General features: G+C 51.2%; 7 protein-coding genes and 3 long non-coding RNA genes across 17 annotated transcripts in view; 4 read left to right on the top strand and 6 right to left on the bottom strand.

Moving 5' to 3' along the window:
* The window catches only part of SH2B2 (SH2B adaptor protein 2), a 23,512-nt gene extending 7,105 nt beyond the window's left edge, over positions 1 to 16,407 (top strand). Inside the window, exons 2-9 of one of the 2 annotated variants that reach the window (XM_079946215.1) lie at positions 4,043 to 4,800; positions 7,976 to 8,077; positions 9,737 to 9,828; positions 11,114 to 11,205; positions 11,316 to 11,477; positions 12,603 to 12,811; positions 15,257 to 15,428; positions 15,929 to 16,407. In XM_079946215.1, the coding sequence (XP_079802341.1) occupies positions 4,072 to 4,800; positions 7,976 to 8,077; positions 9,737 to 9,828; positions 11,114 to 11,205; positions 11,316 to 11,477; positions 12,603 to 12,811; positions 15,257 to 15,428; positions 15,929 to 16,272 (1,902 nt within the window). In that variant the 5' untranslated portion in view covers positions 4,043 to 4,071 and the 3' untranslated portion in view covers positions 16,273 to 16,407. Of the gene's footprint in view, positions 1 to 4,042; positions 4,801 to 7,975; positions 8,078 to 9,736; positions 9,829 to 11,113; positions 11,206 to 11,312; positions 11,478 to 12,602; positions 12,812 to 15,256; positions 15,429 to 15,928 lie in introns of both variants that reach the window. The other variant, XM_079946214.1, reaches the window with a different exon arrangement.
* On the bottom strand, positions 12,896 to 16,074 carry LOC307198901. Its single transcript, XR_013831710.1, has 3 exons — positions 15,969 to 16,074; positions 14,069 to 14,209; positions 12,896 to 13,527 (listed from the first exon to the last, which is right to left on the bottom strand). It is a non-coding gene; the product is annotated as an uncharacterized lncRNA (long non-coding RNA).
* A 22,747-nt stretch (positions 16,408 to 39,154) lies between the features above and the next one.
* On the top strand, positions 39,155 to 65,037 carry PRKRIP1 (PRKR interacting protein 1). 2 transcript variants are annotated; one of them, XM_079943704.1, is made up of 6 exons: positions 39,448 to 39,615; positions 40,243 to 40,321; positions 41,123 to 41,223; positions 44,698 to 44,783; positions 46,102 to 46,169; positions 62,391 to 65,037. In XM_079943704.1, exons 1-6 carry the CDS (start codon positions 39,490 to 39,492, stop codon positions 62,483 to 62,485), a joined length of 555 nt encoding a protein of 184 aa, XP_079799830.1. In that variant the 5' UTR covers positions 39,448 to 39,489; the 3' UTR covers positions 62,486 to 65,037. The 2 variants fall into 2 exon arrangements, with proteins under 2 accessions (XP_079799829.1, XP_079799830.1); XM_079943703.1 differs by lacking the exon at positions 40,243 to 40,321 and having other exon boundaries at positions 39,155 to 39,615.
* Positions 58,251 to 59,727, bottom strand: LOC307197620 (small nuclear ribonucleoprotein G-like; the record flags this gene model as incomplete). Its single annotated transcript, XM_079943705.1, has 1 exon — positions 58,251 to 59,727. A coding segment is annotated over one exon (243 nt), but the record flags the coding sequence as incomplete, so codon positions are not given.
* Positions 62,189 to 70,157, bottom strand: LOC307197622. Of its 4 annotated transcripts, none has more exons than XR_013831471.1 (4): positions 65,964 to 70,157; positions 65,734 to 65,853; positions 65,092 to 65,120; positions 63,515 to 63,595 (listed from the first exon to the last, which is right to left on the bottom strand). It is a non-coding gene; the product is annotated as an uncharacterized lncRNA (long non-coding RNA). The 4 variants fall into 4 exon arrangements; XR_013831472.1 differs by having other exon boundaries at positions 65,734 to 66,067; positions 66,466 to 70,157; XR_013831469.1 differs by lacking the exon at positions 65,092 to 65,120 and adding an exon at positions 62,189 to 62,438 and having other exon boundaries at positions 63,496 to 63,595; positions 65,734 to 70,157.
* Positions 70,158 to 92,457: 22,300 nt separating this feature from the next.
* LOC307197621 lies at positions 92,458 to 98,066 on the bottom strand. Its single transcript, XR_013831468.1, has 4 exons — positions 95,754 to 98,066; positions 95,476 to 95,523; positions 94,222 to 95,390; positions 92,458 to 93,877 (listed from the first exon to the last, which is right to left on the bottom strand). It is a non-coding gene; the product is annotated as an uncharacterized lncRNA (long non-coding RNA).
* Positions 98,067 to 107,604: 9,538 nt separating this feature from the next.
* On the top strand, positions 107,605 to 115,576 carry ORAI2 (ORAI calcium release-activated calcium modulator 2). Of its 2 annotated transcripts, XM_079944118.1 has the most exons (3): positions 107,605 to 107,737; positions 111,018 to 111,255; positions 115,007 to 115,576. In XM_079944118.1, exons 2-3 carry the CDS (start codon positions 111,031 to 111,033, stop codon positions 115,544 to 115,546), a joined length of 765 nt encoding a protein of 254 aa, XP_079800244.1. In that variant the 5' UTR covers positions 107,605 to 107,737; positions 111,018 to 111,030; the 3' UTR covers positions 115,547 to 115,576. The 2 variants fall into 2 exon arrangements, with proteins under 2 accessions (XP_079800244.1, XP_079800245.1); XM_079944119.1 differs by lacking the exon at positions 107,605 to 107,737 and having other exon boundaries at positions 110,549 to 111,259; positions 114,948 to 115,576.
* A 36-nt stretch (positions 115,577 to 115,612) lies between these two features.
* ALKBH4 (alkB homolog 4, lysine demethylase) lies at positions 115,613 to 126,080 on the bottom strand (the record flags this gene model as incomplete). The annotated part of the gene is made up of 3 exons (XM_079944116.1): positions 115,613 to 119,656; positions 122,620 to 122,817; positions 125,745 to 126,080. The coding sequence occupies 3 exons, from the start codon at positions 126,078 to 126,080 to the stop codon at positions 119,069 to 119,071; spliced, it is 1,122 nt and encodes a 373-aa protein (XP_079800242.1). The 3' UTR covers positions 115,613 to 119,068.
* Positions 126,027 to 132,745, top strand: LRWD1 (leucine rich repeats and WD repeat domain containing 1). 2 transcript variants are annotated; one of them, XM_079944114.1, is made up of 15 exons: positions 126,027 to 126,158; positions 126,669 to 126,903; positions 127,003 to 127,119; positions 127,568 to 127,708; positions 127,954 to 128,058; positions 128,320 to 128,442; positions 128,521 to 128,635; positions 128,835 to 128,944; positions 129,145 to 129,352; positions 129,855 to 129,927; positions 130,022 to 130,162; positions 131,608 to 131,699; positions 131,884 to 132,039; positions 132,119 to 132,231; positions 132,326 to 132,741. In XM_079944114.1, exons 1-15 carry the CDS (start codon positions 126,079 to 126,081, stop codon positions 132,470 to 132,472), a joined length of 1,956 nt encoding a protein of 651 aa, XP_079800240.1. In that variant the 5' UTR covers positions 126,027 to 126,078; the 3' UTR covers positions 132,473 to 132,741. The 2 variants fall into 2 exon arrangements, with proteins under 2 accessions (XP_079800240.1, XP_079800241.1); XM_079944115.1 differs by lacking the exon at positions 127,954 to 128,058 and having other exon boundaries at positions 132,326 to 132,745.
* A 154-nt stretch (positions 132,746 to 132,899) lies between these two features.
* POLR2J (RNA polymerase II subunit J) lies at positions 132,900 to 136,905 on the bottom strand. Its single transcript, XM_079944117.1, has 4 exons — positions 136,776 to 136,905; positions 135,481 to 135,570; positions 133,873 to 134,047; positions 132,900 to 133,093 (listed from the first exon to the last, which is right to left on the bottom strand). The coding sequence occupies exons 1-4, from the start codon at positions 136,826 to 136,828 to the stop codon at positions 133,058 to 133,060; spliced, it is 354 nt and encodes a 117-aa protein (XP_079800243.1). The 5' UTR covers positions 136,829 to 136,905; the 3' UTR covers positions 132,900 to 133,057.
* Between the last annotated feature and the right edge of the window lie 1,468 nt (positions 136,906 to 138,373).

Below are 138,373 nucleotides of genomic sequence, written 5' to 3'. Positions count from 1 at the left end.
GGCAGAGACTCGGGCGGAAATTCCCAAGGAGCCACTGGAGGAGGGAGAGCCAGGGCCTGCTGGAGTCAATCCATAAGCCTTCCCGGACAGGCCAGACAGTAGGAGCCCGGTGAGTTCGTCCACCCTGCTTCTGGTACCTCTGGGTTCCCCTCCCCCTGAAGCTCTGCTTTTCCCACATCTGGGTCTGTGGTCACCTGCAGAATGATTGATGGGGTGTCACACTGACTGGTCCCTGGAGACCTCCTGGCTCCACCCAAAGGTTTGGAGAGCCCTAGTCCTGCCCACAGGTACACATGGATTATAACACAGCAGAGACCACTTCCTGTGCTGTCCTTCCAGGAAGGGGTGGCCCTTCATCCTCATTTTTCTTTTTTTCTTCACCATGCCACGCAGCTTGCGGGATCTTAGTTCCCCGACCAGGGATCGAACCTGTGCTCCCTGCAGTGGAAGCGCGGACTCCTAACCACTGGACGGCCAGGGAATTCCCTCATCCTCATTTTTAAAGTGAGGAAACTGAGGCCCAGAGGCTGGAGTTGAGGTCAACGTCCTTCACCCAGAGAGCAGTGGGGTCAGGCCTGGAGCCCAGGTCAGCAGAGTACCTGCACTCGGTCTCCTCCCCAGTTCTGGCCCACGGCCCTCAGTTTCCTCACTTTAAAAATGAGGGGGGCAGCACACCCGTGCCCTGCTGGGGCTGAGCCGTCTTCCTCTTGGCTTGCGGCCCCCCCTTTACAGAGAGCCATGCCTGGGCCTGGGTCTGTAACTAGGGCTGGGGCTCCCGGGCTGGCCCGGCTGCTTGTGACTTCTAGCCCTGGCTGTACAGCCCCTGCCACTTCTGTGTAGCCCCAGCTGGACCCAGGGGACAGTGAGGGCTGCTGTGCTGGGCATCGGGCCCATAGGCTCCTGGCCAGTCAGCAAGAGGTCAGGGCAGGGGAGGGGGGAGGTCAAGGCAGCCCCAGCCTCTGTGCATCCCAGGCCAGTGCCTGCCTAGGGCATGTGCCCCCTACCCTTGGCAAATTCCTCTCCGAGTTCCACCCCTGCCTCCAGTGCGGCCTAGATGGGACCCTCCCCCTGCCCCTCACCCAGTGAAAGCCTCTGCCCCGGGTCCTGTCCCTCCGCTCTACCCCTTCGTGCCAGGAACATTCTCAGCCAGCAGGAAGGGTGGGGGGACGGGGATTGACGCTTGAGGATGTGGCACTGGGACCGACTTCCTCCCTGTCCCCACCTGCCCCATGGAGGGCAAAATTAGGGCAAGTGGGGCACACTCCGCTGCTGGCTCCAGGGCTAACCCTTCCCAGGCTGCCCTGTCACCTAGCCTGACCCTCCTGGTGGTCTCAGGAGGGAGAGAGATGGCCCCTGTGGGGAGCACTGCCCTGCTGGGTAAATGGATGGGCTTGGAGCCCAGGGACGGGGCTTCACAAACTCAGCTGCAGGGCCTCGTCCTCGCCCCACCCTCAGAAACACCCGCTCTCCACAGGTCAGGCCAAGGCCTTGGTGATGGTGGCAGGTGCATTCCTGCCTCCACCCCCATTCCGGGCATATGACTCAGGCCTGCCTTCTGCCCCCAAGGAGTGCCTGTGCCAGGTGGGAGACAGACATGGAAGCAGATACCTGGGGCACCCTGCAGTGGGCGCCTCGTTAGAGGGGTGCCCAGGCAGGGACTGTGGGAGCTCAGAGGAAACACCTGTCTCCTGGGCTGGGGAGGCAGGGGAGGTCAGGGAAGGCTTCCTGGAGGAAGTGGCCCCTGGATTCATTCTTGAAGGATGAGTAGGAGTCAGCTAGATGAGGAGGAAGCGCAGGGCAGGAGAGAGGCCCAGAATGAGCCATATTCATGGGTGCCTCAGCCCCTGTTCTCCCCCAGCCCCTCCCCCATGTCCTGAAAAGTCTGCCTCCGAGTTACTGCTCATGGCTGCAGTGAAGTCACTCTTCATCCTCTTTGCCAGCATGAAGCCCAGTGCAAGCCCCGCCTCCTCCAGGAAGCCCTGTGAACTCCCTGCTACTCTCCCGCCAGTGCTGGGGTGAGAGCCTCTGAGGAGACCTGCTGGTTTGGAAGGAAAACTGTCCTCAGTGCTAAGTGGCCTGTTTCCTCCCTGGGGCTGTCCTGTGGTTATCGACTGCAGATCGATGGCCGAGGTTGCCCCAAGGTGAGAGGGAACTCCCACGGTACCCTATGGCCCAGAGGCCCCACAGATGATCTCACAGAAGTGGGGCAGCTATTTTCACCTGGTGATTAGTTACAGAGTTTGGATCCCAGAGGAGAGAGGAGATGGTGCCAGGAGCTGTGAGGGAAGGGCCATGCTGGAATTGTGGGGATCCTGCAAAGGCAGGCGAGGGCATGACCCCCTGTATCAGTTCCCCTAACACTGGCTGGCCCCCTCAGACAGGGGCTCCCTAAGGCAGGGCAGGACCGCAGCACCCCACTTCTTCTCCACCAGTAATTTTCACCCTGGCCTGTTGGGGAGGAGATGCATAAACAGAATGGCTGGGCCTGTGCCCCCAGGAGTGATGGGGCATGAGGAGGCAAGGCCCCCAGATGACTAGACACACACCATGCAGTTTGGCGATCCGGAGTGAGGAAGCGTGGGGGCACCTGGGGACAGGAGGAGAAAGGTGGGATTCCCCGGTCAGGGCCTCTTCAGGAAGGTCCGGTTTGGATGGGAGCTCTGGAGGGAACAGGGTGCCAGGAGGGGGGAACATAAGGAGAGCAGGCAGCCAGTCCACGGTGAGGGAAAGGAGTCTGAAGAGGCGGCACCTTCAATGCCAGTATGAAACACTAGTCATACTGGATCCACACTGGGAGGTGACGCCCACAGTCTCAGAGTCAGCGTGAGAATCCCTGGTGTGTCACTAACAAGCTGTGTGTTCTCAGGCCCCATGTGACGGCTTGGGCAGTGACAGCTGTGACGTGCCTGGTGTGCTGAGCACATTCATTTGTTCATTCATTCATTCAGCGTTTACTGAGTGCCTGCCATGTGCCCAGCACTGGGGACACAGCCACATATGAGGCTGTCAAAACCGCTGCCTTGTGGAGTTGGTATTCTCCGGGGAGGGTGTGGTGCTGGGGGGGGGGGCGGTGGCGGTCTGGGGGGGGCGTGGAACGAGACCAAGCAAGTGGATAAACAGACTGTCAGATGGGGATAAGCACTGTGGAGAAAAGTAAGCAGGCAGAGGGCACGGAGACACCAGCGCTGGGTGGAGAATTTCTTATTCTAAATAGAGCGGTGGGCAAGGAGAGCTATCGGACAAGATGGTATTTGAACAGAAACCTGAAAAACGTGAGGGGGTGTGGGGAAAGGACATTCCAGGCAAATACAAAAGAAAATCGCAAGTGCAAAGGCCCTGGGGTGGGACTCAGGTGTGACCAGAGCAGAGTGGGCAAGAAGAGTGGCGGGAGATAAGCTCAGAGAGTCAAATGGAGGCAGATCACGTGAGGCCTTGGGGGCCATGGGTAGGACTTTGGCTTCTACTCTGAGTGGGGTGGGAAACCATTGCAGGATTCTGAGCAGCGGAGGGCCTGATCTGTCTTATGTTTCAGAAATGACTGGGTTCCTGGGTGGAGAACAGGCTATAGGGGGTGAGGTCAGGTTCCGGGGGACCAATGAAGAGGCTGCTAAAATACTGCAGGCAGGAGAAAGGGTTGTGTGGGTCCCAGGCCAGCAGCACGGATGGCGGGGAGCAGCGGAGGGGTGGGGTTCCTGGTATATTTCAAAGGCAGAGCCAAGAGGATTGCGCATGACTTCTTTCTGTCCACCAAACTTTGGGGACCCTCAGAAGAGGGTACTCAGGGAAGCGAGGTCACTTGGAGGCTCATTGGGGACCCCACTTGAAGGCGTCTGTCATCCCAGCCTCCCTCGCCAAGCCCAGGAATGACCTTGGGGTTCCCTGAGACTGCTGCTTGAAGGAGAGTGCCCCTCTTGCAGACACGTGTCCCCCCTGCCTGGTTGTCCTCACACATTGAAGCTTGCACACAGCCCTGGGGGAGTGGGGCTGGTGGGCGCTCTGGACATGGGTCAGGAATTCACTCACTCGCTCCTCTCACCTGCAGCCTCCGGGGGCTGCGATGGGACAGGAGCCATGAATGGTGCCGCCCCCGGCCCCGCCGCCGCCGCCCCGGTCCCGGTTCCGGTCCCGGACTGGCGGCAGTTCTGTGAACTGCACGCGCAGGCGGCCGCCGTGGATTTCGCGCACAAGTTCTGCCGTTTCCTGCGGGACAACCCGGCCTACGACACACCCGACGCCGGGGCCTCCTTCTCCCGCCACTTCGCCGCCAACTTCCTGGACGTGTTCAGCGAGGAGGTGCGCCGCGTGCTGGTGGCCGGGCCGGCGCCCCGGGGAGCGGCCGAGCCCCCAGACGCCATGGAGCCCGAGCCCTCGGGGACCCCGGCGCTCAAAGCCGCGCCCTACGGCCACTCGCGGAGCTCCGAGGACGTGTCGGCGCACGCGGCGGCCAAGGCCCGCGTCCGCAAGGGCTTCTCGTTGCGCAATATGAGCCTGTGCGTGGTGGACGGCGTGCGCGACATGTGGCACCGGCGCTCCTCGCCCGAGCCCGACGCCGCCCCGCGGGCCGCCGAGCCCCCAGCCGAGCCGCGCGACAAGTGGACGCGGCGCCTGCGGCTGTCGCGGACGCTAGCGGCCAAGGTGGAGCTGCTGGACATCCAGCGCGAGGGCGCGCTGCGCTTCATGGTGGCCGACGACGCGGCCGCGGGTCCCGGGGGCGCCGCCCAGTGGCAGAAGTGTCGCCTGCTCCTGCGCAGGGCCGTGGCAGGCGAGCGCTTCCGCCTAGAGTTCTTCGTGCCGCCCAAGGTGAGTGCCCACCGCCACCTGGGGGGACCGTGGAGGGGCTGGCTTCGGGGACCGCACTGCCTGATCTGATGGGCAGGATGGAGTATTCAGGGTCAGGAACCTGGGATGCCAGGGGCCCCCCTCTGCCTCTGGGATGAGTCACCCCTCAGGCCCTCTTTTTCTGCTTGTGAGGTGTCAGAAGGGCCCTCTGGCTACAGAAGGGGTTCTGGGTACTGTTCTTGGAGGTATTGGAGAGCCTGGCTGCCTGGACTCCTCTTCCTCACCTGGGGTCCCTGGGTGGCTGGAGCCTCCCCAGAGAGGAAAGGAGGCAATGACATTGGCACACTCACAGAGGGCCTGCCGGGGGTCTGCATCCTTCTCAGGGGAAATCTGCTTGTCCCCCAGCTTAGCTGCCACGCTCCAGCCCAGCCCCTGCCCAGCTGGCCCCTTTCCGGCCCAGATTTCATAAGCTGCTCCTGGCTGTCACCAGCATGGCCGCTCACCTGAGTGCACCATGCCCTCCCCTCTCTTGGGGGCTCAATGTCAGAGCCCTGAGGGCAGCTTTGGGTCTCCTCCAGCAGAGCAAATCTGCCTTGTTTGGGAAGAGGGAATAACTCTAACAATAGTGCCCGCTTTCTGAGAGCCCTCATCCTCCCAGTTGCCCCGGCAAGGCGGGCAGCATGGTCCCCAGGTCACAGAAGAAGAGAAGAGAACGAAGGAAGGGGGTGTGGGCTGCCCAAAGTCACGCAGCTCGCAGGAGGCAGAGCTGAGCTAATTATACCCATCACCCTGGTGGTCTCGGGAGTGAAAGGAGCGTGGAGCTGGGAGCTCCTTGTGCACTGGGAGGTTTGGAAGGGTGCGGGGTTGTCCGCCCAGGGCCCTCACCCACCTCTGGGCCCGTTCTTTCCCCGCTGTCTTTAGCCACCCTGCGTCTCGCCTCCTTCTCCATCTCCCTGTCTGTCGGGACGCTGGATGCTCCCCCTTGCCTTTCTCCCCTGGAGGTGCAGGATGTGGGCTCCCCAAGGCGGGGTGCCCATGAGCCGCATGAGAGGTGATCTCCCAGGGACACACTGACTCTCTGAAGAGCTTTCTCCCCAAGTCCCAGGATGCCCAGACTCACCAAGAACTTTTTGCCTGCCCAGGCCCCCACCTTTAGGTCCCTGAGAGAGTCATGGGCCACTAAGCCCAACTCCACCGTTTGTCAGACAGGGAGAGCGAGGCCCAGTGAGGGGTGGGAAGTGGGGTGGGGCTTGCCCAGGGTCACCCACAGGGCAGGGCTTCAATGCCTCTGGGCCCTGAGTGGCAACCACAGCTGCTCAGCTGTAAATAGCATGTCTGCTGCCCTCGAGGGAGGGGACACAGCAGCCGGTGCCCCCTGCAGCCCACCATTCACCGCGGGCAGAGGGCAGGCTTCCTGAGGGGTCACTTGCCCAACCTCTGCGAAAGGCAGGTGGGTTCCTATCCCAGATCTGGCCTCAGACCCTCCTTTTTTCGTGCAAATGTTTGTGAATTCAGGAGTGAGCCAGGTGGGAAGCATGCCTGGTGAGGGCTCAGGTCCGGTTTCCCAAATATGTTTGGTTCCAGGGTGTATGAGCCCCACGGGGAGCCCCTGCTGACACTCCCCCTGCCTTTGAGTCCTGTTCACCCATCCGCAGTCCAGATTTCTTCCTCCTCTCGCCCCTGAAGGCCTAGCTGCACCCTTGGAGCAGACCGGGGCTTGGGGTCTGCAGGCTTAGGGGCTGTTTCGGGGACCCCCAGCCTGCTCTTTCATACAGCCCCGTGTGTCAGGCTTCCAGCATCCTGCCCTCTCACTCACCCTGCAGGAAAAGTCTCCTGGACCCCAGGTGCCCTCATAGCCCTAGGCCGGCCAGCCCTGGGGCCCAGGGAGCAATGACGCTGGCCCCCTGCCATTAGGGAACCACCAGACAAGTGATATTTGCTGGACTGGATGGTAAAATAAACCTCAGTGGGGTGAGCACAGGATGCTCTGGGGGCCACAAGGAGGAGAAGCTTCATGAGTGCTCACCAGGTGGCAGGGCCCCAGGACAGGCATTTCTGGAGACTCAAGCTGAGTGAGCCAAGGTCTGGGGTCGTGAAACAGCCTGATGGCTCCGTCCAGGGAAGTGGTAACAGTGAGCTGGAGCCAGGTGAGAGGCAGCTAGGCCAGGACAGACGGGCCTCAAGTGCAAGGCAGAGGAATCACCGCCTGTGGCCAGCGGGAGCCCAGCGGTAGTTCCCAGACCAGCCTTCACCGCAGACCTGTCCGCTCCACCCACTCCAGGACCGCGGCCCCTGCCCCGCCGGCTGGCTTGATGGCTTGCCATGGTCAGCCGAGCCTCGCAGTCACCGCCCCAAGCGCAGCCCTGCTCTGCTGGATGGCAGCCAGTGCTGCCAGGAATTCCCATCCGCCTGCCCATCCAACGTGTGGCCCTTCCCTTTCCTCCTAAGAAAGCCCCTGTCCCAAAGCCCAAGGCCTGCCAGGAATCTCAGTCTCAAGGCAGCCCCGGGGGGCCTTCAGGCCAGGGCCAGGAGCTTTGGGGCAGAGGGCCGTCCCCAGGAGTCCTGCCAGCTCACCTTGGTTAAATCCCACACTGGTCCCTTTGCCTCCACCTAGAGACACGGCCTGCCCGGCTCCAGGAGTCCTGTTCTGAGTTGAGGCTCCAGACCTGTGCTGTGGAAAATCTAGTCTGAAGGGGGAGATGAGCATTTTTTTTTAAATGAACTAGAATAGAATAGAAAATCTCACACTCCATCACACAGTCAGGGTAAATATTGTCTGGTGAAACATGTGTTTCAGAGATATTTTTACCTGTGTGTGTGTACTGGGTCACAACGTCAAATGTATTTCTTACTATGGGTCAAGGTGAAAAATGTGAAAACCACAGATCCGGTAGGTGCGCTGGGCGGAAGGGCAGCTGGGGCAGAGTTCACCCCCTCAGGGCTCAGAGGTGGGAGACTTATGTCAGTCCCAGCTCTGTCCCTGACTTGCTGTGTGACTATATGGGGAGGTCCCTCTGTTTCCCAGGAACTCCCTCAACTTACCCATCTGTGAAATGGGGATTGGGACACCTCTGTGCCAGGGCTGCCTGACATCCTAAGCTGAGGGCTGCTCTGACCTCTGGGAGTGGGGACGGGGGAGAGGGCTTCAGGAGGCCCTGGGGCCGCTGTCTCACTGCCCTTTCCTCTGGCCTCCCAGGCCTCCAGGCCCAAAGTCAGCATCCCTCTCTCGGCCATCATTGAGGTCCGCACCACCATGCCCCTGGAGATGCCGGAGAAGGACAACACGTTCGTGCTCAAGGTGAGCCCCACCCCGGGCCCCACAGATCCCTCATGGGTGGCAGAGCTTGAGGGCAGTGTCGGGGGAGGTGAGGGTAAAGGACCAGCAGCAGGGCAGGGGGAGGGAGCCCTGGTTGGGGGTCCCAGGATCCTACGCAGATGTCAAGCACATGGCTAGGATGTGAATCCTGGCCTGGGCTCCAAAGCCAAATGCCCCAGGTGTCGTCCAAGTCCACCATGTGTGGCCCCGTTCCCATTTCCTCCTGCGCCTGGGTGAAGGTCCTGAGTTTCACTTCCTCCCCTCCCTTCCCCCACTGGAGTCAGCGAGCACCCACCCCACAGACAGGAACTGGTAGCCAGCCTGCAGCAGTTATGCAAATGCTCCTGTCGCCAGCACTGGAGTGTGGGAACCTGCCTGGTCCCACAGAGGGCACAAAGGCCCTGAGGGTGGGCAGGGGGGCACCCCAGTGAGTCTGGGGGCAGCTCCTCTTTTTCCCAGGCTCCACATCGCCGGGGTGGCCTGCTTGGGTTGCTGAGGACACGGCTCCGGGCTGCCAGGGCTGTGGCCCTGTGCCTCCTTGGAGGATTAGAGCGTGTTTGTGAGGCCAAGTCCCCAAGGAGGCCTGGTTCTACCCACCGGAAGCTGCACGGAGGCCCCCCGCACCTCCTCCCCAGGCTCCCGGTTGGGTTTATGTTTTTACTGTCCCTGTTTGTTTAGTCATGAACTCTCTTATTCATTTAGCAAACGTTTGCCAACCCCATACCCTGAGTCACCCCAGGCGGGGGACTGAGGACACGGCCCCTCCCTGCCTGGCACTCTCATCTGCTGGATGAGACAGGTCAGAGCCTCGCCCCCGACAGCTGGGTGGCCTCTGTGTCTCTGATTATGCTCAGGAGCCCTGAGGCCAACGGGCTCACCTGCCGGCCCGCTGTGGGCCTCAGTTTCCCCATCCATTCAGAGAGGGGATGAAGGAAGTTCCGAGGACCGTCCCAGCTCTGAGATGCTGGGAGTCCAACTGCTCTTTACTGAGACACGCGACAAGAAGCTCAGAGCCCAGGCCTTGGCCTTAGAGACCTGGGTTCGGGTCCCAACACCTCCACCGAGCGCTAGTGTGACTTTGAGCGAGTTACCTGAACCTCTGAACGTCAGTCTTCTCATCTGTACGACGGGGAAAGCATCACCCCCCTCACGGGGCTGTTGGGAAGAGTTCATCAGACAATGTATGTGCAGGATCACACTCTGGGCCCGGCTTTCTCCTCCTTGTTTCCCTTCTGGAGGCTTCTTATCCCAGGGGTGTGGCCACAGAGGTGGAGTTCCAGGCGCAAAGGCGTGTGGGCCCTCAACTCGCTGCTGGGCCAGCCGGCCCCTCACAGACTTGAGGGTTGTGATGCCCTTCCACCCCACCTCCCCATCCCTTACCCAGCCAGCATGGGCTCCTCCAGGGCCTGAGGACCTGAGCTCAGCAGGGCTGGACATCATCTCCATGATCCCCAGTGGGGGGCCCAGGAGGAAGGGGCTGCTGAGAGTGTGGGCTCCACCCAGGGCCCCCATTGTCTTTCCTGCTGCCCTCACCAGTGAGCCCCCAGGGGGGAGGGGTGGGATGAGCCATTTGTCCCGAGCTCCGGAGCCTCCTGCCGAGGGTGCTGACTGTGATCTGGACTCTCGCCACCCCCTCCCCAGGTGGAGAACGGAGCAGAGTACATCCTGGAGACCATCGACTCCCTGCAGAAGCACTCGTGGGTAGCTGACATCCAGGGCTGTGTGGACCCTGGGTGAGTGCCCAAGTGCTCCTAGGATGGGAAGACGGGGTGGGGGGCGCCTAGCTCGGCTGTGCCCTTGGTCCAGCCTCCACGGGGAGGGCAGGAGCTGAGCTTGACACATGGGCTTTTCCCATTGCAGTCCAATTCAGGTGGGTGCTGGCCAGAACGCCCACACTCCCATTCCCAGCAGGCCCTGTAGGTTCAGGGTCTGGGGACCTGGAGGGAAGTTAAATCAAGTCTTGTTCTCACTCCAGGGGAGGCTGAAACCACTAGGACAGGGGTAGTGATGGGGTGAGCCCGAAGTGCCAGGGGTGGGGGACCAACCGGGAGGCCCCTAACCCAGTCCTGGGGCTCCGAGAAGCTGTAGTGGTAGAGGTGCCCCCCTTCTCTGCGGCTTAAACAAAGGGCGGGCCTGAGCCTGGCAGAGGGGGCTGGGGGCGGCAGGGAGGAAGAAGAGAGAGAACAGCCCAGCAAAGGCTGTGGAGGTGTGCGAGGACCTGGGACTCGCAGGGAATGTCAGGCCCTCGGGTGACTGGAATTAGAGCCCGTGAGGAGGAGACTTCCGTGAGGGCGCCGGAAGCTGGTAGGTCGGGGCAGTGGGGAGCCATGGCTGGTAATAAGGGCAGCTGTGGTCAGCCGTGTGCGGGAGGAACAGCAGGGAGGCTGGCGGCGCCGCGCGGGAGAGGCCCGAGGCCGGGAGGAGGAGGGGCAGGCAGGCCAGCAGGCTGAGCACTTGGCAGGAGCCCCGGCTACTGGGGTGAGCCAGGCCCCGGGGGAGGGGCTGCTGCCTCCTGATTAAGAGCTTCATTTAAGGAAGCACAATTAAAGTCCTGAGCGCCTCCCAGGGCCCCCCCCACCCCGCCACCCTCATCCCCAAAGTGGCCGTTATCCCTCCCCTGCCGCCCTCCCAGCCATCGGCTCCGCAGCCCCCGTGAAGGTGAAAATCACTTTGTGGCACAGATGGGGAGACAAAGGCCCAGGGCAGGGAAGGGAGCTGGCCCCGGCCCCGCCCCCCACCACGCCCTGCCCCTGTATGAGGGCCTCCGTGGGATCCTAGGAGGAGGGCAGCCTGTCGAGGGTTAGGGGGCAGGGGTCATGTGACCTCCAGGAGAGCTGCACCCACCAGGAGACATCTCCATATGGCCCAGTCACTCACATGGCGGCCACAGAGCAAGCTGAGGGTGTGGCAGAGGGACAGGGCTGATGCTGGCCGCGGGACTGTCTGCCACTCCCGGCTCCATGAGCCTGCGGTCCGAGTCCCATGGCAGGACGTGGTTGCGCTTTCTTGCCTTCGCAGGGACAGCGAGGAAGATGCCGATCTCCCCTGTGCCCGGGGAAGCTGTCTGGCCAGCCGTGTGGCCTCTTGCAGCTGTGAGCTCCTGACGGATGGTAGGTGGGGACAGAGCTGGCTGGAGTAGTGGAGGCAGGGTCGGAGGGGACGGTCGCTCAAAGATGGTCAGACAGACAGACATGCTTCTCACCTGCCATTTCTCCAGCAGCGGACCTGCCCCGGCCCCTAGAGACAACGGCAGCCGTGGTGACAGCCCCACACAGCCGAGCTCGAGATGCCGTCGGGGAGTCCCTGGTCCATGTCCCACTGGAGACCTTCCTGGAGACCCTGGAGTCCCCAGGTGGCAGTGGCAGTGACAGCAATAACACAGGTGCAGTGGGGCTGCACTCTTCCTGCTGCCCCTCCCTGCGCCCCCGCCCGAGGCCACAGGCACCCCCAGGCCTCTCCCAAGCCCTTCCTGAGCCTCAGAAGCAGTGACATTTCATCCCACTGGGTCCTTTGCACAGCTACTCGGTTGTTCCGGCTTTTGCAGGCTAGTCCGGGAATGTGACCCCTCCCACGGGCCCTGGTTTCAGTAGAAAACGCTCACAGAAAGGGGTGCAAAGGGTTGTAACGAGGGCTTGGGGACACAGACACTTGATCTGTTCCCAGGTTTGTTGCCGACTTAGAGAGTGACCCCAGGAAACTAAGTGATCCCACCAAACCAGAGAAAACCGGACGATGACTATGAAATAAGCATGTTCTGATGTTATACATACAAGCAGACACAGCTGGGGTACTGAGGAGTTTTGTTACTGGTTCAGGAGGTGCAAGAACATTTAATGTGTGTTATGTGAGAACAGAAACCATTTGCCAGTTGTTTTTTTTTTTATTAATTTATTTATTTTTGCCTGTGTTGGGTCTTTGTTGCTGCGTGCAGGCTTTCTTTAGTTGCAGCAAGCGGGGGCTACTCTTCGTTGCAGTGGCTTCTCTTGTTGCAGAGCATGGGCTCTAGATGCGTGGGCTTCCGTAGTTGTGGCACGCGGGCTCAGTAGTTGTGGTTCGCGGGCTCTAGAGCGCAGGCTCGGTAGTTGTGGCGCACGGGCTTAGTTGCTCCGCGGCACATGGGATATTCCCGGACCAGGGCTCGAACCTGTGTCTCCTGCATTGGCAGGCGGATTCTTAACCACTGCGCCACCCGGGAAATCCCACCAATTGCTATTAATGGTCTTTCCTTGAGACAAAAGGCACCCATTCCATCATGTGATACATTCTTATCATTAAACTATTTGCTAAACCAGTCTGTAGCTTAAATCTACATTCTCTTATTCTATCATTTTCTCCTCTCCGTGCCTCAGTTTACCTCATATGTTTAGTGGGTGGGTCAGCTCCCTGCCTCGTTCTAAATTACTCAGCAGCATCTTACATGCAAAAACCCAACAAGATGATGCATCCCTTTTCTCGTTTACATGCCCCCTCTCTCCCCCACGCCTCTCACACTGTCATCCCTCTGCAGTGGAGGACGGAGCAGAGCCGGAGCCCGAGGCTGAGCCCGAGCTGGAGCTCTCTGACTACCCCTGGTTCCACGGGACACTGTCACGGGTCAAGGCAGCTCAGCTGGTTCTGGCAGGCGGGCCCCGGAGCCACGGCCTCTTCGTGATCCGCCAGAGTGAGACTCGGCCTGGCGAGTACGTGCTGACCTTCAACTTCCAGGGCAAGGCCAAGGTAAGTCAGGGAAGGCGGGTGGGGGGCACAGCGGGGAAGTATCCAGCCCAGGGGGAGGCGGGCTGAGGTGGCCCTGGTCCTGAGGCTGCACCTGCGCCCAGGAGGAGGCTCCACGGGTGTAGGGGTGGCATGGCTTCCCACAGGCCAGGCCTACCCCGGCCATGCTCCGAATCACTCGCCTCCCTCCTGCACCTCTCTGCTGGTGGCCGAGCCCCCAGGAGGCTGGGCCCTTCTGAGGGTTTGACTTTGACCCTGTGCATTGGGGATCACGTAGCACTAGGGCTTCTGAGGGTCTCCACCGAGAGCCACCTCCGTACAAGGCTGGGGTCCACCAGTGCTCCAAGCACGCAAGAGCCCCTCTTGTCCCCTGCTCAGCACAGCTCACCAGCCCCTCGTGGTCCCCAGCTGCGGGCCAGGCCTGTGCTCAGACCAGGCCCGGGGTTGTGGAAGGGAACCACATACAGTGGGCCCTAGAGAACCAGGCAGAAGAGGAGGAGCTGGGCCCGGCAGGAGGGCCACAGAGCAGGGGGCGCCAGAGGAGGCTCCTGACCCCACCAGCCAGAGTAGGAGAGGACCTTGACCTGAGACGTGTAATGGACAGAGAATCCTTGAGGTGAAGACAAGTGGAAGGGTGGTCCAGACAGGGCAGGGCAAAGGCGCGGCTGTGAGCCCAGAAGGCGGGCTCTCAAGGAAGGGCACTGCGCGCTAATAAAGACCTAAGGCACAAAGGAACAGAAAGTCCAGTGACCGTGGGGGGTTTCAGTGTGACAGAGTGGGCAGGAACCTCGAACTCCCCTCCCCCATCCCGAGTTTCCGCTAAGGAAACAGACCCAGCCCTGGCTCCGCCCAGGACACAGTTGCCGTCAGTCCTTGCTGGAGGAGGGGGCACCCTAGGACTCCTGCTCCAGGCCTGCACTGGTAGCCAGTGTCCCAGCCCCCGGCTGGCCCCCTGGGCAGCGCTTCCCTAGGGACTCCTCCTTGGAAAGCGGCTGCTCTCACCAGCTCCTCTGACAACCAGGCGCGCTTTACGCTGTCCCCGGCAGCCTGACCCGGAGTTTACTTCTCAGCCAGCACGGCCCCAGGGCAGCCTCCTCGGAGGGCCCGGGTCTGATGCCTGCCCAAGCCAGAGGCTCGGATGGTGCCCAGCCCACCGTGGGGCATGGGGCAGGCGGGTGGGGTCAGGATGTTTGGAGGGGAGACAGAGCCGGAGGCTCCACTCTTTCCAGGGCAAAACCCAGCCCTGAGCTTTATACTCACCACAGCTGGTGCCTCTCAGAGCACGGTGTCTGTCCAGAGTCCCGTGCAGAGCTGGAGAAGTTAGTGGTGGGATAGAGCCGCTTCCTACTCATACACCTCCGGGGAAGGAAGACCTCTGCCTTCCCAGGCCTCACTTTTCACCTTCAGATAAGAAATGTCTGGAATGTTTTTCCAAAGACTGAGAGGCACACGCTCCCTGGGGCCCAGCTCTGCCCTGGGTCTCTGTCCCCAAAGGCCCCACCCCGACTTGAGGCTGTGGTGTGACCCCACTATGCTGGTTTGGGCTGAGCCCCTGCCCTGGGCTGCCATGAGTGCTCCCCGGGTTTGCCCACACTGTTCTGGCAACTTCTGGCCCTGCCGAGTGGCAGAACTCACTCGTGGGAACACTCCCCTCCTCCCCAGGGTTTCTCTCTCCTGTACTAGGAGGCCAGCTCCCCCATCGCATGCACCCTCCTATCATCACCCCTGTTGCCACACACACCCCAGAGACGGCCACGCTTCCCCTTGTGAGATACACATGGAGCAAAAAAGGGCTGAAGCCAGAGACCTGTGGCTCACCACTAGAGACCGCAGGCCTGTGGCTCCTCTCTCCCTGAGGCGCCTGGCCCACGTGGGCACTGTTCCTCCGTGCTGCACGCTCTCCTGCTGCAGCACAGTTGAGCAGCGTCTGCAGCCATTCGTCCCCAGCCACCCTGGGGGTTGTCTGCAGCCTGCTGGGCTTTGCCTGTACGGGGACAGTGGGCAGACCCCTAGCTGCTGGGGTGGGAGGGTCACCCAAACACGAGTTCTCTTCCTAGCTCTGTGCTCTGCGGCTGCGGGCGAGTCTCCCCCTCCCTGGGCCTGGGTTTCCCCATCTCTAATATGGAGGCTGTAATCTCTACCTTCTAGGGCTTTTGGAGACTAGGGATGGAGGGGGTGTGCGAGGGGCCTGATGTGGGTGCTCCCAGCATAGGGACAGATGCATGCTCCCTCCAGTCCCAGCCTGGCTCTGTGGCCCTCATTCCCCATCCCCGCCATAGGCATGACCCCCCCTAAGATGGGCTCGTGTCAGGCGCCCCCACTCTGACACCACCCCTGTGGCCTCTGTGAGACCTGGTCCTCCCCGTGACCTTCCAAGGCACTTGCCAAGCGTGGGGCCAGTCCGAGACCCCCGCACCCCACACTGACCACACCCATCTGTGCCCACAGCACCTGCGCCTGTCCTTGAACGGCCACGGGCAGTGCCACGTGCAGCACCTGTGGTTCCAGTCTGTGCTCGACATGCTCCGCCACTTCCACACCCACCCCATCCCGCTGGAGTCCGGGGGCTCTGCAGACATCACCCTTCGCAGCTATGTGCGGGCCCAGGACCCCCCACCTGGTAAGACGCCCCTACCTGGCCCGTGCAAACAGACAGGTGGGCAGTGGGGGAGGGCGTCACCCTCAGGCTGCCACCCTGCTAGACCCGCGGGATGAGCACCCGGTCTTGGGCGAGTTGTAAGCAACCCGGGCATCAGGACTGGCGGGAGAGTGGCAGCCCTGAGGGAGCCGTGTCCTGAGTAATTCCCGGCAGGTGGAAGGGGGTGGAGTCCCTTAGATCCCTGCACAGGTGGGGCTCAGCGCTGAGCTGTTGAAGGAAGGAAGCCTTGGAGGGGTGAGTGAGGGTGCCTGGCACGCGGGTGTCGCCTATACCCATGACTTTAGTTATCGGGGAGGTGGGCTGGAACCCGGCGCGCTGAATTCGGGTTCCCGGCTCCCTGTGTGATGCCAGGCCATCCCGTTCCTCCGGGGCTCTGGCCCCTGTCTGCACGCCGGGACTGGGGGTCGGGGAGTGGCCAGGGCCCAGGCTTGGCGCTGACGGCCCGCGGTCTCCCGTTGCAGACCCGGGGCCCTCGCCCAGCGCCGCGCCCGCGCCCCCCACCTGCTGGAGCGAGCCGGCCGGCCAGCACTACTTCTCCAGCCTCGCCGCGGCCGCCTGCCCGCCCGCCTCGCCCTCGGAGGCCGGCGGCGCCTCGTCCTCATCCGCCTCGTCGTCCTCGGCAGCGTCTGTGCCCGGCGCCTCGCGCCCGGTCGAGGGCCCGCTGAGCGCGCGCAGCCGCAGCAACAGCGCCGAGCGCCTGCTGGAGGCGGCGGGCGGGGGCGCCGACGAGCCCCCAGAGACCGGGCCGGGAGAGGGCGCCCGGGGCCGCACGCGCGCCGTCGAGAACCAGTACTCCTTCTACTAGGCCGGCGCGGGCGGCGCCAAGGCCCTGGGGCCACCCGGACCCGCCCGGCCGCGGGGCGATGGCCCACGTGGCCGTCCGTCCCACGGACCCTGCCGGCCCCCGCCCGGCGCTGGGTGGGAAAAGCGAAGCTCTTCAGTGAAGACATAATGTTATTAAAGAGCCTGTTTTAGGGACTGCACCTGGCTCTCCGTCGTCCTTTCTCCTGCCTTGGCCTCAGGCACGGCTCCTCCTGGGCCTGCCAGGGAGGAGGGAGAGCCACACACGGGCCCCGTGTAGAGCCCACCGTGGCCTGGCGCCTGCCCGGCCCCCACCCAGGTCTGTCTTAGGGGACCCGGCACCCCGTTGGGCGAGTGAAACCGGGAGACAACCGGCAGTCCTGAAGGAGGTGCAGAGCTAAAGCGCTGGGCCCAAGAGGCCCACAGGGATTGGGGGGGGGCTTTGGCGGAGCTGTGAGAGAGGAAGGGGGGAGGGAGAACTGAGCAGAGGCTTTGGGGGCAAGAATGAGGGGTGGGGGAGGGTAGAGGAAAGCTGAGAAAGGAGGGTTCATCCTGGGACACAGTGAAGGATGGGAGCGAGGCCAGGTATGGGGGGCCTTGAATGCCAGCGTGAGGAGCTGGACTCTGGTGAGGAGAGAATAACTGTGTCCTTGGGCTCGTCATTGAGGTCCTGGCAGTGTGGACAGGATTTTCCCACATGAGCCCACTTGGGGATTGGGCAGTGGAAGAGGCTGGGCTTCTCACCTTTGACCTAGATTCAAACTTGCAAGTGGCCTAGAGGGTCCTCCCACCCCCCACCCCAACCCCTTGCCTCCCTGCAGGTGGAGGTCCAGCTGTGGCTCCTGCCTGGAGACACAGCCTGCTCGAGGTCCCAGCACCCCAGCCCTCAGGCAGTGGTCCTGAGAAGGATCTTGTGCCTGCTGCGCCAAGGCACCCCCCCTCCCCAAGTCCAAACTCTGCCTCGCCGCCTGGGGCCATGGACCCACGGTCCCTCTGCCCAGGAGCGCCCTTGTAGGGCTTGCATCCATGATGTGCATTTCAGAGCCCCAGACAGTTAATCCTCCTGGGACTGCTACTGCAGCACCTGCAAGCCCTTCCCGGTATGAGGGGCACCAGCGCCCCTGGGGGGCTCCCAGAGCTTTTCTGCTTGAGTTACCCAGTCCCGACTCACCAAATGACCAGGAAGTGACCGAGCAGTACTCCTGTTGCCATCACGGTGAGGGAGTACAAGGCTGGTGCTCAGAACAGCCCGTACCTCAGCTTCCGGCATCTCCATCCTTGCGGCTGGAGCTGCTCCGTGCCGTTGCCCGTGTGCCGTGGTGGTTTGGGGTCTGTGCCAGGCCAAGTGCAAGCCCCCATCCTCCTCGGGGGTCGTGGGGGTGAGGCTCAGGCTGGGCAGAGGACAGCGGGCTGGTGAGAGCTCTGCTTGGCTGCCTTCTACCTCTCCGGCAGCGGGAGTCTCCCCAGTGGCAAGACGGCCGAGCCCCAGACATCACCCCCAAGCCTGAGGCTTCATCCTTGCTCCCTCAGTGGAAGGGTTCAGTGGCCTCAGGGGTGGCGTTGAGACTCGAACACGGGGTCTGCCGTTCTTCAGCCCTCCTGCCTCTCCCTCCTGACACAGTCAGCCACCTTGGAGGCCGCTTTACCTGCTGAGAGCTCAAGGCAGGAATCGGCCCAGGAGTGAAAGCAAAAGGCACTGAAGGCTGAACCAGGGACCCAGAGCGTGAGAAAGTGGGAAAGGGACTGTGCCCACTCTGAAGATGGCAGTCAGGCACTGTTCCTAAGGTGTTCCCAGGGTAAAGTGGATTCAGGGGAGAATGGTGGAAGAGAGGATGGCCGTCTCCGAGGGCTCTCCAAGGGCTGTGGCACGGAGGCCCGGCCGCAAGGGGTCAAGGGAAAAGAGGCGCTGTCTCCACAGCGTGGCCCCCAGGGTGAGACCCTCAGGGCTGTCACTCAAAGTGGTGCTTCCAGAAAGCCCAGACTTGGCGGGACTCTGGGGAAGCCATAGCAATTGCACAGATGGTGGCGACATTCTCAAGATTTTGCCCCTCAGCAAGCATTTCAGATGCCTGCTTGATGCACGGCCAGGCCCGTGGGGTAGGGGGGTGGGTGGCCAGAGAGAGGAGCCGTGCGCTGGGACCACACAGAGGACGTGCCCTGGTGACTGGGAGGACATGGCAGCCTTCAGAGGCCGGGGCAGGGAGTGGGAGATGAGACCAGCTGGGTTGAGAGGGCCTTGAGTGCCAGGCCAGAGATGGATGGAGGGTTTGGGGGGACCAGAGCCAGTTTGAAATGGGGGCTGAGATGGGCAGTTTTCTATTTGAGACGGATCACCCTGGGACCCAAGGATGAGGAGAGGATGGATTGGAAGGGGCAAAAATGAGGCCAGGGAGTCTGCAGTGAGGGGTGAGGGGTGATGAGCTGGACCAGGATAGAAGGGAGTGAGGAGGAGACCAGTGATGGAGGAAAGACCATCCCTAGACTGATGGAAGCGGGGAAGGGGGAGGATGGGGGAGGTGCAAGGGAATCTCCGGCTTGAGGCTTCGGAGGACAGTACAGCCCTTACTGGACCCACTTGGATTGCTCCACCTGAAGGGGGCTGTGGAGAACACGAGCTCCAACCCCATGCCTAAAGAGAAGGAAGAGACGTCTGCCGTCTTCACCAAGAAGCTCCAAAGGACTGTCGGTCTCTCTCCAGCCCGGGACTACACCATCCAAACCTTTTCTGTCCTCTCCCAGCTCTCCTTCAGGTAAGAGGTGGGGTTAGATGTCCCCCTACATAAGCCACAGAAGGATGCTTTCAGCTACCCCAAAATCTCCAAGATAAAGCACTCAGAGCCGTGGAGAGGCAAGCCACTACCATCAATGCACTCTTCTGGGAGGGGGCCCTCGACCCAGAGGCAGATCCACACTGAGGCTAGATCTGGGCCCTTGCACTTGACCCAGGGTGACCTGGAAACAGGGTTCCAGGGTAAACCAAGGGTGCAGGGTCTCCCTGGGAGGGCGCCCAGGCCTGACCACATGGGGTGGGTTTTCCCTTCTGCAGCCACCGCCCAGCCAGACCAAGAAGTGGCAAATGCTGTGTCCTGCCTCCAGACATAAGGCTGACCTTGCTCCAAGGAGGTCACTGCCATAGAATTGAGGTATGTATGCTGGGGGAGGACGAGGGTCCACACTTGTGCCTGCCCCATCAAAATGGAAAGCTGGGTATTTTATGGCCCTGAAGGTGTCAGTTTCCTTCGAAATGGAACTGGTGTACCAGTGATGATTCAAATCGTTTTCTTCTGGCAGGCGCTTCTAACTCAGCCAAGTGTGAGCCCTTTTGGGGTAGAAGAAGTAAAATTCCTGGCACCAAGAAGTGTTCTTATATGCCTCGTGTTAAGAGACAGCAACGTAGTGCACTAATGTAAATGTTGAGTAGTGAATCTCAATCATTCCCCCAAAATCCTTTAAAAAGATGCATCTGGGGCTTCCCTGGTGGCGCAGTGGTTGAGAGTCCGCCTGCCGATGCAGGGGACGCGGGTTCGTGCCCCGGTCCGCGGAGGGGCGGGGCCCGTGAGCCATGGCCGCTGAGCCTGTGCGTCCAGAGCCTGTGCTCCGCAATGGGAGAGGCCACAACAGTGAGCGGCCCGCGTACGGCCAAAAAAAAAAGATGCATCTGGCCCAAACTGCCGTCCTGCAAGTAGGAAGTTTTCTACAGTGACCCCCTCAAAGGCCAGGGGCTCTTAACCTCTTTTGTGCCTCAGACCCCTTGGCAGCCTGGTGAAGCATAGAGACCCCCGCACAGTTTTGAAGCATTTTTTAAAACTCATGAAGTAGGCTTGCAGAGAAAACCAATTATCCTGAAATTCAGTCAAAATACTAAACATAATCAAAAAGTAATCAAAATACATTTTTTTAACTTGTGATGTGATCATATATGTGTTTGTTTACTCACACTTTAAATAGCAAGTTCTGGTGGCGCCTCTATGGATTAAGGTGATTTCAAGGTAGGGTTAGTGTAAACGATACTTCAGAGTTTCTGCAGCAACCAAGATGTACGGCGAAAGTATCGCGGATTTCTATGAGGGCTTCTAAAGTGACAGGTGCTGTTACTACTGCTGTGGTTTCTCCTTAAATGAAGGAAACGTAGTTTTTAGTTAGAGGTTAATTAAAATAAAGATGTCATTTTATTCCCCTTGAAGTAAATGGACTTACTGAATGGCTTATCCACAGAACATCCCAGGACCTCAGGTTAACAGCCCTGCTCTAAAGAATGAAGATACATTGCCTGTATTTGAAATAGAATGTTCAGAAATAGCAGAGAAAAAAACGGTGTGATGAGGAATCAAAAAAGCCCTCAGCTGGTCCCTGATCTAACAGTTGGCTTGTAGCATAAATTAACCTCCTGGTTCCTACTTTAACATGATCAAGAATCCTGATCTTACAAAACAAATTGGACAAGGAGCCGGTCTTAGAAGGGAGAGGAGGCTTGTGTGTGATCTCGCACTGACCTTGTTCTCCCTGTTTGGGACTGGATGGAGAAAGCTAATCAAAGGGGAAAAAAATTAAAGGTTTTATTTTTAAATTTCTTTATTTATTTTGGTTGTGCCGGGTCTTAGTTGTGGCACGCAGGATCTTTGTTATGGCATGTGGGATCTTCTTTTTTTTCTTTAGTTGCGGCATGCGGGATCTTTTAGTTGTGACATGCAGACTTCTTAGTTGCGGCATGCATGTGGGATCTAGTTCTCCGACCAGCGATCGAACCCCAGGCCCCCTGCCTTGGGAGCACGGAGTCTTACCCACTGAACCACCAGGGAAGTCCCAAAATTAAAGGTTTTATGCCCATGTCGTTTATGTATTATAATTTTCAACTTGGAGCTTTTTAAGTTGGACAAATGTTTTGGAAACGAATTGAGACTAATATTTGGTGCTCAGGAGCTTTAAAGAACACCATCCAATCCGTAGAGACAGACAGTAGATTAGAGGTTACCAGGGTCTGGGGGAAAGGGAAGCAGAGAGTTATTGCTTAATGGGTACAGAATTTCTGTGTGGGGTGTTGAAAAAGTTCTGAAAATAGCTGTGGTGATGGTTACACAACATTATGAATGTAATTAATGCCACTGAATTGTACACTTAAAAATGGCTAAAATGGTGCTCGCTTCGGAAGCACATATACTAAAATTATAACGCTATAGAGAAGATTAGCGTGGCCCCTGCGCAAGGATGACACGCAAATTTGTGAAGCGTTCCATATTTTTTAGTGGGTGAGAGGAAGCATCTCTTTATAAATCTATTCCAGCTAATAAATAAGAAAAAGGGATATAACTTGAATATTATTTTGCAACTCCCAATAAATAAATGAACCTAGGCATTAAGCTTCAGCAACTGCTAACATCAAAAAAAAAGAAAGCAATAATCAGACATTGATCTTATATCTAGAAGGGAATGCTGCTCCACTGTTTAAAAAGTTGAAATGTTTTAACCTCGCAATAGCAACAATGTACTGCTTTCATTTTGCCTAGTAAGGAGAACCATTTATTAATTTTCATCATGTACTCACAAAAAGGGTTACTTTTTCCAATCTATAAAGAATGGTATCATATACAATTTTTTAAATGGCTTAAAGTGGGAACTTTTATGAGAAATATGTATTCACAATAAAAATAAATAAAATTAAGTAAGATAAGCTGTTTTAAAATGACCAGAGCATCAGTGAAATGTGGGACAACTTCAAGCAGCTAAATATATTGATACATGTAATTGGAGTCCCCAAAGGAGGGAAGAGGAAAGAGATAAGAGGACCCCCCAAAATGAAGAAATAATGGCTAAAATTTTTCAAAAATTGATGCAAACTGGAAACCTACAGATCCAAGAAACTCAACAAATCCTAAGTGCGAGAAACATGAAGAAAATTATATCAAGACATATCATACTCAAATTGCTTAAAGTCAGTGATAAAGAGAAAATCTTAAAAGCAGTCAGAGAAAAAAGACACATTACGTATTAGGATGACAATAGTTTTCTCACTGGAAATAATGCAAGCAGAAAGACAGTAGATTAACATCAGGAACAAGAGAGGTGACATTACTATAGGCTCTACAGATAATTAAAGGATAATAAAGGAATATTGTGAACAACTTTATGCCAATAAATTCGACAGCTTAAATGAAATGGACAAATTCCTTGAAAGATGCAAACTACCAAAGCTCATTCGAGAAAAAATAGATAACAGATACCAGTAGTCCTAATATCTATTAAAGAGTTTGACAATGTGATTTAAAACCTCCCCACAAAGAAGACTCCAGACCCAGATGGTTTCACTCCTAAATTCTACCAAACGTTTAATGACACTTCATCCAAGATGTATGGATGGCAAATAAGCACATGCAAGGAGGCTCAACATCATTAGTCCTTAGCGAAATGCAAATTGAAGCACCCATTATAATGTCTAAAATTAAAAAGACTGACATACTCAGTGTTGGTGAGGACTGGAACAACTGGAATTCTCATCATCAGCTGGTGGGAATGTAAAATGTTTAAAATGCTTTGGAAAACAGTTCAGTAGCTTCTTAAAAAGTTAAAACTATAAGTACCATACGACCCAGCCATTCCACTCCAAAGTAGTCAACCAAAATAAATGAAAGCATTTGTCCATAGAGAGACTTGCACGTGAGTGTCCATAGCAGCTTTATTTGTTGTGACCAAAAACTGGAAACAGCTCAAAGGTATATCAGTAGTTGAGGAGATGAACAAATTATGCTGTGACTATACAGTGGAATACTATTCATCAATAGAAGGGAATGAACAATTAATATACATGACAACTTGGATGAATCTCATAATAATTATTCTAAATGGAAGTAGCCAGGGACTTCCCTGGTGGCGCAGTGGTTAAGAAGCCTCCTGCCAATGCAGGAGACACGGGTTCAAGCCCTGGTCCGGGAAGATCCCACATGCCGCGGAGCAACTAACCCATGTGCCACAACTACTGAGCCTTCACTCTAGAGCCACAACTACTGAGCCCGCACACCACAACTACTGAAGCCCACACACCTAGAGCCCGTGCTCGGCAACAAGAGAAGCCACCACAATGAGAAGCCCGCACACCGAAAGGAAGCGTAACCCCCGCTCTCTGCAACTAAAGAAAGCCCGTGTACAGCAACGAAGACCCAACGCAGCCAAAAATAAAATAAATTAATTAAAAAAAAAAAAGTAGCCAGACAAAAAGAGAGTACATACTGTATGGCTTCATTTCTATAAAATTCTAGAAAAGGCCATCTATAATGACAGAAAGCAGACCAGTGGTTGCCTGGAGATGGGGGGTGGGCAGGGAGGGGAACAAAAAGGAGAGATTACAAAAGGGTATAAACAAACTATTGCGGGTAATGCCCATGTTCATTATCTGGAATGTGCTAATGGTTTCACAGTGTATACATATGTCACAACTTATCAAATTATACACTATAAACATGCAGTTTATTGTGTATCAATTTTACCTCAGTAAAGCTGTTAAAAAATGAAATAGCAAAACAGCTAAGAGATTACGGGTATTCTTTTATAATTCTCTTGGATAAGATCCAATTTTGTTTTAGAAAAGTAAAACCTTCTGAAGTTTTAAATAGCATTATTATTTAAACACATGATTTGGTATAATATTTTAAAGCAAAGTACATAAAATTTGGTAAAAAGATGCTATATGTCACAGAGAGGAGGAAGTGTTCTCAGAAAAGAGGAGAAAATTAAAAGACTTTGATATCAGTATAAGAAAGGGCTTAGTAAAATTGTAATTAAGTTTAAAATATTTACATAAATTGATGATCGTTTTTGTTTTTAAATAAAAGATAATTTTTCTGTTCTGTCATCCTGCATTGCCCCCAGTACTCCTGTGACACCATAAAGTCTGCATCCCTAAGGCCCAAGTTTTGGTCTCTAATACCATGTTTGAATATACAAGACCAAGGCTCCTTGGAAAGAGTAGCTGATTCCATGTTTGAGGCAGAAAACCTCGAACTGGGCCTAAAACGTCTTGCTGTCAGAAAGCAAGAAGGCTTTCAAGGCTAACTGGGGATCCATCACTACAAAGAACAAAGAGCCAGCTTCAAGGGCTATCCACTGGCCAAAAGCAAAAATAAAATTATGGTCAATGGCAGTAAGTTGAGTTTGTGACAGACCGTGAGTCCATGATACTCAAAAGAGACAAATATTTTTGGAGGTCAGTAACGTGATGTTAAAAATTTCCACTGAGGCTCAACATTTCAATAGATGTGAAATTCCAGAGGCAGATCATCAAATGCAGAATTTACAAAGGAAATGGTCATGGGCTGACTCTGGGTCTTCCGAATCCACTCCCCTATTTCAAGCACATGGAAGAGTTGAGAGAAGGAAAAAGGAGGATGGGAGCTACAGCTGTGCTGAGTTCCTCCCAAGGAGAGAGGTGCTTTCCACTTGCTCCCTTGAGGTTGAGAAAGCCTGACCTATTCTCCATCTCATGTGTGAAAAAGCTAAAGGAGCCTGCGGCTTCAGGATAGAGGAGTCTGTATGTCTGGAGTTTCTCCGGGAAAGCGTTTAGATCACATCCCAGGAAGTGCCTCAGAAAGACCCAGTATTTGGTCCTCTGAAGGATACAAGAAGGTGCCCACAAGCGGAGTCCGCTCTAGGCTCTGGCCAGGCTAAGGAAATGCCGAGGCATCCAGCCAGGGAGGAACCATCTCATCCCCTTACCTCCTCTTTTTTTGCCCCTACCAGGATCAAAACAGTAACTAGTAAGTGAAGATGTAAGCAGGGAGAGGGGGTAGAATCCACCCACAATCACCTTCCTGGACTGAAGGCTTTCTCCTGCCACCAGCCTTAGCTGGGGAAGGAAGAGAAGTCTTAACTCTGAAAAGGAAAAGTTTCCTCCCTGTTGCCCTGGCGACCATGCGCATCTCTACATGGGCCACGTAGGCAAGACTTAACCACAGCTGACCTGAAGCTTGGCAGGACGCCCTGTGGCCCTCCCAGAACATGAGAACTTAGGAAGCTGCCTCCCCATCTTCCAGGAAGACATTTTCTCATTACCTCCTGGGTTCTAATGAGGTATGAGGTTCCCCGTCTTAGGGTACAGCCGCCAGCTATCAAACTACACAGAACTGACTCCTCAGTATCAGGGTGCCCCGCCCCTCGTGTTGCATTGTGCTCTCTTGTTTTGGTGTCATCCTGTTGAAGAAGGGTCCCAGGGAGCTGCCACCTTGGCTGACCTTGCTTTTGCTCCTGATGTAAATGATGAACTGTCTGAATCTGAAAAGGTTTGTTTCTTTACCAGCCAAATCTGCCAGCCTTGCTCGATACCCCTTAGTGAGTTTGAGGTGGAGTCGTAACTCGCACTGAATTGGGCTGTGTCCTGTGACTTAGAGGGACAAGAGGACTTTTTTTTATTGTATCCATAAGGGGTGATGGATGCTAATTAAATTTTGCTGTAATTATTTCACAATATATGTAAGTTCAAACCATTATGCTGTACACCTTAAACTTAAACAGTGATGTATGTCAATTACATCTCCATTAAACTTGAAAAAAATTCAGTGAATCCAAAGAAGACAAAAAAGAAGATAAAGTAAAATAAAATGTTCCCCCTTTTCCAAGGCAATATTATGTGAATTCCCTAAATGAGGTACCCTGTAAGCTGGGAGAGGTACTGTAGGTAGGGAAGGCAAGCCAATATCCTGAATAATTTTCAGTCCTAGTAAAGATGAATTTCTACCTCTTCTAAGGTAGACAAACTCAAGGGCCACCCAATAGTGGCCTGGGGGCTTCCCTGGTGGCGCAGTGGTTAAGAATCCGCCTGCCAGTGCAGGGGACACGGGTTCGAGCCCTGGTCCAGGAAGATCCCACGTGCTGCGGAGCTACAAAGCCCGTGCGCCACAACTACTGAGCCTGCACTCTAGAGCCCGCAAGCCACAACTACTGAAGCCTGCAGGCCTAGAGCCCGTGCTCCACAACAAGAGAAGCCACTGCAGTGAGAAGCCCGCGCACTGCAACGAAGAGTAGCCCCCGCTCGCCGCAACTAGAGAAAGCCTGCGCGCAGCAACAAAGACCCAACGCAGCCAAAAATAAAATAAATTAAATAAATTTAAAAAAAATAGTGGCCTGGTCTCCTCAAGATAAGGTACCATATCAAAGGCTCAGTGTTGGTTTCTGCTACTGATAGTTTTAACACTCGGTGGCTGCAGATCAGCCTTGGGGAGAGGGAACCTGCATCATCGGGTCCATGCATAGCCTACATCTCTGCTACCGTGGCTCTTCTGCTGTGCAAGCACTGGGGTGGCCAAGGACAGAAGCTGGCTGACGTGTACCAGACAAGTCATCCTGTTCTGTTTGTTAGGTGCGCTCTCTGTACTAGGTGTATTCTGATGGGCATTGGCATGAGACATAAGAAACCATACTTATAAAAAATATTTATTTGGCTGCACCGGGTCTTAGTTGCAGCACTTGGGATCTTTGATCTTTGTTGCGGCCTGCGAGATCCTTTAGTTGCGGCATGCGAACTCTTAGTCGCAGCATGTGGGATCTAGTTCCCTGAATGGGAATCAAACCCGGGCCCCCTGCATTGGGAGCATGGAGTCTTAGCCACTGGACCACCAGGGAAGTTCCAAGAAACCATACTTTTTTTTTTTTTTTTTTGGCTGCATTGGGTCGTCGTTGCTGCACGCAGGCCTTCTCTAGTTGCAGTGAGCGGGGGCTACTCTTCGTTGCAGTGCACAGGCTTCTCATTGCGGTGGCTTCTCTTGTTGCCGAGCAGGGGCTCTAGGGCGCGTGGGCTTCAGTAGTTGTGGCACACGGGCTCAGTAGTTATGGCTCACGGGCTCTAGAGCGCAGGCTCAGTAGTTGTGGCACATGGACTTTCCGCGGCATGTGGGATCTTCCTGGACCAGGGCTCAAACCCGTGTCCCCTGCATTGGCAGGCGGATTCTTAACCACTGCGCCACGAGGGAAGCCCGAAACCATACATTTTTGTATCACTCCCCTACATCATCTACAAATCTTTTTCCCAGCCAAGCTATCCATCACTACCCAAGAGTCTGTGTATAGCCTGGCCTCTGACCACTTCTCCCTGAACACAGAGTTGATGGCAGCTGTAGTGCTCAAAGCTCTGCCCACCGGGAGAATTTCTATTCCATTCTCCACTTGGGATACCCCTGAGCAGGGCAGGTAGTGTAGCAGGCCATTTTTGGCTCACACCAGCGTATCAAGACAACCTACTTTGAACTAGGCCCAGCCTTTTCATCCTCCATCAGCTAGTCTTGGTATTACCCACCCCTTCCTACATAGGTGAACACTAAGAGGTGCTTAGTGCACCAGAAGAGAAGTGAGCTGCCTATTCATTTTGTTTACTTGTGTCCTTCGGACCTGCTTGAATCAGATCCCAAAGGTACCATTTCCATCATACAATGATTGTACTGTGCCCACCTAACCTTATGACGTAGTGGATCTAATAGTATCCAGCTCATGACAGCCACTCCGGTTGCATTGACCATGATTCCCACAGACAGACTCAATTTCTTCCAGAGACTTAGTAGCCTACCAGAAGCTGCTTTACTTAATTTCCAAACAGTTAGGGATTTTTCCAGTTGTCCTTCTGTTGCTGATTTCTACTTTAATTCCATTGTGGTCAGAAAATATGCTTGGTATGAGTTCACTCTTTTGAAATATGGTGAGACTTGTTTTATGACCCAAGTACCTGGTCTATCTTGGTGGCTGTTCCATGTACACGTGAAACGAATGTGCATTCTGCTGTTCTTGGGTGAAATGTTCTATAAATGTCAATTAGGTCAAGTTAATTGAGAGTACTGTTCAAATCTTCTGTATACTCATTGATGTTTTTGTCTACTTTTTTTTGAACTAATTGCCAAGGGAGCAGCGTCCAAATACGATTGTGGGTTTGCCTGTTTCTCCTTTTAGTTCTGCCAGGTTTTTCCTCCCCGTACTTTGACGCTCTGTTATTACACTATACACATTTAGGCTTGTTATGTCATTCTGTTGAATTGACCCTTTTATCATTAAGAACTGTCCCTCTTTATCTCTGATAGTATTCTGTCTTACAGTCTACTTTGTTATTAATAGTATCACCACAGCTTTCTTATAGCTGCTTTTCGTAGAGTATATCTTTTTTTTTTTTTTTGCGAAACGCGGGCCTCTCACTGCTGTGGCCTCTCCCGTTGCGGAGCACAGGCTCAGCGGCCATGGCTCACGGGCCCAGCCGCTCCGCGGCATGTGGGATCCTCCCGGACCGGGCCACGAACCCATGTCCCCTGCATCGGCAGGCGGACTCTCAACCACTGCACCACCAGGGAAGCCCGAGTATATCTTTTTGTATCTTTATATTTTCAATCTCTCTATGTCCTTATACTTGAAACATGTCATTTGTAAAAAGCACACAATTGGTTTGTTGTTGATTTTTTTTAATCCAGTTGGTCAAGCTCTGTCTTTTGGAGACTGCATTATTTACAACACTAAATTTAATGTCTATCATCTTACTACTTGTTTTCCATTTGTTCCATCTGGTTTTTTGTTCTTCCTTTCCTTTATTTAATCTTTTGGATGAATCAAGCATTATTTTTCTTCTTCTATTTTATCTCCTCTATGGCATTTTAGTTCTACCTTTTTATAATTCTTTCAAATGGTTAATCTGGACATTATAATATGCCTTTTACCTTATTACAATCTACCTTAAAATCGTATTTTGCAACTTCAGGAAAAATGTAAGAACTTGATAGTACAATTCCATTTACACTTCCTTTCCCCAGCTTTCTGTGTTGTCATATAGTTTACTTCTACATGTGTTAGAAACCTCAGTATCCACTGTAATCGTTGTTGCCCTAAACAGTTGGTAGTCTTTTTAATTTTTTTTACTGTGGGAAAATATACAAAACATAAGGTATACCATTTTAACCATTTTTAAGTGTACAGTTTAGTGGTATTAAGTACATTGACATTGTTGTTTAATCAACACGACCATCAATTTCCAAAACTTTCTATCTTCCCAAACTAAAACTCTGTACCCATTAAACACTAACTCCCCATTCCCCACTCCCCCAGCTCCTAGCAGCCACCATTCTACTTTCTGTCTCTAGGAATTTGGCTACTCTAAGTACCTCAGATAAGAGGAACATGCAATATTTGTCTTCTGTGTCTGCCTTATTTCATTTACATAGTGGCTTTAAGGTTTATCCGTGTTGTAGCATGTGTCAGACTTTCCTTCCTTTTTAAGGCTGAATAATATTCCACTGTATGTATATACCACCTTTGTTTTTTTTGGTTTTTTTAACATCTTTATTGGGGTATAATTGCTTTACAATGGTGTGTTAGTTTCTGCTTTTATACCACCTTTGTTTATCCATTCATCTGTCGCTGGACATTTAGATGCTTTCCAACTTTTGGCTATTGTGAATAATACCTGCTATGAATATTGGGGTTCAAGTTATCTGTCCAAGTCCCTGCTTTCAGTTCTTTTAAGTATATACCCATTAGTTGAATTGCTGGATCATATGGGAATTCTTTGTTTAATTTTTTGAGGAACTGCCATGCTATTTTCCGTATCTTGAAAATTTTTTCCCATTTACTTACCCATTCCAGGTTTCTTCTTTCCTTCCTGAAGATCCAAGCTAGCTGGGGGTCTCATAGTGTGGGTCTGCTAGAAACAAAGACTCTCAGCTTTTGTTTGTCTAAAACATTTTGCCTTAGTTTTTGAAGAATGTTTTCACTGGGCATAGATGGCTAGGTTAGCAGGGTTTTCTCCTTTCAGCACTTTAAAATGTCATTCCATTCCTTCTGATTTCTATAATTACTCTTAAGGAGTAAGCCATTGTTGTTATTGTTCACCTGAATATAATGTGTCTTTTTTCCTCTGGCTATTTTATTTATTTATTTTTAAGTATTTATTTATTTGGCTGCTCCGGGTCTTAGTTGCAGCATGTGGGGTCTAGTTCCTTGACCAGGGATCGAATCTGGGCCCCCTGCATTGGGAGCACAGAGTCTTAGCCAGTGGACCACTAGGGAAGTCCCTTTGGCTATTTTAGAATTTTCTCTTTATGTCTTTGGCTTTCAGAAGTTTGACTCTGGGATGCCTAAGTATGGTTTTTTGGTATTTATCCTGCTTAGGGTTTACTGAGCTTCTTGAATGTGTGGATCCATGTCTTTCATTAATTTTAGAAATTTCTCAGCCATTATCTCTTTTTTTAAATTTATTTATTTATTTTTATCTTTGGCTGTGTTGGGTCTTTGTTGCTGCACGTGGGCTTTCTCTAGTTGCAGCCAGTGGGGGCTACTCTTCGTTGCGGTGCGCAGGCTTCTCATTGCAGTGGCTTCTCGTTGTGGAGCACGGGCTCTAGGTGAGCAGGCTTCAGTAGTTGCAGCACATGGGCTCAGTAGTTGTGGCTCACAGGCTCTAGAGCACAGGCTCAGTAGTTGTGGCTCATGGGCTTAGCTGCTCCATGCAATGTGGGATCTTCCGGGACCAGGGCTCAAACCTGTGTCCCCTGCATTGGCAAGTGGATTCTTAACCACTGCACCACCAGGGAAGTCCCATTATCTCTTCAAATATCACTTTGTTGCCTTCTTTCTATCCTCTCCTGCAGGGTCTGATTTTCAGCATCGACTTTCCTCCAGATACTGGAGATGAGAGTCTCTCTAGGTGTTGCTATGTAGGCAGCCTTTTGGTGCTGGGTTTCATTGGCTGCCCTGAGTCTGTTATTCCTTTTTTCAAATATTATAGGGCAGTAAAGAAAAACCAGGCAACTCCACAACTCATATAATTGCCATTTCCTTCATATCCTTCAAGATCTAAGGCTACAACATAAGTGATCCACCTCAGGTGAGATCCTTAGTAACTGTGATGCTCTATCCAGAGAAGAAAAAGACATGGGCACTTGAGGTGGGCAGCTGTCCGTGTATATAGTAAACTCAAAGGGAAGCCAAAGAGACGTAGGTTGTGGCATCAATAGCATCTTCTAGGGACTTCCCTGGTGGCAAATCCGCCTGCCAATGCTGGGGACACAGGTTGAGCCCTAGTCCAGGAAGATCCTACATGCCGCGGAGCAACTAAGCCTATGTGCCACAACTACTGAGCCTGCACTCTAGAGCCCTAGAGCCACAACTGCTGAGCCCGCATGCCACAACTACTGAAGCCCGCACACCTAGAGCCCATGCTTCGCAACAAGAGAAACCACTGCAATGAGAAGACCATGCGCCGCAAGGAAGAGTAGCCCCTGCTCACAGCAACTAGAGAAAGCCCGTGCGCAGCAATGAAGACCCAATGCAGCCAAAAAAAGAAAAAAATAGCATCTTCTATACAGGATAATGGGCAATGAGGAAAGTTCTTTAGAGAAAAATACCAGCTTAAAAATGCATAAGGAATGCTGAAATTAGAAGTTCAACATTTTGTAGCACGCAATGAAATAATGGATCCAGGAACAACCATTACAGGCTGCAAAAACCATTAGGTAAGATTTTTGGAGCTTTCTAATGGATAGATTAGACTGCCAATGTCTAACCCCCAATCAATCCTAACATGACTAAAAGCAGGACAAACAGTCACAATGGGGATCCTGAGGTTAGATGATGGAAAGAACACAGCACCTCTTATGAAGCACACAAACAAACAAAAATTGAACCTGAATTTAATCAAGTCTCTAGATCTAATCATGAGTTTACCCCAAAAATAAATAATGATAGGGGCTTCCCTGGTGGCGCAGTGGTTGAGTCCGCCTGCCGATGCAGGGGACATGGGTTCGTGCCTGGTCCGGGAGGATCCCACGTGCTGTGGAGCAGCTGGGCCCGTGGGCCATGGCCGCTGAGCCTGCGCGTCCGGAGCCTGTGCTCCGCAACAGGAGAGGCCACAACAGTGAGAGGCCCGCGTACCGCAAAAAAAATAAATAAATAAATAATAATAAGGGGATAAAAGGACATATGAAAGGATGCCAAAAAAAGCATTTGTCCAAATCCCAAAGTGAGAAATTCTATAGGAAAAAACATTCTGTTTCTTCAACAAATAATTGTCATGAAAAAGAAAGAAGGAGGGGAAATGATATGGGTAAGATAAGACACGGGGAACTAAAGATGATAATCCAACTGTAAAAGAAAATTTTTTGAGACAATTGGGAAATTTTTAAAATTGGCTATTAGTTGATACTAAGAAATTATTGTTAATATTTTTAGGTGTGATAGTAATATACTGGATTTTTAAGGTTTTTATTTGTTATGGATACATCCAGAATCATTTACAGATGAAATAATCTGATCTCTGGAATTTGCTTTACCAGCAGGAAGGGGGAAAGGGCAGGATGGAAAATGTTGATAATTGTTGAAGTTAGGTGATGGGTGCATGGGAATTACTTTGTATTTGCTCTTCTTGCGGCTACTTTTTATCTTCATAATTAAAATTTTTGAAAAGCGGTTTGATGGTAGAGGGAAGGAGAGTATGTAGAGAAGGATGTAGAGTCTGGGGAGATGGAGCATATGCTGAAGGAGAGAGTGAGAACACTGGGAAAAGATGAAATCACTGATGGAGCCAGTTCTGGAAGGTCCTTGGAAATAGGATGCTGGACCCAGGTGGCAGGCTTTTCCTTGTCAAGGGTAACATTATATTCCAGCCTCCATCAGCTGAATTCCAGCTTGTGTCCTGTTCACAAATTTCATCTTCATTGGCCCTTACAACTATTCCATGAAATGAGTGTAATTATTCCCATTTTAGAGATAAGGAATTAAGGCTTATAAAGACTGATGACTCACTCAGGGTCAAATAATCAGTAAATAGCAGATCCAGGATTTAAAACAAAGTTTCTATACTCCAGATCTTCTGGTCTTTATAGCTGTGAGACAGGATGAAAGGTGGGGGGGTGACATTTCAACCATTGGAGGGGAAAGAGGGAGAAGCAGATTCAGCCTTATGGCTGATGGCTGGTGGCCTCTGCTCCTTGAAGCTGGGTGGGAGGCACTTAAGGACAAGGGTGCAGGCCCTACTCATCATTCTGTGGCTGCCAAGGAGCTGAAGAGGAGTGAGTCACATTCCAGTTCCAGGACGATCTGGGCCCACCAGTGAGACAGAGGTATCCCCACAAGGAAATTCAGCAGGGAGAATTATCAGGTCCCTGTCATGGCCCCTTCCCACTCTGCTGCAGCTTCAAGAAACATAGGTGCAAAAAAAAGAAAGAAATGGTCCCTAATAAATCCCTCAAGTTCTAGACATACTCCTCCACAGCCCCATCATGCAGTAGCCGCCTAGCTTCTCATGATAATTAAGGTCATTTATTCCCACCCCTTCCTTTGCTGCTATTTCCTCGGGCCAAAAAGCCCCAAATGAACAGGTGGTAATCAGAGCTTCAAATCCACTGGAACCCTTACTGTGTCCCCCAGTGTTCCATGACCCCCAGGAATCAGAATTTCTTTTCTTTTTTATTTTAGATTTACTTTTGTATTGAGGTAACATTGGTTTATAGCATTATATAAGTTTCATGTGTACAACATTCTATTTCTTTTTTTTAAAATTAGTTTATTTCTTTCTTTTTGGCTGCATTGGGTCTTCGTTGCTGCACGCGGGCTTTCTCTAGTTGCGGCGAGCAGGGGCTATTCTTCATTGCAGTGCACAGGCTTCTCATTGTGGTCGCTTCTCTTTGTTGCGGAGCACAGGCTCTAGGCATGTGTGCTTCAGTAGTTGTGGCACGTAGGCTCAGTAGTTGTGGCTTGTGGGCTGTAGAGCACAGGCTCAGTAGCTGTGTCGCACAGGCTTAGTTGCTCCGTGGCATGTGGGATCTTCCTGGACCGGGGCTCGAACCCGTATCCCCTGCATTGGCAGGCAATTCGCAACCACTGTGCCACCCGGGAAGTCCCAACATTCTGTTTCTACTTCTATGTACCCTACAGTGTTCTCACCACCAAATATTTAGTAGGAATCGGAATTTCTCATCCAGCCGAGACTAAGTTTGAAAAAATGAGAAGTACAGGTTCGCAAGCAGATTTCAGGGGTGGTAGTGAAAGGAACCACTTACTTCTTCCACCTTTTGGTTCCCTAATCCATGAATTCTAACTCTAGGGCATGCAGGGCCATGTATCAGCTGTAGGTTCCATGCACACTTCACGTCCTGGTGGATATCCCTTCAACCTCTCACACCTCATCTAAGAATATAACAGTCCACTCTATGTTCTGTTAGGTCAGCTGCTTTCGGGTATTGTGGTGTGTACAATCCCGTCACCATGTTGCATCTCCTTTACCATAAAATGATCCCCTGGTCTTAAGAGATATTGTGCCGGGTCCCTTGCTGGCAAATCCAATACATTCTGCAAGCCCTTGAATGATGGTGCTGGCAGAGGTACTGCAGGTGGGGGAGGCAAACCCTTATATGGCACAGAATAAATTACAGTAAGACAAATGCCTCTAGGGCGAAAGGTGGTCAGTGTAACAAACTTGCTATCAGGAGGTTGACTGGGCTCCTTAAAGGATAATGCTACACGAAGGATCATTCCACTCAGGCATTCAGCAGCAGCAGCAACATATCAGCCGTGGTGAGAGGGAGCCCATCTGTTGTGCCCGTGCATACCCTTCATATGGCTACTCTGTTCATGGACTAATTGCACAATCACTGGAGTGGCTTAGGACAGGGCTGGATGACCTCCACTAAACAAGCCATCTCGTCTACCCGGTGATGAACGCCGCCTCTGTGCAGACTGCCAATCTGGATGCCTTCTGACCTTCATGCCTTGAGTTGATGGTTGGTTAACCTGAACATGCATGTTCTCCTTTCAAGTCTTGTAAAGCAGTTAACAAAAAGCAGCCAACAGCACAATACTTACACTTTCCATCGCCCCCATGCCTTTCAAGTGTCATCATTGCACATAAACTAAATCTAGTTTATTGAGGTCTATCATTTTCATACAATTAAATTCACCCTTTTTAAGTATAGAGTTCAATGAGTTGGACAGATTGTGTGTTTGTGTACCTACCACCACAATCCAGATACACAACGTGTTCATCACCCCAGAAAGTTCCTTCGGGCCCTTTACAGTCTATCCCCTTCCCGTATCCTTGGCCTGTGGTGACTGCTGATCTGTGTTCTATCATTTTGCTCTTTCCAGAGTGTCAAGTAACGGAATCATTCAGGTTGTAGCCTTTTGGATCAGGCTTTATTCACTAAGCATAATGTTGGGGTTTTTTTAAGATTTTTTTTTTAATGTGGACCATTTTTAAAGTCTCTATTGAATTTGTTACAATATTGCTTCTGTTTTATGTTTTGGTTTTTTTGGCCGCAAGGCATGTGGGATCTCAGCTCCCCAACCAGGGACCGAACCCGCACCCCCTGCCCTGGAAGGCGAAGTCTTTAACCACTGGACTGCCAGGGAAGTCCTTAAGCATAATGCTTTTGAAATCCATCCATGCTGCTGCAAGTACCAACGGTTCCCTCCTTTTTATTGCTGAGGTGTGTGTCACTGAATGGATACATCACAGTTTGATGGACACTTGGGTTGTCTCCAGTTTTGGGGCAGTTTTGAATCAAGCTGCTGTATGTATTCACATACAGGTCTTGGTGGACATATATCTTTATTTCTCTAGGAATGAGATTGCTGCGTTGTGTGGTACTTATCTTTATAGGAAACTGACAAACTCTTTTCTGAAGTGGGTGTATTCTTTGTTTTTATCTCCATTAGTGGAACTGTTCTCTAGTCACTGACAGAGACCATTGTGGAAAGACCGTTGACTCACTAATTCAGTGAGAAGCTGAAACTATGGAATAGTTGTGAACATTTTTGCTGTTTTAGTTCTTTAAGTATCAATCGCAACTCAAAGGATTGAGGTGGGAATTCCCACCCCTGGGTGACCAACTGTGCTGCTTTGCCCGAGACTCTCCCCATTTTAGCACTGGAAGTCCGGCATCCTGGGAAATCTCTCAGTCTTGGAACCAAACTGGGACAGGTGATCACCCTGTTATTGAGTGTCAGGCGCTGTGCTGGGCACTGCACATCTGTCACATCATCTTATCCGCTGGCCAGTGTCAAGGGTAGGTTTGCTTGTCCCCAGCCTGCACGTAAGGAAACAGCCTTTGAGAGGTTAGGTTGCTTGCCCAGCCCACGCTTCAGAGCAGGTGGAGCCAAACTTTGCCGTCAGATCTGCCAGACTCCACAGCATTGGTGTCTTTCAGGTCGGTAGACGTCATTCCCTAAGTGCCCAGTGCTGGTGCCTCAGGGGCACCAGCTGCTGGCACGTGGGCCTGGGTGGAGCTTTGCTGCCCTCTGGTGGCGGACAGGATGTCACTCAGAGTCTGAGTCCACTCTTGTGGGACAGTTGGTGAGGAGTGGGGGTGGGTAGGCACCCTTTCCTCCCAGGGAGCAGGACCTCAAATCTGGCTTCAGCCCTAGGAGGGTGCCACCTGGATGGCCCCACCATGGTCTGCTTGAGGGCCTTGGTCCATCTATCCGTGAGTCATGTGATCACTCAGGCCCTCACAGCCCCAGCCTGCTGGGTTGGAGTCTGGGTGACCCTGAGCCAGTCACTCACCCCTCTGGGGCTCTCAGTTCCTTAACAGGACGACAAACATGTCAACACTCTTATACTAGGCTTAGACATTGAGGTTGCTATTATCAGCTCCTTCACAACTACATGCCTTAACTCTCCCCCATCTTGGTGCACGCATTCATTTCATTCATTCATTTAACTTCCATCCAGCAGCTGTCTGCCAAGTACCAGCTCTGGGCCAGACCCTGAGCTGGGGGTATCATCGAGACGGTTGCCCTGCTAGCTCTGTAACTGTCTGCTCATCCACTGTATTGTGTGCTCTTTCATTCATGGAGTATCCATTTCTTTGTTGAGTGTTCATTCATTCTTTCTCGTAGGCACTGACTTCCTCATTCACTCATTCATCCATCACTAAGTTATCTCATTTGCACATTCACTCATTCTTTATTTTTTCAGACTCTTCCTTCCTCCCTCCCTCCCTCAATCCTCTGTTCTGCAAACATTCTGGAAGCACCACTCTAAGCCAGAATTAGATGCTGGGATTCTGGCACAACCCTCTCCCAGACATGTGGGTAGGCAGATGGTGAAGACACCCTGTAACTACCACATGCCAGCCACTGGGACTCAGAGCAGGGGGAGCACCAAGACGGGAGCAACTGACTGCCTGGAGGAGGAGGCTGGGTGGGGGCAATCAGAGAAGGCTTCATGGAGGAAGTAGCATTTAAGCCAGGCAAAGGAGGGTGTATGGGAGTTCTCCAGGGAGGAAAAGGCACTCCTAGTTTTTGTCTCGTGGTGTGTTTGGGGAAAAGTGAGGTGCCTGGGGTTTGTGATGTAGGGTCATGTGTGCATGACCCAACCCAGACCAAGCCCTCCCTGGGTTCCAGTGACAGACGTGGGTCACTCAAGGACTTCCCCTAATTCAGCAACCTTGGCCCCTGGAAAACCATCCACTATCAAGTGGCCAGGAATGGCCTTAGGGCATTAATAGAGGACCCTCCAAGCAACCACCACCTGTCCACCTGTCCATCCTCTGGGGACTCAGTGGGAGAGCTGTCCTAGGCTGGGCGGGCTGAGCAGGCAACAGCAGCAGTAGTATCTGAGGTGCCTGGCTCCCAAGATCCCATGTTCATCCAGCAACATGAGTGTCTTGCTGTGGGCCAGGACTTGCCCCAGATAACTGGAAATGCAGCAATGAACAGGACAGAACTCCCACTCTCTAGGGGCTGACAAATGATAAACAAGAAAAGCAATTATGAAGACCACCAGGTACACACCTGTAGTTGAACGAATTGGGTTTATTGCCTCTTTTGAGAAGGAAGACAGCATGTACCTCAGTAAGAGGGTGTTTAGGGGATTCCCTGGCAGTCCAGTGGTTGGGTCTCAGAGCTTTCACTGCCTAGGGTCCAGGTTCGATCCCTGGTCAGGGAACTAAGATCCTGCAAGCCCCACTGCGTGGCCAAAAAAAAAAAGTGTTTAAAAAGGCTTATTATAGGGACTTGCCAATGCAGAGGACACGGGTTCGAGCCCTGGTGCAGGAAGATGCCACGGAGCACCTAAGCCCGTGTGCCACAACTACTGAGCCTACACTCTAGGACCCGAGAGCCGCAACTACTGAGCCCACGTGCCACAACTACTGAAGCCCACGTGCCTAGAGCCCGTGCTCCGCAACGAGAAGCCACTGCAATAAGAAGCCTGCGCACCGCAACGAAGAGTAGCGCCCGCTTGCCACAACTAGAGAAAGCCCATGTGCATCAACGAATACCCAACACAGCCAAAAATAAATAAATAAATAAATAAATCTGGGGGTGGGGGGAAGGCTTTTTATAGAATTTGGGCCCGCGTTAGGTGATTTGGGGGAGGGTTCAAGTAAGTGGGCTTTTACTCTGGAATAGATGTCAGGAAGAGGGGACAATTCTACGACTGCAAGTCTTAAATCTTTAAAGTGAAAGGCTAATGCTGTAAGGAAGCAGCAGTTACTTAAGTCAGAATGGGGAAACGGTTGGTCTTTTTCTGTTTCCAACAATATTCTTGTTTTCATCTGGCTTTGAACATGATTACAGAGCAGTCTTGTTTATGCCTTGCTCCATCATGGTCTCGGAATGGCCTTGCACTACCGTGGTGTTCTGGGAAATTGTTTTATGTCCAACAGGAGAATACCAAGGCCTAGCTGTGAGTGCCAGGCTAGTTCCCAGATGCGAGGAGCAACTGTTCTCTTTCTCATAAGAAAGGCCCATTCACTCGACCGAGGTATATTTGCTGGGAGCCAGGTGCAGAGTAATTCGAGGTGGACAAAAGAGATTCGGCCCCAGTCCTAAGGGAGCTCGCAGTGACGTCTGTGCCGTCTTAAACACGTTGTCAGAAATGGCAAGGGGAGTGGACCAGATCCAAGGAACCACCAGGACAAAGGCCTGGGGGCGGGGGTGGGGGATGCTAAGAGGTCGGGGTTGAGGGCTGGAGAGGTCGCCTGGGGTCGGAGAGGTCGCCTGGGGTCGGACCCTCGGGCACGCAGGGCCAACCTCTCCCCCAGGGACGTGGGCATTCGCTGCGCTGATTTGCTCAGAAACATGAAAAGAAATCAAGCAGCTTTAATCAAAATAACCCACCGGGGCTTCAAGCTCATGAATATTCAGCATCCTGCTTCCGGCTGGCAACTCCGCTCCAGCCCCGCCCAGCTAGGAGACTGCGCTTGCGTCGCTGGCGCGCGGCTTTGTCGTCATACGCACGCGCGCAACCGCTCGCCAGGACGGCTGCAGAGCTCTCATGGCGAGCCCGGCCGCCTCATCCGTGCGACCGCCGAGGCCCAAGAAAGAGCCGCAGGCGCTCGTCATTCCCAAGAATGCGGCGGAGGAGCAGAAGCTCAAGCTGGAACGGCTAATGAAGAACCCGGTGAGACGAGGCGCGGGCTGACGGCCCTTCCGAGTCCTACCCCCTTCCTTTCTGGCGTCTCTGGGCGTTAGCGGGCCCTCTTTCCGCGCTTCCGAACTCTGGAACTCGGTACCCGAACCCCAGGGTCAGACCTTAGGAAGGAGCAGGCGGCCCCGGAGATAGTGAGCTATTTTCTGCTCTCATGTTAGAGCCAAGCCTGGATGAGGGCGCTGCGAAGCGGCTTTTCGTGCTCTAAGACCCTTTAACTTTGTGAACAGAAGCCTTAGACTGGAAAGATATAATCCGTGGGTTAGCACAAGGGTTTATTTTCTTCTAAACAGCACTAATTGTTAGAGAGGCATTGGCCAGGACACCTGGGGTTGGAGGTTTCCAGCCATAAACGATGAGTCGCGTTTCTGAGTTCTGCCCTGAAAAGTTGAGTGTAGCCCTGGCAAGGCTGTGGGCTCTGATAGGACCCAGAGTATACAGGATGAAGTAAAGGCAGAGGGAAGAAAACAAACTCAGCTTTGGGTCCAGGAAGCAAAGCAGCCTTACTTCACTACTTCAGTTAAAGTTTTTTGGTTGAAAAAGATGTCACTTTGTCAGCCGGTTTATACATACAAACGCTTTCGTGTTTAAATGTTGCAGGACAAAGCAGTTCCAATTCCAGAAAAAATGAGTGAATGGGCACCTCGACCTCCCCCAGAATTTGTCCGAGATGTAATGGGTAATGTCTTTTGGATGTGGGTGTGTGTTTAAATACAGTTTTTAAAGTGTAGGTATTAAAAACTCTGCAGTTAGCATTTGTTAATTACACCCCTGATAGGAAGAAAAAAAAGTTCACTTATCCAGTATTTTGCTCTTACAATGAAGGGGTATTGTTGCTTGTGGTCTGGCATTAGAGAACTTTCTTCTGCATTGTTTTTAATACCTTGTTTTTTCAAAATGGAAACAGTTTTTATTTTGTTGGGTTGTAAGTTAACTAACTATAAAGAGAATAAATAACAGGTGTAAAAAATTAGAACCACCTGTTATCTATCATTCTATTTGTAACATTTTGATGTAGTCCTCCAAACCTCTTTATAGTCAAAACCACTCATGCTTAAGAAAAAATGTTTACAAGAATATGGTTGTTCTACACATACTATTTGATAACCTACTTTTTTTCACTTCATATATCATGGACATCTTTTCAACTAAGTAGAAAAGCATGTCAAATGTGAAATCATCTGGTGGGGGAGGGAAAGGTCACAGGCTCTCTTTTAGGTTTCTGGTCTCTGAACGATAGTCTGCTTGTCCTCCTAATACTGCGCTAGAGTGGAATTTTTGGTGACTTCACATTCAACATTCACACAACAGATATTTACAATATACCAGCCAGTGTGCTAGCTTCTGGGGTACAGTGGGGAATAGGGCAGGCTTGGTCCCTTCCATCACTTCTAGTACCTTTCTTTGGTTCCCTGTGATTAAGAGTAGCCTGTGTTGGTAACTGGATATCATCAAAAGCTCTGGACTGTCCTGGCTTTAGGTTCAAGCGCTGGGGCTGGCAGCGGAGAGTTCCATGTGTACAGGCATCTGCGCCGGAGAGAGTACCAGCGACAGGACTACATGGATGCCATGGCTGAGAAGGTTAGTGAGCCAGGACGCTGGCTGAACCCTTGGGTTTAGACAGTGTGCACTTAAACCTTAGGAAAAAACACTTGAAGAAGAGTAGATACACCTGGTTGTGGCTTGTGTGAGGGCCGCCTTGTAAAGTCAGCAGGAGAAACAGATGTCAGGTGGAGTCCAGGGTACTTCTAGGTCAGATCCAGCACGGCAGGATGCTCACACTAGGAAATGAATGAGGGGAGGGAGTCTTCCAGGTGGTGGAGAGCCCAGCAGAGTCCCCTTTCCCCTCCAGGCCATTTGCCGTGGAATAGAAGCAGGATCTCACACCACTTGAGTTATTATTTCTTTATAGTTTCTGTTTTTGGCTGAATGCCTGTAGTTCCAGTTAGCTGTGTGTTTGGTGCTAGTAGTGGTGTGCTTTCCGGTGTTTTTGCCTCTTTGAGTTTTCTAGCTTTGAGACGGACATTTCTTCACGACAGGTGTCAAATAATAATTGATTAAGAATGGAGAATTGCTGGCAGCTTCCTGCTGGTCTAGTGGTTAGGATTCAGTGCTTTCACTGCTATGGCCCAGGTTCAGTCCCTGGTCAGGGAACTGAGGTCTTGCAAGCCATGCAGTGTGGCAAAAATAAATAAATAAAGATAAAAATTAAAATTAAAAAAATTTTTTTAAAGAATTGAGAATTGCTTTTGAAATTGTACTGTAAGAACTGTTAAGCTCTCCATTGATTGATGGGAAAGGCCAGAAACCTCTCTCCTATTGCTCTTAAGAAATATTTTTTTGGACATTTCACTTGTCTTCTTTCTGGAATTGAGTTTTGGAGTTATTTTATCCACTCCAAAAGTTTTGTTTGATTTTTTTACTAGATTTAAATTGAATCTGTAATTTAACTTGAATGAGAATGGATGTCATAGTGTTTAGTCATCCCCTCTAACTTTGTCTTCTTTGTCTAATCTTTTTGTATCAGTGATCATATATAGAGATTTTACATATGTCTCACCACGTTTTTTCAAAGATATTTTAAGTGTTTTGATTGCAGTGGTGGTGAGTGGTCCCTTAAAAATTTATTTGAATGGCCAAAATTGAGTTTGAAAAATACCTGTATGATTTTTGAACAGAAGGGATCATTGCCATGGTGGTTTTCACCTGGTATTTGCTTGTCCTGCAGCCCTTACTCGGCCCCCAGGTGTCGGTGGTTCTTCTCCAGCTACTTCTCAATTCCAGTGAGGAGTTTCAGGTGACTTGTCACACAGCTATACCAGATCACTGAAGGATTTGCGCTGTTAGGAATAAACAGAACTCTGTATGTAGAAACTAACAGAAGCACTTTTTTATTTTTAAACTACTTTAGAGAGGAGGAAATAGAGTAGACGGTTGTTTCAAATGCCATCAGTTAGTCTGAAGCTTTTCTGTATTGATTAACGACCCAGAGAAAATACAGAAAAATGTTTCACAAACCTTGAAACCACACAAATGCAAAGGTTTTATTTCACGTGGTGAAAGAGAGGCTCTGAGGTTAGAAGAAAAAAAGAGATGCAAGAGAATCCTTACCTTCCACAGCGACTGATAGGTTGTCACCACTGACAGAGCACATCTGACTCCTGCTTGAGCCCTTGCCGGGGTCAGCAGCCAGCAGGGGGCTCTGTTTTGGTCGCGCTGCAGACATTTCCAGCTCAGCTTCTAAACAGATCAGGTGCTTTTAGTTTGAAGTCATTGCTTTCTAGCTGAACTCTAATTAAAGCTGATTCCTTTCTTGGAAGGAGACCCTTCTTTTTAATTTCATAATTCTGCTCTCAGAGAGAGTTTCTGCATCCGTCTGAGCAGATCCACAGAGCCTGGCAGTGCAGACCAGCAGAGGTGTTGAAGCCACCTCTTTCTCCTCTGCTGGCTCCTTGTTTGCTCCATCAGCCTTTATGGCTGTAACTAGAAGAAATAGGGATGGCGCTTGTTTTTTATCAGTAGATGTCTTTAGTTTACAAGATCTTTCCTGTAGGTTATTGCAGTTCATTAGATTTCCTAAAGGCTCAGGGAAAGAGAAATTATTGTTTCCCCCATTTTATAGATGAGGAGGCTGAGGCTTAGAAACAGGGAGCTGCTAGGAAGAAGTAACACAAGGGATGGATATATATATTTATTTGTACGTATGTACGTACTCACATACACATACGTACACGTGTAGGTGTGTTCAGTAGCAGGTGATGGCAATGCATGTTATGCTGCCTTAGAATCGGTCATTTGATAACCGTAGCGAGTTAGGACTTGAAAATTCCATGGTCGCAGCCCTCTGGCCGCTCCACCCAGTGAGCCCCCATCACTGTCTCTGAAGAAGCAACACTCCTGTGTGTCTCCTTACTGTCAGTACTCTACTGCATTTCTGACACTTCTGGGCACCGGATGTGTGGGGCTTTTCCCCACACCAAGCAGTTCTGTGACACCAGGTGAGTATCCTACAATTCGACTCAATTGTGACCCTGTCTACGTGGAGATAGCGCCATATTTCGAAGGTTAAGACTCAGTCCTGCAAGGCTGAGCCCCACCCCCAACGTCAGAGGCCAGCCACAAGTCCCCGTTGTCACCTGTGCTTCTGACCCACTGGCTATAAATCAGAGGTTTCCCATGACCCGCTCCTCAGGTTCAAGTAATTGGCTTAGAGGGGCTCACAGAAGTCAGGAAAACAGCTTACTAGTTTTCCGGTGTCGTATAAAAGGATATAGCTCAGAACAGCTGCATGGAAGAAGGGATGCAGAGCTTCCGTTCCTTCTCCCAGCATCTCCAGTGTTCACCAACCCAGGAGCTATCCAAACGCAGCCTTTTGGGGTTTTTGAAGGCTTCATTATGTGGACATGATTAAATCACTGACTGTTGGTGATTAGTTCAACCCTCAGCCCCTCTCCCCTCCCTGGAGGTCAAGGAGGTGGAGCAGAAAGTTCCCTTGGCAACCAGCCCCGTTCCTTAGGTGCTTTCCCAACGTCACTCATAAACTCCTGTGCTTGAAAGGGGCTGGTTATGAATAACAAAAGATACCCATTGCATCTTTATTTCTGGAGTTATTTCAGGAACCGGGAACAAAACTAAATATTATAATAAAAGATCCCCCTGTGGCTCTCATATAGGAAATTTGTAAGAGTTTTTTAATGTGCCAAAAACAGTAGATGAAGACCAAATATGTATATATTACAAGTCACAGTATCACATTTTCCAAGGCCCTGGCGAAACAGAGCCAGTAGTGCTGCCTCTGCCTTCAGGGAATCCTCAGCGTGCTCCCTCTCATACTTTCTCTCTCTTACATTTACTTGTGCACGAACGGTATCTTAATGAACTGAGTTATTGCACCATCAGAGATCCATATATTGATTTCCTGCCTCACCTGTGAGGCAACTTCTTTAAGTGGCCCTGGAGACCTGGATGTACCTGTAGCACCCCCAGTGGTGCGACTTCTAGAGTTTTCATACCCAGGCAGGCCAGAGTTTGTCTAACTGATGTGGTTTTTTGCAGCAAAAATTGGATGCAGAATTTCAGAAAAGACTGGAAAAGAATAAAATTGCTGCGGAGGAGCAGACTGCAAAGCGTCGGAAAAAGCGGTGAGGGCTTTGTGGCATCCCATAACTACTGAGACTTAGGGCGGGAAATGTAAAAGTAAATAGTTGGTGAACGAGTCCTTCTTGTAGTCAAAAGTTTACCTGTATGGCCTGTATAGGTCTTGGGTGTGAAGATCCACAGTGGGGACTTCCCTGGCGGTCCAGTTGTTAAGACTCCATGCTTCCAATGCAGGGGGCGCGGGTTTGATCCCTGGTCGGGGAGCTAAGATCCCGTATGCTGTGCAACGCAGCTAAAAAAAAAAAAAAAAACCCACAGTGGAGCACCCCCGTAGAGTAATGGCTTTTCTTCCAGTACCTGGGGAGAGATCAAGTCACTTACTGCCCCCTGCCCCTGCCCCCAGCTTGCTACAGATTCTCCAAAGCTTGCTGGTCAGCACTTTGGTGGTGAGCGCATGGATTTCTGTGTCTCCTTCATGTCCGTATTTTTTTTTTTTCCTGCGGTACGCAGGCCTCTCACTGCAGTGGCCTCTCCCATCGTGGAGCGCAGGCTCAGTGGCCATGGCTCACGGGCCCAGCCACTCTGCAGCATGCGGGATCCTCCTGGACCGGGGCACGAACCCGTGCCCCCTGCATCGGCAGGCGGACTCCCAACCACTTGCGCCACCAGGGAAGCCCCATGTCGGTATTTTAACATCAGGTTTAATAAGTTGCTATGAGCAAACTTCCCGATTAGCTTCTCCCTTAAAGGAGGGTCTGTAACCTCCCTAAGTGACTACATGAGTATACAGACTGCACCCGTGCATGTGTATGTGTTGTTTTAATAAATGCTCCTTCAACTTTCAGAGGGCTGAGCAGGATTCTAAAAACAGTCCCTAGGGCTTCCCTGGTGGCACAGTGGTTGAGAGTTTGCCTGCCGATGCAGGGGACACGGGTTCATGCCCCGGTCCGGGAAGATCCCACATGCCGCGGAGCGGCTGGGCCCGTGAGCCATGGCCGCTGAGCCTGCGCGTCCGGAGCCTGTGCTCCGCAACGGGAGAGGCCGCAACAGTGAGAGGCCCGCGTACCGCAAAAAAGAAAAAAAAAACAAACAGTCCCTAAATATCTCTGAATGAGAAAGTATCTCCAGTATTTCTGGATTGCGCTAATCACCTCAGGACTCCAAAGAATCTGATCTTGATTCATGAAGGAAACAGGTTGATAATGTTGATGATGTTGGAGTAGCAGAGTCATGAGGAAGTATTTCTTTCATTTTATCATAGTATTCGTGTAATTACTAAGTTGCTAAAGGTTCTGTAAGTAGATGTTTATTTTCTAAAATATAAAATAGGTAGTTAAGGAATTAATTATTTTGCATTTGCAGCCAGAAGTTAAAAGAGAAGAAATTATTGGCAAAGAAGATGAAACTTGAACAGAAGAAACAGAAAGAAGGTGAGTGGTACCCACTTTTCTTTCATGACCTTTCTTAGTGCTGATCACAGTGGTTGACCTGTCAAGAATGAGATTTAGAGTTTGGAGTAGGTTGGCTGGCCTCTGAAGAAATGACGGCTTGTTTCTATTAGTTTCGACTCATTTAATTGCAAGTGTCAGGAAGCCAAACTGGTTTAAGCAAAAACGAAAGCTACTGCCTCACGTTTAGTCCAGGACAGACCTCCTCTTGGGCCTGGCTGGTAAAGGAGCTCTGATGTTGGCATTCACTGTCTCCTTCTGTCCCCTGGCTCCCTGTCCTCAGGGAGGCTCGTTTCCTCCTTGTGGTGGTGAGGTACCAGTAGCTGCTCCGGGCCACACCCTGGCTCATTCTTGCCTAGTAGGAAAGACCGAGGGGGTGTCCCTAGCAAAAGAGTTTTTGTGTCTCTTTGGCTCTTATCGAGTCACTTGGCAAATCAGTTAAGAATTCTTTTCGCTACAAGAAATAGAAAACTAGCAGTAGTTAAGCAAAGAGGAATTATTTTTCTCATATAACAAGAAATCTGGTGGTAGGTGGCAGCCCAGTGTGGTTGAGTAGCTCAGCAGTGTCAGGCCCAGGACCCCTGCGGTTCTTTTGGCCTTTATCCTGTGGGCATGAGATGGCTGCTGCAGCTCCTGGCATCATACTTACGTTTAAAGCAGGAAGAAGAGGGGAAAGAAGTGGTACTTGTCTGTTGTGGTTTTTTTTTTTTTTAAACTGAAGAGCAAAATGTCCCCCATCGCGTATTACCTTGTATCTCATTGGTCAGTAATAGGTCACTTTGCCATCCCTTGCTGTCATCAGGCTAGATGTAAAGAAGACAGAATTGTCATGACTATCTTTAACGTATCGTGATCCATCACTGGATGCTGGGTACGTTGTCACCCTAGACAGAATTGAGATTTGTTAGAAGGAGGAATAGGGGGTGAGTAATGTGTCAGCATCCCACAGTGCTGCCAGTCCTGCCCACTTCCGAACCCATCACAAGGCCAGTGGTGCCAGCCACTCCTTTGGGAACCCCTGGGCTGCAGACCAGGGAGAGAGAGGTCCCAGATGGAAAGGACCAAGGATGCTAAGAGACGGAACAATGACAACTGGTCGCCACATCTCTGAATTGGTGGCTGTTCCCTGATTGACCAGACATGGTTCCTAATTGTGATTTTTGGTCTTAAGATAAAATCAGACCTGCACTGACATACGGAAATATGATTGGCCCCTTCCAGGACCAGTTTGCTTATGAGTTGTAAATGTACTGTGTGACACACTATACATGGTATGGTTTTAGCCTGTTCCCTACCATTTCCGAGAAGAAATTATTTTACAGTACCAAAATGTGACTGCTAGGACATCATCCCTCAAATAAGCCACCTCATCACGTTCCCTGCCCTTCCGCCACCCCCCACACACAGGAATGTGGAAGTACTTGGTCCAAGGGCAGGAGGATTGGGCAGCCCACCAGTCTCATGTTCCGTTGTAGGAGGTACTGTGGCTTGGACCCCATTATATTGGGAAATAGAAAGGACTCCTTGGCTGTTGGTAATCTGACCCTCCCTGCCCAGGGTTTGTTGTTTTTGCTGCTTGTTGTCTTTGTTGCTGTTTATGTGTTTAGTGACTTTCCTGAATTAACTCTGTACAGCTTATATTCTTTGTTGTGTGTGGCAACTGAAGTCTTTGCTTGGTTAGCTTAGTGGTCAGCTGAAGATCAGAGATTTCCTGAAATGCTTTGAACCAGTAAGTCTCCTGATCTTTGCCAAGGGGCTTTCTGTGTGTGGTGGAGCATGCCTTCACCATTCTGGCAGGCGGTTTACAGTTTTGCCTTAGCCTTCACTTCCTTCTTGCACAGAGCCTCAAGTTTAGCCAGAGGTGAGATTAGGGCCATCACTTGTCTGTCTTAGACGTGTGCACAGCTCTACACATGCCTGTGGCCTTCTAGATTACCAGCATTTCCTCTTAAACTGTTGGTCAGTTTCTTGTTTGCTTCCACTGTTATCACTGCCTCAGGCAGCTATGATGATAAACAGTTGCCACTGATTGTTTTTGACAAATACGTTGAGGAAAAGGCTGTTCTCACTGAGTCAGGTTGAATAAAGACAAGACAAGCCTTGCCAGTGGAAGTTTCCGGAGAGCTGCCAGACAGGTCAAATAGGGACAGTGCTCTGGGTGTGGGACTTCTGAGGAAGTCCCAGGGCAGTTTCCTTCCTCCAGTGGCTGCTGGGCTGCTGGTTTTCACAGCTACTGGGAGTAGGAGGCTATTGATTGGGAGGCTACCTTGGATCTGCGGAGAGGGAGTAGGAAACAGGGCAAATTTTTTTTTTAAACAAATTTATTTTATTTATTTATTATTGGCTGTGTTGGACCTTCGTTGCTGTGCGCGGGCTTTCTCTAGTTGTGGCGAGCGGGGGCTACTCTTCGTTGCAGTGTGCGGGCTTCTCATTGCGGTGGCTTCTCTTGTTGCAGAGCACGGGCTCTAGAGCACAGGCTCAGTAGTTGTGGTGCATGGGCTTAGTTGCTCCGCAGCATGTGGGATCTTCCGGGACCAGGGCTCGAACCTATGTCCTCTGCAGTGGCAGGTGGATTCTTAACCGCTGTGCCACCAGGGAAGTCCTGTTCTCTCTGGTTTTTTGTTTCTCTGTTTCTCCTTTCCTGTCTTCTTTTGGATTTATTTGAACATTATTATTATTCTATTTTAATTTATCTATTGTGTTTTTAACTGTTTCCTTTTTTATAGTCTTTTAGTTGTTCCTCTAGAGATTACTATATTTATACCACTTTCACAGTCTATTTGGAATCAGCATTTCACCACTTTAAGTAGAATGTAGAACTTTTCATCACATAGATTTCTTTACTCTGTATGTTATAGTTGTCTTAGGTATTACATCTCCATACATTGAAAACTCCTTCAGATAATTTTACTTTTTTTTAATTGACCTATAGTTGACTCACAATATTATTTCAGTTTCAGGTGTACAGCATAATGACTTGATATTTTCATAGATTGTGCACTGTACAGTTATTATAATATTTTTGGCTATATTCCTGATGCTGTATGGGTTGGCCAAAAAGTGTGTTCGGGGTTTTCCATAACACCTTCCCCTTATGGGGAAACGAACGAACTTTTTGGCCAACCCAATACATTACATCCCTGTGACGTATTTACTATATAACTGGTAGTTTGTAACTGTTAATCCCCTTCACCTATCTTGCCCATTCCCCCATCCTCCTCCCCCTCTGGCAACCACTAGTTTGTTCTGTCAGTGGAGTCTGTTTCTGGTTTGTTTTTTAGATTCCACATATAAGTGAAAACATGCAGTATTTGTCTTTCTCTGTCTGACTTATTTCACTTAGCGTAATATCCTCTAGGTTCATCCATGTTCTTGCAAATGGCAAGACTTCATTCTTTTTTATGGCTGAGTAATATTCGTGTGTGTGTGTGCATCTTCTTTATCCATTCATCTGTCAGTGGACACTTAGGTTGCTTCCATGTCTTGGTTATTGTAGATAATGCTGCACTGAGCGTTGGGATGCACATATCTTTTTGAATTAGTGTTTTCATTTTCTTCAGATAAATACCCAGAAGTGGAACTGCTGGATCATATGGTGGTTCTGTTTTTATGATGTTACTGTTTTTGTTTTCAGTCATCAAATATATTTCAGAAATCTCAAGAGAATAGTCTTGAATAGTAACCAGACAGTTATCATTTCTGTTGCTTTTTCTTTGTTCCTGATGTTCCAGACCTCTATCTGGTATTGTTTCCCGTATGTCTGAAGAACTTCCTTTAGTCATTCAGTTAGAACAGGTCTGCTGGCTATAAACTATCTTAGCTTTTCTTCATATGAGGCTATCTTTATTTCACCTTCATTCCTATAGGACATTCTCACTAGATACAGAATTCTGGGTTGGCAGTTTTTATTTCAGCACTTTTGAAATGCTGTTCCATTTCCTCTGGCCTCCATGATTTCTGATTTTTTAAAAATATGTAGTTATTCAAATTGTTCTCCTATCATTGTTTTTCTCTGGCTGCTTTCAAGATCCTTAGACGTCAGGAATTTGAGAATTTGATTATGATATGTCTGCACATGGATTTCCTTGGGTTTATCCTGGAGTTGGGTTTGGAGTTCACTGAGCTAGTTGAATCTGTAAGCATGTATCTTTGTCAAATTGGGGATTTTTTTTTAAAATTTATTTATTTTTGCTGTATTGGGTCTTCGTTTCTGTGCGAGGGCTTTCTCTAGTTGTGGCAAGCGGGGGCCACTCTTCATCGCGGTGCGCGGGCCTCTCACTATCGCGGCCTCTCTTGTTGCGGAGCACAGGCTCCAGACCTGCAGGCTCAGCAGTTGTGGCTCACGGGCCTAGTTGCTCCGCAGCATGTGGTATCTTCCCAGACCAGGGCTCGAACCCGTGTCCCCTGCATTGGCAGGCAGATTCTCAACCACTGTGCCACCAGGGAAGCCCAGGGGATTTTTTTTTCCCATCTTTTTTTGTCTCTGTTGTTCACATTGGATAAGTCCTACTGATCTGACTTTGAGCTGTGTCTTCCCTGTGTCACCTCCATTCTGCTTATCGATTCTATCCAGTGAATTATGTTTTTCAGAAAAGTTTTTCAATTTCCATTCGATTCTTCTTTATACCTTCTATTTCTTTGCTGCAGTCTTCTATCTTTCCATTTGTTTCAAGAGTCTTCACTCTTACTTCCAGGAAAGATATTTAAATAGCTACTTTCAAGTATTTGGTACTTCCGGATCTGGGGCATCTTGACATTGGCATTTGTTGATTGTCTCTCCCCACGCTAGCTGCGATTTCCCTGATTCTTCACGTGTCGAGTAACTGTCTGTGGATCCGGGACATTTTGAATATTATAACCTGAGGCTCTGGTCTTGCTGATATTTGTTTTAGCAGACAGTCAGCCTGGTTGTGTTCGGAGCACAGGTTCTGACCAGCCTTCTGTAGATTGTGGTTCCTGTGTCAGTTTGGCTTTTAAAGCTTTTGCTGTGCTCTCAGGTGTGTCCTGTGTGTGCCACCCAGTGGCCAGTCAGGGTTTAGTTCTTTGAGTTCGGTTCTCAAAGTGTTTGGCGTGACGATTAGGGCCAGATCCATGCATGTGCTGTCAGGGCGGGCCCAGGAGTTTACAAACAACTTTATGATGTCTCTTCTAATCCTCTCTCCATGATCTCCCCTGTAGGTTCTGGTTTCTTGGGGCTCCCCTTTTCAGACCTCCAGCCAGAAAGCTGGGGCTTGGGACTTTTACTGGCGGTCCAGTGGTTAAGACTCCAAGCTCCCAATGCAGGGGGCCTGGGTTCAATCCCTCGTCAGGAAACTGGATCCCACATGACGCAACTAAAACAAAAGATCCTGTATGGAGACTTCCCTGGTGGTCCAGTGGCTAAGACTCCAAGCTCCCAATGCAGGGGGTCCGGGTTTGATCCCTGGTCAGGAAACTAGATCCCACATGCCAAAACTAAAGGTTCCACATGCCACAACTAAGACCTGGCGCAGCCAAATAAATAAATATTTAAGAAAGTTGGGGCTTTAGTTACCGACTCTGCCACATACTTTGTACAGCTGCCCCTGCATCCAGGGCTGAGTGGTGGGAGGACAGAGAAGAAAAGCAACAGAGTTTGCCCAGCCATCTTAGGACCACAGCTCCTCTGATCAGAGAGGAAGGTTCCCCTCCTTCAAAGTTTTTGCACATGCAAGCCCCTATTGCACCGCAGTCGCTGTGGCCATCCTGACACTGGCAGGATTGCCTGGGAGCTAGGGTGTGAGAGAATGGAGAGAAAAGAAGAAACACAAGAATTTCCCTTCCTCTGAGCATTAAGAGTCCGCTTTCTCACTCCTTGAATCAGAAGTAGAAGGTTTCTCTTGGAACTGTGTCTGTGCCCAGTTTCCACTTCTGCGTATTGGATCGCCTTGAGTCCAGGCTGGGGGATACTGGAGGGAAAAAAGAAAAAAGCAGGAAACACAATATTGTGGTACTTTGTATTCTGGTCTTTTTCCCCAGTCTGTGTGCTTTTCAGAGTCCATGCATTCTATCCAGGTTCTATAGCTGTGTTCAGTGGAGAAACGGGGTCAAACGTGCTTGCTCTGTCTTACCTGGAACCCACCCTCTATTTGGTTTTTTGAATCCAATTACAGGACTTGATATTTAGCTCTTGTGCATTTCAGCTTGGTGTTATTGGCTCCATTGATTCAGGTTTCCAAAATCCTTCTGAATTCTGATTCTCGAATTAACCATGTTACCATGTCAGGGGCAGGTTTGATAAACATACCTCCTTTTGTCATTGGTAAAAATGCTGAGCCAGACAGGGCCAGGGCCAGAGCCCTGCAGCATCCACTAGTGAGCTCCATCTAGGCCAACATGGACCTGTTCACTAAAACTCTGGGTGGAGTTATTCTCCAGCTAAGAATCAGCTAGACTCACTCTTCTTTCCTCTTACCCACAGAGGTGTCATTCTAAACTAAGATAATTTGAGGTCAGGGAGTAAGTACAGTAGGCATAGATTCTAGGCTCAGCTCTCACTCTGGCTCACCCTGACCTTAGCATCTCCTGTTTGAGCAGATGTTTTTTTTTTAATTTTAGTCTGTAAAATGATAAACTCTTTCTAGATCTAAAATTCCACAGCTTGATAACTTTTCCAAACGCCTTGCTGTAATGAAGATATATTTGGGCAGCAAGAGGGGCGGTTCCCTCACCAGTAAATCTAAGAACCCTTTCAGAACAAGAAACAGGTTAGTTTGCTCTGAATTTGTACTTAAATGAACCTGTAGTGGGTCTTTGGAATCACTTAATAATTTTTTAGTAATCAGTTCTAGAATTGAAGGAGACAGGAGGCAACATCCCAGAGCTGAGGTTTCTTTTTTTTTTCTTTTAATATTTATTTGGTTGTGCTGGGTCTTTTGGTTGCGGCAGGCAGGCTCCTTAGTTGCAGCATGCATGTGGGATCTAGTTCCCTGACCAGGGATCAAACCCAGGCCCCCTGCAACTGGGAACACAGAGTCGTAACCACTGCGCCACCAGGGAAGTCCCCAGAGCTGAGGTTTCTTAAATCCCCCTTTTCTAGCCCCTCTTACACATTAGTTGCATGTGATCCTGCAGTTTTCAGTCACTTTTCTTTAATTTGCCCAAGGCTATGAAGAGTATATGAGATGGTAGATTTCATCCAGAACCTCTAACCTGTTTAAAACGGCCTTGTGCCCTCTCACTGGGTCTCCCCCATCCTGAGCTTCAGTTCTATCAGAAAGATAGATGTTTGTGCCCATGTTGCCTCATAGTAGCACAGCGTTTTTTCAAACTGAGGGATGTGATCCTTTATTCACTGGGTCATGAAATCAGCTTAGAGGTTACAGATGTTGGTTTTTTCATGGTTTTTTCAAACATACATAAAATAGACTAGAAAATATCAGAATGCATCACACCCTGAATAACTGTTTTGTGAAATTTTCTTTCAGTTGCTATGTGGGCTGTGGTGCAGTCAAACAGATGTGAAAATCATTGTTATGATTCATGAGCCCTGCTCTTCTACTTGTGAAGTTAGCACCTGTGCCTGTTAAAAAAATGATTAGTAATAATACATGGTTGTGTATGCTTCGCACCAGATGAGCTGGATGGAGAGTGCTGTAGGGATAACTTCATAAGGATGCTCTGTGTGCCTTTTACCTCACCCTGTCAGTTTCCTTCCTTATTTTTCATTTTGTGAAAGGGAAAGTAGGTTTTCTAGGTGGTTGAAGTGAACAGAAATTTAGTGTGGTGATGATCAGTTGTGCCACAAGGTGGCTTCTGTGCACTTCTGGGTTCTTGAGGGACTTGGAGATAAATTACTCGAGCTTTTTGGCTCTTCTCCTATAAAGTGGTAAGGGGCAGCTGGCTAGGAGTTCCGTTCTGTTGTTGGAGAGGAAATATCCCCACTTATTGTCCGTGCTGGTCCAGCAGTTCAGTGAAGACGCCCTGCAGTGTGGGACTTCTCTGAATGATACCACAGGATGGTGTTAAGCCAGTTTGGATTATTGTGACGCCTTGAACTCCTAAAATGATGTATTCTGATACCAATGTTACTTATCCGGACACAGGCTCACCTACCAGAGAAACCCAGGGTGACCTTAAGGTGATTTGTTACTAAGTACGTCAAGGGCAGTTTCTTGACAGTGGCGGGGAGGAGAGAAATAGGTGAGGGAGATTGAGGTACAGACTTTCAGTTACAAAATAAATGAGTTGGGGCTTCCCTGGTGGCGCAGTGGTTTAGAGTCCGCCTGCCGATGCAGGGGACATGGGTTCGCGCCCCGGTCCGGGAAGATCCCACATACCGCGGAGCGGCTGGGCCCGTGAGCCATGGCCGCTGAGCCTGCGCGTCCGGAGCCTGTGCTCCGCAACGGGAGAGACCACAACAGTGAGAGGCCCGCGTACCGCAAAAAAAAAAAAAATTAAAATAAATAAAAAATAAATGAGTCACAGCTATGAAATGTGTAAATGTGGGGAATATTGTCAGTAACTGTGTAATATCTTTGTATGGTGTCAGACGACAACTAGATTTATCGTGGTGATCGTTTTGAAATGTATAGAAATATTGAATCACTGTGTTGTGTACTAGGAACTAATATAATGTTGTAGGTCAATTATACTTCAAAAACAAGCAAACAAACACTCATAGGAAAAGAGATCAGATTTGTGGCTACAGAGGTGGGTGAATGGGAGGAAGGGGAATTAGATGAAGGTAGTCAAAAGGTACAAACTTCTGGTTACAAGATAAATAAGTACCGGAGATGTAATGTACAACATGATAAGGATAATTAATACTGCTGTACATCATGAATGAAAGTTAAGAGACTTCTCATCAAAAGCAAGAATTTTTTTTCTGTTTCTTTAATGCTGTATCTATATGAGATGATGGATGTTCCCTAAACCTGTTGTAATCATTTCAAAACTGGGGGTGGGGGGAAGCAGTTTCTCAGCCTCAGCACTGTTGACACTTTGGGCCAGATAATTCTTTGTTGTAAGGGACTATATCCTGTTCATTGTAGGATGTTTAAGGGAATCATGGCTTCTACCCACTAGATGCCAGCAGCACCCACCCTCCCCTCAGTTATTGACCATCAAAAATGTCCCCAGACATTGCCAAGTGTTCCCTCGTGGGGGAGGGGGGCAAAATTGTCCCTAGCTAATAAAATTCGTATCTCAGCTGGTATCTGGTGTTTGAAAGGCACTCAATTTATGTGGGTTTTTTTTTAATTAATTAATTATTTATGGCTGCACTGGGTCTTTGTTGCTGCACTCAGGATTTCTCTAGTTGCGGCGAGTGGGGGCTACTGTTCATTGCGGTGCGCAGGCTTCTTGTTGCAGTGGCTTCTCTTGTGGAGCACGGGCTCTAGGCACGCGGGCTTCAGTAGTTGTGGCACGCAGGCTCAGTATCTGTGGCTCGCGGGCTCTAGAGCACAGGCTCAGTAGTTGTGGTGCACGTGCCCCGTTGCTCCGCGGTATGTGGGGTCTTCCCAGACCAGGGCTCGAACCCGTGTCCCCTGCACTGGCAGGCGGATTCTTAACCACTGCACCACCAGGGAAGCCCCTCAATTTATGTTTTGGATTGAACCATTTGTTTCAGTGCCAAAACTCTTATACATATTATGTTGGAAAACTATCCATAGCCTTTGTGTCTTTTGAGAATAAAGGTAATGTATGATCATTTTAGAAATTTTTAGAATATGCAGAAAATAAAGCCAAAAATAAAAATTATCCATAATTCTTACTAAAAATGATCACTTTAACATTTTCATGATGTTTTTATTTCAATTTTAATATTATATAAACCTATTTATATAATTATCATATTTACAGTTGTCCTACTTTTTCATATAACACTGTATCACAAATATTTTCCCATGTCCTTGCAATTCCATAATACAAAAGGATTTATTTTCCCTAGTGTATTCATTCATCTGTTTGTTTGTTTTTGCTTTGTTATTTTTTTGTCCAAGTCTCATTTGCGGCATGCGGGATCTTTCAATGTGGTGTGGGCTCTTCATTGTGGTGCGAAGGCTTCTCTAGTTGTGGCGTGTAGGTCTTCTCTTCTGTAGTTGTAGTGCACAGGCTCCAGGATGCATGGGTCTACAGTTGTGGCGCGTGGGCACGAGAGCATATGGGCTCTGTAGTTTGTGGCACGCAGGCTCTCTAGTTGAGGCGCGTGAGCTCAATAGTTGCGGTGTGCAGACTTAACTGCCCCGCGGCATATAGGAACCTAGTTTCCTGACCAGGGATCGAACCCACATCCCCTGCATTGGAGGGCAGCTTCTTTACCACTGGACCACCAGGGAAGTCCCCATTCATCTGGTTTTTTTTTTTTTTTAAAGTTAACATCAGTTTCAATTACACTCAGTGGCATTTTACCTAGTATTCCTATAGTCTAAATAAAATCTCAGATTCTTAGATTTTAAAATTTTATGTAAACAGTAGCATAAGAGTAATGGAAAAAGCTCAAATATTACCATCCTCATAGATCACCTTTCTTTCTGTCCATTTTCTTTTAATCTCTCCATATGCACATGTCATTTGTATGTAATGACAATTGTAGTGTATGAACAGTTTCCCCTTGGCTTGTTTTTATTTAACATTATAAGCATTTCTGGTCCTTCATAATTTTTTAAGTGACTGATAATATCCAGCAATTGACACACCATGATACATCTAACATTTTCCCTTTTGTTAGACATTAGATTGATTCCAGTTTTTCTCTTTAAAAGATATTTTAGTGAATTTATGCACCTGTCTCCCTTCCCCCTTTCTGGGTCATTTTCTTGAGATAAATTTCCAGCAGTGGGAATAATTAGATCACAGAGTGTAAAAAGAGTTCCTGGCCCTTGAAATGTATTGCCAGTTTCTTTCCAGAGGAGTAGTGGCAGTTTCTCACCAAAGGAGTAGTACCAGTTTTTACTGCCATCAGCAGTGTGCAATGGTGTACACTTTTACCATATCCTTGCCGTATTCCTCCACATGGATAAGAATGATTTCAGAGGAAGTCAAGGTCTCATTGAGGACTTAGTAAAAAACCTTACAAAAATATAGATCCAGGGGACTTCCCTGGTGGTCCAGTGGGTAAGACTCCGTGCTCCCAATGCGGGGACCCAGGTTCGATCCCTGGTCGGGGAACTAGATCCCACATGCATGCCGCAGCTAAGAAGTCCACATGCTGCAACTAAGACCCGGCACAGCCAATCAGTCAGTATATGTCTATATCTCCAGATGTGTCAGGACTGTGGTAGCAGCCTCCACTCTCTTCCCACCCCCTCCGACGCCGCCCACCTTGAACAGCCTCCAAAGCTCTTTTTAAAACAGAGGTTGGATTGTCATTCATTCTTCTGCTTGTACAATAACAATACTTAGCATTTATTGAACATTTATTGTGTAGCCCCAGTTCTAAGGTGCTTTGCAGGTATTAACTAACATAATCCTCACAGCGTCCCTGTGAGATAGGCAGTGACGTTATCCCCATTTTACAGTTGACCTTAGGGACCAAGTGGCAATGGCACCCGTAGAGCTAGCGGGAGTGAGTGACAGCCCGGGATTTGATCCCAGATAATGTGTCTCCACGGGCCTTGTGCTTACCTGCGAGGTGATCCTGCTTGAAACCTAGCCAGTAGCTCCTGCATTTCTGCCCTTTCTGGTCTCTCCACTATTTTGTTCTGGCCACTCCCTTGCACGTGTCCTCTACTCTCACCAAGCTTAACATCTCTGTTCTCCCACCTCTCCTCGTGCTCAGGCCTCTGAGCTCTTTTCGTTTTCATGCTACCCGACTCCCCATCTGCTTGGAAAACTTCTCATCTTGCACCCTCCTCTCTTTGTAAAGCCTTTTCTAGCCGCCCTCCCCACCCAGCCTCCACCTTGCTCCACAGGGTTTTGCACGTATTTGGTTGCAGAATCTGCTGAATCACATAACGTGCTTATCTATTCAGTTGCAGTCTCAGTTCCATGAGGGTAGGCAGTGTCTTTTTTTAAAATAAACTGTGTTATAGAATGATTTTAGATTTACTGAAATATTATGAAGATAGTATAGTACAAAGAAGTCCCATATACCCAGTTTCCTCTGTAGCTAATGAACCAATGTTGATACATGGAGCAGCTAAAGTCCATACTTTATTTACATTTCCTTAATTTTTAACTAATGCCTTTTTCTTGTTGCAGAATCCCACGTAGGATATCACATTACATTTAGTCATCATGTAGCCTTGGGCTCCTGTTAGCGCTGACAGTTTCTCAGACTTTGTTTTGATGACCTTGAGAGTTTTGAGGGTCAGATGTTCTGTAGAATGTCCCTCAGTTGGGATTTGTCTGACGTTTTTCTCATGAGTTATTTATTTTTGGGAGGAAGACCACAGAGATAAAGTACCATGCTTATGTCAGGGCTGGGTGCTTGTCAGGATGGCTTGTCACAGTTGATGTTGCCCTCGATCACCTGCTCAGGCAGTGCTCTTCAGGGTTCTGTGTGTAAAGTGACTCTTCTCTTCCCCTTACCACGCTGTACTCTTCGGAAAGAATTCACTATGCGTAGCCCATGCTTAAGGCGTGGCGGGTTATACAGCCCCTCCATGAGGGCGGAGTAGCTACAGAAGCTATTTGAAATTGTTCTGCATGGATTTGTCTTCTCATTTCTTTATATCAGTATGGACTCTGGGCTATTTATTTTATATTTTAGGTTTAATCCAGTACGACTTCATTTTCTTGCCCAAACTCTTCCAGCTTTGGCCATTGGGAGCTCTTTCTGGCCCGTGTGCCTTTTACGTACTCCCATTATTGGTGTTTTGAGGGGTTTTGTTTTGTTTTTAACAGCACTTCCTTAGTTTCTGGTACTACAAGATAGTCCAGACTTGTCTTGTGTATTTCCTGTCCCTAACCTAGAATCAGCTTTTTCTCTAAGTCCTATTTCTTTTCATTGGAGAATGAAATGATTTTGTTGAATTACCAAGTTACTTGAATGTGCAGCAGATTCCTAGGTTGCTCCTCTTTGAGAGAGATACTTCCAGGCCCCAACACCCGACACACAGGAAACAATTGTTTACTATTAATTGAGGTATTACATTTTCAGGAGCTTTTCAGTCACAAGGAGTGCTTTGAGTCCTCCTCTATCAGTCAGCACTTCAGGCATCCGGAACACCCCATTCCATAAACATCCAGGTTAATGAGTATTTTTCCCCTATTACAAAAGTTTATTTAATAAAAATGTTCAGTAATGAAATGTACACGAGCCAGTTTTTATCATAGTAAAATGTGGAGGGGACATGTGGAAGCAGTTGATTTCTCTGCTGAACACAGCCATTGTTCATACTGGTTCCAGGGCTTCTAACATGATGATACTGTTTCCTCGTGTTACCACCACTCCAGTATTCTGTTGCCCACTAGTTTCCACCTCCACACATTCAACTATCACAAGATTCATAAAGGGATCAGAGCCCCACAATATTCCTTGGACATGTCTGCCACCACTTAATTTTAGTGATAACTTCTCCACAAATTTCTTCCACTCAGGAGGGGGAGCCTTGCTCTTGATGTCTACTCGGTGAGCTCAAAGATGCCTCCTGTTTTACTGTCTCTTTAAGATCAGAATGAACGATCAAAGCCTATGCTTTTGTCCTGCTGTGTTCAGATCTCTATGGATATGGCAGGTGGTCCTTAGAGAGGCTTCAGGCTGACCAAGTATGACTAAGTTATGGAACAAAACAAGTACGCAGCAGTTTCAGCCTTGGAGCCCAGGTTCTAGAGCAGAGCTCCCCCGCTGGTATATGGGGAATGGACTACACATGGCTCCCCTTGCCTTCAGGGTGGAGACTGAGTGCCCATGGCCTTGGACCGTTGCCCCACATGCCATAGAAATACTGTCCTTTTCCATGAGTGCCATGACATGAGAGCGCTTAGGGAGTTCTGCCCTAGGAGTTCAGGGAGCTCAGAGCTATGTTTTTGATCCATCTATAGTTTTTCACTCAGTCTCTGCATAGCATTCCCTCCCTCCCTCCCTTCCTTCCTCCCTTCCCTCTCTCTCTTCCTTTCTTTCTTCCCCTCCTTTTTTTAAAATTTTGGTAAAATACACATAACACAGAATTCATCATCTTAACCATTTTTAAGTGTACAGTTCAGTGGCACTAAATACAAGTTGTGCAACCATTATCATCATCTATTCCCGTAACGCTTTTCATCTTGTAAAACAAAAACTATATCTTTTAAACAACAACTCCCCACTTCCTGCTCCTCCCAGCACCAGCAACCACCCCTTCTACTTTGTCTCTGAATTTGGGTACTCTAAATACCTCCTATAAGAGAGATCATATAGTATTTGTCATTCTGTGACTGGCCTGTTTCACTCAGCATAATGTTCTCAGGGTTCATCCATGTTGTAGCCTGTGTCAGAATTTTTTTCCTTTTAAAGGCTGAATCATTGCACTGTATGAAGAGACCACATTTTCCTTATCCATTCAGTAGGCCCACCTCATTCCTGTTTTCACTTCATTTTTCTTTTTTATATTGGAGTATAGTTGATTTACAACGTTGTTAGTTTCAGGTGTACAGCAAAGTGATTCAGTTATACATATATCTATTCTTTTTCAGATTCGTTTCCCATATAGGTTATTACAGAGGATTGAGTAGAGTTCCCTGTGCTATATAGTAGGTTCTTGTTGATTATCTGTTTTATATATAGTAGTGTGTATATGTTAATCCCAGCCTCCTAACTTATCCCTCCCCCCCTTCCCTTTTGGTAACCATAAGTTTGTTTTTGAAGTCTGTTTGTTTTGTAAATAAGTTCATTTGTATCATTTTTAGATTCCACGTATAAGTGATACCATATAGTATTTGTCTTTGTCTGACTTCACTTAGTATGACAATCTCTAGGTCCATCCATGTTGCTGTGGATGGCATTATTTCATTCTTTTCTATGGCTGTCATGCCATTTTTCTTTTGCCTCCATTTCCTTATGCATTTCTGCAGGCAAGGTACCAGAGGCTTGAAAGTCAGATAGTCCAGGTTTGAATCCTCGGTCCTGGTTTTACTGGTTATGAGACCTTGGTTAACAAATTACTTAACCTCTCTGAGCTTTATTCCTCATCTGTAAAATGGATATAGAGGAGTGTTACTTATCTCATAGACTGTTGTTTAGAGTTAAGACGGTACGTATATGCAAAGACAATAAGCACAGTGCCTGGCACATAATAGATGTTCAACAAATCTTAGCTACTAAAACGTGCTCCTCATTTGTACTTTCAAAATTTCTTGTTCTTTTTGGCATGAGGTTAAGATGGAGGAAAGTCCTAAATAATTGAATCATAGAGATGATGTCACCCCCTTGCCATGAGTGCTCTTTAGTGTCCCATCCTAGGGTATGCAGGTGACTGTGCTGTGCCCTGGGCACCCCCAGGCCTTGAAGCTCTTCGGCCCTGTGACAACAGCAGTAGCAAAGCTCTGGGTGCCTGTGGGTTTCTGCATGTCTGCAGGAGGAGGCCCACGGTGCCTGCAAGTGGCCTCCTGGCGTGGACGGGGAGCCGGAGGACTGGTGTGGGCTCTGGCTCGTCCCAGCTCTCGCCTGCTGCCCTGCTCCCGAGAAGAGGGGAGGAGAAGTTGGGAACAAGTAGTCTTTGTGCTCTGCTCTTAGCCAGCTCAGCTGCACTGAGGGTAGACTGGCAGACCGCCAGGGAAGACAGTGGGATTCAGAGCTGCACGGGGAGTGTCAGAGAGGCGTTCTGCGTCTGTGGGAAGAGCCGGGAAGCTGACATATCTGTTGTAGGCAGAGCCCTCTGCTACAAGGTTTTTGAGACTCCTTTTGCAGACTGGGGTGAGAGCTGGAGACATCAGCAGGAGTGTTGTCAGCCTAGCGCTAAATGTTAAAGGGCTGCTGTGGACGTCGCCCTGCCAAGGTGACAGACTTTGGGGGGATCATATAAAAAGCAGTGAGGCCTGATTTACTGGGCGTCAGGATCTCATGTGTGCTGGACCTTTTCATAAGGATGAGGCCCATCCTCCAGCAGTGGTAGGTCAGTTCTGTGACTGGCCCTTTATACCCGGGAGTGGCACTGGGGACTGATGGACATGAGGACCTCTCTGGCTCCTCCCTGTACAGTCCAGGAACAGCTGGTTCCTGGGTTTTCCTCAGCAGTCCTTTCTTGGCGTACCCCTTGATTTGCTAATCAGGGGATACTCGAAGATTTGTACCTCTCTAATCCAAATGTCGTGTGATTACAGGATCCAGTCAGTCCCAGGAGCAGTCATCCAGTGGCTCTGAGGCGGCATCTGGAACAGAGGAGGAGGACGAGCCCAGTTTCATCATGGGGCGATGACGAGGTTGGCCACGGCAGCTGTCTGGAGCCTGGCCCGCTCTGTGACCGGGACCCCAGAAAATCCTCCACAGGCCTCAAGGGGAAGGGAGCAATCTCTGTTTCAGCTCAGTTTCCCTCCCAAAGCCTCACTGGATAGAAGCAAGTAGGAGTCCACCCTAAGGGCTCACAGCCCCCGTGTTGGCAGGACTGGGCCTGTGGGAGAGAGGACCGTCTCCTGGACACTCGAGGGCACTGCCAGGCAGGGTTCGTTAATGTTCTCGCTGCAAGGGGGGAAATGTATGACCTGGTCCCCCTGGGGCCTGTTCTCACATAATTGGACACTGATGAGTTTGGGGCTGGTTTCTGTGAAGCGAATGTTTATTTAGTAAAGAACAGAAAAACTCCAGGTTTTGTTCTGACCTGTGAATGTTAATTACAGAAACTGTAGAGAAGGCTGTGAAACGACATGAGAGGGATGGGGCCTGTTCCCAGACTCGTTGAAGGAAATGGCCTTGGCCGTGGAGCTAACTCACTGCAGGGCACATGACCTCCATTTCCTTCAACGGAGAGTGCAGACTGCACCCCAGAACACATGCTCCCTCCCAGCACACATGTGCAGAGGGAGATGTGGGACTTAACTGAGGCTGAGCCAGAAGAGAGGACCTTAACGTGTGAGAGGAACTTCGGAAAAACAGCTGGTGAGTAGAAAATAAGCAGGGAGAGAATCCAGCCTGGGCTGGAGCAGAGGAGATGGCCTGGGGGATCCTAGCTGCACTGCAGGGGAAGCAGATGCATTGGCCAAAAGCTGCATTTTCATCTGGAGTTAAGAGGGGATCTAAACAGAAAATGGGAGGTGACTGAGGGTGTCTTTTTGGGCCAACAGGAGGAACAGGGATGGTCTCTAATTTTAGAGCCTTTGCTCACTTTTTGGATATTTCCAAGTTTCTAGCTCTATTTTGTGCCTTTTATGGAGTTTGATAGAATTAGGAAAATAGTGGTTTTGAGTGAAGGGAAACTAAGAAACATCTTACTTTTCTTGATTTCCTTGGCTCCACCCTGAGCCATGTGACATCTGTGATAACTTCTGTCTTTCCGCAGTTCAAGTCACAGGAATTTTTCTTTCCCAGGAAGCTGAAATGGCAAGTCAGCCATAATAAATTAGCACACACCCTAACTGTACATCTTGAAAGCCGTGTTTGTCTTTCATTGGGGACTGGCTGGTTAGTTTTGTGTCCTCCTCTCTTTTTTTTTTTTTTTTTTGCAGTACGTGGGCCTCTCACTGCTGTGGCCTCTCCCATTGTGGAGCACAGGCTCCGGACACGCAGGCCCAGCAGCCATGGCTCACGGGCCCAGCCGCTCCACGGCATGTGGGATCCTCCCGGACCGGGGCACGAACCCGTGTCCCCTGCATCAGCAGGCGGACTCCCAACCACTGCGCCACCAGGGAAGCCCTCCTATCTTTGAACTGTTGGTTTCTTTCTCTCTCCCCAGATTCAAAGTAAGAGTTACGACACACACTTCAGTGAGTCTCTCACACTGGAGGCACTCCCTGCATCTGCCCAGTGCCCCTGGCCAAGAGCTCAATGAGATACCAAAGCACATATGTGCTGGACAGGTGGGCAAATGACTAGACAGATGAGAGGGTGCCAGACTGGAGAGTTGTTTTTACCTTTACTAGATGTCAGAAGATGATGTTCAGGAGGAAAACGTCCTCCAACGGTTTCTGATGATATTTAGGGGGTTATTAGTACCTTAGGTTGAATGACTCTTAGTATTTCTGTTACCAACCAGAAACTTGGATCAGGTCACCCAATGCTCAGCAACTAACATTGTACTTTCTGTTATCACAACCCAGTTTTTTGCAGGGTGCCAAGCAAGGAGAATGGGCAGCTCGTGCTCAAAAGACCCAAACTCCCCAGCGGCTTTCAGAGAAGGGCTTTTGAAGACTGAGGGAGAGGTCACAGGATGGGCAATCAGCTCATACAGTTCTGATTGGTTAATGGTGAATAATTGGGTGATGTTTTGGGAATCTCAGCCTTTTGGTTCCAACCAGTCTGGGGTCTACACGCTGGTAGTCAGCATGCAGTTAATTTCTTTTACCTGGTGGGGGTCTTGATATCTGCAAAACAACTCAAGGGCATGGCTCAGGATACTAGTTATAGCCCTTGAGGCACTAAAGGTCCTTGACTTTGTTTTATGGCTAAATTATTTTGCCTTAGTTGACTGCTTGCCTTTGTTTCTGCATTTTCTTCTAATTAAATTTGCTCTTTGGAACTCAGGGAAGGCCTGGGAGGCTAAAACAGGGGACATGGCGGGGGGTCTTTCTCTAGGAAGGCCCACAGGGTCCTGTTTGGTTTTAGTCAGCCTCTTTCTTTGATACACCTCAAGCCTGAGGGGAAGAGAGGCAACAGCCTTTTTCAGGATTAGAGGAGAGAGTCACTGACTTTTTTAATATGTTTATTTGTCTGCACCGGGTCTTAGTCACAGCATGTGTGATCTAGTTCCCTGCATTGGGAGCACGGAGTCTTAGTCAGTGGACCACGAGGGAAGTCCCGAGTCCCTGACTTTTCATTTTTAAAGAATTCTCAGGTTGCTTAGCATCAATATTCTGTATTATAAAACATTACCTCTCTCTCTGACTGCTTTGTCACAGCACCTGGACAAACATTTGAAAATTAGTAGACATATTATAATGAGGATAATGATCGAAATGCACCCGTGTACTACATACCCCAGAAGTCTTCCTGTTACAGATGGCAGCCAGGAAGATAGGTTTCAGAGTGGGTCCTTTTTATGTAAATTCTGTAAGTAGGATTTCGAATTAACTCTATAAGGGTATTAACATATACATAACAGGAGTTATGAAGCACTACCTGTCTTTTTTGTTGTCAAAATATAATTTAAAGCAATTTTAGTATCTAGTACTATTCTGCCTAAAGAATCTAGTGCCTTCTGCTGGGAGGCTATAGCTGGAGCTGTCTTGCTTGTTACCATTCCTAGAGAAAGGTTTCATAGCAGCTGATAGTGTCCTTGAGTCTGATACAGTTCAGAACGTTCAAGTTCTCAGTAATGTAGGAGTGTGTCTGAAACCATGTCCATACTAGGCACCCCGATCCATTTGGGATACCTGAACCACAGTTACTTCATTCTGATTTTTTAAATGCATTCTTTAATGGTTAAAGCAGATGTACAATGTATGTTTGATAAACTAGAACAGCCTTACCTTATAAGCCAGAATGACCTTATAAGCCAGAATGACTTCTCCATACCTCAATACGTGAAAGTTTCCTCCATCATCTTCCCTTTTTTGTTTGCAGACCTTTCAGTAGCAAGCAGTGATACACATCGTGAGTAGTTATTCAGCTTCGCTGGAGAATTTCCTTTCTTTCCTGAACATTGGAGTCAGAAGTATATTAGAAATAAAACAAAAACTTCCCATTTTGATAGGGAGACACATTTGGTGAACAGTTCCATTGAATTAGGATGGATCTTAACAGACCTGCTCCAGATTCTTGGGTCGCTGTCTACCACTGCTGTTGTCTTTTTCTCTTGCGGGTGTTGAGGTTAGCAGTCCTTTCTATCGACCAGTCTAGTACAGAAGGCCTTGAGTGGGAAATATTAATTCAAGAGTCAGTTTCACTGCATGAGCTACTTAGTACCTGAGAAAGGGGCTCTTTCATTTAGGTTGGAGCCTTACAAGTGATGTCCTTTCCAGTACGTATAATCTCCTGGTTGTGGGTCATGGGGCATCTGATCTTCATCCAAAGATAGGTTACCATGATCAGTTTCAGAAACAAGCTTAGAATATTCCTTTAGTAACTTAATTAAAATACTTTATAATATAGCAATAAGGTCATCTTGGATGTAGATAATAAACCCTCAGTATATACAAAACCTCAATATCCAAAAGGTATATTATCAAAACATAATCTCTAATTTATCCTCATTTTCTACCAAGTTGGGCCAAATTAAGTCTAGTTTCAGTAAACAGCCTGATTTACCTAAGTGTAACTGGTCGTATAGGCTCTTTCAGTTGGCTGTGCTAGACCTTTTCTTAAGGAATATCAATTGAACTTTTAAAAACCTCTTGAGGCCAGGAAAATCATCAACAACGTGCCATCGGATTTTGCCTGCAGTATCCGTAGATATGAGAGAATTCCTCCCTTCTCAAGGTTCCTAAAATATCTCAATATTCCTGCTCCTGCCAGGAGGTGACCTCCTTATTCAGCTGATAAAGCTGTTGGGACTCTGAGTTTCCAACTCCTGGAGGGATCAGGTCAAGAGAAAAGATAAATGTTTTAATTCCACTTACAGAGGTCAAACTTACCAAATTGTTATAAAGGGAAAGGTTTCCTTATGTCTAGAAAACACAGACTAAAAGCCAGCAGTGTTTCAGACAAAAACATAACCATATTCATTAGTTTACTCAGTACTATGTAACTAATCTTGATCTTAATCTTGTTAACAGTTTTATGAAACAATCAGGGTTTCCATTAGAATTTCTTAACTAGTTCAGCAGTATGATCTGGAAGTTATCAATCTTTTACTTGCCAAAAGGTCCTTTCTGTGAATCTTAAGATTTTGCAAAAGCATGAGTGAAATATCTGTGAATGACAGAAGACTTGAAACGGCACAGTTAAGGATCTGATTACAATGCTATTGACAAAGAAGCTTAACCAAGTTGCTGTGACATATAATCTTTTACAGATAACTAGAATTAAGACTGATAACAATACCAGGACATCTCCAAATTTTAGGAACTTCATATAATTTTTAGAACACTTGATGATGTTTACCCATACAGTATTACCTAAGAAATTAACTAAGAAGGTTTTTGTTTGTTTGTTTGTTGCAGTACGGCGGGCCTCTCACTGTTGTGGCCTCTCCCGTTGCAGAGCACAAGCTCTGGACGCGCACGCTCTGCGGCCATGGCTCACAGGCCCAGCCGCTCCACGGCATGTGGGATCTTCCCGGACCGGGGCACGAACCTGCGTCCCCCGCATCGGCAGGCGGACTCTCAACCACTGCGCCACCAGGGAAGCCCACCTAAGAAGGTTTTATCACCACTCATTTGATAGTGCTTCTCGTGTAATTTAACATACCAAATAATCTGAATTAGTTTAATATTTTTCTCTCTGAGATGCCTCAGGGGCCTTTGAAAGGTCCCAAATTAGAGGTCAAAAGAACTTCAATTTAGAATTTGATTTGAGGAAGTTTGTCAAAAATAAAGTTTTACTGGGACTCCCCTGGTGGTCCAGTAAAGAATCTGCCTTCCAATGCCGGGGACGCAGGTTCCATCCCTGGTTGGGAAACTAAGATCCCACGTGCTGCAACTATTGAGCTCGCGTGCCACATACTACAGAGCCCATGCACTCTGGAGCCCGCGTGCCACAACTAGAGAGAAACCCAAGCAGACCATGGGCCATAACGAAAAAGATCCCATATTCCTCAACAAAGATCCCATGTGCCACAACTAAGACCCAATGCAGCCAAAAAAATAAGGAAAATATTTAAAAAATAAAGCTTTACGAAAAGACAACCTACAGAATGGGAAAAAATATTTGCAAATGATGAGATTGACAAGGGCTTAATTTCCAAAATATACATACAGCCCAATATCCAAAAAACAACCCAATCAAAAAACGGGCAGAAGATTTAAATAGACATTTCTCCAAAGAAGACATACAGGTGGCCGACAGGTACATGAAAAGATGTTCAATATCACTAATTATTAGAGAAATGCAAATCAAAACTATAATGAGGTATCACCTCACACCAGTCAGATTGGCTATCATCAAGAAGTCTACAGGGATTTCCCTGGTGGTCCAGGGTTAAGACTCCATGTGCCCAATGCAGGGGGCCCAGATTCCATCCCTGGTCACTAAGATCCCACATACCACAACTAAGCCCTTGTGGTGCAACTACTGAGCCCACACGCTCTAGAGCCCATGCCCTCTAAAGGCCGCGTGCCACAACTAGAGAAGCCAGTGCACCGCAATGAAGAGCCCGCAGAGCCATAATTAATTAATTTTTAAAAGTCTACAAATAATAAATGCTGGAGAGGGTGTGGAGAAAAAGGAAACGCCTTACACTGTTGGTAGGAACGTAAATTGGTGCAGCCACTATGGAGAACAGTATGGAGGTTCCTTAAAAGAGACTAAATAGAGTTACCATATGATCTGGTGACCTGGAGAAATTAATTCAAAAAGATACACACACTCTAATGTTCATAGGAGCACTATTCACAATAGCCAAGACATGGAAATAACCTAAGTGTCCATGGACAAACGAATGGATAAAGACGATATGGTATATATATACACAGTGGAATATTAGCCATAAAAAAGAATGAGATAATGCCATTTGCAGCAACATGGATGGACCTAGAGATTATTATACTAAGTCAGAGAAAGACAAATACATGATATTGCTTATATGTGGAATCTAAAAAAATCCTACAAATGAACTTATTTTACAAACAGACTCAAACATAGAAAACAAACGTATGGTTACCAAAGGGGAAATGGAGTGGGGGGGATACATTAGAAGTTTAAAATATATACACTACTATCTATAATATAAAATAGATAACCAACAAGGACCTACTGTATAGTACAGGGAACTGTACTCAATATCTTGTAATGGGACTTCTCTGGTGGTGCAGTCGTTAAGAATCCACCTGCCAGGGGCTTCCCTGGTGGCGCAGTGGTTGAGAATCTGCCTGCTAATGCAGGGGACACGGGTCCAAGCCCTGGTCTGGGAAGATCCCACATGCCGCGGAGCAACTAGGCCCGTGCGCCACAACTACTGAGCCTGCGCGTCTGGAGCCTGTGCTCCGCAACGAGAGGCCGCGATAGCGAGAGGCCTGCGCACCGTGATGAAGAGTGGCCCCCGCTTGCCACAACTAAAGAAAGCCCTCGCACAGAAACGAAGACCCAACACAGCCAAAAGAAAGAAAGAAAGAAAAAAGTAAATCCTATTTCAAAGAAAAAAAAAAGAATCCACCTGCTAATGCAGGGGACGGGGGTTCAAGCCCTGGTCCGGGACAATCCCACATGCCACAGAGCAACTAAGCCCATGCGCCACAACTACTGAGCCTGCACTCTAGAGTCCACGAGCCAAAACTACTGAAGTCCGTGCACCTAGAGCCCATGCTCCACAACAAGAGAAGCCACTGCAATGAGAAGCCTACACACCACAATGAAGAGTAGCTCCCGCTCACCACAAAGAAGACTCGACGCAGCCAAAAATAATTTTTTAAAAATACCTTGTAAGAACTATAATGGAAAAGAGTCTAAAAAAGAATACACGTATTCATACATATATACACACACATATATAACTGAATCACTTTGCTGTACACCTGAAACTAACAGCACTCTAAACTATATTTCAATAAAGTTTTTTTTTTAATAAAGTTTTAAAACACTTGGTCAAGTAGAATCGTAAGTATTGTGAAAGTATTCACTTAACTAAAGTGACAGAGAAGATTTCAAAGGCAAATACAGAAGGTTACAACAGATCACGTAAGAAAGTCTTATTGGGAGTTCCATGGTGTTCTAGTGGTTAGGATTCAGCACTGTCACTGTGCTGTGGTCCAGGCTCAATCCCTGGTCAGGGAACTGAGATCCCATAAGCCGCATGGTGCGGACAAAATATTAAAAAATAATAAAAGACAGTCTTACTTAAAGTAGCTCAATATTCCAAGAACACTGTCTCATAACAAAAAATCAAACTCCAGTGCTTCCCTGTTGGCACAGTGGTTCAGAGACCACCTGCCAATGCAGGGGACATGGGTTCTTGCCCTGGTCCAGGAAGATCCCACATACCGCGGAGCGGCTACGCCCGTGAGCCATGGCCACTGAGCCTGCGCGTCTGGAGCCTGTGCTCCGCAACGGGAGAGGCCACAACAATGAGAGACCCGTGTACTGCAAAAAAAAAAAAAAAAAAAAGCTCCAGTCTTGTATCAGCTTAAATAAATAACATACTTTTTAAAATAAATTTCTTTTTGGCTGCATTGGGTCGTCGTCGTTGCGTGCAGGCTTTCTCTAGTTGTGGCGATGGGGGGCTACTCTTTGATGCAGCACGTCAGCTTCTCATTGCAGTGGCTTCTCGTTGCAGGGCACAGGCTCTAGGCACATGGGCTTCAGGAGTTGTGGCTCACAGGCTCCAGAGCACAGGCTCAGTAGTTGTGGCACACAGGCTTAGTTGCTCCACGGCATGTGGGATCTTCCTGGACCAGGGCTCGAACCCGTGTCCCCTGCATTGGCAGGCGGATTGTTAACCACCACGCCACCAGGGAAGCCCTATCAGCTTACTTTTAATAATAAAATTAATTTACTTAGATTGAATTCAGCCTAATCTTATCCAGTTCTGATCATGAACAAAACACTTTTCTCAAGGTTCCTCTTCCACAACTTCCTATATCCATATGAGTTTGTCCCTTATTCTTGCCCCATCCAGAAACAAGCAGCTCTAGGACAAATCTACTCTTCAACAAAAATATCTCCATTTTTCATACCTTCTTGCCAACAACATATATCCTACTTCCTTTACATACTGAAATGTTTCCCTTATTTCTAGTACTTTTTAATTACCTATCACAATTTTTAACCCTTAAAAACTTTAATCTCTAGCAAAAACCAAGAAGCAAGCAACTGTGAAATGTTTATCATACCAGCATTTTCTGATTAGCAAACTTAGGAACATCTTCTATAACCTAAAAACATTTTCTCATAGCACAGTTTCTTCAATGTGGTACAAAATATGTTTGGGTTTATTAGACATACCTTTGTCCTCGTTAGAGAAAAACTAAATTAGGTAAACAAACTTGCTGTAAACAGACTTCTTTAGCAAGTGTTCCAGTATTTCATCTTATTTTAAAATGATTTAGACATTCAATTAATTTTCATCATTTTACCTTCATTTAGGAAAACTCAAGTTACCAAAAATCTGGAAAAACAAACAACTATTCCTAAAGAGTTCACCTAAAAGCTTTTATCCCATTTATCTCTATTACTTATAACCATATCATACCAAGTTAATCTTTTCTTGCTGACAAAATTTGCAACAGGGATAATGAGAATTTGATTTTCAGTAAACCTAAGTACAATAAAAGTATTATACTTAATATTGATGACTCTAGAGACAGGTCTGTATTAAACCAAACTTAATATCTGGTATTAAACTTAGTTTAATACTGAATATTCCCCCAGATCACATGAACTTGAAATTCATTTGGGTTAATTTCTGTTGTATTCCTGAGAATTTATATAAGCACTTAATTCCCTTTGAGCCAATCAATTAGAGCTCATTTACAAATTAATTTTTAAAGACAGAACTAGAGATCCCATAGTTTCATTTTAAAACAGTCATGAATTAGACGTCTAAAACACATTAATTTATAACAGTTGGAATAAGTTTACTTGAGTTTTAAAACACTTCTTTTCCCATTTCCTCTCAGTTTCAGGTTCTACCAGGTAAGCTGAGACCATAGTCTCAGACAATGTGAGCTGTGTTTGCATTTCAAGGAAATAAGTTATAACTTAACCTTTTACCTAGGAGAACTTTTGCTCTCTCAGGGCCAGAATTTTGAAAAGAATTTTTTTTTAATTTTACTTTCTTTATACAGCGGGTTATTAGTTATCTATTGTATACATATTAGTGTATATATGTCAATCCCAATCTCCCAATTCATCCCACCACCATCACCCCCAAAAAAAGAATTTTTTTTTAAATCAAGCCAGACGTCTCTAACTGCATATGCCAAAAAAAAAAAAAAAGAGTTTTGGGGCTTCCCTGGTGGCGCACTGATTAAGAATCCACCTGCCGACGCAGGAGATACGGGTTCGAGCCCTGGTCTGGGAAGATCCCACATGCCGCAAAACAACTAAGCCTGTGCGCCACAGCTACTGAGCCTGCATTCTGGAGCCTGCGAGCCACAGCTACTGAGCCCGTGTGCCACAACTACTGAAGCCCACACGCCTAGAGCCCATGCTCCCAACAAGAGAGCCCATCACAATGCAAAGCCATTTTTCTCCAGTTTAAACATTCTGGCCATGTGGTATTAGAACAAAGTCATCTTTCTTAAAAAAAAAAAAAAAGTCATCTTTCTTTTCATAGAAACATAGCTGAAGATTTCCCAATTTTGTAAAATACACCCCAGAGGACTACAAGATGAAATAGAGCTCTGATTTCCCTTTTTGTCATACAGCTGGTATTACCAAGAAACAGATCAGAACCAGGCAACCCAGTGCTGAGAGGCCTCTCAGGATCACAGTTCCCTGGCACAAGAGTGGAAGATTTCCTACCTGTTGTTCCAGATGGGGTACCAACGAGCCCTGGTTTAACAGGGAGTTTCCCAGTCACCGCAAGGGCAGTGTGGGATGGCTGAAGCATTCCTCAACCCAGAAGAGAACACTCCAATTAAAGCAGCATTTGGGGGACTCCTCTGGTGGCCCAGTGGGTAAGACTCAGTGCTCCCAGTGCTGGGGCCCTGGGTTCGATCCCTGGTCGGGGAACTAGATCCTACAAGCAGGCTGCAACTAAGAGTCCGTGTGCCACAACTAAAAGATCCCACGCGCCACAACAAAGACCTGGTGCAGCCAAAATAAATATAGTTTTTTAAAAAAAGCATTTTGCTCAAAACCAGACCACCAAGTCCTATGCTTTCTCCCACCCCACCCCCCAAAGGAAAAATTCCATTCAAGGCAACCCAGTAGGGAAGAATATCCTGGTGTGGTCACATGAGAGGCCCACGTACCGCAAAAAAAAAAGTGTGATGGGGCTTCCCTGGTGGCACAGTTGTTGGGAGCCCGCCTGCCAATGTGGAGGACGTGGGTTCGTGCCCTGGTCCAGGAGGATCCCACGTACCGCAGAGCGGCTGGGCCCGTGAGCCATAGCTGCTGAGCCTGCGCGTCCGGAGCCTGTGTTCCACAACGGGAGATGCCACAGTGGTGAGAGGCCCACGTACCACAAAAAAAACGGTGTGAGGGAAAGGGTCACAGTTTGGTAATCAGCTCCTGTACAATTCTCTGGTTGATGATGACATAACAGGATGATGTTTCGAGAATCTCAGTTATCAACCTTCTGGTTCCAACTGGTCTGGGGTCTATGTGCTGGTGGTCAGCATGCAGTTAACTTCCTCCACCTGGTGGGGGTTTAGTTTCTGCAAAAGAACTCAAGGGTATAGCTCAGGATATTACCTGTATCCCTGGAGGAGGAACTCAAGGTTCTCGACTTTGTTTTATGGCTAAACTATTATTTTGTCTTGCTTGGCTGGTTTCCTTTGTTTCTGCATTTTCTCAATCTCATTAAATTTGTTCTTTGGAAAAGCGGACACTCCTACACTGTCGGTGGGAAGGTAAGTTGGTGCAGCCACTTTGGAAAACAGTATGGAGGTTCCTCAGAAAACTAAACATAGAATTACCATATATATGAGGGACTTCCCTGGCAGTCCAGTGGTTAAGACTCTGCACTTCCACTGCAGGGGGCACAGGTTCAATCCCTGGTCAGGGAACTAAGATCCCAAATGCCATGTGGTGCAGCCAAAAAAAAAAAAAAAGGAATTACCATATGATCCAGCAATCCTACTCCTGGGAATATATCCACACAAAACTATAATTTTAAAAGATACATTCACCCCTATGTTCATAGCAGCACTATTCACAATAGCCAAGACAATGAAACAACCTAAATGTCCATCAACAGATGAATGCATAAAGATGTTATATATACACACACACATATACATATGATGGAATACTATTCAGCCATGAAAAAGAATGAAATAATGCCATTTGCAGCAACATGGATGGACCTAGAAATTATCACACTAAGTGAAGTAAGTCAGAAAGCCAAATACAATATGATACCACTTATATCTGGAATCTAAACTATGACACAAAGGAACCTATCTATGAAACAGAATCACGGACATAGAAAACAGATTGGTGGTTGGGCTAGGCGGGGGGCTGGGGGAGGGATGGAGTGGGAGGTTGGGGTTAGCGGATGTATTATATACACGATGGATAAACACCAAGGTCCTACTGTGTAGCACAGGGAACTATATTCAATATCCTATGACAAACCATAATGGAGAGGAGGAACCAAGATGGTGGAGTAGAAGGACGTGCGCTCACTCCCTCTTGCAAGAACACCAGAATCACAACTAGCTGCTGGACAGTCATCAGTAGGAAGACACTGGAACTCACCAGAAAAGATACCCCACTTCCAAAGACAAAGGAAAAGCCACAGTGAGATGGTAGGAGGGGCGCAATGACAGTAAAATCAAATCCCGTAACGACTGGGTGGGTGACTCAGAGACTGGAGAACACTTATACCACAGAAGTCTACCCACTGGACTGAAGGTTCTGAGCCCCACATCAGGCTTCCCAACCTGGGGGTCCGGCAATGGGAGGAGGAGTTCCTAGAGAATCAGACTTGGAAGCCTAGTGGGAATTGATTGCAGGAATTCAACAGGACTGCGGGAAACAGAGACTCCACTCTTGGAGGGCACACACAAAGTAGGGTGCGAATCGGAACCCAGGGGAAGGAGCAGAGGCCCCAGGGGAGACTGACCCAGACCTACCTGCTAGTGTTGGAGGGTCTCCTGCAGAGGCGGGGTGGGGGTGGCTGTGGCTCACTGTGGGGACAAGGACACTGGCAGCAGAAGTTCTGGGAAGTAATCCTTGGTGTGAGCCTTCCCAGAGTCTGTCATTAGCCCCACCAAAGCGCCCAGGTAGGTTCCAGTGCTGGGTTGCCTCAGGCCAAACAACCAACAGGGAGGGAACCCAGCCCCACCCATCAACAGTCAAGTGGATTAAAGTTTTACTGAGCTCTGCCCACCAGAGCAACAGTCAGCTCTACCCACCACCAGTCCCTCCCATCAAGCCTCTTAGATAGCCTCATCCACCAGAGGGCAGACAGCAGAAGCAAGAAGAACTACAATTCTGCAGCCACATTCACAGAAAGATAGACAAGATGAAAAGGCAGAAAAGGCAGAGGGCTATGTACCAGATGAAGGAACAAGATAAAACCCCAGAAAAACAACTAAATGAAGTGGGGATAGGCAACCTTCCAGAAAAAGAATTCAGAATATTGATAGTGAAGACGATCCAGGACCTCAGAAAAAGAATGGAGGCAAAGATCGAGAAGATGCAAGAAATGTTTAACAAAGACCTAGAAGAATTGAAGAACAAACAAACAGAGATGAACAATACCATAACTGAAATGAAAACTACACTAGAAGGAATCAATAGCAGAACAACTGAGGCAGAAGAACAGATAAGTGACCTAGAAGACAGAATGGTGGAATTCACTGCTGTGGAACAGAATAAAGAAAAAAGAATGAAAAGAAATGAAGACAGCCTAAGAGACCTCTAGGACAACATTAAACGCAACCAACATTCACATTATAGGGGGTCCCCGAAGGCGAAGAGAGAGAGAAAGGACCAGAGAAAATATATGAAGAGATTATAGTCGAAAACTTCCCTAGCATGGGGAAGGAAAGAGCCACCCAAGTCCAGGAAGCACAGCGAGTCCCATAGAGGATAAACCCAAGGAGAAACACGCCGAGACACATAGTAAATCAAACTGGAAAAATTAAAGAAAAAGAAAAATTATTGAAAGCAGCAAGGGAAAAATGACAAATAACATACAAGGGAACTCCCATAAGGTTAACAGCTGATTTCTCAGCAGAAACTCTACAAGCCAGAAGAGAGTGGCATGATATACTTAAAGTGATGAAAGGGAAGAACCTACAACCAAGATTACTCTACCCGGCAAGGATCTCTTTCAGATTCGATAGAGAAATCAGAAGCTTTACAGACAAGCAAAGGCTAAGAGAATTCAGCACCACCAAACCAGCTCTACAACAAATGCTAAAGGACCTTCTCTAAGTGGGAAAGCAAGAGAAGAAAAGGATCTACAAAAACAAACCCAAAACAATTAAGAAAATGGTCATAGGAACATACATATAGATAATTACCTTAAACGTGAATGGATTAAATGCTCCAACCAAAAGACACAGGCTTCATGAATGGATACAAAAACAAGACCCATATATATGCTGTCTACAAGAGACCCACTTCAGACCTAGGGACACATACAGACTGAAAGTGAGGGGATGGAAAAAGATATTCCATGCAAATAGAAATCAAAAGAAAGCATATCAGATAAAATAGACTTTAAAATAAAGAATGTTACAAGAGACAAGGAAGGATATTACATAATGATCAAGGGATCAATCCAAGAAGAAGATATAACAATTATAAGTATATATGCACCCAACATAGGAGCACCTCAATACATAAGGCAACTGCTAACAGCTATAAAAGAGGAAATCGACAGTAACACAATAGTGGGGGACCTTAACACCTCACTTACATCAATGGACAGATCATCCAAAATTTAAATAAATAAGGAAACAGAAGCTTTAAATGACACAATAGACCAGATAGATTTAATTGATATTTATAGGACGTTCCATCCAAAAACAGCAGATTACACTTTCTTCTCAAGTGCACATGGAACATTCTCCAGGATAGATCACATCTTGGGTCACAAATCAAGCCTCAGTAAATTTAAGAAAACTGAAATCATATCAAGCATCTTTTCTGACCACAATGCTATGAGATTAGAAATGAATTACAGGGAAAAAAACGTAAAAACACAAACACATGGAGGCTAAACAGTACGTTACTAAATAACCAAGAGATCACTGAAGAAACCAAAGAGGAGATCAAAAAACACCTAGAGACAAATGACAATGAAAACACGACGATCCAAAACCTATGGGATGCAACAAAAGCAGTTCTAAGAGGGAAGTTTATAGCTATACAAGCCTACCTCAAGAAACAAGAAAAATCTCAAGTAAACAAACTAACCTTACACCTAAAGGAACTAGAGAGAAAAGAACAAACACAACCCAAAGTTAGCAGAAGGAAAGAAATCATAAAGATCGGAGCAGAAATAAATGAAATAGAAACAAAGAAAACAATAACAAAGATCACTAAAACTAAAAGCTGGTTCTTTGAGAAGATAAACAAACTTGATTAACCATTAGCCAGACTCATCAAGAAAAAGGGGAGAGAACTCAAATCAATATAATTAGAAATGAAAAAGGAGAAGTTACAACAGACACTGCAGAAATACAAAGCATCCTAAGAGACTACTACAAGCAACTCTATGCCAATAAAATGGACAACCTGGAAGAAATGGACAAATTCTTAGAAAGGTATAACCTTCCAGACTGAACCAAGAAGAAATAGAAAATATGAACAGACCAATCACAAGTAATGAAATTGAAACTGTGATTAAAAATCTTCCAACAAAGAAAAGTCCAGGACCAGATGGCTTCACAGGTGAATTCTATCAAACATTTAGAGAACAGCTAACACCCATCCTTCTCAAACTCTTCCAAAGAATTGCAGAGGAAGGAACACTCCCAAACATTCTATGAGGCCACCATCACCCTGATACCAAAACCAGACAAAGATACTACAAAAAAAGAAAATTACAGACCAATATCACGGATGAATATAGATGCAAAAATCCTCAACAAAATACTAGCAAACAGACTCCAACAACACATTAAAAGGATCACACACCATGATCAAGTGGGATGTATCGCAGGGATGCAAGGATTCTTCAATATATGTAAATCAATCAATGTGATACACCATATTAACAAATGGAAGAATAAAAACCATATGATCTGGGGCTTCCCTGGTGGCGCAGTGGTTGAGAGTCTGCCTGCCGATGCAGGGGACACGGGTTCGTGACCCGGTCCGGGAAGATCCCACATGCTGCGGAGCGGCTGGGCCCGTGAGTCATGGCCGCTGAGCCTGCGTGTCCAGAGCCTGTGCTCCACAGCGGGAGAGGCCACAGCAGTGAGAGGCCCGCGTACCGCAAAAAACAAAACACCAAAAAAAAACAAAAAAACCCCATATGATCATCTCAATAGATGCAGAAAAAGCTTTTTTGACAAAATTCAACACCCATTTATGATAAAAACCCTCCAGAAAGTAGGCACAGAGGGAACCTACCTCAACATAATAAAGGCCATATGTGACAAACCCACAGCAAACATCATTCTCAATGGTGAAAAACTGAAAGCATTTCCTCTAAGATAAGGAACAAGACAAGGATGTCCACTCTCACCACTATTATTCAACATAGTTTTGGAAGTCCTAGCCATGGCAATCAGAGAAGTAAAAGAAATAAAAGAATACAAATTGGAAAAGAAGTATAACTGTTATTGTTTGCAGATGACATGATACTATAAATAGAGAAGCCTTAAAATGCCATCAGAAAACTACTAGAGCTGTCCCCAGGAAGATCCCCCAGGGTCCTGCTCAGTTTCATTTCTTCAGGGTGTTGTTTTTTTAGGAAAAGGGAAAAATTAAATGTCAGTGAGAAGGGAGAGACACTCACCCGTTAAAAAAAAAAAGAAAACAACTTGATTGGGGGAGGATCTAAGTAACGCCCTTGTGAATGTTACCAAACCAGGATCATTTTGCCCAACCTGCAGCAAGCCAAAACGCTGAGATGTCAGGGTTTGCAGAAAAGAGGGTTTATTCACAAGGCAGCCAAGCAAGGAGACACAACAAGTCTCAGATTCACCTCCTGGAAGGCAAGGGACGCCAGGTGTTTATGGAATAAAGAAGCAAGGCAGTCTGAGGCGTGGGGGCAGTGAGGATGGGTAATTGGAAAAAGTTGCGGTGACTGTCATTCTGCACAGGAGTAACTAAGCTACAGGCCTCTGCACATGCAAAAATGGAGGTGCTTAGCATGATCTGAGGGTTACCCTTTGAGTCAAAAGGCCACCAAGTGGACACGTGGGCAGGCCCAGCTGGAGGGTCAGTGGTCCTATCCAATCATAACCAGATCAGCTCAAACTAGACACAGCTGACTCGAAGCTCCTAGAAAACAACTGGGAAAAACATTGTTTAGGCTACATGCTGCTTGGAGGACATGCAAGTTTCAAAATGAATGACCTTGATTAGTGAAGGCAGGTGAAATGGGCTTGACTGATAATTACCCAGTTTTACCACCACCCCCCCATCTTTACATCATTCCTCCATCTCGAGGGAAGAGGGGGCGATGACTGAATGTAATTCCTGCCGAGAAGAGGCATAGGGCTAACACAGCACTGTATTCAATGAATCAACTACACTCCAATTAAAAAAAAAGCATAGGGCTAACCAAAGCTTCAGGAATGCAACTGTTTAGTGCTCACTTGAAAACATTCTCTTGTTCCCAGTTTCAAGTTGATCTCAAGAAACAGATACCACCTACGTGCCAGCAGTCATAGGCCCAAGATTGATCACTGAAACGGCGGACAAATATGTACCCTGAGGGGACACACACTGTTAAAATGCAGGCTTATTTTAGGGATTTTATCTAGATCACGTTCAAGCCAGGGATCAGTATCTTACCTTTTTACATATTGGAGAGTCCCAATCATTATCAGTTTGGCTGAAACACTTAAATATGGAAGGAACACAGGCTAGGGAAAAATAAGTATGTTTTGTGTCCTCACCTAATATAACCTTGACAGGGGTAGACTACAGTCTTTCTTTTTACATCTGAGGTCCCAAGGACCAAATTTCACCTTAGACAAGGAAAAACATGACAGGAAATTCTGTTGATTAGCCTAATCTGATATGTTACAGTGAAATTAGGGACAGTCAAAAATTTAATGACAGGTACTAACTTCCCTGGTGGTCCAGTGGTTAAGACTTCATGCTTCCCATGCAGGGGGCTCAGTTTCAATCCCTGGTTGGGAAACTAAGATCCCACATGCCTCGTGGTGCAGCCAAAACAAATAATTAAAAAAAAAAATTAATGACAGGCAGGATCAAGGGGTCAGCATGATCAAATACAGAAAAAGGTTTTGGATGAAATATCCAACAGCTAGAGAGAGTACCTGCTTTTGCCCAAGTATGAGAAGTCCTAATCATTGAATTGTCCTTGCAAGCCTTAATTTCTTTCTTGTGGCTTCTTTCTGTAAAGCCGCTTAAGATCTGTTAGGGGTTCACTTGCCCACTGGGAGACGTCAGGGTACGGGGTCTGGAGCCAGCCAAGGCTTGGACGATCTCGGTCGACAGTTCTCCTCTGCAGTATGGTTTCCATTTCCCATCACGTTCCACACAAGGTCCAGTCTAGGGAGAATGAAGCTGGTCTTCCGGATGTTTACTCTTGCAAGATTTCAGTCTAGAGTGTCATCTCCTCCTCCTCTAAGAGCTTCCTAACATGGTTTTGCCACGAATCCAAAGTTGGGGATCGAAATGCAGCAGAACCCAGCTATTCCCCGGAATCCCCACAATTGCCTCCTGATAGTGGAAACTGCAACCCCGGCTAGAGCTTCCCTTCTGTCAGGGAGCAGGGAGCAAGTCTCTCTGTCCTTATGGGAGTTCAAAACCCAAGTATTTAACAGAGGGCAGAGAACTACGCCTTTTTCTTGGACGCCTTATAGCTTCATTCAGTCACAAAGTTCAAAATCAAAACTGTATTCTGGCCTCAGGTGTCCTTTGTTTTACTGGCAATCAGAACGATACCATCCACATACTGGAACAGGGCTCCCTCGTTTAGTTGAAGGGCCTTCAAATATTTCGCCAGGATTTCTACAAACATCATGGGGGAATTTTTAAGTCCCTGAGGACCTCCTGTCCAGCAATACTGTTGTTTTACCCTTGTATCTAGATCTTCCCATTAAAAGCAAACCATTCTTGGGGGTCAAATCTCAAGGGTATGCAAAACAAACCCCCAAACCTCCTTCAAATCCAGTTCAGTAAACCAACAAAAATCTCTGGTGAGCAGTAGTGACGAGAGTGTACGGATTAGGGACTATTGGATGAGTATCTTCCACAATTCGATTAATTGCGTTTAAGTAATGCACAAACCAATATTCATCTCTACCTGGTTCTAGACTGGTAAAACTGGAGTATAAGGTGACTCGCAGGGACGCGTTAAATCATATTCGAGGAAGGCTGTTAGCAGGGGATGAATTCCATGCTTTGCCTGCTCCTTCACTGGGTACTGCATGAAGTTTGGAATTTTTGCCCCAGGGCTGAGCCTCAGCTGTACGGGTGGAGCTGTCTTTGCTTTTCCCAGCCTCCCATCTGCCCATACCTCTGGACTCACCTTTTGCAGTACCTCTTCCAGAATGGCTGCCGGCTGTTCCCTTTGAGGTCGGAGCACTAGAGCCTGCGATGTACAAGCCTGCTCTGGTGGAACTGTGGTGTCCACTCCTCCAGGTGCAAAGGTAACCTTGGCATTAACTTCAGTTAGTAAATCTCATCCCGGAAGGGGACTGGGCCATTCAGGCTTGTCCAGAAAGCTATGCTTCAGATGGGCCCTCCTCCACCTGAGAGTCTAGCAGCTGGAGAAAAGGCTTTTTCAAGGTTTCTCCGGACACCCCAGTTGCTAACATAAGACACAGAACAAAATTTAGTAAGTTTTGTATTTTAAACCGAGTAAGTGGCCCCCTGCCATAATCACCCAGGGCTCCATATGGGAGATACTGAGACAGTCGGGATTTAAAGGAGCCTCTGGGCCCTGTCTTTCGTGGTCACTGTCTTTGTCAGTTAACTCTGGCATCTGATGTGCCACCTGTTTACCTTCTTCAAGAGTCTTACTGAGGATGTCCCTGCTGTTTGCAATATGCACATTGGCGGGATCCCACTATCAGATGTCCTGCTACCTCTGGCCGGGTCCCTCGGGGGGGGGTCCTCCATTTGGTCCAGCTCTTCCCTCTGCTAAGGCAGCCGCCAGCAGAGCGGTCCGCTGTTTCATTCTCCAGTGTTCCCTTTTCTCCTGAGCCTGCTCCCTGCCATTACAAACTTTAAAGGCAATTTCAACAAGTTGAGACAAAGACATCCCTAAAGTCCCTCCCACCTTTGCAGTTTCTTCTGTATGCTGGGAGCACTCTGATCAATGAGTCACATTAACCATCCTTAGATTCTCTGGAGCCTCACGGTCTCTATCTGTATATTGCCTATAAGCTTTAAAGACCCTTTCTAGAAATTCTGAAGGATCCTCATTCAGTTTCTGTCTTACCTCTTGTACTTCACTGAGGCTTCACTGTCTCGGCGCCCTTCTTCGTAAGCCTGCAGGAATGCAGTCTCCATGATGCTTAAGTTTTAGCCCATCTCCAGCATTCACAGTCTAGCTAGGATCCACTGCTGGTACAGCTCCGCTTGCAGCAGCCCATAGGGGGCTGCCAGGGGATTCTGTATGAAGCCCATCTCCCTCCTCAGCACCACTTAACATTCTTCTGAAGTGAGGAGGGTATTGATTCAATGTTGAACACCTCTCCAAGTTAGGCTGTGGGTTGCAAAAAAATACCGATGAGGGCTTCCCAGGTGGTGCAGTGGTTGAGGGTCTGCCTGCCGATGCAGGGGACACGGATTCGTGCCCCGGTCCGGGAAGATCCCACATGCCGCGGAGCAGCTGGGGCCGTGAGCCATGGCCGCTGAGCCTGCGCGTCCGAAGCCTGTGCTCCGCAAAGGGAGAGGCCACAGCAGTGACAGCCCCGCGTACCAAAAAATAAAAACAACAACAACAACAAAGAAAGAAGAGTCTCCATTCTCTTTGGGTCATCTCCGGAAGGTGGCATACTGCCCTTCCAAGGAAATAAATCCGAAGTTGCAAACGGGGGATGGACCCTGATCCACCCCCTCAGCTGCCCAGTCTCAGTGTCCACACCCCACCGGGGACTTACCTGAATGGATACTGCCCTGCCTGAGAATGGGTAGCTCCCTGGCCAAATCCAGTGCCCTGCAGGGTATGAGCGGGGACACCATGCCTACTTCTCCATCCTCAGAGACTGGGAGGGCGCCCTCCACCCCAAGCCGGAGGCTGTGGCTCAGGCAGCAGCAGCGAAGGAGCAGGGGCGCCATCATATGGGGGCGGGGGAAGAGCAGCCGGGCTGCCCAGCTGAGCCCACAGCAAGTCCGCCTCCTCCTAATCAAGCAAACCGGGTTTCTTTGCCTTCCCTTCCTGTTGGGCCTTCATCTTCTCTGCACGTGCTTTATTCTGACACAATAACGTAAAAGACTGTACATAAGGTACTTCATCCCATTTTTCTTCCCATTTACAAAATGAGTCTAGTTGCAAACTTGTACTGTAACCTAAGGATCCATTTTTAGGCCATTATGCTCCAGAGTCTAAAGGATATCGTGGAACAAACAAACCAGACCAAAAACAAGACCGAACCCAGCGCCCCGGGCCTCCAACCCAGGTATGGAGCACCTGAGCAGCTGGAACCTTTTCTATTTTCTACCAAAATCCTGCCAGGTGGGCCTCCACCCTCCGCCCCCTCCCCAACCCCCCGTCCGGACGGGAATGCCAAACAACCTAGGCACAGGTGTGTTACTCACCCAAAGGACGTCTTCCAAACCCAAAACCGTTTCCTTGCTGCAAAACAAAACTAGGCGCCGAAGGCCCACAGCGTCTCACTGAGGAACCCGGGGCACAGTCCCCAGAACAGAAGGACGAGGCAGCTGCTTGGACTCAAAATACCAGCAAGGGGCCGACCAGCCACGGGCGAAAGGTCCGTCTGGACTCACCCCCGGCTGGCTCACCATCTTTGTCCCCAAGCATTTTGCGTGACGTGCAGCAGGCCAAATCGCTGAGACGCCGAGGTTTGCAGCAGAGAGGGTTTAGTTCACAAGGCAGCCATGCGGGGAGACAGAAGAGAAAGGCTCAGACCTGCCTCCCGGAAGGCAAGATGCTCGGGGTATATTATGGGATGACCAGTAAAGCAGCAGGGTGGTCCGAGGCGTGGGGAGCGTGGGGATAGGTGATTGGGAAAAGGCGTGGCCATCGTCATCCTGAGCAGGTGTGGCTCAGCTACAGGCCTCTGCACCTTCAAAACTGGAGGGTGGGAATTCCCTGGCGGACCAGCTTCCACTGCAGGGGCACAGGTTCCATCCCTGGTCGGAGAACTAAGATCCTGCAAGCGGCGTGGCGTGGCCAAAGGAAAAAACAAGAGGCGCTTAGCACGATCTGAGGGTGGCTCTCTGACGTCAAGAGGCCACCCATGTGGAGGGTCAGTGGTCCTATCCAGTCTTAACCAGCTCAGCTCAAACTAGACACAGCTGACTCCAAGCTCCTGGAAGACAACTCGGGGAATCATCTTATTGTGGAGGCTCCGTGCTGCTTGGAGGACTGCAAGTCTTAAGTGACCTTGATTAGTGAAGGCAGGTGAAATGGGCTTGACTGATAATTACCCAGTTTTACCACCACCCCCCCATCTTTACATCATTCCTCCATCTCGAGGGAAGAGGGGGCGATGACTGAATGTAATTCCTGCCGATAAGAGGCATAGGGCTAACACAGCACTGTATTCAATGAATCAACTATACTCCAATTAAAAAAAACAAAAGCATAGGGCTAACCAAAGCTTCAGGAATGCCACTGTTTAGTGCTCACTTGAAAACATTCTCTTGTTGCCAGTTTCAAGTTGATCCCAAGAAACAGATACCACCTACGTGCCAGCAGTCATAGGCCCAAGGTTCATCACTGAAACGGCGGACAAATATGTACCCTGAGGGGACACACACTGTTAAAATGCAGGCTTTTTTTTAGGGATTTTATCTAGGACAAGGTCAAGCCAGGGATCAGCATCTTACCTTTGTACATATTGGAGAGTCCCAATCATTATCAGTTTGGCTGAAACACTTAAATATGGAAGGAACACAGGTTGGGGAAAAATAAGTATGTTTTGTGTCCTCACCTAATATAACCTTGACAGGGGTAGACTACAGTCTTTCTTTTTACATCTGAGGTCCCAAGGACCAAATTTCACCTTAGACAAGGAAAAACACGACAGGAAATTCTGTTGAGTAGCCTAATCTGATATGTTACAGTGAAGTTAGGGACAGTCAAAAAATTAATGACAGGTACTTACTTCCCTGGTGGTCCAGTGGTTAAGACTTCATGCTTCCCATGCAGGGGGCTCAGTTTCAATCCCTGGTCGGGAAAGTAAGATCCCACGTGCCTCGTGGTGCGTCCAAAATAATTTAAAAAAAAACTAATGACAGGCAGGATCAAGGGGTCAGCATGATCAAATACAGAAAAAGGTTTTGGATGAAATATCCAACAGCTAGAGAGAGTACCTGCTTTTGCCCAAGTATGAGAAGTCCTAATCATTGAATTGTCCTTGCAAGCCTTAATTTCTTTCTTCTGGCTTCTTTCTGAAAAGCTGCTTAAGATCTGTTAGGGGTTCACTTGCCCACTGGGAGACGTCAGTGTACAGGGTCTGGAGCCAGCCAAGGCTTGGACGATCTCGGTCGACAGTTCTCCTCTGCAGTATGGTTTCCATTTCCCATCACGTTCCACACAAGGTCCAGTCTAGGGAGAATGAAGCTGGTCTTCCGGATGTTTACTCTTGCAAGATTTCAGTCTAGAGGGTCATCTCCTCCTCCTCTAAGAGCTTCCTAACATGGTTTTGCCACGAATCCAAAGTTGGGGATCGAAATGCAGCAGAACCCAGCTATTCCCCGGAATCCCCACAATTGCCTCCTGAGAGTGGAAACTGCAACCCCGGCTAGAGAGTCCCTTCTGTCAGGGAGCAAGTCTCTCTGTCCTTATGGGAGTTCAAAACCCAAGTATTTAACAGAGGGCAGAGAACTACGCCTTTTTCTTGGACGCCTTATAGCTTCATTCAGTCACAAAGTTCAAAATCAAAACTGTATTCTGGCCTCAGGTGTCCTTTGTTTTACTGGCAATCAGAACGATACCATCCACATACTGGAACAGGGCTCCCTCGTTTAGTTGAAGGGCCTTCAAATATTTCGCCAGGATTTCTACAAACATCATGGGGGAATTTTTAAGTCCCTGAGGACCTCCTGTCCAGCAATACTGTTGTTTTACCCTTGTATCTAGATCTTCCCATTAAAAGCAAACCATTCTTGGGGGTCAAATCTCAAGGGTATGCAAAACAAACCCCCAAACCTCCTTCAAATCCAGTTCAGTAAACCAACAAAAATCTCTGGTGAGCAGTAGTGACGAGAGTGTACGGATTAGGGACTATTGGATGAGTATCTTCCACAATTCGATTAATTGCGTTTAAGTAATGCACAAACCAATATTCATCTCTACCTGGTTCTAGACTGGTAAAACTGGAGTATAAGGTGACTCGCAGGGACGCGTTAAATCATATTCGAGGAAGGCTGTTAGCAGGGGATGAATTCCATGCTTTGCCTGCTCCTTCACTGGGTACTGCATGAAGTTTGGAATTTTTGCCCCAGGGCTGAGCCTCAGCTGTACGGGTGGAGCTGTCTTTGCTTTTCCCAGCCTCCCATCTGCCCATACCTCTGGACTCACCTTTTGCAGTACCTCTTCCAGAATGGCTGCCGGCTGTTCCCTTTGAGGTCGGAGCACTAGAGCCTGCGATGTACAAGCCTGCTCTGGTGGAACTGTGGTGTCCACTCCTCCAGGTGCAAAGGTAACCTTGGCATTAACTTCAGTTAGTAAATCTCATCCCGGAAGGGGACTGGGCCATTCAGGCTTGTCCAGAAAGCTATGCTTCAGATGGGCCCTCCTCCACCTGAGAGTCTAGCAGCTGGAGAAAAGGCTTTTTCAAGGTTTCTCCGGACACCCCAGTTGCTAACATAAGACACAGAACAAAATTTAGTAAGTTTTGTATTTTAAACCGAGTAAGTGGCCCCCTGCCATAATCACCCAGGGCTCCATATGGGAGATACTGAGACAGTCGGGATTTAAAGGAGCCTCTGGGCCCTGTCTTTCGTGGTCACTGTCTTTGTCAGTTAACTCTGGCATCTGATGTGCCACCTGTTTACCTTCTTCAAGAGTCTTACTGAGGATGTCCCTGCTGTTTGCAATATGCACATTGGCGGGATCCCACTATCAGATGTCCTGCTACCTCTGGCCGGGTCCCTCGGGGGGGGGTCCTCCATTTGGTCCAGCTCTTCCCTCTGCTAAGGCAGCCGCCAGCAGAGCGGTCCGCTGTTTCATTCTCCAGTGTTCCCTTTTCTCCTGAGCCTGCTCCCTGCCATTACAAACTTTAAAGGCAATTTCAACAAGTTGAGACAAAGACATCCCTAAAGTCCCTCCCACCTTTGCAGTTTCTTCTGTATGCTGGGAGCACTCTGATCAATGAGTCACATTAACCATCCTTAGATTCTCTGGAGCCTCACGGTCTCTATCTGTATATTGCCTATAAGCTTTAAAGACCCTTTCTAGAAATTCTGAAGGATCCTCATTCAGTTTCTGTCTTACCTCTTGTACTTCACTGAGGCTTCACTGTCTCGGCGCCCTTCTTCGTAAGCCTGCAGGAATGCAGTCTCCATGATGCTTAAGTTTTAGCCCATCTCCAGCATTCACAGTCTAGCTAGGATCCACTGCTGGTACAGCTCCGCTTGCAGCAGCCCATAGGGGGCTGCCAGGGGATTCTGTATGAAGCCCATCTCCCTCCTCAGCACCACTTAACATTCTTCTGAAGTGAGGAGGGTATTGATTCAATGTTGAACACCTCTCCAAGTTAGGCTGTGGGTTGCAAAAAAATACCGATGAGGGCTTCCCAGGTGGTGCAGTGGTTGAGGGTCTGCCTGCCGATGCAGGGGACACGGATTCGTGCCCCGGTCCGGGAAGATCCCACATGCCGCGGAGCAGCTGGGGCCGTGAGCCATGGCCGCTGAGCCTGCGCGTCCGAAGCCTGTGCTCCGCAAAGGGAGAGGCCACAGCAGTGACAGCCCCGCGTACCAAAAAATAAAAACAACAACAACAACAAAGAAAGAAGAGTCTCCATTCTCTTTGGGTCATCTCCGGAAGGTGGCATACTGCCCTTCCAAGGAAATAAATCCGAAGTTGCAAACGGGGGATGGACCCTGATCCACCCCCTCAGCTGCCCAGTCTCAGTGTCCACACCCCACCGGGGACTTACCTGAATGGATACTGCCCTGCCTGAGAATGGGTAGCTCCCTGGCCAAATCCAGTGCCCTGCAGGGTATGAGCGGGGACACCATGCCTACTTCTCCATCCTCAGAGACTGGGAGGGCGCCCTCCACCCCAAGCCGGAGGCTGTGGCTCAGGCAGCAGCAGCGAAGGAGCAGGGGCGCCATCATATGGGGGCGGGGGAAGAGCAGCCGGGCTGCCCAGCTGAGCCCACAGCAAGTCCGCCTCCTCCTAATCAAGCAAACCGGGTTTCTTTGCCTTCCCTTCCTGTTGGGCCTTCATCTTCTCTGCACGTGCTTTATTCTGACACAATAACGTAAAAGACTGTACATAAGGTACTTCATCCCATTTTTCTTCCCATTTACAAAATGAGTCTAGTTGCAAACTTGTACTGTAACCTAAGGATCCATTTTTAGGCCATTATGCTCCAGAGTCTAAAGGATATCGTGGAACAAACAAACCAGACCAAAAACAAGACCGAACCCAGCGCCCCGGGCCTCCAACCCAGGTATGGAGCACCTGAGCAGCTGGAACCTTTTCTATTTTCTACCAAAATCCTGCCAGGTGGGCCTCCACCCTCCGCCCCCTCCCCAACCCCCCGTCCGGACGGGAATGCCAAACAACCTAGGCACAGGTGTGTTACTCACCCAAAGGACGTCTTCCAAACCCAAAACCGTTTCCTTGCTGCAAAACAAAACTAGGCGCCGAAGGCCCACAGCGTCTCACTGAGGAACCCGGGGCACAGTCCCCAGAACAGAAGGACGAGGCAGCTGCTTGGACTCAAAATACCAGCAAGGGGCCGACCAGCCACGGGCGAAAGGTCCGTCTGGACTCACCCCCGGCTGGCTCACCATCTTTGTCCCCAAGCATTTTGCGTGACGTGCAGCAGGCCAAATCGCTGAGACGCCGAGGTTTGCAGCAGAGAGGGTTTAGTTCACAAGGCAGCCATGCGGGGAGACAGAAGAGAAAGGCTCAGACCTGCCTCCCGGAAGGCAAGATGCTCGGGGTATATTATGGGATGACCAGTAAAGCAGCAGGGTGGTCCGAGGCGTGGGGAGCGTGGGGATAGGTGATTGGGAAAAGGCGTGGCCATCGTCATCCTGAGCAGGTGTGGCTCAGCTACAGGCCTCTGCACCTTCAAAACTGGAGGGTGGGAATTCCCTGGCGGACCAGCTTCCACTGCAGGGGCACAGGTTCCATCCCTGGTCGGAGAACTAAGATCCTGCAAGCGGCGTGGCGTGGCCAAAGGAAAAAACAAGAGGCGCTTAGCACGATCTGAGGGTGGCTCTCTGACGTCAAGAGGCCACCCATGTGGAGGGTCAGTGGTCCTATCCAGTCTTAACCAGCTCAGCTCAAACTAGACACAGCTGACTCCAAGCTCCTGGAAGACAACTCGGGGAATCATCTTATTGTGGAGGCTCCGTGCTGCTTGGAGGACTGCAAGTCTTAAGTGACCTTGATTAGTGAAGGCAGGTGAAATGGGCTTGACTGATAATTACCCAGTTTTACCACCACCCCCCCATCTTTACATCATTCCTCCATCTCGAGGGAAGAGGGGGCGATGACTGAATGTAATTCCTGCCGATAAGAGGCATAGGGCTAACACAGCACTGTATTCAATGAATCAACTATACTCCAATTAAAAAAAACAAAAGCATAGGGCTAACCAAAGCTTCAGGAATGCCACTGTTTAGTGCTCACTTGAAAACATTCTCTTGTTGCCAGTTTCAAGTTGATCCCAAGAAACAGATACCACCTACGTGCCAGCAGTCATAGGCCCAAGGTTCATCACTGAAACGGCGGACAAATATGTACCCTGAGGGGACACACACTGTTAAAATGCAGGCTTTTTTTTAGGGATTTTATCTAGGACAAGGTCAAGCCAGGGATCAGCATCTTACCTTTGTACATATTGGAGAGTCCCAATCATTATCAGTTTGGCTGAAACACTTAAATATGGAAGGAACACAGGTTGGGGAAAAATAAGTATGTTTTGTGTCCTCACCTAATATAACCTTGACAGGGGTAGACTACAGTCTTTCTTTTTACATCTGAGGTCCCAAGGACCAAATTTCACCTTAGACAAGGAAAAACACGACAGGAAATTCTGTTGAGTAGCCTAATCTGATATGTTACAGTGAAGTTAGGGACAGTCAAAAAATTAATGACAGGTACTTACTTCCCTGGTGGTCCAGTGGTTAAGACTTCATGCTTCCCATGCAGGGGGCTCAGTTTCAATCCCTGGTCGGGAAAGTAAGATCCCACGTGCCTCGTGGTGCGTCCAAAATAATTTAAAAAAAAACTAATGACAGGCAGGATCAAGGGGTCAGCATGATCAAATACAGAAAAAGGTTTTGGATGAAATATCCAACAGCTAGAGAGAGTACCTGCTTTTGCCCAAGTATGAGAAGTCCTAATCATTGAATTGTCCTTGCAAGCCTTAATTTCTTTCTTCTGGCTTCTTTCTGAAAAGCTGCTTAAGATCTGTTAGGGGTTCACTTGCCCACTGGGAGACGTCAGTGTACAGGGTCTGGAGCCAGCCAAGGCTTGGACGATCTCGGTCGACAGTTCTCCTCTGCAGTATGGTTTCCATTTCCCATCACGTTCCACACAAGGTCCAGTCTAGGGAGAATGAAGCTGGTCTTCCGGATGTTTACTCTTGCAAGATTTCAGTCTAGAGGGTCATCTCCTCCTCCTCTAAGAGCTTCCTAACATGGTTTTGCCACGAATCCAAAGTTGGGGATCGAAATGCAGCAGAACCCAGCTATTCCCCGGAATCCCCACAATTGCCTCCTGAGAGTGGAAACTGCAACCCCGGCTAGAGAGTCCCTTCTGTCAGGGAGCAAGTCTCTCTGTCCTTATGGGAGTTCAAAACCCAAGTATTTAACAGAGGGCAGAGAACTACGCCTTTTTCTTGGACGCCTTATAGCTTCATTCAGTCACAAAGTTCAAAATCAAAACTGTATTCTGGCCTCAGGTGTCCTTTGTTTTACTGGCAATCAGAACGATACCATCCACATACTGGAACAGGGCTCCCTCGTTTAGTTGAAGGGCCTTCAAATATTTCGCCAGGATTTCTACAAACATCATGGGGGAATTTTTAAGTCCCTGAGGACCTCCTGTCCAGCAATACTGTTGTTTTACCCTTGTATCTAGATCTTCCCATTAAAAGCAAACCATTCTTGGGGGTCAAATCTCAAGGGTATGCAAAACAAACCCCCAAACCTCCTTCAAATCCAGTTCAGTAAACCAACAAAAATCTCTGGTGAGCAGTAGTGACGAGAGTGTACGGATTAGGGACTATTGGATGAGTATCTTCCACAATTCGATTAATTGCGTTTAAGTAATGCACAAACCAATATTCATCTCTACCTGGTTCTAGACTGGTAAAACTGGAGTATAAGGTGACTCGCAGGGACGCGTTAAATCATATTCGAGGAAGGCTGTTAGCAGGGGATGAATTCCATGCTTTGCCTGCTCCTTCACTGGGTACTGCATGAAGTTTGGAATTTTTGCCCCAGGGCTGAGCCTCAGCTGTACGGGTGGAGCTGTCTTTGCTTTTCCCAGCCTCCCATCTGCCCATACCTCTGGACTCACCTTTTGCAGTACCTCTTCCAGAATGGCTGCCGGCTGTTCCCTTTGAGGTCGGAGCACTAGAGCCTGCGATGTACAAGCCTGCTCTGGTGGAACTGTGGTGTCCACTCCTCCAGGTGCAAAGGTAACCTTGGCATTAACTTCAGTTAGTAAATCTCATCCCGGAAGGGGACTGGGCCATTCAGGCTTGTCCAGAAAGCTATGCTTCAGATGGGCCCTCCTCCACCTGAGAGTCTAGCAGCTGGAGAAAAGGCTTTTTCAAGGTTTCTCCGGACACCCCAGTTGCTAACATAAGACACAGAACAAAATTTAGTAAGTTTTGTATTTTAAACCGAGTAAGTGGCCCCCTGCCATAATCACCCAGGGCTCCATATGGGAGATACTGAGACAGTCGGGATTTAAAGGAGCCTCTGGGCCCTGTCTTTCGTGGTCACTGTCCTTGTCAGTTAACTCTGGCATCTGATGTGCCACCTGTTTACCTTCTTCAAGAGTCTTACTGAGGATGTCCCTGCTGTTTGCAATATGCACATTGGCGGGATCCCACTATCAGATGTCCTGCTACCTCTGGCCGGGTCCCTCGGGGGGGGGTCCTCCATTTGGTCCAGCTCTTCCCTCTGCTAAGGCAGCCGCCAGCAGAGCGGTCCGCTGTTTCATTCTCCAGTGTTCCCTTTTCTCCTGAGCCTGCTCCCTGCCATTACAAACTTTAAAGGCAATTTCAACAAGTTGAGACAAAGACATCCCTAAAGTCCCTCCCACCTTTGCAGTTTCTTCTGTATGCTGGGAGCACTCTGATCAATGAGTCACATTAACCATCCTTAGATTCTCTGGAGCCTCACGGTCTCTATCTGTATATTGCCTATAAGCTTTAAAGACCCTTTCTAGAAATTCTGAAGGATCCTCATTCAGTTTCTGTCTTACCTCTTGTACTTCACTGAGGCTTCACTGTCTCGGCGCCCTTCTTCGTAAGCCTGCAGGAATGCAGTCTCCATGATGCTTAAGTTTTAGCCCATCTCCAGCATTCACAGTCTAGCTAGGATCCACTGCTGGTACAGCTCCGCTTGCAGCAGCCCATAGGGGGCTGCCAGGGGATTCTGTATGAAGCCCATCTCCCTCCTCAGCACCACTTAACATTCTTCTGAAGTGAGGAGGGTATTGATTCAATGTTGAACACCTCTCCAAGTTAGGCTGTGGGTTGCAAAAAAATACCGATGAGGGCTTCCCAGGTGGTGCAGTGGTTGAGGGTCTGCCTGCCGATGCAGGGGACACGGATTCGTGCCCCGGTCCGGGAAGATCCCACATGCCGCGGAGCAGCTGGGGCCGTGAGCCATGGCCGCTGAGCCTGCGCGTCCGAAGCCTGTGCTCCGCAAAGGGAGAGGCCACAGCAGTGACAGCCCCGCGTACCAAAAAATAAAAACAACAACAACAACAAAGAAAGAAGAGTCTCCATTCTCTTTGGGTCATCTCCGGAAGGTGGCATACTGCCCTTCCAAGGAAATAAATCCGAAGTTGCAAACGGGGGATGGACCCTGATCCACCCCCTCAGCTGCCCAGTCTCAGTGTCCACACCCCACCGGGGACTTACCTGAATGGATACTGCCCTGCCTGAGAATGGGTAGCTCCCTGGCCAAATCCAGTGCCCTGCAGGGTATGAGCGGGGACACCATGCCTACTTCTCCATCCTCAGAGACTGGGAGGGCGCCCTCCACCCCAAGCCGGAGGCTGTGGCTCAGGCAGCAGCAGCGAAGGAGCAGGGGCGCCATCATATGGGGGCGGGGGAAGAGCAGCCGGGCTGCCCAGCTGAGCCCACAGCAAGTCCGCCTCCTCCTAATCAAGCAAACCGGGTTTCTTTGCCTTCCCTTCCTGTTGGGCCTTCATCTTCTCTGCACGTGCTTTATTCTGACACAATAACGTAAAAGACTGTACATAAGGTACTTCATCCCATTTTTCTTCCCATTTACAAAATGAGTCTAGTTGCAAACTTGTACTGTAACCTAAGGATCCATTTTTAGGCCATTATGCTCCAGAGTCTAAAGGATATCGTGGAACAAACAAACCAGACCAAAAACAAGACCGAACCCAGCGCCCCGGGCCTCCAACCCAGGTATGGAGCACCTGAGCAGCTGGAACCTGTTCTATTTTCTACCAAAATCCTGCCAGGTGGGCCTCCACCCTCCGCCCCCTCCCCAACCCCCCGTCCGGACGGGAATGCCAAACAACCTAGGCACAGGTGTGTTACTCACCCAAAGGACGTCTTCCAAACCCAAAACCGTTTCCTTGCTGCAAAACAAAACTAGGCGCCGAAGGCCCACAGCGTCTCACTGAGGAACCCGGGGCACAGTCCCCAGAACAGAAGGACGAGGCAGCTGCTTGGACTCAAAATACCAGCAAGGGGCCGACCAGCCACGGGCGAAAGGTCCGTCTGGACTCACCCCCGGCTGGCTCACCATCTTTGTCCCCAAGCATTTTGCGTGACGTGCAGCAGGCCAAATCGCTGAGACGCCGAGGTTTGCAGCAGAGAGGGTTTAGTTCACAAGGCAGCCATGCGGGGAGACAGAAGAGAAAGGCTCAGACCTGCCTCCCGGAAGGCAAGATGCTCGGGGTATATTATGGGATGACCAGTAAAGCAGCAGGGTGGTCCGAGGCGTGGGGAGCGTGGGGATAGGTGATTGGGAAAAGGCGTGGCCATCGTCATCCTGAGCAGGTGTGGCTCAGCTACAGGCCTCTGCACCTTCAAAACTGGAGGGTGGGAATTCCCTGGCGGACCAGCTTCCACTGCAGGGGCACAGGTTCCATCCCTGGTCGGAGAACTAAGATCCTGCAAGCGGCGTGGCGTGGCCAAAGGAAAAAACAAGAGGCGCTTAGCACGATCTGAGGGTGGCTCTCTGACGTCAAGAGGCCACCCATGTGGAGGGTCAGTGGTCCTATCCAGTCTTAACCAGCTCAGCTCAAACTAGACACAGCTGACTCCAAGCTCCTGGAAGACAACTCGGGGAATCATCTTATTGTGGAGGCTCCGTGCTGCTTGGAGGACTGCAAGTCTTAAGTGACCTTGATTAGTGAAGGCAGGTGAAATGGGCTTGACTGATAATTACCCAGTTTTACCACCACCCCCCCATCTTTACATCATTCCTCCATCTCGAGGGAAGAGGGGGCGATGACTGAATGTAATTCCTGCCGATAAGAGGCATAGGGCTAACACAGCACTGTATTCAATGAATCAACTATACTCCAATTAAAAAAAACAAAAGCATAGGGCTAACCAAAGCTTCAGGAATGCCACTGTTTAGTGCTCACTTGAAAACATTCTCTTGTTGCCAGTTTCAAGTTGATCCCAAGAAACAGATACCACCTACGTGCCAGCAGTCATAGGCCCAAGGTTCATCACTGAAACGGCGGACAAATATGTACCCTGAGGGGACACACACTGTTAAAATGCAGGCTTTTTTTTAGGGATTTTATCTAGGACAAGGTCAAGCCAGGGATCAGCATCTTACCTTTGTACATATTGGAGAGTCCCAATCATTATCAGTTTGGCTGAAACACTTAAATATGGAAGGAACACAGGTTGGGGAAAAATAAGTATGTTTTGTGTCCTCACCTAATATAACCTTGACAGGGGTAGACTACAGTCTTTCTTTTTACATCTGAGGTCCCAAGGACCAAATTTCACCTTAGACAAGGAAAAACACGACAGGAAATTCTGTTGAGTAGCCTAATCTGATATGTTACAGTGAAGTTAGGGACAGTCAAAAAATTAATGACAGGTACTTACTTCCCTGGTGGTCCAGTGGTTAAGACTTCATGCTTCCCATGCAGGGGGCTCAATTTCAATCCCTGGTTGGGAAACTAAGATCCCACATGCCTCGTGGTGTGGCCAAAATAATTTTTAAAAAAATTAATGACAGGCAGGGTCAAGGGGTCAGCATGATCAAATACAGAAAAAGGTTTTGGATGAAATATCCAACAGCTAGAGAGAGTACCTGCTTTTGCCCAAGTATGAGAAGTCCTAATCATTGAATTGTCCTTGCAAGCCTTAATTTCTTTCTTCTGGCTTCTTTCTGTAAAGCCGCTTAAGATCTGTTAGGGGTTCACTTGCCCACTGGGAGACGTCAGGGTACGGGGTCTGGAGCCAGCCAAGGCTTGGACGATCTCGGTCGACAGTTCTCCTCTGCAGTATGGTTTCCATTTCCCATCACGTTCCACACAAGGTCCAGTCTAAGGAGAATGAAGCTGGTCTTCCGGATGTTTACTCTTGCAAGATTTCAGTCTAGAGTGTCATCTCCTCCTCCTCTAAGAGCTTCCTAACATGGTTTTGCCACGAATCCAAAGCTGGGGATCGAAATGCAGCAGAACCCAGCTATTCCCCGGAATCCCCACAGTTGCCTCCTGATAGTGGAAACTGCAACCCCAGCTAGAGCTTCCCTTCTGTCAGGGAGCAAGTCTCTCTGTCCTTATGGGAGTTCAAAACCCAAGTATTTAACAGAGGGCAGAGAACTACGCCTTTTTCTTGGACGCCTTATAGCTTCATTCAGTCACAAAGTTCAAAATCAAAACTGTATTCTGGCCTCAGGTGTCCTTTGTTTTACTGGCAATCAGAACGATACCATCCACACACTGGAACAGGGCTCCCTCGTTTAGTTGAAGGGCCTTCAAATATTTCACCAGGATTTCTACAAACATCATGGGGGAATTTTTCAGTCCCTGAGGACTTCCTGTCCAGCAATACTGTTGTTTTACCCTTGTATCTAGATCTTCCCATTAAAAGCAAACCATTCTTGGGGGTCAAATCTCAAGGGTATGCAAAACAAACCCCCAAACCTCCTTCAAATCCAGTTCAGCAAACCAACAAAAATCTCTGGTGAGCAGTAGGGAGGAGAGTGTATGGAATAGGGACTATTGGATGAGTATCTTCCACAATTCAATTAATTGCTTTAAGTAATGCACAAACCAATATTCATCTCTACCTGGTTCTAGACTGGTAAAACTGTAGTATAATGTGACTCGCAGGGACGCATTAAATCATATTCGAGGAAGGCTGTTAGCAGGGGATGAATTCCATGCTTTGCCTGCTCCTTCACTGGGTACTGCATGAAGTTTGGAATTTTTGCCTCAGGGCAGAGCCTCAGCTGTATGGATGGAGCTGTCTTTGCTTTTCCCAGCCTCCCATCTGCCCATACCTCTGGACTCACCTTCTGCAGTACCTCTTCCAGAATGGCTGCCGGCTGTTCCCTTTGAGGTCGGAGCACTAGAGCCTGCGATGTACAAGCTGCTCTGGTGGAACTGTGGTGTCCACTCCTCCAGGTGCAAAGGTAACCTTGGCATTAACTTTAGTTAGTAAATCACATCCCGGAAGGGGACTGGAGCATTCAGGCTTGTCCAGAAAGCTATGTTTCAGATGGGGGCTCCTCCACCTGAGAGTCTAGCAGCTGGAGAAAAGGCTTTTTCAAGGTTTCTCCGGACACCCCAATTGCTAACATAGGACTCAGAAGAAAATTTAGTAAGTCTTGTATTTTAAACCGAGTAAGTGGCCCCCTGCCATAATCACCCAGGGCTCCATATGGGAGATACTGAGACAGTCGGGATTTAAAGGAGCCTCTGGGCCCTGTCTTTCGTGGTCACTGTCTTTGTCAGTTAACTCTGGCATCTGATGTGCCAGCTGTTTACCTTCTTCAAGAGTCTTACTGGGCTTCCCTGGTGTCGCAGTGGTTGAGAGTCCGCCTGCCGATGCAGGGGACACGGGTTCGTGCCCCGGTCCGGGAAGATCCCACATGCCGCGGAGCGGCTGGGCCCGTGAGCCATGGCCGCTGAGCCTGCGCGTCCAGAGCCTGTGCTCCGCAACGGAGAGGCCACAGCAGTAAGAGGCCCACGTACCTCAAAAAAAAAAAAAAAAATACCGATGAAAAAATATTTTCCATTATCTCTGGGTCATCTCTGGAAGGTGGCACACTGCCCTTTCAAGGAAATAAATCCGAAGTTGCCAAGGGGGGATGGACCCAGATCCACCCCCTCAGCTGCCCAGTCTCACTGGCCACACCCCACCAGGGACTTACCTGAATGGATACTGCCCTGCCTGCGAATGGGTAGCTCCCTGGCCAAATCCAGTGCCCTGGAGGATATGAGTGTGTAGACCATGCCCACTTCTCCATCCTCAGAGACTGGGAGGGCACCCTCCCCCCCAAGCCGGAGGCTGTGGCTCAGGCAGCAGCAGCGAAGGAGCAGGGGCGCCATCATATGGGGGCGGGGGAAGAGCAGTCGGGGTGCCCAGCTGAGCCCACAGCAAGTCCGCCTCCTCCTAATCAAGCAAACCGGGTTTCTTTGCCTTCCCTTCCTGTTGGGCCTTCATCTTCTCTGCACGTGCTTTATTCTGACACAATAACGTAAAAGACTGTACATAAGGTACTTCATCCCATTTTTCTTCCCATTTTCAAAATGAGTCTAGTTGCAAACTTGTACTGTAACCTAAGGATCCATTTTTAGGCCATTATGCTCCAGAGTCTAAAGGATATCGTGGAACAAACAAACCAGACCAAAAACAAGACCGAACCCAGCTCCCCGGGCCTCCAACCCAGGTATGGAGCACCTGAGCAGCTGGAACCTTTTCTATTTTCTACCAAAATCCTGCCAGGTGGGCCTCCACCCTCCGCCCCCTCCCCACCCCCCCGTCCGGACGGGAATGCCAAACAACCTAGGCACAGGTGTGTTACTCACCCAAAGGACGTCTTCCAAACCCAAAACCGTTTCTTTGCTGCGAAATAAAACTAGGCGCCGGAGGCCCACAGCGTCTCACTGAGGAACCCGGGGCACAGTCCCCAGAACAGAAGGACGAGGCAGCTGCTTGGACTCAAAATACCAGCAAGGGGCCGACCAGCCACGGGCGAAAGGTCCGTCTGGACTCACCCCCGGCCGGCTCACCATCTTTGTCCCCGAACCTTCTGCGTGACGTGCAGCAGGCCAAATCGCTGAGACGCCGAGGTTTGCAGCAGAGAGGGTTTAGTTCACAAGGCAGCCATGCGGGGAGACAGAAGAGAAAGGCTCAGACCTGCCTCCCGGAAGGCAAGATGCTCGGGGTATATTATGGGATGACCAATAAAGCAGCAGGGTGGTCCGAGGCGTGGGGAGCGTGGGGATAGGTGATTGGGAAAAGGCGTGGCCATCGTCATCCTGAGCAGGTGTGGCTCAGCTACAGGCCTCTGCACCTTCAAAACTGGAGGGTGGGAATTCCCTGGCGGACCAGCGGTTAGGACTCTGCACTGCCACTGCAGGGGGCACGGGTTCCATCCCTGGTCGGAGAACTAAGATCCTGCAAGCGGCGTGGCGTGGCCAAAGGAAAAAACAAGAGGCGCTTAGCACGATCTGAGGGTGGCTCTCTGACGTCAAGAGGCCACCCATGTGGAGGGTCAGTGGTCCTACCCAGTCTTAACCAGCTCAGCTCAAACTAGACACAGCTGACTCCAAGCTCCTGGAAGACAACTCGGGGAAACATCTTATTGTGGAGGCTCCGTGCTGCTTGGAGGACTGCAAGTCTTAAGTGACCTTGATTAGTGAAGGCAGGTGAAATGGGTTTGACCAATAATCACCCAGCAAGGAAGTGTTAGAGCCGCCAGATGAACCCAGGCAGTATGACTGCAGAGTCCATCCTGCCGGTCCCAGCCCCACAGGGCTGTGCCGCTTCAGGGAGAGGCATGCGGAGCCCAAACCTGGCAGGGAGGGTGCCGGGCATAAGGCCGTTCCTTTAGTGAGACCCCTGTGTGTTGTGTGTGTGTGTTCGCATAATGTGTGTCATAATATCTAATAGTTTTAAATACAGTCGCTCCTCATGGCCCACCGGTTCTATTTCTGTGAATTGGCCTACTCACTCAGTGTTATTCGTAACCCCAAAATCGATACTCCTGGTGCTTTTGCTGCCGTTTGCATGCGCAAAGTAGCAACATTTTGAGTTGCCCGATGCACGTGTTCCCGGCTGAGGCCAAACAAGGCGACACTCGGCCTTCTTGTTTTAGCTCAAACCTACTTCATCGCAGGCCTTTCTTTGCATTTTTCTGCTTTTTCTTGATGATTTTGCCATTTAAACAAAATGGCCCCCAGGCACCGTGCCGAAGCTCCAGCTAGTGTTTCTAAGCACAAGGAGGCTGGGGTGTGTCTTAGAGCACCTTCGCTCAGGCCTGAGTCATGATGCTCTGAGTTCAACACTAGTGAATCAGTAATGTATACTAATGAAAGTGTCTTGAAACAAAAAACACACACAAAACAAGGCTGTATGTTGATTGGTGGATGTGGCCCGAGGCTCACAGAAACCTCACCCTGTGTTTCCCCAGGCAGGAATGGTTGGTTCAGTGTCTGCTAATGCAGTGTCTGCGGCCACTTTATGGAATCTAACTACCATGAATGAGAGCTAACTGTGTGTGTGTTTGGAGAATGAGTGGACGTGGGTGTGCAGCCTTGCAGTGACAGGGACAGATGTTCCCTAAAGCAAGGAATTGTACTTTAGAGCCACAGTCCCTGGGGCTATCAATCCTTTATCTCACCCAACCAGGCAGCTGGACTGACCAGTCCCAGGGGAATGTGGCATCACGGGGGGTCGCACAGGAACCCAGCACTCCCCTCCTCTCCTGAGGTCTTATACTACCCTCGTAGAGTCACTCTCCCACTTTCTAAAAGGCATTTTTTCGTGTCCTCCCTCCCCAGGCCTCTCCCTTTCCCCGCCCCCTTGCGGTAACTGTTTCACAGAAGCACTTCATCCCGGGTCTCCTGGCCCCTTCCCGGCAGCGATCAGCCCGGTGCTTCCCATTGAGAAGCAACAGAACAGGAGCCCTTGTCCCCGTGCCCTCCTGTCACTGTCACCCCACTTACCTCCTCCCCTTCTCGGCTAAACTCCCCCAAGGTTCTCTGCGTTTGCTTCCACCTCTTCGCTCTCATCCTGCGAGCTTTCCTCCCCGTGACCCCACTGAAATCCCTCTAGTTTTGCCCAGTCCAGCCCCTCGGTGGCATCCTATTCAGTTTCCCACTCTCCTGTTAGCATTCCTGCCGGCACTGCCTCCTGGCTCTCTTTCCGCCTTTCCCTTGCTTGCTTCGCTGCCGCTCAGACTCTGAATATTGGGGTGACCCAGAGCACAGTCTTCTATTGTCAGTACTCAGGCCCCAGGAGATCATTTCTAATAGGTGGCTTTAAACACTAGCTTCACTGATGTCGTCTGAGGTTCTGGCTTCAACTTCCTTTTAGAGCCCAGACTCGTGTCCACCCACCCACCCGATGTCTCCCCTTGGATATCTAATGAGCGCCATGAGCTCAGCATAAGAAAACCTTGATTTCACCTCCTAAGCACGTTCCTCCTCTATCTTCCCACCTTGGTGAGTTGCACCACTTTCCACCCAGTTGCTTGGGCCCCTAACCTAGGAGTCAGGGTCATCGCTGCTTCCTGTTTTGCTCCCGGCTTCCCCACGTCCATCCATCTCGCTGGGCCTGCTCACTCTCATGGTCTCTGCCTTGTTCACCCGAGTCCACACCACCAGCGTCTCCAGCTTGGATGGATGCTGTAGCCTCTTTCTACTTTACTCCCTCTTTGGGGGAAACCAACTCCCCCCAAAACCAAGTTCTTCTGCCGAGTCTATGATTAAGCTCTCTACCCAAAACTTTATACCCTTTCTGTCCTGCTCCTGTCCCCCTCAAGACTGAGGAGAATCAAAGAAAAGGGGGGGGGTTGAAGTCAATCAGGACCCTACGGGGCCCTCCTGGATACAAAAGCCTTTCCGTGTCTCCTGGTTCTTGTTTGTAGAAAAAGGCTTTAGTCTCCTAGACTTTCCCTGAGTTTCAAAGAGCAGATTCAAGCAGTTACTAATTAGGGAAGTGAGGGAACACAGAAACACAGGAAAGAGCAGGCCCCAAAAGTCCTAAAGAAAACAGCAGGGTCCGAGCGGGAATTGAAAGTCGTAACCAGTCACATAGGCTCTACGTAAATAATAAAACACCTCAAGCATTACTTTTGCTCTCTCTTAGAAAGAAATTAAGGGATCAAAAGACCAGGATTTACTAGTTTGCTTTGCAGGAACAGACAGGTTGATCACCAGTGACACATGGGGTCACAAGACGTATGAGGGCCAGGAGGTTGCAGCTAAGGTCTTATCAGGAAGCTGAAATCACAAAGACCCTCTTTACCTTTTTTTTTTTTTTCACCTTTAAAAACCTTGCGCCCCAGCCAGCCAGCAAGATGGATCTGAGACAAGCCTAGGTCTCTCATCTGCTAGGTTGGCACCTCCTGGACTAATTAACCTTTCTCTGCTCCAAACTCTGACATTTCTGTTTGTTTGGGCCTCACTGCGTGTCGGGCACAACAACTTGAATTTGACAACACGCCACTCCCCAACTTTGTTCTCCACAAAGCAGCCAGGGTGATCTTTTAAAAAAGCAGAAACCAGGAACTTCCCTGGCAGTCTAGTGGTTAAGACTTCCAATGCAGGGGACACGGGTTCGATCCCTGGTCGGGGAACTAAGATCCCACATGCCTTGTGGCATGGCCAAAAAAGAAAAAAAAAAAAGCAAACCAGATCTTGCCATCCCTCTGACTTAAGTCCGCAAGGGCTTCCCTCACACTTACAATAGGAGCTGAAGGCCTTCAATCCAGCCCCTGCCTGCTTCCCTCTCGTGCCGGATCCCCTCCCTCCCTCTTGCTCCCGATGGCCCCACCCCGGGAAGCAGTTCCTGCCTCAGGAACACTGGCTCTGCCTCTTCCTCCCCCGTGGGGCTCAGCTTTCCACCCACCCTGTTTCATTTTTTCCACAGCCCCATCACTCGTTCCCCCGCCCGGGCCCCGTCATACTAGCAGCCCGCACAGCCCCAGACTCAGCTGAGCTCGTGACAGTGAGGACCTGCTAGTCCCGCTCCTTGCTGACCCTTAGCGCCAGCACAGTGCTTGGGACGCAATAGGGGCTCAATAAATGTCACTGAGCAAATCTCAGTGACTGAGAGCAAGCCGGTAAGTCGTTCACACCTGAAAAACTGCTCCTACGGCAGGAAGGACCTAGGAGTAGACACAGTTAGTCACCTTCTCTGCCTTGATGCCCGCAGTGCAGCAGCAGGGGAGGAGCCTACCTAAAAAATCCAGACCCCAGGGACCTCCCTGGTGGTCCAGTGGTAAGACTCCTGTGCTCCCAATGCAGGGGGCTGGGGTTAGGTCCCTGGATGGGGAAGTACATCCCACATGCCACAACTAAAGATCCCACGTGCTGCAACGAAGATCCTGTATGGTGCAACTCAAGACCCGGGGCAGCCAAATAAATAAATATTTTTTTAAAATCCAGACCCCAGACACACCCCCGAGACTGATTCATTACAGTTCAGGCCCTAATTAGGCATTTTAAGCAGGTACCTCAGGGGATCCCACTATGGCTCCCCTCCCCCTCCATACCTTGTGAAACACTGGTTTGGAGCATACAAAGTACCATCACTATTTTGAATTCTCTGTTTTCAACATTTATCTTTTGGGGAAAAAAATAAATTGTGTTAGAGGAGTGACGTTCTATTGACTTTAGGAAATAGGAATGTAGCTAAACCTGGTTTCCAGGCTGCGTGGAAGCAGAGCTGTGTGGGAACCATTTCTTGTGGCATCATCACTGGAAATAGGTATGTTTTCTTCTCCTCCCCTTTTGGAAGTTTATGTTTACTGTTTGGCATACTTGACTAAAGTGAGCTACAATAACTATATATTAACCTAGTTCAGTAAGGAGAACACTCTTAGAAATTAACCTGGGGCGAGTCCTCAGGCAGTTTTCTTATTCCCTAGAATGTAGTAAACGTTTATTGAGCAGAACTAAGGGCTAAATGCAAAGGGTTCCTAAGTGCACTTTGCTAGGCAACACAGTCCTCACCTTCAAGGCGTTCCAGACCCGGTCAGGGACACAGACGAGAGAAGATCAGTGGCGTGTTGCACAGGGTGCTGCGTGGGCATGGGACCCAGGACTTCTGGACAAGGGGAGGGTAGCTCAGTAACGCAGACCTGGGATGACGACGGCCTGAGTTAGAATACAGACCAGGTGGCACAGTGGTTAAGAATCCGCCTGCCAATGCAGGGGACGTGAGTTCGAGCCCTGGTCCGGGATGATCCCACATGCTGCGGAGCAACTAAGCCCGTGTGCCACACCTACTGAGCCTGCGCTCTAGAGCCTGTGAGCCACAACTACTGAGCCCACGTGCCACAACTACTGAAGCCCGTGCGCATAGAGCCCGTGCTCCGCAGCAAGAGAAGCCACTGCAATGAGAAGCCCGCACACCGCAATGAAGAATAGCCCCCGCTGGCTGCAACTAGAGAAAGCCCGCGCTCAGCAACGGAGACCCAACATAGCCAAAAATAAGTAAATAAATTTATTATTTTTTTAAAAAAGAATAGGGCTTCCCTGGTGGCGCAGTGGTTGAGCGTCCGCCTGCTGATGCAGGGGACACGGGTTCGTGCCCCAGTCCGGGAAGATCCCACATGCCGCCGAGCAGCTGGGCCCGTGAGCCATGGCCGCTGAGCCTGCGCGTCCGGAGCCTGTGCTCCACAATGGGAGAGGCCACAACAGTGAGAGGCCCACGTACCGCAAAAAAAAAAAAAAAAAAAAAAAAAAAGAATAGAGACGGGGATGGGGGGGATGGGGGGAGGAAGAAGTGTGTGGAGCAGGGGTTGCAGGGGCAGGAGGGGGACACAGGGGTGGGAGAGGGTATTTCAGAGACACGTAGGTGGGAGAATTCACAGGACTTGATGGGGAGGAGGGGAGTCAGGAATGACACCAGATCTACAGAGTCACCAGTTGGGCGGATGGTGGAACTGCCCTGGGACAGGTGACCAGGAGGTGGGGCAGGTGTGTGAGGGAAAGATGAGGAATTCAGCTGAGGGCCTGGTGAAGCTGGCGGGCCTTGGGGCACGCCCTGCCAGGCTGGGAAGAGACTGGGGTTGTAGGTGATGATCTGGGAGCCCTCAGGCAAAACGGGAGTGGGTGAGACCACTCAGACAGAAATGTGGAGAGAGGAACCCAGACAGGACCCTGAGAAACGGCCGCATCTAGTGGACAGATGGCAGAGGAGAGGCCTGCACCGGGGAATGGCCGGTGGCCTCACCAGAGAAGGAAGGAGTGTCTCCAGATGGAAGGAGGGGGACCCGGTGACAGACAGGGCAGTGGCCCAGACATCTGGACCTAGCAGCACAAAGGGCAGCAGACTGCAGATGGCTGAGGAGGAAACAAAGGAAGTGATGACAGCTCTCTGAGAAGTGGGGAGAGGTGTCAGTAGGAGAAGCCGAAAGGAGGCTGAGAGGGAGAAAAATAGGTGTCAGAGTCAGGAGAGTGATGGGGGACTGAGTGAGGAAGAAGCGTCAGAAAGTGGGATATTTGAATTTAAGCGTTTATGCTGGGAATTCCCCGGCGGTCCAGTGATCAGGACTCAGAGTTTTCACTGCCAGGGACTGGGTTCGATCCCTGGTCGGGGGAGTTCACAGAAGGTGATGATAATAAGGGCTAGGCCATAGGAGCGGATGGCCAAGGGGACAGAACTGCCGTGTCAGGGGACTGGATACATTGTCCATACCAGGTGTGAGGCCATCCTAGGGGAGAGAGGAAAACAGCAAGGACCATGGCAGTCACTAAACGAGGGGGCACGCGTGGATGAGGCAACTAGAAGGTGGCTGACCCCTGGGATATGCCTCCCAGAGTTGGTCTTTTTCAAATGTGGGGCAGCCGAGGCCTCGGGAGAGGAAGCGACTCGCCGAGAATGACAGCACAAACTGGAGCCCAGACATCCCGGCTGCGTGGCTGGTACCGTGGACCTGTACCTGAACCTCCTCGCCTCTGTGTAGCCCCAACTCAACTGCCTGGGCACCTGAGGGGGGCCTGCAACTACTGTATTGTGATCATTAAATCTCTCTCCTTTCAACACAGTCACCACCCTTAATCTTCCAGAGTGGGGAAAGCCATTTTCTGGGTTTGGTTAGGAAACGAGCTCTGAAAAGCCCTGGTAACTGTGACTTACCTTCTGCTTCTGCCCAGACATGCTGTGCTCGGGGGTGGGGGCGTGGCTAACTGGCTTAGAAGGTTTCTAAAGGATGTGCAGTCAGGGTTCAAGGGTGAGAACGAAAGCGAATGACTCTGCTGCTGAAAGAATGTTCATCTGTGAGGCAACCACTGATGTTTACAAAGTGTCTTCCTCCTGTTTTCCATCCACTTTTCCAGCTGCTTGAGGCGTGGAAGCCACACTATATGCTTTCTGAGGACTTTGCTCCCTGAAATCCCGTGATCTCTTTCCTGCAGCCATGGGAGCGGGCGGTAATCAGACCCTGGGCTTTTCCTCCGCCCTTTATTAGGGCAGTAACCAGGGGGAAACTGGCTTAGTCTGCTCTTAAGTGTCCTCCTGGATTAAAAGGTATCATCCTGGCTCTCAGCACTGGCCCCTAAAATGCGTCTTGCAGTATAAATGGGTTTGCCCTGGCATCTGCTAACGTTTACTCTTCCAATTGTCAGAAAAGTTGGACTGGTTGACACGAGCGGAATTTTTCTCTTTTTTCTTCCGTTTGGATAAATGTGTCACGGTCCAATGTTGTGACAGATGGAAAAATCCTATGTAGGGCACGCAGGAAGTACTCTGAGGGCCCGTGTGGCACGGTGGGTTGATAGGAACCCATCTCTTCTCTTAGTGAATTATTCACGTGTACTTCCCTAAAAGACCGTTCCTGTTTGAAGGTCTCGGTTGTAAAACCGGAGAGTTCACCATTCCCGGGGAGAGGTTCCCTGCAGTCTCGGACGGAAGGAGCCAGAGGCACCGCAGAAACACTTTCTCCTCCAGTGCTCTGCCCACTGAGAACAGCTCTCGGCGCGCCAAGCATGCTGCACCCGGGTTAGGACCCGGCAGGTCTCGCTGGGACTTTGGGTGAGGGTGCAGTCTGGGCGACCAGCTCCGGGGCGCGCTCTGCCTGGTGCCACCGTCCGCCCGGCAAACTCGGGCGTGGCCACCCACATCTCCCCGAACAGAGCCTCCCTTACACCCTTTCTCCCCACGCCCCCCGACGCTCCCCACCCCCCGCACACCCTGCAGTCTGATAACGGGATCCCACCCCACCACCGGGTCAGTGACCGGTCCCGGACGTTCTCCGGGGCTCACCCTGGAACCCCGTGCTCCCACTCGGCGCTCAGACCCCCACACCTCGGGCCAAGCAGGGCTCACCCTGACCTGGACTTGCTGGCCAGACCCAGGGGGCAGAGAAAGCGCAGCCTCCCCGTTCTGTCGCCAGGGCCCAGGGCGCTCGTGCGGCCGGCAGGGCGGGAGAGCGAGGGATGCCCAGGCTTCCGGCTCTTCTCGCCGCCGCGCGCGGATCCCTGCTCACTGCTACCCGCGGCGCGCCCAGGGAGCAGGAGACGTGAGCAACCTTTCGCGGGTTTTTGGTGCTCCGGCAGGAGCAGCATCCACGCAGCTGGGACCCCCGGGGCCCCCCCGGAGGGGCCTCGAGCCCCGCCCCCGCCGGCCCGCAGTGTCACGTGGCCCACAGCGCCCCCGCGGGCCGGTCACGTGACGGCGGCGCACCGTTGCCCGGGCAGCGGCTGCGGCGGGCCGGCGGGGGGCGGGGCAGCTGGCGGGGGCGGGGCCGGGGGACCCCGAGGGACGGGCGGAAGGAGGGTGGGGGCCGCGCTCGGCGCCCCGGCCGGGCCACAGGGCCACTGGGCCACACGGCCACACGGCCACGCCAGCGCCGCCTGCCGCGAGCCCGAGCCGGAGCCGGGCCGGGCGGGCAGAGCAGCTCGGTGAGTGCTCGCCGCGGGGGGTCTGGCGGGGGACTGGAATTGCACCAGGAGACTCGACGGGGGAGGGGACCGGCTTCCTCCTGGGCAGGCGTGGGACGCGCGACGTCTGCGGGGTTGGGAGGCGGCCAGGTGACCCCAACCCCGCGGGCTCCCCGGGCAGGGTGCGGCGCCGAGAGGACTCAGGTCGCGGGTGCGGGCAGAATGCGGGTCCTGCGGCTGCTGGGGCTTCCTGAGGGGAAGGGACAGGGATGCAGGCGGACTCCTCTAGGAGACCCAGGGGAGCAGGAGGGGCTGGGCCCCCGCCCTGCACGGGTGTGACAAAAAGAGAGTCAGAAACAGGCGTTTCTGCGTGGCACTCGCCATTGCTCGTGCCCCAGATGTTTAAAGGAAGTTCAGACAGGCAAACCCCAAAACCTACCGCCCGGAAATGTTTCCAACAGCCCTGCCAAGGAGAATAGCTAATCTTTAGAGAGAGCATCACTGTTATGCTCAAGACCTCTTTTCTCTGACTGCCCCTTATATGAAAACAAAACCAAAAACCCACAAGGTTCAGCCAGGAGAGCATCCTTTGGAGCCTCTGCCATCTGACAGAAACGCAGGGCTCCATCTTGACCCACCCGACCCCCTGCCTGAGCCCAGCCCCGGAGTGTGAGGACCAGACTCTGCCCCTGGAGTTGGGGAGGCGGGGGGGAGGAGGCCTGGCCCAGGGTAGGACGCTGGGGCTGGAAGGGTGCGGATGGATCTGAATCCAGTCTGGGCTGCTCCCTCTGCAGGAAGTGGCTTTTCTGTCTTCAGGACCCACAGGCCTGCCTCAGGACCCAGGCTCCAAGCAGACAGGCAGCCCTTCCTTCCCAATCCCTGCCACTCGAAGGACATCTGCAGGGCTGAGGCCGGCTTGCCTATTGCCCAGAGGCCACCATGGCCCAGAGGCCACCGTCAGACCTCACTGCCCATGAAGCTCTCCACTTTCCAATTTGAGCTCAGCTCTCATTCATTGATGGTCCCTGTGCTTCCCTCTTCTTCACCCCATACATCCCTTTGGAGGCCACCAGGCCCTCCTGCCCCTCCCAGTCGGCCAAGCGTTTGAGCACACAGGCCAGACTGAGCCTGCATTGTTCCCTCACCAGCTCCGTCCAAGCCCCTGCATCTGGGCACCTCCAGAGCAAGTCCAGCACAGTCATACTTTCCAGGCTCCACATACTCCCTGCATCCTGCCTTCCACCCCCGTTTCCCTGACCCCCTCTGCAGCTAGCTTTTCTGCCCTGCCTCGCAGAAGCTCCCATGTGGGCAGCGTCTTGTCTTCGAGGGAGGGTCCCACTTTGCCAATGCTACCTTCACTACCTATGTCCTTGTCCCTGTCCTGGCTCCCTAGCAGGGCCCCTCTCCCGGGTCAAGAGTAGAGGCAGCCAGCCCCTCCTGCACTCCCTCAGCCCTCACACCCCCTCCACTAAAGCAGCATTTAACTCACTGGATGAGAATCCCCCTGCCCTTATCTCACTCCCCCACGGGACATCCTCACCTTTCATCTTTGATCCTTAAGTACCAAATGCAGTCTTACCTTCGGGCTCAGGAAGCATTTATTGGATGCAGGATGGAGAGACGGATCCTCTGAGGGGGCAAAGCTTGTGCCTTTCACCCCACCACACACTGGACAGTGTCTTCATCATACCTGTGGGCTCACTTCTGATACGTAGGGGGAGAAAAAAAGAAAAAAGTGTATTTCCAAATGACGCCATTCTCAGTTATTTGAAGCCAGCCAATGGATTGGTTAGTGAACAACATTTCTCTGAATCCTCCCCAAGGGAAGGGACATTCCTGTGATTGAAGTGCTTGCAAGCAGTGCTGCTGGCTGCAGATGTGGACGGGGTGACCAAGGTTCCCAAGTCGGCCCTCCTGTAAATGACCTAGTAATTGGCATCCCAGGCAGAAATAGAAGAGCACAGAACTGTTTCCCGGGGCCCTATTGGCTGGTAAAAGCCGAGCCTCCGCAGCCTGGTGGAAGACAAAGAGGAAGGCACCCCAAAAGAGAGAGGCCTTCCCCGCCCCTAGGACCTTCCCAGAGAATCCTTTTAGGGATTGGCGTGGACAGATCAAGTGTGGGGCATTTCCTCAGCCGCTGACCCTGGTGAACACCCCCTACTCCGCCCACCCACCCCCAGCCAGGCTCCCTGGAACCTGGGAACACTGCTCTGTTTTGTGCTAACCTTAAGAAGGCTTTTCACGGGGCCTATGCGGGCTTGAAGGTACAAGTTAATATCTGATGCCAAGTGAGCTGTGAGGTGCCTGTGCCCTGGAAGCCTGCCCTGCAGATTAATTCGAGCTGATCCCGCGGGCTGCTGCACGGGCCGGCCCCTTGGGCCACGCAAGACCGCCAATCCCCTATTTGGATTAGTGGAGATTTGGGTTTAAATTCGCAAATCTCGACAGATCAGCCCTTCTGATCTTCATCGTGTGTTATTGTCAAACCAGATGTCTACTGGGATACTCGAGGGGTCTCCAGCCTCCATTTCTCGGAACAAAAACAGAAAAACCCCACAAAAAACCATGCTCACGTCAATTGGCCAATTCAGTTTTTCATTTTGCTGAAGGTTTCCATTGCAGCCTGGATGTGGCCTTAGTTATACAAACCAGGTATTTTCAGGGCAAACTGTGCTGATTAAAATCTAAGTTGGATTTGAGAACTTAGCGGCTGCTTGGAAATGTTGATTTCATGGTTGGCACCTGGCCATTGGAAAGCAGTTTTGGTTCCACTCTCTTGTCTAAGAGCCCTGTAGGGTGGGGATGTCCCTAGGTGAAGATAAGCAGGTTGGAAAGGTCAGGTGTCACGCTCACATGGCAGGGTCAAATCCAGAAGTTTAGGTCCTAAAAGCTTCCTAACTACTACAGCTCCCTACTCCCTGAAGATAGGTGCCCCTCTGAGGAGCCTTTAGGTGCTTTTGGTCAACCTTGGAATTCCATTCACCCAAGAGCCACACTCAGCTGGAGCCTTTCTGAGCTCGGGGTGGGAGGCCAGATTCCTGCTTTGTGGAGGAACACTGGATGCTGCGATGGTTCCTGGAGATGCACTCCTGCCCCTCCTTTCCTGCAGGTGGTCCCCACGTTCCTGTGTGAGGACTGCCTCAGAGGCCAGGGCCCCATACTCGTGCACCTCTGGATCCCATGGCCCTGGCACAGGGTGTATACAGTGGGCCCCCAGGGAAAGTTAAAGGGACTTGGATTCTGGCTTTTCCAGGCCCCGGGAACCCTCTGGGATGCCTGAGTGTGTCTCTGCCGCCCCCAGGCTGGCTCCCACCATGAGCACCGAGCTCAACGTACCTGTGGACCCCTCCACTCCCGCCTGCTCGGAGCCCGGCCACAAGGGCATGGATTACCGGGACTGGGTCCGCCGCAGCTACCTGGAACTGGTCACCTCCAACCACCACTCTGTGCAGGCCCTCTCCTGGAGGAAGCTCTACCTGAGCAGGGCCAAGCTGAAGGCCTCCAGCCGGACGTCCGCCCTCCTCTCGGGCTTTGCCATGGTGAGTGGAAACACGTGGTGGGAAACACAGCCTGTGAAGTGGGCTTTTGCTAATTGAAATCCTGTGGTGCTTCAGGGAGCAAAGCACTCCCTCCGGGCCCTGCTGACAGCCAGGATGGACCAGTAGTAAGTCTCTGCCCAGGTCCCACCTCCTCCAAGGGGACTGCTCTGGCAACTGGAGGGGTGGCCTGGGGCATCCAGGGGAGTCCCCAAGCCCCAGAGCCCTCAGAAAGCCCACTCTCACGTTCACATACAGTATCTACTTGGCAAGGAAGTTAGTGGGGTAATTAAAATAGCTTCAGGGTACAAGGTTTCCCAGGGAAAAGTCCCAACATCTGCACATCTCAGGCACCACCCAAGAGTTTGGGAATTTGAGCAGAAACTGTGGCATGGGTTGCGTTTGCTCAGTTTAGCCCAGCTGGGGACACAGATGCTCCCTGAATGTGGTCTCTGGGGTGACAAAGCAGAGCCTCTGGCCTGACACCCGGCTGCCCGGCTGTGCTTTCCTTCTGAGTCATCCCCCAGGACAAGAGTCTGTCTGGGGAAAAACCGTGGGCCCTGAAAAAGGGCCACATCCCCTGTTGACTTCAAAGCCTGCAGACCTTCATCCCTTCAGGGGATTGTCCCAGAGAGGGGGGAATGTCAGGATTCCGGATTCCCAGCGAGAACTGCGGCCGCCCCTCCTTTTTCTTTCTCTGTTGTCTGCTCAGAGGTCTATTGGGCTGGAAGCCATTTTTTTTTAATGTAAAAACAATTGTTTTTCCATATCCCAAAGCCTCAGCTGTCAAATGGATACGCAGAAAATAAAAAAGCTGTCCGAGCGAGCCAGTGCGGCCACTCCCATGACAAGGGCCTGCCCGTCATCGGCACTGGTCACCCGTGGAAAAATGAGACCTCCTGTAGTCAGGGCGTGACCTCAGGCAGGGCAGGGCAGAGGTCACCACGTCTAGAGGGCAGTCAGTTTGGGTTGAGGTCTGTAGTTCAAAGCAAAGGCTTATTTACGTCCTGCATTTTATTGCTTAAAACGTAATTACAAAAGTGTACAATCATATGGGACATAACTTTGGCTCAAAATGATTTCCTCCCATCACATTAAAAGAAGAACATTTTCTCAAGCTTAACTTTAAGAAATAGCAAGAGAAGTTTAGACGTCACCATTAAAATTAGATCTTGTTTTCTACCCTCCCAGTTGGGTATAATGCATAGTAATACTATGCATGCACTGCATTGAATTTTTCTGGCCTATATGTATTATTATATATTTTTTAACTTTGGAAAACTAACTGAGAAGTACTGCATGATGTAATGAAGTAGGACGGTTTCCTTTCTGTGCGGGGCCTGGGTCTCGGAAATCACTTCCCGTCTGCAGCTGTCCCTTGAGACCCTGGTCTTCCAAACATTTGGACTTCCAAATTTAGGGAAGAGTCTGCTCACCCGAGTTTGAAGGCTACAAAACCCCTCATTAAAATTTGCAAACAAGCCCTGTGAATAAAGCTGTAAAGCAAAGAGTGAATTCTGGAGTAGTTTGAGACTTAATGGCAGCCTTCAGGGGTGTGAAGTGGCCTTAGAATGAGGACAGTGACCGTTGAATAATAATAATAATTCATTATTATTCATTCAATAATAATGAATTATTATAATAATTCATTTCTTCAGCATTTATGGAGTATCTCCTCTGTAGCAAGTGCTTCCTTAAGCCGTTGGGGATACATTTCAGAAGCCACAGACCCCAATAAATCAGATAATTATTCAGACTGCAGAGCAGCCCAGGAGAAAGAAGTGGTGAATACAGATCGTCAGCTAGTATCAGCATGTCCACTGTGGAAACCATAGCTGAATAAGGGCAGGGACATGGGAAAATGACCAGGCCGTTCTGTAGGTAGAGTTCCCTCTCCATATTATGTATTCCCTAATTAGAATTGCAGAGCTGCTCCTTCTTCCAGCAAGTGCTTATGCCTGACCTTAAGCTTATTTCTTCATGTTTATCCTGCCCCTAACACAGAGAACCAGTGATCCAGGACTCCTTCATAAAAATCTTTGCATAAATACACTGAAAAATGGCCTTTGGCCTTTTCTCCTCTTGAGGTGGAACAAAACTGCTTTCCTCATAGGCCTTTTAATCATCTTTGTTTCTCACCTCTGCACCCTCTGAAGTTTACAACATCCTTTTTTGTTGGGCCATATCCTTTGTGGTCACAAGAGCCTACCCAGGCTAAAAGGGCACTGAGAAAGGACCACACCTCCTCTCAGTAGTGTGGCTGCTGTCTCTTTGGAGCAATAATCACTGCTGAGTTTCTGTTCAGCTGTGGTCCACTAGGACTGGCATATCTTCTTTTTACCTACCAAATGTTCCATCTTCACTGAAGACGGAGTGAGAGGATGAGGTCCTCACTCTAAGAGGCAGTACTTGCTAGAAGTTATGAAATCTTTCTTGTAAATTTTTTAAAACAGGGATGGCTCTGGGAGTTCCCTGGCGGTCCAATGGTCAGTGGTTGGGACTTGGCGCTTTCGCTGCTGTGGCCCCGGGGTTCCCACGGGATTGCCCCGTGACTCCTGAGCTGGGCTGGTGGCAGGTTGGGGAACTAAGATCCCCGAGACGTGCAGCACGGCCCAAAGCAAAACAACAACAAAAAAGGGATGGCTCAGCTCTAGGAGACAAACAGTGTGAGTGGAAAAGCCTTCTGGCTTCTCTCTGCCTCCCTGTCCCCCCTTCCTTGACGGGTGTGGTTTCTTACCTTTGGGTGCCTGGAAGAAGGCCCTTGGTGAGCCTGGACTAAACCCTCTACTGGGGTTGGTCCACAGAGCTGGGGTGGGATGTGGGCTGCAGTGGAGTGGACTGGGTGTGACCTGGGGAAGCGTGGCAGGAGCCTGGCGCCCAGTCTGGACTTTGAAAGCCCCTTAGGGCTCGTGGTGAGCATATCCCAGCCTAAATAGACACTCACTGCTACAGAGATAAGCAGGGGCTTCTGATCCTTCTGTGAGCCTTTTATTCCCTTTCATTTAAAAGTCGTTTTTATTTTTTCAAAGTTAGCACATGCGCAGTTTAAAATTAAGTACTGCAAAGGGCTTGTGACAAACCCTGGCAGCCCCTCCGCCTCCACGTCTCTAATGATGTTTGGGAATTGCTGTCTCTTGACTTACCCTTTTTACATATTTCCTGTTGGCCTCCTGCTCCCGTCGATTCAGCTCAGTTGTCCCAGCCCAGCCCCTTCCCAGCTTCCCCTCCTCACTGTTGCTGTCATTTATATGACCATTCCCGGCCTTTGGAGAGGTGGCTGCTGGCTCCCGCTTTTGGCCTCAGCTGAGAGGCACCCTGTGGCTTGTGTGAGGCCGTCCAGTGTGCGGCTCTGAGCCTAGGGACCGTCAGGAGCCTCCATCATTACTTCTTTTTACCTCTTGAAAGGTCAGGTTTGTTTTTTTGAGAAACATCAGTTGTTTTGCAGCTAAGCTCCACTGCAGCCCGGCTCTGATATCAACAGCAAAGTCGCATGTTCCCAGGGAAGCGTGGCCTCTGCCCTGGGCCAGAGCCCGGCACCCCAATATACCTACGTTCTTGGCATCCAGGGTGCGATCACCGCCCTGCCCAGTGCTTCTCTGGCCTCTTCTGTACTTTTTAGATGTTCCCTGAATGAGATCTTCTTTAGCTAATCAGCAAAAAAAAAAAAAAAAGTAAAGTTCAAAATATTTGATCAGCGAGGAGGGCGCCCTCTGCTCTGTGGGCGCCCCGACCCAGCGCCCCCTCTGCCTTGCAGGTGGCCATGGTGGAGGTGCAGCTGGAGACTCAGTACCAATACCCGCGGCCGCTGCTCATCGCCTTCAGCGCGTGCACCACGGTGCTGGTGGCCGTGCACCTGTTCGCGCTGCTCATCAGCACGTGCATCCTGCCCAACGTGGAGGCCGTGAGCAACATCCACAACCTCAACTCCATCAGCGAGTCTCCGCACGAGCGCATGCACCCCTACATCGAGCTGGCCTGGGGCTTCTCCACCGTGCTGGGCATCCTGCTCTTCCTGGCCGAGGTGGTACTGCTCTGCTGGATCAAGTTCCTGCCCGTGGACGCGCGCCACCAGCCCGGCCCTCCACCTGGCCCCGGGGGCCACACGGGCTGGCAGGCCGCCCTGGTGTCCACCATCATCATGGTGCCCGTGGGCCTCATCTTCGTGGTCTTCACCATCCACTTCTACCGCTCGCTGGTGCGCCACAAAACCGAGCGGCACAATCGCGAGATCGAGGAGCTGCACAAGCTCAAAGTGCAGCTGGATGGGCACGAGCGCAGCCTGCAGGTGGTGTGAGCGTGCGCGCTCCTGGGCGGGGCCGGTGCCGTGTGTCCGCGGCCGCATCCGCGTCAGCTCAGCGTCCACGCCTCGCTGGGAGGGAACAGAACTCGCTTGCGGTATGGGGAATTTCAGAAATGCAAATTGCCAACAGGGCTGCCGAGACACTGCCAGGTGGTTCAAGACCAAAGTTCTAGTCCTGTCTTCATGCTGTAAGACCTGGACCGTTTTCCTTCAGAAGATGGAAATCTTCAGTTAAACGGGAGACTGATGCTAAGAGCTCAGGGGAAAGAAAGGACGAGTCCTTGGCCCTGGGCACTTCCTGAGGCTGGAGGCCAGGCTCCGAGTAGCACCGGGTGGTCACGGGTCACCTTGGAGACCTGGAGCGAGCGGCCGGCGGGGGCCGGGAGCCTGGCAGGGACCTGGAGAGTCGGGGTAGCACCATGGGTTCAGGGAAGGGATTGCCCCGTGACTCCTGAGCTGGGCTTGTGGCAGCCAGGTGGCACGTCTGATGGTACCACCCTGCTACGATTAGACGGGGCACAGGCTTACAGCTTGGCCTGGTGCTTCCCTCCCTGCCCTGGAGGGAGCTGGGCAGCCTGGCTCGTGGGGCTGGGGAAGGAAGGCAGGAGCCCAGGGCACGTGGCCCAGCCCGCGTCAGACTTGCCAGGCCCTGGGGGAGCCGTCCAAGGGCGGAGGCCAGTCTGTGGGCGCCCACTGGAGGTGGCTGTTAACTGAGGGGTGCTCTGAGGCACACTGGGCTCAGATTCTTTCTTCCCTGCCAGCTGGATCCTTGGCCACATTGACCCAGCGAGGCCACCAGGCTGGGGAAAGGGCCCAAAGTCCAGAGGCCTCCGTCTCTCTGCCACAGACTGTCTCCTGAGCCACCAGCTGACCCTCCGGGCTGTGGCTGCAGAAGGCAGTGGCACTCTCGCCCAGGCACCCGAGCCCGCCCACCTCCCTGCTGCCTGTGGCCCCCGGCAGCGGGAGGGGGCAGCCAGGGGACTTCCTGTCTAGACAAGGCCGTGGCCGGGCCTGGTCTGTGGGTGGTAGCATCAGCGGCCAGCCCTGGCCAAACGTGGGTCCTGCTTATAATGACGGCAGGGAAGGTGAGACCGTGTGGAGCGCTCCCCTCCTGGGCCTCCTGGCCACAAGCACAGGCCCAGCTCACACTTCTATGCAGCCATGCACAGCACAGGTTGTGGTGTTTTTCAGAAGGGCGTCTGGTAGACCTGAGCCCATGTTCTTGGACCGAACACATACATGCTACAGCTCAGCTTACGTGTGAGCCTGCTGCGCCCTGGGCCGCTTTTAAGAACCACATTTACCACACTGGCCAGCAGCCACCAGAGAGTGGTGCCTTTTCTTTTGTTTCACAGTCACTGGACTTCATGCTCTGACGGCATTTCTGTCCACAGCCTGACATCTCTGTGGGGTCTGGGTTGCCTGTACCAAGAAGTGCGGGCAAGCCTGGCTGAGGTTTCTGGGACTGTGACATCCTGTTGAGAACCTGAACCTTAACACGTAACTGAATGCTGAGAATCACCAGTGCAAGTCATGGCATTTACGGGGAGCCTGGACATCGTGTCTTGCTGGGCCGGAGGAGAGCCCTAGCGCCTTCCAAAGGGCGTGTGTCCCTCGCATCCTCTGCAGACATCTGTCGTGACTTGCTTGCTCCCTAGCGCATGTCTCCTCTCCCAGAGCCTTGCTGAAAAGGCTCGTCTGGTGTAATGCGTTTGCTTTGCAAAAGAATGTCAGCGGCACTGCAAGACGGCCACTTTGTGTCCTGGCAGGGACTAGAAAGGCTGGCTCCTCCCCACTGCTGGGAGGGGACGGCAGCCCCTTCCCCTGGCCTCAGGCTTTTGAGAGGGGCCTTGTTGGGCTCACTTCGGCCACCCTCCTGGGCCATCTGGTGCCCCTGCCCTGTGTGCCAGGCCCACGGAGTGCCGAGCTCCCCAGACTGCGGCGAGCACACTCTGGGTGTCAGCCAGGGGCCAGCTGTTACACCTGGCCACATCAGGGTCAGACACTAGGTGCCCAGTGACAGTGCCACGTGGGTAGGAAAGATGCCACATAATCACGTTTTTGACACTGAATAGGAGAATAATGTTCTTGTAATTTCTTGTTCTTTCTTCCAGCGAGCTCTCCCAGCTCCAGCCTTTCTAGTTCCCAGAGGCATGAGGCAAACTGAATTTGTGAGAACAGAGATGACTGTGGGCCTGGGGACTGATGATCGGGGGGCGCCCTCAGGACTGGAGAATAAGCTGCTATTTGGAGCTGCAGCAGGGCAGTCTGCGGAGGGGAGGGAAGCAAATTGCAGGCTAGAAATTTGGTTTCTGGAGGCCTAACCTGACTGTGAAGGGGGTTCCAAGTGCAGTGGCCTTTCTGTGTTGAGAGGCGCCGCAGGCCGCCCCGGAGCCAGCGTGGGCTCGCCCTGTTTTCCTCTGAGCAGAGCCTTCCTGGTGCTCATTAAAACAAGTGCCCGCAGATACGCTGAGGCCCCTTCCAAAGTGGAACACGGTCTCCATTTAGTACCTGACCAGGGGTTTCAAAACTCCAGCGTTTCTATTTTAGACAGACTGCCAGGGCAGAATGCATTTCAGTGTCTCTTCCAGGAAGGTCTGCTGAGGATAAAACTGCCTAGGCCTGGGCAGGTCGAGGCTCATCTGCACTGCTTACCTGTCTTGTGCTGATTGATTCACTATGCATGACGCTGTGGAGACCACATGCGGCGTGCACACCCCCCTGTCCTGTGTATGGATTTTTAAAACAGTTGCCCTGGACTGAACTGAATAAATAAGTATTTAAGTTATGAATTGCTCTCTGCTGTTGGTGGAGCACTGTGGAGAGAGGTGATGCTTGGAAGCCCCTCCCTGCCAATCGCTGGTCACCAGTGTTCCGCATCCTGCACCCCATGGGGTCAAGCATGACCCGGGCAGAGTGCAACTCTGAAGCTGTCAGCAGCTCTGAAGTCAGTAGTAACAGTAATAACCTCACATCTTCTACCCATCCTGTTCTCCAATCCAACACGGTCCCTAAATGAAGGGCCTGGGAGTTCCCTGGCAGTCCAGTGGTTAGGACTCGGTGCTTTCACTGCCCTGGGCCTGGGTTCAGTCCCTGGTCAGGGAACTAAGATCCTGCAAGCTGCGTGGCACGGCCAAAAGTAAATAAAATAAAAAATAATAAATAAATAAATGAAGGGCCTGCAGGCTGGGACATCGGGCAACCTTGTTAAGAGAGACAGATAAAGGAGAAAATGACCTGAAGTGGTACCAACGATTTTTAAGCTCAAAGTATGCCACTGCCCTCAAGCTGTGACAAACTAAACAACCCAGGCAAGTGGCCGCGGCGCAGGTCAAAGGGGACCGACTTGAGGCCCGTTCCCGTCGAGCCAGCTCGCGGACAGGGCTCGCGCTGCCGGGCACCAGGGTGTCAAGCAGTCTCCTCTTAAGACCTGAGAAAGACCCTCGGGCTGGGCGCCCCCTTCAATGCCAGCTAATGGTCCACTCTGGCGCCAGCTCCCGTCCCCGGGGAGGCGGCTCACGTGGGTCTCCCCTGAAAGGAGAGCGAGGTTTGCAGGAGCTCCTGCCCCAGTTCCCGCTGCCTCCCGCTGGGGCCAAACTCGGCTGACAGCTCCCTGAAGGTGGCGCTCACGCGGCGGGCCCCGATGTGCCTGCGGTGGATGGCATGCTTCCACTGGTGCCGCGCGGCTCGCGTGAGCACCAGCAGAGCGCGGCGGGGCAAGGGGACAGCCACCTCCACCTCCCGGCACGGGACAGACCTGCCGGGGGCCGTCGCGCCTTCCACCGGGGCCTGCGGGAAGCCGGACGGGGCCAGGCAGAGCAGCAGGCTGCCGGGCGCCTCCCGGGACATGGACAGCACAGTGGGGGACAGCAGGTTGAGGCTCACCAGCCGCTCCCCCCACAGCCAGGTGTCGTCCAGATGGGGGTCGATGGCCGAGCCCCGCTCCGGGCAGTAGTCCAGGTTACACTGCTCCACGGGCCGGAAGTCCTCCAGGACGGGGTAGAGGCCCATTCTCCGCACCACCTCCCGGCTGAAGCTGGGGAGGCCCCGGAAGCCGGCGGTCTTTAGCTTCTGTTTCCGAAAGTTGACTTTGGGGCCGTAGTCCTGAAGGATGAGGACAAAAAGGAAGTGGGAAATTGTCTGAGTTTACAGAAATGGCATCACACGCCAGGGCTGAAGCATCCAAGCACAGTGACCAAGACCAGCAAAGATATCGGACTTCACGGAGCTGACATTCTGGCAGGAGGAGGCCAACACCAAGGAGATAAATATAAACAGCAGACATCAGATGGCGGTAAATGCTGAGGAGGAAAACAAAGCAGGGGGGGGATGTGAAGCACCGGGGGAACGTCGGCCCAGGTACCCCAGGAAGCAGAGCTGGAGACAAGAGGCCCATGCACGGCTGGCATCCCCAGGACGTGGTGCTGGGGAGTTGGGAAGGAGCCGAGCGAGGCAGGGCAGGCCAGCCCACGGCAGCGTTACCCATCTGGTCAACACTGGGTGCAACTGGGCTTCAGGACCACAAGGGAGAAGAGTCTCCACAGGACCCAGCAGCAGTTCCACCCCTAGCCTCACACCCAAGAGAACTGAAAACACACGTCCACGCAGAAGTCTGTACTAGACTAGTCACAGCAGCACTATTCATGACAGCCAAAAAGTAGAAACAACCCAAGTGTCCACCAACAGATGAATGATGAACAAAGAGTGGTCCATCCATCCAATGGAATAATATTCAGCCACGAAAAGCAATGCAGCATTGCTACAGGCTGCAAAGGGATGAACCCTGAGAACATTATGCTCAGTGAAAGATGCCTGATACAAAGGGTCACGTGTTACATAACCCTAGGTATACGAATGCCCAGAAGAGGAAGATCCACAGAGACAGAAAGTAGCTTAGTGCTTGCTGGGAAATGAGGGAATGCACAGGGACTGGTAATGGGTACGCATTTCCTCTGGGGTGATGAGAATGTTCCAGAACTAGACAGTGGCGACAGTTGCACAACACTGTGGATACACTGAAAACCAAACCAGTGAATTATACACTTGAAATGGGTGGATTTTATGGTGGGTGGCTTTTATTTAAAAAACAAAACAAAGACACCCTAGGGAGGAGCCCTGTAGATACACCTCAGGTCTGTGGCCTGAGGGATGGGGGGCATCTAGCCGCACCCCTGCTCCCTCGGGTCCCTGCCTCGTGGAGGGTGGCTCCATCTGCTGCTGGAGTCTTTCTCCTTCCCTGTTCCGTGTGGCTCAGTGCCGGGGCCCGCCGGCTCCTGCGGGCCACCCCAACTCCTTGGCAGCAGCAGGCAGAGAGGCTGGGACAGGCGGGCTGCGGCCAGGAGACTCCGAGGAACCCAGGAGGTGGGGGTGACTGCCGTGGGGACAGCAGACCGCAGCAGAGAAGACAAAGATCGGGCTGGCGGCCAGGGAAGGGCCCCCTGGGGCATGGTAAGGCCTCTGTGTTTACGTTGAGATGGGAGGCCTGGAGGGCCTGTAACAGAGCAGTGACTCGATCCAACCGGATGTCGGTGGGATCACTTCCTCCCTACTGAAACCAACTGAGGAGGACCGAGGGCTGCCCAGGAAGTGCTAGAGGCAGGTGGTGGCAGCAGCAGGGGGTGTGTGTTCTCAGATTCAGGATATGTTTTGAAGGAATACAGAGCTGACAGGAATTACCAATGAAAGAGAGGAACGTGGAAAGATCCAGCGTTTCTGGCCTGAGCCGGTGAAAGATGGAATTTGCCAAGGTGGAGCCACGGCTCAGCTTAGGGATGCCAGGGCTGGAGATACGAGTGCGGGAGCCCCAAACTCACCGACGTGCGGGGCCGGGCCTCACTGAGATCAGTAAGGAGTGTCTGGAGAAGGAAAAGGAGAGGCCTGAGGACTGAGCCCGAGAACCGGCCGCAGGCTTTAGACAGGAGGTGGGCGATGGAGGCAGTTTTTGAGAGGGTTAAGCGGCGGCAAGAAGAGAGGACCTGAAGAGAACGGAGAGCTCTCCTGAGAAGCTCTGCTGCAGAGACGAGAGAGACAGAGCTTACTGGCAGGCCGGTGGGAAAGAGCCAGCCTTGAGGACAGAAGGGGGCGATGCGGGACAAGGAGTTCCGAGGAGAGGGGCAGCATCCGGTGCGCAGCTGGAGTGGGGCTCGGGAAGAAGCTGGGCACAGGCGAGAAGGGAACGTCTGTAGATGCACCTGTTCCCTCAGAGAGGCCTGGTCGTCACGGGGGAGTGAGGAGGGGAAGGAGAGGTTTGGAAAGAGGGCAGCAAAGCGAACGTCCTGCCGAGCGGGAAGGGCCCGGCTCAGGATGGAGAGCCAGAGCCAGGGCGGCCACCAGCAGGGGGCGCGGGTGCTGGACCCGACCAGGGCTGTGGGTGAGCAGAAAGAGCCTGCGCAAGTAAGAGGAGAAAGGGCGAGGGGCACCTGAGCAAGTGCCTGTACTAACTGGTCACAGGACTGAAGAGGGGTGAGGACACATGACAGGAGGGGGAGGGAATGTGGAAAGGTGGCCGATGGCTGGTTCGCAGGTCCTGGAGGGGGCGAGGATTGCTGGGGGTGAGGAACAGAAAAGGAGAAGAGCGGACCCAGGGAGGAGGGGACTGTGATGCCCGGCAAGGGAAGGTTCAGGATCTGGAGGCCCAAGTATCAGTGGCAAGAGGGCTGGGGAGACTAGAAACTGACGGGGAGAACTTTGGACAGGGGGGTAGGGGGATGGGGGGCAACTGGCAGCCTTCGAGAAACCCTCTGTGAGGGTCACCAGCACTAGGCCAGCTGGGGAGAGGGCAGATAGAGCTGAGTGGCCGTCTGCCTTTGAGCCCCGCCTCATGGGAAGGTGAGCAGGCCATGCCCAGGCCCCTGGCCCTGCCCCTTCCCAACACACCCCATTCAGCAGCCCTGCCCCCACCCCCCACCCCCCACCCCGACTGTCACCTAATGGCCCTGGGGAGTGGTGGGAGGTGGCTGCAAAGGAAGGCCCTGAGAGGGAGGTGAGCAAAGGGGCTCTGGGGGCAGGAGCCTGGCACGGCCCCGTGGTGTGACTGCCCTCTCTGGCCCAGCTCTGGCCCAGCCTACCTGCTTCCTCCGCCCGGACTGTGAGAGCTTCCAGGGGTCGCGGTCCATCAGCCGTACCATCTCAGCTTCTTCCGCTGGGGTCACAAAGTCCTCGATCAGTGTCACGCCTGGGAAGGGGAAGGCCCAGCCTTCAAAGTCGGACTCCTCGGCCCCCACAGCCCAGCCGGTGTCGGCGTAGTAAATGAACCGGTGTGTTTTCTGCAAAAGAAAGACAGGGATGGGAATTCCCTGGCTGTCCAGTGGTTAGGATTCGGCGCTTTCACTGCGAGGGACCCAGGTTCGATCCCTGGTCAGGGAACTAATATCCCGGATGCCACTTGGTGCGGCAAAAAAAAAAAAAAAAAAAGACAGGGGACAGGGGTCCTGGAGCCACTAGAGCCCTTCCGCACACTGCACACACACGCCCCGAGAAGCAGCCCCACCCAGCATTGCACCATCCCCTGCAGCACTTTGGGAGGCAGCTGGAGTCTAGAGGGAGGCGGGACCCCTGCCCAGGGCCGCCTCCTGGGAAAGGCCCTCAGGCCCTGCCTTTCTCACTTTCCCATCTGTAAAAGGGAAGAGAGTAAGCAGAACCATTCTTTCGTCCTCCATTTTACAGATGAGGTGACTGAGGCTCAGCAAAGTTAAGGAACTAGCCTGAGGCTGCACAGCTGGGGCGCAGCCTCCGAGGCCACACTGTTCCTGTGTCGCTGTGGGGCACTGTCTGCCCTCCCCAGGCCGGTGAGGGCTAAAGAGGAGGACTGTGTGAAGGCAGCCAGCCCTGACCAGGAGCTGGAGAAATCTGCTCCCCTAAAGCTGAGGCCACGGGCCTGCCCAGGAGGTGAGCAGCACATGCTGGGAGGCCAGAGGGAGAAGCCCTTTCCGGCCACGGTGTGGGTATCTCTGGGGCCTGCCCTACACTGTGGCAGCCACTGGCGCTGACTGAATTTCCCATCAAAAAAGAGCAGGGCTTCCCTGGTGGCGCAGTGGTTGAGAGTCCGCCTGCCGATGCAGGGGACACAGGTTCATGCCCCGGTCCGGGAAGATCCTACATGCCGCGGAGTGGCTGGGCCCGTGAGCCATGGCCGCTGAGCCTGCGCGTCCAGAGCCTGTGCTCCACAGCGGGAGAGGCCACAACAGTGAGAGGCCCGCGTACCACAAAAAAACAAAAAAAACAAAAAAAAGAGCAAAGCTGGGAGTTCCCTGGTGGTCTAGTGGTTAGGATTGGGTGCTTTCACCATCATGGCCTCAGTTCAATCCTTGGTCGGGGAACTGAGATCCCGCAAGCTGAGTGGCACGGCCCCGTACATACATACGTACCTAAAATTTTGGGAAAAAAACCCACAAAAAACAGAGCAGAACTTGCCAGTCACCCAGAGGAGTGCCAGGCTGACAACCTCCTGTGGCAGAGCCTTCAGGACCTGCCTCTGGTTCTGAGCAGAGGCCACCCTTCTCCTGGGCCTCCAGCCAGTGACCCAGCACAGGCCTGGCCAGTTCTGCCCAGCGTGGGACTGCCTACCAGGCCGTCTTTGCTCCGGAGCTTCCGGTTGTGTTGGCCAGGACTCTGTCAGAGCTACAGGGCAGTCTGAGGTGTTCCCTGCCCAGTGAATTCTGCGTCCTCCCGCTTTATGTTCTACAGGCATCGCCAGCACCCACACCCCAACCCTGAACCACCATGTCTCTGTCTCCTGGCACCTCACATGGGACACACGGAAAGTTAAGGGGTCATCCCGTACATTTCACTCGTCCCTCAGCCATCAGGTTGGGAACATGCTACCCCCACGGTGCCCTGAGCCTCCACGCCCACGGCCACGGGCACAGTTCAGACCTTTGGCAAGGTCTGAAAAACTCTTTTTTAAGAAAGTTTTAAACTGTGGTCAAATATATACAACCACATATACGTTACACATTTAAAATTGATCCTCAGCCACATTTTAAGTGCACATTTCAGTGTGTTAAGTATATCACATTGTTGTACAACCGATCTCCAGAACTTTCTCACCTTGCAAAACTAAATCTACCCATTAACACCTCTCCCCCTCCCTTCCCCCCGCTGCTGGCACCCACCATTCTTTTCTGTTTCTGTGAATTTGACGACTTTGGAGGCTTTACATAAGTGGAATCATACAGTATGTCTTCCGACTGGCTTATTTCACTCAGCATAACGTCCTCAGGGTTCATCTGTGCGGTGGCACGTGCCAGACTTTCCCTTCTTCCTTTTTTAGGACTGAATGATATTCCACTGTACGGATGGACCACATTTTGTTCTTCCTTTCATCTGTCCGTGGACACTTGGGCTGCTTCCACCTTTTAGCTATTGTGAGTAACTGCTATGAACATGGGTGTACAGATATCTCTTCATGACCCTCCTTTCAATTCTTTTGGGACCATATCCAGAAGCGGGATTGCTGGGTCATATGGTAGCTCTACATTTAATTTTCTGAGGAACCGCCACTGTTTTTCACAGGACCTTCTGAGCTTTCATCACGGACACTGTGACAGTTTCTTCACTGGCTTCCCAGCCTCCTTTCCTTCCTATCCACCCCTCCCCTTCCCAGCATCTTTCTAAAATTCACAGGTAACTTCCTTTAAAACCCTCAAGAGCTCGCCATGGCCCTCAGAACAGGTCCCGCCTGCCTTCCGTGGTCAGGCCCCCCCGACCTCATCTCCCTCACCTGAAGCATCATCCGCCTTCCCCAGGCCTTGGCCCGGCTGGAAGGCCCCTGACCCGCTCAAAGCCTCCGAGTCCTCTTTTGTTAATTCGTTGGAATGAGTTTCCTCCTTGCCCGTTTCCGTCCAAGGCCTTCTGGGGCCCTCTGCCCTGGTTTTCAGCACCCCGTACTCTCTCCGTGTCGTCTAACCACGAGCCCGTGAAGCTTCCAGCCCCAGACACGGGGGGGCTACGTTTGCTGTCAGACTCCCCCCGGGTTCCAGAGGTGAGCTGTGGTCGGACTGCATCCACGTCCCAGCCCCTTTCCCACTCCAGGCGCACTGCTCAAAGCCCTCATCTCCTCACCCCGCAACGCCCCCATCGCCAGGGCCGCTGACACGGTTTGATCCGGAGCCCGTCTTCACGGTCAACCCGGGCCTCAGTTTCCCCGGATGAAGAACGGAGTTGTGGGCGCGGCCCCTCTCCCAGCCCTCACCTGGTGCTGCCAGGGCTGGTCACCTCCGCGCTGCCGCTCGCAGATTAGACAGGTCCGGATACCCTTGCAACCACATTCCCGAAGGACCTCTGGGGCCGCCACCGCCGCAGCCGCCATCGCCGCGTCCTGGCAGCCAGGGCGCAGGCGCGGGACCGCGGGCGCCGCTGGGAGTTGTAGTGCGCGCGCAGGGTACGAGGTCCGCGCGGCCGCTTCCTTCCGGTCGCCGCCGCCGACGGATTCGCGCGGCGCCACCTCCTGGAATCGGACAACCGCCGGCGCCAGCACCGGATTCGCGTGCCGTCGATCAGGTCCCAGCGCGCCGCGCCTCCTCACCATGGGCCCCCTGTCGGCGCGGCTGCTGATCCAGCGGGGGCGACCCAAGTGCGACCGGCTGGGGAAGATCCGGAGCCTGGAGTAAGGGCCGGGGCCACACCGCCCTCCACCAGGGCCTGGGTCGGCGGACGGTCGGGAAGAAAGCCTGGGACCGTTCCTCTCTCCCTGTCCGGCCCCGTTATCAGCCTGTCGGTTCGACAGAGTCTTTAATCATTCGGGACAAACGCCGTTCTGTCGTTATGAGATGGGTCAGGTAGGCCCGGAGCGGCATTACCTCAGAAGAGGGTCCAGGCTGCTAGGGAGACAGTCTTGCAGAAAGAATATGGAGCAACCTGTTGAGAGAATTACAGAGGACTGGGGAGCACAGAAAGCCCCCCTAGAGGATCAGGAAAAGCATCCTGGAGGGGGCCAGCTGCCCCAAGTTATAAAGTAGGGACAGGGTTAAAGTAAGTGGGGGAATGTTGCGGATCGGCCATGCACGCAGGAGAAATGTCAGGTGCCAAAGCCGTCGGAGGCAACCTGGGCTGCCGTGCGTGCGGGGTGGGAGGCCTGCCTGCCCCCTGAGCCCGCCCTGTCTGCCCCTCTCCCCAGCCTGTCAGGGATGAATCTGCTCTCAGAGCACTTGGACCCCAAGCTGCTGAGCCGCCTGAAGCAGCTGCAAGAGCTGGACCTCTCCAACAACCAACTGGAGACGCTGCCCGCCAACCTGGGCCTGTCCCACCTGCGCATCCTCCGCTGCGCCAACAACCAGTTGGGCGATGTCACTGTCCTGTGCCAGTTCCCACAGCTCGAGGAGCTCAGCCTGGAGGGCAACCCCTTTCTGACAGTAAGTGGGCGGCCCCGCATCCCGGGCCAGCACCCTGGGGGCTCGGGCTCAGCCACAGGCTGGGGTGACCCCGAGCCGCTCTCCTCCCTCATCCCCCAGGTCAGTGACAACCTGAAAGTTTCCTTCCTCCTGCCCAAGCTCCGTAAGGTCAACGGCAAGGACGCTTCCTCCACTTGCTCTCAGGTGGAGAACCTGAACCGGGAGCTGACCAGCAGGGTAAGGGGCGGGGCGGTGTCTCTGTGCTTGGGAGCAGTCGGGGGCCTTGAGGAGTGACAGAACTGGACATTTGGAGGACACCAAGGGGGGTTACAGGGGCTCTCTGTCCCAACCCCAAGTGGCCCTGAGCCCCTAGCCCGACCTGTTGCTTTGAGCTTGGCTGTGGCGCTTGGACTCTTGTCCTTGGAGGTCGTGCCCTGGCAGGGGAGGCTGGGATGCTTTCACGGTGACTTTACCCTGGGCCAGCTCCTCCCTTCAGGGGCCTGTCTCTCCCTCTGTGTTGCTTGGGTTTGTGCAACCTGCAGCTGAGAAAGCTGTGATTCGGGGAGGCATCCCAGAGGCGGTGAGGTTGAGACAGCTCTGGCCCTGAGATTAGAGGCAAAGGTGCCACAGAAGGTCCAGGAGAGCCGGGGTGGGCTGAGCCTGAATCTGGTCCCTCTCGTGCCAGGTCACAGCTCACTGGGAGAAGTTCATGGCCGCACTGAGCCCAGAGGAGGAGGCTGAGAAGGCCCAGGCAGACTTTGTGAGGTCGGCCGTCAGAGACGTCCGCTATGGGCCCGAGTCCCTCAGCGACTTCACCCAGTGGAGGGTATGTCCTCACCCCGCTGTGCTGGGAGTCGCTTCTCCCAGCTCCTCCCTGGCTGCCATAGCCTGAGCCACCCTGGAGGTCTCTGGCCATGAGGGGATGTGGGGAGTGGGCAGGTCAGGGAAGGAAGCCCTATGGGCTGGAAGGACTCTTCCCCAGCTCGGGAAGCACCCTCTGACTGGGCGTCTGGGGAGGGGCTGGAGGCCCCCGGGATGTGCTCAGCTTCCTGATGGCCTGGCTCCACCCAGGTGCGGATGATCTCTGAGGAGCTGGTGGCCTCTGGTGGGACTCAGGTGCATGAGGCAAACATCTCAGAGAGGCCCCCAAAAGCCACCACTATCCAGGAGCCTAGGGTGAGTGGTTCCATGGGGCTCCCGGGCTCCCAGGGCCTGCCCTGGCCCTTCCTGCCTAGGGAGGCATTAGGAAGGCGTCCTGGCAGTGTGCCCAGGAGATGGCCTTCTATGCTCGAGCTGGTTCCCTCTGACCCTGGTACCCCTGGCCTCCCGTACCCATGGGAGAGTGCAGTCCAGCCTCTGATGGGGCGGAAGGAAGCCCTGGGCAGATGGACACATGGTCACCAGGCCCTCGGGTTGCCCCCGCCCCCTCCTCCACAGGCCGGGCCAGTGGCCTCGAAGCGGCCAGGTGATGGCCCAGTCAACCTCTCTCCCAACAAGCGGGTGTGCACCTCCCCGTTGGCCCAGGTGGAGGGCAGCCCTGTGGGCTCTGCTGGCAGCCAGGTGAGCTACCAAGGTGGCAGGGGGCGTGTGGTGGGAGCAAGGCCCGGGGGCAGCCATGACCCCCCTCTGCTCCCACAGACTGCCCTGCAGCTGGAGCCCCTGCACTTCCTGCAGTGCCACAGCAAGAACAACAGCCCTCGTGACCTGGAGACCCAGCTCTGGGCCTGCGCCTTCGAGCCAGCCTGGGACGAGGGCACGTCCTCGGCGGGGGGCAGGCGGGGCGAGGGCCACAGGGAACAAGCAGGGCAAGCTTTCTGGGCACGGGGCCTGGGAATACCACGTGCAGGGGCCGCCTGGGTGGACAGGGGAATCGGGAGAGACAGAGAGCTCAGAGTGTCCTCAGGGTCAGGAGGAGGGGCTGCAGTGGGTCACCAGGCTGACCTCTCAAACAGGGCAGGCAGGGGCCACATCCCAGACCGTGGCCACGTGTGGTGGGGAGGCCGTGTGTGTGATCGACTGCCAGACGGGCATCGTACTGCACAAGTACAAGGCGCCTAGTGAGGTGAGTGCCGGGGCCCTGCTCCTGCAGGGTGGCAGGCAGAGCCTTGGCTCCTGGGGGTAGGAGCGCTGGGGTCGGGGGGCCAGACTCGGCCACCTACTCACCAGGTGACCTTTTTCTTTGATGCTGGGCTCCTGTTCCCGGGCCTGATCCTGCACGCGTGTAGCTCTGCCCCTCGGTGAGCCCTCCCCTTCCCTCCCCAGGAGTTCTTCTCAGTGGCCTGGACGGCCCTGACGGTGGTCACACAGGCAGGCCACAAGAAGCGCTGGAGCGTGCTGGCAGCTGCAGGCCTGCGGGGCCTGGTCCGGCTGCTGCACGTGCGGGCCGGCTTCTGCTGCGGGCTCATCCGGGCCCACAAGAAGGCCATTGCGACTCTCTGTTTCAGCCCCACACACGAGACCCACCTCTTCAGTAAGACCCCCTCCCCGAACCTCCGGGGCTCCCTTAGCACCGTCCTGCAGCCTGACGCCTCAGGACTCCTTCCTGGGATGGCAGGGAGCTCCTGTGGCTGGCGGGCCTCATGCTGGCTGCCCAGGTCAGCGCAGACCGGTAGGAACATCAGGGTTTCATGGACAACTGACCAGGCTTCAGATTCTGTCTCTTCCCCCAACCTGCTCTGTGGCTTTGGAGGTTTCTGACAACCTGGGCCACGTCTGTGACCTGGGGACCTGGGTGGATCCCCTGGCCCTCTGGGTGTGATGAGGGTGATATCTGAGCAGAGACTTCGGGACATGGCTGCGTGGCGTGGGGCACATAGGTTAGAGTAAGATAAGGATGGTAGGCCCTGGAGTCTTTCTCCCAGCCGTGGCCCTCCCCCCCTGCCTTGGGGCCGTGGTCTCAGCCTGGGATACAGCCTGCAGGAGGGAGCAGGGCCTCCTCAGGGCCACCTCTCTCCTTCCCATCCCCTCCTCAGCGGCCTCCTATGACAAGCGGATCATCCTCTGGGACATCGGGGTGCCCAACCACGATTACGAATTCCAAGCCAGGTGATGCTTTGCGGCAGGACTTCGGGGGATGGGCGTGGGGGTGGGCACACACCTGAGTTTGTGGCCTCACGCCCTCCCTCTCACCTGCCGGCAGCCAGCTGCTCACACTCGACACCACCTCCATCGCCCTGCGTCTCTGCCCCGTCGCCTCCTGCCCGGATGCCTACCTGCTGGCTGGCTGTGAGGGCGGCTGCCGTTGCTGGGACGTGCGGCTGGACCAGCCTCAGAAGAGGAGGTGAGAACGGGCAGGGGTGCCCTGAAAGCCAGTCCTCGGAGCCGGGCAGCCCCCAGTCCAGGTGTCTGACCCCAGGCACACCTGCTGCAGTGATGCCCGCAACACGCCCCCTGCCCTGGGCAGCCAGAGGCTGTTTTCACGGGCCTCCTCAGAGCTGCCCTGTCCCCACCTCCTGCCCATCTCTTGAGGAAAGGTCCATTCCCTCTCTAGGCTTGATCACCTCATCACTGCCCAGCTCCTACCACTCACCAGCAGTGTGACCTTCCTCTGCCCAACATGATTTTGTCATCCACAAAGTGGGGACAGTAACTCACATCCCAGGGCTAGTGGAGGACAACGGGACGGTGTCTGGGCCAGGAGAAGGGCCAGAAGGGCCTGGTGGAGGCGTGTGGCTCTTCTGTATCACCTGGAAGGCCTGAGACAGTGCTCGGCAGGGGTCCCCTGGCCTTGTGGGGCCCAGAGCCTGGTGGGGGAGACAGGCATTAAAACCCCCCAGAGTGTGATTGATGTCAGCTACAGAGGAAGGAGAATAAGGTGCTCCGAGAGGAGCAGGGAGGCCGAGGGGACTCCGAGGTGACCAGTGGCGGATGGACAGGTCCTCAGGCTCATGCTCTCCATGAGTCCCGAGGGAGTCAGGTGGGCAGAGGCAGGAAGGGTGCTCACACGGGGGAAGCGCAAAGGGCCAGTGGCAGGGACAGCTGGCTGACCAGGGAGAGCTGGCCACAGCTTGGAGAACTGGAGGGATTGGCACAAGGTGATGTGGCAAGGTTGCCTGGGCCAGAGGATATACTGGCCCTGTGGGGCCCTGGTGAGATCTTGAATTTTATCCTGAGCATGGGGAATAGCGTGGGAAGAATTTTAGGGCAGGTGGCAGGAGGGAACTGTAATGACACCTCAGCACAGACCGTGGCAGTTGTCCAGCCAGGTGTTGGTGGTGTCCCCCTGCCACACCTGGGAGTCAAGTCCTGGGCCTGCCTTCTCCCTCCCTGCCTGGTCCCCAAGTCCTGTGGCGTCTCCCCCACGTCTCAGATGTGTCTGCTGCTCGTGGTTGGTACTCGGCTGCCTTTCTGGCTCCAGGACTCCGGGCAGCTGCTGGGTGGCCTCTCCAAGCAGTGTGCCCGCAGCCACTCCCCACTGTCCTCAGCGTCAGAGCAACCCCCCGCACCACCAAGTCTCTGGGCCTAGAAGCACCCACTCGGCCAGTGAACTGCTCACCTCACTCAGCCTCGGAAGCGCTGCCTCACTCCAGAGCCCTTCCTGGCCATGTCCCTGCGCCCCCTAAGTTGCCACCGCCTGTGACTCGGCACACTCAGGTGCTGGCTCCCCCCTTCCAGGGCCTGGAAGCCAGGGAGGGCCCAGAGTAAGTGCCCAGCAGGTGTCTGAATGAGCGAGCGGCCCTTTGTGTGCAGCCTTCCTGGCTGACCAGCACTTCCGCTGCCCCACAGGGTGTGTGAGGTGGAGTTCGTCTTCTCCGAGGGCTCTGAGGCAACTGGACGGAGAGTGGACGGGCTGGCGTTCGTGAACGAGGACGTCGTGGGTGAGCGAGCTTAGCTCGGGACAGTCTGGCTTCCTGGGACCCAGATGGGCCCTGGTCAGGCCTTCTGGGGTCACTTCTCCCTGGGCTGGGGTTTAGGTCCGAGGGCTTCGGAGGGGTCCCCACTGTGGGACACGAGTTGCCCGGAGAGGGGCCCCCGGGCACAGTTCTTCACTCTCCCCGACAGCCTCCAAAGGGAGTAGCCTGGGCACCATCTGCCTGTGGAGCTGGAGCCAGACGTGGCAGGGCCGGGGCAGCCAGTCCACAGTGGCCGTCGTGGTCCTGGCCCGGCTGCAGTGGTCGCCCACCGAGCTCGCCTACTTCTCACTCAGCACCTGTCCTGGTGAGTCGCCTGCCGGCCACCCCTAACCCTGCACCTCTGGGAGCTCCGCCCCACCTGATTCCCGTCTCTGTGCTGGCAGGTGAGGGGATGGTGCTCTGCGGGGACGAGGAGGGCAACGTGTGGATCTACGACGTCAGGCCCCTCGTGGCGCAGAGGCCCCCGCCGCCGGCCACCCCGCAGGCCCCCACGCAGGTAGGCATGCGCACTGCGGTCCCCGCCAGGGCTGGGGCTGCCCGGGGGCCCGAGTCAGGAAGCAGGAGCCCAGCGCCCTCTCTCTCCCCTCCAGATCCTTAAGTGGCCCCAGCCCCGGGCCCTGGGCCAGACAGTGAGCAGGACCATGGTGAACACGGTGGTGGCCGACCCCACCTTTACCTACCTCACGGCACTGACAGACTCCAACATTGTCGCCATCTGGAGGAGAAACCAGCCTTGACTGTGGGACGCAACTTACTCAGCTTTTAGGGTCGTGAGGGGGACCTTCTTATCGGTGACTTTTTTTTTTTTTTGGTGACTATTTTATATTAAAGTCTACTGTGTAAGAGAAGCCTGAGGGGAGCTGTTTGTGGGCCCCATCAGGTGTCCGCCGCTGAGTAAGGCAGGCAGGCCCGGCAGCTGAGGCTCCCAGGGCAGGGACGCCTGGAAGCACACGAGCTTTCAGTTCCTTCTGCTTGAGACGCCGCCGGGCAGCCCCAGGTTCCCGGGTTTTGTCCAGAAGGAGTTTGTTCCTGCCACCCTCTCAGACAGAAATCTGGCTCCCTGGGCTAGTCCTGAAATGAGGCCCCCGAGTGGCTCCGGAACAGGTCCCCCACCTCCACTGGACTGACCCAAGGCTGTGAAGTCACCTCTGCTTCAGCCCGCAGCTGGGTCTTTTCCTGCCACACTTTATTAGGAAGGTAAGACAGACTCTGTGTACAGGACACATCGGTGTCAGGGGTGAGGGACTTTCTACAAGGAGGCCCACGGCTGGAGGAAGTGCTTTTGTCCACCTGGTGCCTGGAGAAGAGCCGGCTGCAGCCCACTACTCGATTCCTTCTTGCTTGTCTTTGATGGCCACCTGAGGGGGAGGAAGGAGGCGGCGCCCTGAGCTGGAATGGCCGGGTGAGGATGTTGGGAACGCAGCCTCAGCCTCCCTGACCAAGGGCTGCCAGGACCTTGGCCAGGGGCCCCAAACGGTTCCAGGCACCGGGTAGCCAGCACCCCAGGGACCCTCTAGCCAGCCCTACTCACGCCACCATGACTTCCCTGCAGCACAGGTCCTGCTGCCTGGCGTGGCAGGGAGGCGGGGGAGTAGGGGTGCTTCCTGGTGAGCCTGTGACTGACAGACTGAAAATCTGACAAGCCGTGGATCCTTCCCACTCTAAATCGTGTCTGGACTTTGAAGCCCCCTGCGTGAGATGTGACCACACCCATCTGGCCTTCTTGATGGTGGTACCCTACGATAAGATGAGCTGCCCCCAGACAGATAAACCACAGGGCAGCGGCACCACAGGGAAGAGGCTTGGAGGGACAGCCCCAGGCAGCAGGCCCCTTGCTTCCACGGGGACCATGAGAGCACAAAGGGAGACCCTGGCACTGGGTGAGGTCCCACCCTGGGTGCAGACAGCAGGCCCCAGGCCTCACCTCCATGACCCCTCAGTCCACACTTCCCGGATGCTGTGGTATACACCCCTGTTCTGTCATCACCTCCGCCCAGCCCCCATCTCCCCCACTGAATAAATCAGAGGAAACAACCCGGGGATCGTCCTAGGTGTGGGCATGAGCACGCTGCAGCTGTGACCATACAGGCTGGCGTCCAGACTGACCCCAGCCCCTCCGGCACACCCAGCTCCTCACCCGGAATCGCTCTTCCAGCAGGGAGAGCTCGCTGATGAGGTCTGTGATGGCGTTGGTGAAGGCCTCCTGGGGGCTGTAGTCCGGTGTGGTCTGCACGCGGATGATGATCTTGTGTTCCAAGGGGTGGGGGACTTTGTAGCCAGCAAACAGCACCTGTGGGTCCTTCAGCAGCTGCCTGAGACACAGGGATGGGTGGGGTGCGGGTGGGTGGTGAGCCTAGGGCCCTTGGGGCTCTGGCCCCTTGTGACCTTCCAGGCCTTCTAACCAAGGGTCTTCCCGTTGGGTTGGGGCCTATAAGCAAATGCAGCTGCTCTCGATCTTTAGTTGTTTGTGTTGTGTGATGTCGTTGTCACCACCCCACAGCCCCTGCAAAAATGTCCAAGTAAGACAGACATGTGAAGAAGGTACAGCATGTGGGGACTCCTCCCATACACACAGCTACATCCATGAGGATCAACGACCCTACCTAGTAAACACAGTTTCCAGCAACCTCTTCCCTCACGAGACGTCAGGGACCCTCAAGGGCCCCAAAGAAACCTCCCTAGGCAGTAAAAATCCAGCTAGTGTTCAGGAAAAAAAAGCCCCATTCCCAGCCCCCAAAGAGCATCTGGCACAGCAAATAAAGGCAGCAGGGGGAGAAGGCCCCAGGCTCTGAGCACTTAATAAAGTGGAAACGGAAATCCTCTGGGCGATGCAGGCTGGCAGCTGCCGTCCACACGCATGGGGTCCTGGTCCGCGAGGCTATGGGGAAGCGAAGCCTGAATCGTGAGCTGTGCCCTGGGCGTGTGGGGGTTTTCTCCAGATCAGCTCCCTGAAATGTGAGCACTGGGGGGGGGGGGGGGGGGGCTGGCACAGGTGGGAACACTGGGCTCACACAGTGGGGGAGGGTGGGGGGCAGCAGGGCCCCAGGAAAGCCTGGGTGCACCACTGGCTTGGCGCTGGGCAGGAGGCATCCACAAAGAAGATGAGCAACTCCGTCCCCTACTTATACCAGAAGACCGGACAAGCTCCTGCCCACGGTCTCAAACATGCAAACCTGGGAAAGGCATGGCTTCACTGATGGCACTTTTCAGCAGCGAAATGACAAGTCTCTGGCCAATCCTACTGCTGGCCACCTACCAGGCCAGGACTTCACCGGTGCAAACACCCACCATCCAATTACCAGGAACCCACCAGGGCACCGGATGACCACACAGGCACTCTCCCACTTCCTTCCCTTATTCTACTAAGTTACAATCTCCGGCACACACATCTTAGAATGCCAGGTGTCACTGAGGTCACTGTCACAAATGGGGGCGCGGTGGGTGGCCAAAGCTGAATGCGTCTCCGTGCTTGTGAGCAGAGCCCCAAGCGGGCCTTCTTTCCTGTGGCTCGCTGCACATTCTCCTCCTTTAGTCAGATAACTGAGCCAACACAGGAAAGTGTCTACGTGAACAGAAACCGGTCACTGTCATTTTGAAGAAAAGGTACTGGGATGTGTGAATTCCTAGAGCCAGCACCCAGAAGGACTTCCTAGAGCTCAGAGAGACTTGAGAACATCTCCTGGAACTTAAGCTTGGCCTCTCAAAGAGCAACATAACCCCCAAAAGCCTCTGACTTGGAACTTACGATTTAATGATGTTTCCTAGCGTATGGTCTTCCTTGTTGATGGTGAACAAACAGGCATTGGGTACCTTGGTGTCCTTGTTAATGGTGATCCTAAGGGAGAGGCAGAGGCAACAGGTTGGTGGGGAGGGCCGCGGCTTCCCTCCTCCCCAGAGTCTAAACCCTGCCCTTCAAGGCAGGCTCAGGTCCCACCTCCTCCTGGAAGACTTTCCCATCTCTTCATCCCATAACGTCCTCTGTGACTCAGAGTAGCACCGTGGCTATACCCCAAACCCAGCCACGCCTGGCTCTGTGGGACCCTCATCTCACCTCTGGACTACTCCTTCTTCCTAAAGCAGAGCTTCTCAACCTTGGCACCACTGACATTTTAGGCCAGAAAATTCTTTTCTGTATGGGGGCTGTCTGGTACACTGTGGGGTATTAGCAGTACCTCTACCACTAGATGCCAGGAGCATCCCCTTTATGACAACCAAAAATGTTTGCAGACACTGCCGAAGTCTTCTGGGGGGGGCAAAATGGCCCCCGGTTGAGAACCACCGCTCTCAAGGGAGAGTGAAGTGCCGGGCAGGGGCTAGACCGCAGAGCAGAGCCCTGGATACCAGACAGCTAAGAGAAGGAAAAGCCAGCGTTTAAGACGGTCTTCTTTGTGCTGAGCCCTGGACTAAGCGCTTTACATAAATTACCTAATTTAATCTCCCCTTAGAGAAAATTCTGTGATTTAATACAGTAATAAGCCCATTTTCCAGATGAGGAAAGTGGGTCTCAGCCAGACTGTCACTTGCCCAAAGGCACAGAGTTCTCAAGCGGGGGATCCAGGAGCCAAGTCAAGGCTATCTGAGCACTGGATTACATTTCCCTTCACCTGCAGGCAATGAGGCGTCACTGGAGGGTTTACACCAGCGAATGAAGATCCGGTGTGAGTCTCAGAGCCATCATTCTGGCTGCAGCAAGGATAAAGGTGGTGGGCGGGAAGACGAGTGAGGGGGGCTACCAGATCCCAGAGGAAAAGGACTTTGGAGCCAGACACACTGGGTTCGAATACAGACCGGCCACTTTCTGTGCGCCTGGGAAAGTTACTTAACCTCTCTGAAGCTCGGTTTCCTCATCTGCAAAATGGGGAGACTCACCAACACCTAGGACTGTCTTAAGTTTGGCAGACTCAAGTGCGAAGCGCTCTGTGGAGCTAGAGCAAAACCTTCTGTCCCCCCGGCAGCGGACGGGCAGAGAAGCCCCAGAACCTGCGGGCGCTGACAGTCGAGGGTCTGCGACCCTCTCCCACCGAGGCCGGTTCCACTTACTTCTTCTCGCCCTCGAAGAGCAAGAACGACTCGAAGGCGGGAGGCGCGTTCATCCTAGCGTCGCAGCAGCCTCCCAAGCCTCACACACAGCCGCCACCACCTCCGGAACTCGACCTATATAACTCGACCACTTCCGGGTTAGCGGCTGCTTCCGGATTATGCCGGTAGTGCCAAACCCGTGTGAGGATCGGCTCGTTGCCCTCTATCGGTCTGGAGGATGTTGCGCAGGCGCGAGAAAAGCCTGCCGGAGGGAGAGGAGCTGGTGGCTCTGCGCATGCGTGAGTCGGGAAGGTCCTCTCCTGGGCTTACCTGCGGGCATGTTTTGACGCATGCTCCTAACGCTGGGGGCAGCTCTTTTGAGACATCTCTGTCTAGGCTAAGCCGAAACCCTGAACTCTTTTCTCTGCTCCCTTTGCCCCTTGATCCCTCTTTGGAAATGTGCCCTTGGAATACATGGCAAGAGGCTCTTGAATGGAGAATGGAGCCTTGGGTTAGTGGGCAGGTGTGACCAGCCGGGGCAGAAGAAGCCTCCCCTGGGCTAGACTGTTGTGTATGGATAATCCACCTGCCAAGGCAAGCTGCTACAAGACTCCTGGCTGGGTTGTTACTGGTTTACCAGGTGGGCTTGTAGCCTAGCGAGGTTCTTGTTAGGGGAGCAGTTGGGTGAGGGCCGGGGAGGTGGCAAGTGTATGCTGGTGGGGACAAAAAAATGTTGCCTGCCATTTCAATAAACAAAGAATGTTGCCGCCATCAAGCCATCAGCCCCTGACGGTGTGCCCTGAGGGGAATTCAGGATGGAGAAAAACAGGATACTGGCCCTAGATAGTTAAGATGCATATCTAGGAATCATTTCAATGCCCAGATTCTTTCATCTTCCGAAGAAAACTGCTGAAATCATTAACTTGAGATGTCTGTCTTTTGTGATTAGCGGTAATCTTTTGATGTTTGACTACAAGTGTTTTGTTTGTTTTTCAGCAAAAAACTACTATATATCCTGGCTCCTCCCTTACCTCTTTGGAACAGTTCTGCAGAGCAATCTGAGAGGCTGTCTCCCAGGCTACTGTCCTCAGTAAGGTCCTCGATAAAACATAACTCGCAGGAACTTCCCTGGTGGTCCAGTTGTTAAGACTCTGAGCTTCCACAGGGGTCACAGGTTTGATCCCTGGTCAGGGAAGTTCCTCTTGCCGCTCAGTGCGGCAAAAAAACCACCCAGAAAACAAACAAAAAACCACCCCCACAACTCGCAGGAATTCCCTGGAGGTCCAGTGGTTAGGACTCGGCGCTTTCATTGCTGGGGCCCAGGTTCGATCCCTGGTCAGGGAACTAGAATGCCACAAGCCACGTGGAACGGCCAAAAACCCAAAAAATCACGCATAAGGCGCTTCCCTTGTGGCGTAGTGGATAAGAATCCACCTGCCAGTGCAGGGGACACGGGTTCGAGCCCTGGTCCGGGAAGTTCCCACATGCCGCGGAGCAGCTAAGCCCGTGTGCCACAACTACTGAGCCTGAGCTCTAGAGCCCGCGAGCCACAACTACTGAAGCCCGTGAGCCACAACTACTGAAGCCCGCGCGTCTAGAGCCCGTGCTCCGCTACACGA

Source organism: Stenella coeruleoalba (genome assembly GCF_951394435.1).
Source record: "Stenella coeruleoalba genome assembly, chromosome: 15".
NCBI classification, from domain to species: domain Eukaryota; kingdom Metazoa; phylum Chordata; class Mammalia; order Artiodactyla; family Delphinidae; genus Stenella; species Stenella coeruleoalba.
Note: the sequence above shows the minus strand (reverse complement) of the source record. Positions and strands in the feature narration are given on the sequence as shown.

Excerpts from the sequence above, each read along its gene's own strand:
- PRKRIP1 (XM_079943703.1), top strand. The coding sequence starts at position 39,294 with ATGAAAAGAAATCAAGCAGCTTTAATCAAAATAACCCACCGGGGCTTC. Across the intron at positions 39,616-41,122 it reads AACGGCTAATGAAGAACCCG|GTTCAAGCGCTGGGGCTGGC; the intron begins GTGAGACGAGGC and ends TCCTGGCTTTAG. Across the intron at positions 44,784-46,101 it reads GCAAAGCGTCGGAAAAAGCG|CCAGAAGTTAAAAGAGAAGA; the intron begins GTGAGGGCTTTG and ends TTGCATTTGCAG.
- ORAI2 (XM_079944119.1), top strand. The coding sequence starts at position 110,989 with ATGCCTGAGTGTGTCTCTGCCGCCCCCAGGCTGGCTCCCACCATGAGC. Across the intron at positions 111,260-114,947 it reads CTCGGGCTTTGCCATGGTGA|CGAGGAGGGCGCCCTCTGCT; the intron begins GTGGAAACACGT and ends ATATTTGATCAG.
- LRWD1 (XM_079944114.1), top strand. The coding sequence starts at position 126,079 with ATGGGCCCCCTGTCGGCGCGGCTGCTGATCCAGCGGGGGCGACCCAAG. Across the intron at positions 127,709-127,953 it reads GCGACTTCACCCAGTGGAGG|GTGCGGATGATCTCTGAGGA; the intron begins GTATGTCCTCAC and ends GGCTCCACCCAG. Across the intron at positions 128,636-128,834 it reads CGAGCCAGCCTGGGACGAGG|GGCAGGCAGGGGCCACATCC; the intron begins GCACGTCCTCGG and ends CCTCTCAAACAG.
- POLR2J (XM_079944117.1), bottom strand. The coding sequence starts at position 136,828 with ATGAACGCGCCTCCCGCCTTCGAGTCGTTCTTGCTCTTCGAGGGCGAG. Across the intron at positions 135,571-136,775 it reads CTCTTCGAGGGCGAGAAGAA|GATCACCATTAACAAGGACA; the intron begins GTAAGTGGAACC and ends CCTCTCCCTTAG. Across the intron at positions 134,048-135,480 it reads CTAGGAAACATCATTAAATC|GCAGCTGCTGAAGGACCCAC; the intron begins GTAAGTTCCAAG and ends CCTGTGTCTCAG.